The 142,405-nt window shown below is 39.3% G+C and overlaps 1 protein-coding gene and 1 long non-coding RNA gene across 8 annotated transcripts; one reads left to right on the top strand and one right to left on the bottom strand.

The window, feature by feature from the left end:
- Positions 1–22,655: 22,655 nt before the first annotated feature.
- CYGB (cytoglobin) lies at positions 22,656–97,279 on the bottom strand. 7 transcript variants are annotated; one of them, XM_070937527.1, is made up of 5 exons: positions 97,230–97,279; positions 87,468–87,629; positions 56,631–56,862; positions 50,191–50,322; positions 22,656–25,817 (listed from the first exon to the last, which is right to left on the bottom strand). In XM_070937527.1, the coding sequence occupies exons 2-5, from the start codon at positions 87,608–87,610 to the stop codon at positions 25,743–25,745; spliced, it is 582 nt and encodes a 193-aa protein (XP_070793628.1). In that variant the 5' UTR covers positions 87,611–87,629; positions 97,230–97,279; the 3' UTR covers positions 22,656–25,742. The 7 variants fall into 7 exon arrangements, with proteins under 7 accessions (XP_070793628.1, XP_070793631.1, XP_070793630.1 ...); XM_070937530.1 differs by lacking the exon at positions 97,230–97,279 and adding an exon at positions 93,241–93,331; XM_070937529.1 differs by lacking the exon at positions 97,230–97,279 and adding an exon at positions 89,717–89,812.
- A 34,800-nt stretch (positions 97,280–132,079) lies between these two features.
- LOC139310448 (uncharacterized) lies at positions 132,080–136,449 on the top strand. The gene is made up of 3 exons (XR_011599881.1): positions 132,080–132,157; positions 132,517–132,634; positions 136,228–136,449. It is a non-coding gene; the product is annotated as an uncharacterized lncRNA (long non-coding RNA).
- Positions 136,450–142,405: the final 5,956 nt, after the last annotated feature.

The raw sequence follows: 142,405 nt of genomic DNA, 5'->3' as shown, positions 1-142,405 counted from the left end.
CTATTGGCTAAACATTTTTTTTCTGCCTTTGACCCAGTTTTGACTTCTGGTGACTGCCTGGACATGTTCCTACACTTTACTTGGCAAGATTATAAATGTGAGTTGCCATTACCTTCATGCCAGGGCTGAGAGAGACTGACTGGCCCAAGTCAGTCCTAAGGCAGGACAGGAATTCAGTCTATCAGTTTCTAGCCTGGTGCCATAACCATTATACCACACTGGCTGTCTTGGCTAGATTGGAAAGTGGAAAAAACATTCTGAACAAGCCACTTTCACAACATTGCTAGGAAAACAGCATGGGAACAATACAACTTAAGGTGTTTACTTTTCTTCTGCACAGATTCCTCCTGGTCTCTGGTTATGAAGCTTTCATCTGCCACTGTGTATTATATGCAATATGTCTTAAAGTTACACTGTTACATTTATGTGCACATGAGAATATACATGTTTATGCTATACAGTACCCTTGTTTCTTTCTGGTGCATAAGTAGCAGCCTGGGTTAAAAGCAGAGAAGTGTTAAGTTTCAAAGGAAAGTAACTGACAAGGAAAAAAATACTTTTACAAACATAGCTGTAAATGTGGTCAGGAACAAGCTAGGCTTAGCAAGCCAAATTTAGCATCATGTACAAACATCAGATTCTGACTTCATCCACCAAAAGGAAAAAAAAAGGAAAAAGAAAAGACTCTGGCACTGTAAACAAATAAAACAAGTTACACCTTTGATCTGATTTCCTTGAGCTGGAGGAAGCCATAGACACATGTTACACTAAGTGTGGGGAATTAGGCCATGGAGGGGCTCATCGGAAGCAGGACTTGTGAGCAGGTTAGCAGGTGTTTTGCCACTGAACCAGCCTTAAGGCTTCATGCAGGTATAGGCTATGTTGCTGCTGTGAAGCCCCAGGTTTCAAACCTCAATTAGTTAATTAAAAAAAAATATTTTTCTGTGTGACTCACAGCATGCTTTTGGCCACAGCTGTTAAAAATCACCATATTTTAGTTTTCACACTTCTGAGTGACAAAAGCTGTAGCTTTATCACAGAGAAAAAGAAATACCACCCCATTTTTCACATAAACCAGGAGAATCAAAAAGATCTGGTTCCTTCATGTATGGGCATGACATGGCCTATTGTCTTATCATCATCTGTTTCCTCACTTCAGTTCTCAGTTGTCCTGAATTTAGCATGCCTACCAACCACCAAAACATTGCCCAATTTTGGTTTAATGTGACCTGAAAATGCAACCTCCTGCTGTGTTTCCACACCATGCTAAGTCACAATGTTGCATCAGCCCAGCTAGTTTTAGCTTGTTCAAGAAATCATGGTTGAAACCTAGGTGGCTTAATGCAAAGTATCAACCCAACCCCCATCTCTCAGGCAATCTATTAAATTTCTCTGACAGGAAAAGAGGCCACTGAAACTCTGCTTCTTTTAGCTACAATAAAAACCTTCACTTGACAGTTTTAAAATTTCCAAGATAATTCTTTCTCCAGCCACCCAATTGAAATATTCATTTTTTTTTAAAAAAAATGTATTTCTTGGAGAACACAAGCTCAGGATTACTTCTCTAGCAAAGAGAGCAAAATGGAATTCTAGTCAAATGGCTGGCAGGCCATTGATTATAAAAAAAGAGATAAATCTTGCTAGGAAAGAAATAATTCTGTTTCCCAAAGTTCACATTGATTAGATTTAGCTTTCCTCATTTTTTTTAAAGAACTGGATAATTTCCTCCATGTCTTTTCTTATACAGTTCATGATGGTATATAGGACACTCCAGCAGCTACTCTATTTACAATAGCCCCATGAAGTATTCTGGGCATGTTAAACCTAAACTCCATTAAAGAGTACATGTTCACCACCAGTTTTTCCCATTATGTGCAGCTGTTAAAGCTTCACAATATACGGTCTCATCCGAACCCAAATAACTTCCATTCTGGATTTCCTGAAGCTGGAATTCGTCACCAAGACAAACTCTGCTCATTAACTGAGCTTTCAAAAGACTCACTCTCTCTCTCTCTCTCTCTCTCTCTCTCTCTCTCTCTCTCTCTCTCTCTCTCTCTCTCTCTCTCTCTCTCTCTCTCTCTCTGTGTGTGTGTGTGTGTGTGTGTGTGTTGTGTGAACCCAGCCAATGGATGCTTACAGAGAAGGATTTTACTATGCAATCATTCTGCTTCAATCATGTGCTTTTATATCGTGTACATAGCAACCTCTCTGTTGTTTTGGCCCTCACCCTGGCAGGTTGGGAGGCTGAATTGCCCTCATTTTCGTTACCCCATAAAAGAGAGCTTGTGTTGCTCTTAGTGAGCTCTATTCAATCTGGTGCCAATCTAGTAATCCGACCTTTATTGAGACACTGTGTGCTATGGAACTTTTATGAGTATGGCATCTCTCTGGTATTTATTAAAGGAGCCAGACATATTTTAGAAGTTTTGATGGCCCTACCACTTATGATATAAATATATGTAGTCAGCAATGTCCACTGGCTTCAAAATGGTGAGTGTGTCTGAATGATCTAAGCCCTATTCTTCTTTACATGTGTGTGTGTGTGTGTGTGTGCGTGCATATTAAAAGGGGGCATGGGTTTATTACCTAGTTGCATCTGCCATTTTAAAGCCAGATAGCTTTGAATATGTCATAGTATATGACACAGAGATTAAAATGCTGGATTTTAGGGTGGGGTAGGTTCAAATCTCCATTCTGCTCTATAGTTTACTAGGCTTTGTCGGTTAATAATTTTCCAACATATTTTATTTCACAAGGTTGTTATAAAGATAAAAAAATGGGTTTAAAAGCCTAGATTTCTAATTATTAGAAAATAAACAAATTAGAATATATATGTCTCTGTGCTTGTGTGTGTGTGTGTGTGTGTGTGTGTGTGTGTGTATACATCGTGGAGAAACGGGGGGGATTGCCTACATATAGAAAATGTGAAATTTATTAAAGCCTCAGTATACTGTCCATATCGGCTACTGCTCTATTGTAGGTATTGAAGTCTAAATTTAAATAGGAAAAAAGCTAGTTTCTTTTCAAATGCAGGAAATCGATAACTACTTTGAGCAGACCCAAAGGTGCTTTTTTTTTGAGGCAACTGGACTTTCTTGAGCACAAGAAAGTCAAGTTGCCTCCTAAAAGCACCTTTGGGACAACCATGACCTGGATGACTGAGAATCTCTACAGACTTTTACTTTGAGCAGAATTTCTGTGAAAAAAAAGAAATGTGTAGTTGAATAATTTTTTTCTCTGTATAAGGTAAAAGCTGAAATGGGGTGAATTGACATGCCTACTTCTTTTTTAACTGAAAATGACAATAAAGCTGTAGCTTCTTTTTTTTTAAAAAAATAAGTTTTATTAATTTTCTACTGTTACATTTATTTAGTGCGTAATAAACATCGTGTTGTCTGGGTTATTTTGTTTTCTTAACAATACAAATATTAAAGCTGTAGTTTCTTGAAGACTACCCTAGTTATCACTGGGTGTGTTTTTATGGATCGTAGACGACCTTATGAAACATCAAATACAGAAAAAGGAGCATTATCTATGCACACTGCTTTTGTCAGTAGCAGAGACATAGGGAAGGGAACAGTAAAAGGAGAGGTGAGTGGAAGAATATTCAAGGGATAGCAAACCTCAGACAGTAGTTAGGTGTGACATATTTTTTTTTTGCCTTTTTCTTTAAACTGACTTTATTGCCATCTGCTGGAAATATTTATGAATGTTCCAATTCCTTTTATGATAACAGATTTACACAGATGTAGGTAGAACTAAGACTGTGCCAAAATCAATCTTGCACATTCTCAGAAATGTTTTTCTCCTGTTTTTTCTCTTATTCTCACAGTGCTTGAGAAATTATTTTGAATTATCATGATGATATTTTTTCCCTTAACTGCTGAAGTTGGTGGAGGGTGCACTCACTCTGGGGATTATTAAAAGACTATAGACATCTTTCTGTCATTCTGCACCCTCCTTGGCTGTCCAGTTTCCCCAACCTGAGTAAGGAAAACAGTTCTTAGTAATGTTTTCCTTAGGATTTAACGGCTGTGAAAGACGCCACAAAGCTTTCGGATTGCTAGAGAGAGAATTCAACAATGAAAAACCTCATAACTAAAACGTGCAAGAGCACCACAGTCCATCCATAAGTATTTCACTAAGGTTCCTTTATCCCTGGATGGAAAATTCAGAAGCCAAATTGCTTTCATCAAACAAAATAAGAACTGATAAGGGGGGGAAAACCAGGGAGGTTTTTTTTCTGCTTAATACTACTTAGAACTCCATCATTTGCATTTTTTCAAGGACTTTCTAAGTGCCTGCAAATGTAGGGAGCATATGTGCTAAATGTACATGCAGAAAATGTACATGGTGCTTATGGTGCTAAGGAAGAAAAATGGAATATCAGTTATAAGCAATGCATACCCCACCATATATAAATACCAGGACGTAGAAGCACCAAGTACATAGAGGGACTATAGTTCTATAGCAACTCTGAGTGACTTACATATAATAATTAAAATAGTTCAATTCAATCTTTATTACAGTCACAGACCGGCACAATTTAAAGAAAATATTATATGTCAAGAAAAATATTAGATAGCTGACCTGAACGAAACCATAAAAGTCAAACTGCCAATGGTAAGCAATCCAAGGGGCTCAACCTCTATCACACACCAGGGCCTGGAGGGACAACCAGGTCTTACACTGTTTACAAAATGTCAGAAGGGTGGGAGAAGTATGGCTCCCTAGGGAAACATCATTCTGCAATAGTTCCAGCAGCTGATCACTACCCTGGACTGCCAGGTTCCTATGTTGTTTGGGTTTTTTTTTTAATTTGATTTATATGCCGCCCTTCTCTGAAGACTCAGGGCGGCTTACAATGCGTTAAGCAATAGCCTTCATACTTTTGTATATTTATACAAAGTCATCTTATTGCCACCACAATCTGGGTCCTCATTTTACCTACCTTAGAAAGGATGGAAGGCTGAGTCAACCTTGAGCCTGGTGAGATTTGAACTTGCAGTAATTGCAGGCAGCTGATGTTAATAGTGCTTTAGTCTGCTGCGCTACCAGGGCTGCGCTACCACGGCTACACTAGTTTTCCACTAGTGTAGACAGTAAGGAAGATGGCTTGATAGAGGGGAGATCCATTATCAAAGCAACAAGGAGTGAAAAAATCAAGGAATATAAAAATGTCTTTGTTTCCCCTGGATCATCTGAATATAGGAAAGGGAGGAGATAAATCATAATTGGACCTGGAAGATTCTGTTATTCTAGTTAGTCTTAGTACCCTGTTTCCCCCCAAATAAGACATCCCCTGATAATAAGCCCAGTTGGGCTTTTGAGTGCACGGCAATAAGGCTAAGCGCTTATTTCAGGGTTCAAAAAAATATAAGACAGGGTCTTATTTTTGGGGAAACACGGGTAGGTAAAGGTAAAGTCTTAGAAAGTAGTTTAGCCTCCTATAAAATTGATTTCTTAGTCTGATTTACATCTTGGGGCTGATAATGGGTCAGCAGCTACCAAGCTTTAAATTACCTTTTGCTTATGCCAACAATGGCCTGTTAAATCAATTAAGTTTTCATCTTTGTTTTCCCATCCCCTCAGAAATTCATTGTTCCATTCAACCCTTACATTTCTCAGTGGGCACATTTCAGTTTTGGCTTTCAGAATGAATCTGTCTTTGTTTTCCTAGGTTTCCCATAGTACTGCAAAATTTCCCATCCCTTTTTAAAACTTTCTAAATCTATAAATTGACAGATTGCTTCTATGAAGCAGTTCATTCTTGTTACAAAACTTCTGTAATCTCCAGCAAAACTAGGAATGAAAATATACTCTCTTTCCCTTAACCACTACAGTATCAAAGCATAATGGTACTATAATTCTTCATTTTAATGGTTATATTACTATTTTTACTTTGTTGTAAGCTGCCTAGAGTTGCCTGATAGTGAGATAGGTGGCTGATAAATGTAATTAATTAATTAATAAACAAACAAACAAACAAATAAGAGAAAGGAAAAAAGAGTTTGTATTAAGGTCAAAGGAAAAAAAAAACCTTGATTAATGTCAGCCCTTTAAGGTAGGCCCAGTCAAGAAACTGGCATGGAAAATATTCCAGAAATGTCTTTTATTGTAGTGAGATAACAGACTCTTGAGACCATCTCCAAATTTCTCTCTATCCCATCTTATACTAACCCAAGTCAAGGTGGGGTAACTTTGAGTTTCTTTTTCATGCTTCCTTCTATCTCTGGACTGAGTAATCTTTTCTGCAAGTCCCCCTTTGTTTCTCCCTTCTCAACTCTCTAAAAACTTCCCAAGGCCAACTGTACATTGTTGTTACAGGTAGGGAGATTGCTAGATTGTGGGATGAACAATATACCCAGAGAATTATCATTCTATCTTTATAGTCAAAAACCAAACAGCAGACCTGAGGTCCTACACTAGAGTGGAAAAGTGTCTTGGTAGGAATGGGGCAGGGGTGGGTTCTACTTACCTTACTACCGGTTTGCAACAGGGCCATGCACATGCTTTTGCTTTGCTCACACGCAGAAGCTTCCTGATGATGTCAGGGTTGGTGGGCTGAGCCTCCCATCGGTTTTACTACTGGTTCTTGCAAACCGGTCCAAACCAGGGGCAATCCACCACTGGAATGGGGGCATCCAACCAGTAGTGGGTTCCACTTACCTTTGCTACTGATTTGGAACCGGGAGCGTGTATGTGTGCTCACTTTGCTCGCTTGTGGCACTTCTGCACATGTGCAGAGCGTCTGTGATTATGTCCGGGCGGGTGGGCGAAGCCTCCCACCACTGCCGGGGCAAACCAGTAGAAACCCCACCACTGCATCCGACCATCCCATCTCTATATACTCTATACCCAGGTAGGCCTAGAAGAGTCACATTAACTTGTCTGCTCATGCAAAGGATTATCTGGAAGTCCTTCTCGTCTGTCGTCCTATCTTCCTTCCATGATGTTTTCCTCATTGTTTATTTTAAACTAGAACAGAGATCTCTGTATAATTGTGTAAGGCTCCATATACAGTACTTAACACAGTACTAACAGAAGAAGAAGCAGAATGAAGCAGAACAAGTAAATGCAATTGCTTCAACTGTCCAAAGAAAGAAAAGTATAGGAACCAAATCTTATAAACAAAACAAAAAGAAAGAGTCAGAGAGTTCTGTGCTTTTCATGCCATTGTGCAGGCAGGAAAGGGTGTTCCAGTATACATCACCCTCTTAGACAATAGGAGCCCAGTTCCTACCATTATTGTTTCTGATTTCCCCAGGTTGCAAAATGCCCTATATATTTTCATATCCAGCATAAAATCTTCTCATGTTTTGCTTCTTTCCTCTTTGAACAGTAGAGAGCACTGTGAGTCTGCTGTGAGTCCATCTTCAGAAGCTGAGAGCGTTGTTTTTGTAAATCCTTGTCTCTTGCTATAATGACACGTTACATAAATGCCCTATAGACAGACCTTTTCTAGCCAGGGTTTGATGCAGAAATGAATGTTCATCTTTTCCCAGAAGATTTTCTTAGCATGTTTTCTAAATAAGTAAATTCTAACCAGTAAACCCCCCCCCCCTGCTTTCAAATTTAAATAAAATTTACAATTCTCCCAGACTAGAAAAATTGACATTTTACAATATCATAACAACTAGGCCTTTAAGGCAATGGGAGAATTGGGTGCCTTTCTTTTGTTACCAGTGTGCTGGGGTGGCTTGTAGCAGTTTCTTAAAAGTCCTGGGTTACCAGACAGAGGAGCAAAATTACCCTTCATTCTGCTAGAAACTCCCTTCTAAAAACTAAGGCCAAGCTGGAAGGGGAGGACCTGCAGAACAGCTGCTTCCTACAAAGGTTTAAACCAGCATTTCTCAACTTCAAGTTGAAGTCTACAGATCATAAAGTTGTCAAGTTTGAGAAACACTAGTCTAAGCTTCCTTCTTCTTTTCCCCCCCTTCCAATGAATACTGTGAGGACTCTTCTACACAGCAATCAGTTTTACCATACAAAAATCTCAAAACATTTTGGCTCTGCCTTGTGAAGGACCTCATTGCTGGCCATTCTTGCAATACTGAGAGTTCCCAACAAGGTGACTCCATTCCATTTCAGCTGGCCAATGGGAGACACAAACGTGCCTTCAGCCAAAGGGGCCACCCCCTGCTTACTGGTAGTCCTCAATTTATGACCACAATTGAACCCAAAATTTCTATTAAGTGAGAGATTTATTAAGTGAGTTTTGGCCCATTTTACGACTTTTCTTGCCACTGTTGTTAAATGAATCATTACAATTGATAACCCAGTTAGTAAATGAACCTGGGTTCCCCATTGACTTTGCTAGTGAGAAGGTCGCAAAAGGTGATCGCAGGATCTTGGGACATAGCAATAGTCATAAATATGAATCACATGATTAAAATTCAGATGCTTGGCAACTGGGGATGGGCAAAGGTTGTAATTGTGAAAAATTTGTTTATTTATTTATTGGTTCGATTTTTATGCCGCCCTTCTCTGGAGACTCAGGGCGGCTTACAATGCGTTAAGCAATAACCTTCATACTTTTGTATATACCTGCTTAGTAGGGCTTTCGCCCCCCCCCCAAAGCAGTGTTCTATTTTATACAAAGTCAGCTTATTGCCCCCACAATCCGGGTCCTCATTTTACCTACCTCGGAAGGATGGAAGGCTGGTTCGAATCTCTCCAAGGCTCAAGGTTGACTCAGCCTTCCATCCTTTCTAAGGTAGGTAAAATGAGGACCCGGATTGTGGGGGCAATAAGCTGACTTTGTATAAAATAGAACACTGCTTTGGGGGGGGGGCGAAAGCCCTACTAAGCAGGTATATACAAAAGTATGAAGGTTATTGCTTAACGCATTGTAAGCCGCCCTGAGTCTCCAGAGAAGGGCGGCATAAAAATCGAACCAATAAATAAATAAACAAACAAATTTTTCAGCCTGGTGAGAATTGAACTCGCAGTAATTGCAGGCAGCTGGCAGCTAAGTGCTACTTAACAGCACTTTAGTCTGCTGCACCACCAAGGCTCATGGTGGTGATCATAAATGATCATAAATCACATTTTTCAGTGTCGTTATAACTTTGCATGGTCAGTAAAACAAACTATTGTAAGTTGAGGACTACCTCTATTGTCCTTGCCTCACTGAATTTCTTTTTATATTGTGTGGTAAGGAGGAAATCCTGCTCCCTTAATTTTTAAAAGCCTGTAGAGCTACTCAGACTAATGTGACAAGGAAATCAATTCCCTTGAATTTAAAATCTGAAACAGTAAGTGTGGTGGGATTCATAGCTGTCAGTGGCCAGAACTCTCATGGTCACAATGTTGTACTCGTTGCATAGTTGATTGTATTGGCTTGGGGAGGGGACGTGGTTGGCCTGAGTCTTTGTGGCTCTGAAATAGGACACAAACCCATTCCTGCAGAATATCTAGCACCAAAGAGTGGGAGCCAGTCCTTGGCTTTCAAAGTGGTCTTCTTTTTATTTCTTCTTGTGGCTCTCTTTTTTTCATACGGCCTTTAAGAAGCAGCGCAACTGCAGACAGGAGACAACATTGAAGAAATCAGGGCTCCGTTCCAGCAATACTTTGCAAACACAGCCTTACCCCTCCACAAAACAGAGGAGGCAGAAAGAGGTTTGATCCTTCATGTGGAAGGCATCTTGGGCACGAGACAGATAGGCCATGATTTAATTTTTGTTGATTTTGTTCCTGTTCTAAAAGGGGAGAAAATGTGCTACTTACTTGAATCTCTTATAGCAAGGGGGGGGGGGAGGCTGAGCTTTGAGCGTAAAGGTTGTCAGGCAGCAGCAAAATGAGCACCACAGAAGAACTGGGTTGCACCTGGTGCATGTATTATGGTTATTTCTTAAATCCAGGAGATTTGTGGAGAATCTAAATAATACCAGAAAGTAAGTATGTGTGCGTGTGAGTAAGTGTGAAAAAGAGAGAGTGGGTTTTCATTTCTCTGTGTTCAGTAAAAGCATAGAAACAATAATATCTAATCCTAAACCATATTGATCACTGGGATGTGCTGGACTATGAATATTACTTAGCCACAACCTAACAGGGGGAACGCTAATATAGACGAAAAGCATGTTGACTCCACAGAATTCGACATTTTTCTTGCACAAGGAATTCTGGGAAATCTGAGCTACTTCACTCACAGCCGAGTATCATGGCTATTGCCTAGAGTTCTAGAATGCAAGCCCTCCACCTTACTACTATAACATTAGATCTTTTTCTTGACAAGATGAGTAGGATATTTACTCAATGCCTCCAAGATGGCATTGAATAGGAGCTCAGTGGAGGTTGGGAAGAGAGAAAGAGGAAGCAGGATTGTTTCAACTATCCTGCAAGTCAGCCCATTCATATTGATGTCAAAGTAGAGTTTTCATCAGCTCAGAAAACTTGTATTAAGGAAGCTCCAATCTGCTTCTAACATTAAACTAAGTAAAAAAATTAGCTTGTTTATTTTTGGCTCAGTGTATGTGGTCTTAGGCACTGAAGTTTGGAAGTTCATGGTGATGATTTAGTGCAGAGGTGGATGAGTTTCAGCACAGGACTACCTCTATCATGTAATGTGCACCTTTAGGAAAACAAATAGTTTTAGCAACACAGAGCTTCCCAAAGAAAGCCTTGGATTAAGAGACTGGGCAGTCCTGAATTGGGGTGGGTGGGTGGGGTGGGGGGAGAAGTTCAGGGTAGCCCCACCCTAGAATTTCTCATGATATATCTGGTAGGTTAGAAGGTTTATAGCTTTAATTTGCCAATATTTTGTCCATTAGGTGTAAGAAAATAAAGGACCAAGCTCAATTGGATTTTGCTGTATTTTTTCTGGCTTTGGACCCGACACCCTTTGACCATGAGTTGAAAGCTGCAAGATTTCAGCCATTTAAGACAGGAAATTCTAAGAATGTCATGTCAGCCCTACAAAGAACTTTGACATGGGTTAGATAGAATAAACCTGACACTGCAAATCCCACCAGCTGGTGGAAACAAATAAAAATCTCTGCTCTGCTTATGCAGTGGTAGGTCCTACTCAGTTTGCACCTGGCCTCCTTAAAATAACAGTGTGGCTCCCTGCATCTAAAACTGCCAATGGTACTTTAACCAATTAACCAAAGTATGATGTGCAAACTAGATTATTACACTGTGATAAGTCTTCTATGGCCCTCCCAGTGTTATCAAACTACAAATCCCAGCCACCTTCCCCATTAGGCAGGCTGGATGCAGTAGCTAGGATCTGAAGAATAAAATAAGAGCAATGCTAAAAGTCTTGGGTAGGGCTACCAGATTTAGGTAGTAAGAAACCAGGTAACCCCTAGATGGCACCAAAGAGTTCCACTGGTATGGGTTTCAAACTGTCATTTCCTGACAGAACAATTAATCAGTGGAACAACTTGCCTCCAGAAGTTGTAAATGCTCCAATACTGGAGGTTTTTAAGAAGAGATTGGATAACCATTTGTCTGAAATGGTATAGGGTTTCCTGCCTAAGCAGGGGGCTAGACTAGAAGACCTCCAAGGTCCCTTCCAACTCTGTTTATTCTATTCTATTCTATTCTATTCTATTCTATTCTATTCTATTCTATTCTATTCTATTCTATTCTATTCTCCCACAGGTACACCTACTTTGTAATTGGGGCGTTGTCCTTTGGACTGATGAATGGTATGGTGCATAAGCTGCTCTTTTGCTGTTTGAATCCTTGTTTCGAAAAAATACAACAGAATGACAAGCAGAAACTCTTTCATTTTCTTAGCTTCACTTGACAAGCAAACCTTGGCTATATGATCTTCTGGCCCATGACCTTCTGACAGCTCTCCAGGGACTTGGGCAGAGAGGCATCTTTTTCATCACTGCTCAGCTGAACATGCCAAGGACTTAACTAGAGACTTTCTGGATGCAAACCAAATTTTAGGATCTGTTTTCCCCTTATCTCCAAGTTAAAGGCTGTGCTGGCAAGCAGCCAGGAGGGAGGCAGCCCCTTCCTTTGGGCTGAACTACAGAGATTTCTTCACAATTCCTCCCCTCCTCCCCCAGCATTTAACCATTATATCTTTTTCTCTCCCAACACCAGATGAATCCAAGGGAAGAGCATCCCTCGGTCATTTGTCTTTCTATAGTATACAGTACACAGCAAGGAAGCATTTCTGCATACAATTGGCTAACCAATGGGGTATTTTTGTTTTATTGCTTTCCCAAAGCATAAACATGTGCCAGGCATGTTGGCAGCGCAGGATTTCATGAAACAGGGAGGCAACCCAACCAGAGTAAGGAGCCCATTTCCCCCGGCACCCTTCTTCTGGATTGTGGTTTAGGATTTTTATTCCCACATAAATGTCATCTTGGTGAAACATTATGGCTATAAATAGAGCTCTCTGGTCTGGTTCCAGAAAGCAGCCTGAAGCTCTGTAGGGACTGCAAAAGTTAGAGACCTGTTCTGCAAGATCAGGGCTGCACCGAGAAGTGGAGAAGATGGTGCCCAGGAGGCCCACAACAGATGGACTGTTTGTTTCCACCGCTCCTTCTGATAAATGGAAAAAGCACATTTCCCCAGGCCGTTAAAGGGGGATGGCATGAAATAGCTTTGAAGCTTCGGGAGTTTTTAGAGCTGTTCCAGTGGACTGGACCAGGAGGAGACGACCAAAAGCAGGAAGAGCAATTAGAGAATTCACATTCGTTGACTTTAAACAGAAAAGGAAAGGAGATACCATGTCAAAGAAAGCCTGACAGCCCTGGGCAGGAGGTGGCTGAGCCGCCTGCCCTCGTCCAAGTCGAAAGCCTCTCTGGATTTTAGAAAGCAGATTGATTTTCCAGACAGACCTTTCACTCCTGTCACAATATATTACAACATTTGAAAAGGAGATGTCTATCCGGAAACATATTCAGGAAGGCTTGTTTGTTGTCTCTTGATAGCATGTTCTGCAAAGTCATATTAGAGGTTTTGATACTTGGCAGCAAAGAAAGACAAGAACAACAATGTGAATGTTCCTTAAATGGATATCATGGAGATTAATCTACCATATAAATTGTGAAATGGCTCCAGGAATGGATTTTGTATCTCAGGTCATGTGCATGCAGTATGCTGGTTAGGAATCAAGAATCTTCGAGCTCAGAAGGGTTTCTTCTTACAAATAATGTGTCGATTTCTAGTCAGCTCAGTGTTATGGCTCACAAAGGGATGGAGTTTATGGATCAAAGGTCAATCTTCTGCTGTGTCTGAATTTTACAAAGGGGCATTTGATAGTATCAGATGATATCAGAGATGCTTGTACAACTAGAACAGGATTGCCAAACTCCCAGCCCATGGGCCGGATGCGTCATGCTGTGGCCACACCCATGCCCGGTTTAGCAAAGGGGAAAAAAGTCCCAATATATCACGTGACGACGCCATGACACCTTGAGTTTGACACCCCTGAACTAGATGGATTGTCTCTTGGGGAAGGCAAGGAAGAAAAGGCCTTCTGGTTATTCAGAAGGCCTTTTCAGGAGGTACACAAAGTTTCAACACTGCCCCGTCCCCTGCTTGCCTGTTTGTAAATGGCTTTTGCAGTCAAGATCATTTTATTTCAACAAGTTTTGGATTATATATTAATGTTGCCAGTGTTTTTTTACTAAGCTCAAGAGTGAGGCGGGGAAAAGAAAGGAAAGAGTAATAAACCAGTATTGAAAGAAATTTGGTTTCCTGGATAAAAATGATGTTTTATTGAAATCCTTACATGGACAGAAAGGCAATATGTACTACTTTTTTGGTAAATAAATACAATTGAAAAGCAGAGAGCCTACAAGGTCTGCATACCTTACTCTGAAGTTTGAAAGAGTTTTTTTTATAGATATCTGGTCTCCCCACTTTTGAGGGACAAATACTCCAAGGGGAAGACTCGGCCTCAGCAACAAGCCTTTCCCTTATCCTAAGGTCCTCAGATGAGCTGGATTACAAATTCTGCTATTCCCTACCAGCAGTCCCATGGAAAACACCTGCTTGGGCAGGCTATGCTTAAGTAACAGAGGAGATGATTCTGTCTTTTATTCACAAGTGAGACTGCTGTGAAAATTATCTTTCAGAATCAAAGAAAAGGGAATCACTTTGAACATGTTCCTCATCTCTGTCTGGGATGTTCAGATATTAACTCAGCTCTGGTGCACAGCCAAACCCTCAGCTGTGTTTATCCTTATAGGTTACAATAGTATTTACCGTCAGCACAGTAGTGAGCAAAGTACTCATCCAATTACCTGAAATTCTTCATAGAGAAAGAGAGAGCAGAGCAAAACCAGATGGGAAGAGAACTGGTTACAGGAGCAAGGAGGTTGTACAAGACGGCCTACTCAAGGGAGAGATAGTTTAAGATTAATGTTGGGGGAGAGGGGAAAACAGCAGGCAAACACCTTGACAAAAATTCCAGTACCAGCCAGCAAAAGCCATGTAGCAGGGGTGAAATCCAGCAGGTTCTGACAGGTTCTGGAGAACCGATAGCAGAAATTTTGAGCAGTTCGGAGAACCGGCAAATACCATCTCTGGCTGGCCCCAGAGTGGGGTGGGAATGGAGATTTTGCAATATCCTTCCCCTGGAGTGGGGTTGGAATGGGGGTTTTGCAGTATCCTTCCCCTTCCCCGCCCACCAAGCCACGCCCACAGAACCGGTAGTAAAAAAAATTGGATTTCACCACTGCAATGTAGCCAGCAAGGGCCATCTAAAGAAGCATCAGGGATCTATATTCAAAATTTTCATTAGGCAAAGTTGCGTAATGGGGATGGAGGAAATCCCTGCTTATTATCAGATAATAGTTTCCAGAAGATTCCAATGTTTGTTAGAAATCTGTTGGTTTCACTTGCAAGATTAAGATCTGGGAAGTGGGAAAAATATTGGTTTCCCCCAAAGGGTGGCCTTTCTATGGAGAATGTCTGCTCAAAGTGTCAGTTCAGGGACCAAAAGAAGCCATATCTTAGAAACAAGATATGGCCCCTCATGTTCTGAAATTCTGAGATGAAGGCATGGGAATGAGGTCAGAAGTGGGTTTCAGCAGGTTCTGACCAGTTCTGGAGAATTGGAAGCAAAAATTTTGAGTAGTTCAGAGAACCGGTAGTAAAAATTCTTACTGGCCCCGCCCCCATCTATTCTCTGCCTCCCAAGTCCCAGCTGATTGGGAGGAAATGGGGATTTTGCTGTAACCTTCCCCTGGATTCGGGAGGGAATGGAGATTTTACAGTATTCTTCCCCTGCCATGTCCACCAAGCCATACCCACCAAGCCATGCCATGCCATGCCACGCCCACCAATCTACGCCCACAGAACCGGTAGTAAAAAAAATTGAATCCCACCACTGGATGAAGTGCTATTGCCTGGGTAAATAGGGAGGAATTTGTTGGTAGGGGTGGAGCCTAGTGACAGTGAACAAGCTAAGGTGTTGTTGAAAATGGAATCTGATCACCTTATGCCTTCCTAAAGAGATACAGCTGGTTCTACTTTGATTTATATTTGACACATTCTTAAATCACCGGTGCATCATTTGTGTGCTATTGCTGTTTTCTTGCCATCAAAAGCAAGACAGCGATTGCATTAGAAAGGCTGCATCAGTTCTGAACTGGATGGCAGGTCCAACCCATTTAATTGCCCTCCCTATTTCATAATTTTGTTCTTCCCCACCCCATAACATTACAAGACCGCTTGCAAATCCCAGATCTTTCCTGGCTAATCATCACTTAAAAAAAAGAGATGGAAGAGATGATTAAAAAGAAATACAGGAGAGATAGAAAAAGAAGGGGGCATCTGTGCCTCTTCCCGTCATTTGTATGAGTGACAAGCTTAACCAGAAAGTGCCCACATGAGAGGGTCATTGGGTCACCTCCCTTCTTCTGCATGTCTGGATTCCTCTGGACAGAGGCCGTTCCTGCCAGAAGCAGGCTGCAGGGCCAAAGAGGCAGGAAGCAGGGAAGATACACAACCATTAGGTAAATGAATTGCACCACAGGCATGAGTTCCTTTGCTGGTTAATTTCCCTTGCTGCCTTTCCTCAAAGGAGAAATCTAATTTCGGTTGACAGATAGTTGTAGATAATCATTGTAATCAAAGGTGGAAATGGAAATAGTCAGGGCCACACAGAGCCCACTCCTTTAGATTCAGAGCGGCATGTAGAAAGAGGGAATTTTAAAATTGTTTTGTTACTAGAATATACCCCAAAGAAAGAAAAACTACTGCAAAACAACACATATACATATACATATACATATACATATACATATACATATACATATACATATACATATACATATACATATACATATACATGCATGTGTGTGTGCAGATAAACAAAACCCTAAATAAAAAAACAAAGATGCAAAAGAAAATCCCACCAAACCAAAACACATACATCATAAATCTGCAAAGTGATTTCAATCTCAGAACAATGAATTCATCCTGGCCCACTCCAGAATTAATGGATCAGCCTTTTTACTGTGCCCAAAGAATGCCAACTAAAGGCAAGAGGATGAACACCTTTCTTCATTTCAGAATTTTAAGCCTGGCATGGTAATTTTTTTCTCCCAATGCAAAATTATTATTTTATTTCCACCCCAAGTTTGTTGTTCAAAACGTTTGATATATCCATATATAGAGAATCTCCATAGACATTTAGCTATGTACTTTGGGATGAACTCCCTTTGAATGGTGTGGGAGTATGAACAGATTTCCGGAAAAACTGCAGACTACAGGAACCATTTGCACTTCAGTTTGAGATGCAGACAACACAGGCTCATCCCCAACAACCTGTGCCTGTGTTCAAGAGTGAAGGGACACAGGGCAGAAAACATCCTGCAGCAACAATAGCTCGACAACACAGTCCTTTCAGCAGTTCCAAGAAGACTCCACACCCATTTCCACTACTCAGGTGACCCTGTGCACACAAATAAATCTCCAAGTGGCCTCAACAACTCTCTGAAAGAATGCAAATGACCAACTGTCTGCAAGGGATATAAATCCTTCCATTCCCCACTGCCAGTCTGAGCTGAAGAACCTTTTTGGATAAGAAGCTAAACATCTTCAAAGTAAAAATAATAGGGGGCAGCAAAACTGGACCTTAGCAATTGCTGCCCTAGCACAAAGAGAGACCAATGACTGGAAATGATTCATGCTTACCATGTAACTAGCAAACCATACAGTAGAACCTCTGGACACGACCATAATTTGTTCCATAACTTTGGTCACAAACCAATTTGGTCGTGACCTGAACCTAATTTTGGAAATTTGGCGTTTACCAAAAAAAAAAAAAAAAAAAAAAGCATGAAAGGGGAAATCGGCTGCGAAAAAAAAGTAGTGAATTTTTTGGTCAGAACCTGATTTGGTTGTGGTCAGAAGCGTTCGTGACTATTGTACTTAGGAATTTACTATAGAATCAGTAAATTAAATAAGTTGAGTAAAATACATTCAGTAAATAAAAAAGTAGATATGCCATAAAAATCAGGGTAGCGGCTTGGTGAAGAAAACAGAAAATCAAGTCTTTTTCCTTCTGTCTATTTTTTCTCCAGCTCTTAAATATTGATAGTTAAACATTTGATAATACTTTGACCAATATTGTGTCTCAGCAGGTGGCAGCACCTGCTCTTGGTACGGCAGAATAAAGTCTTGTTGGAGGGGACATCATCAGGGAATACCCAGGTTATAATTTGGAAAGTATCCAAGAAAAGGCAAAGGGAAAATATTTCTGAGCTGTTATTAATTCATGGATGTGTTCATGAGTAACCCAGAACTCAGCATCACCTTCCCCTTACCAACATTCTGGTCCTATGCCATAAATTATTATAGTTATGCCCAACTTGGGCTACGCCTCCGAGAGTCCTTTGGTTGATCAAAGGGATTTTGGAGATCTTTTAATCCAAATTCCTGCCCAGATCACCTCAGATCACCTCAAATGAATAGCTGTTCAACTTTTGTTTGAAAACCTCCAGTAAGGTTTGAGAATGATTTGAAAACCTGTAATAAGGAAAGCTGTTCCACTGATTAGTTTGGATCTTTGTAAACATGTTAAATGGGCACATTTAACATGTCCATGTTAAATGTGCCCATTTAATGTACACAAGAAAATATCCAACCCCTTAGCCTGCTCTTCTTTAAGGTAAACATACCCAGTTCTTTTAATTGTTCTTCATAAGGTTATGTGCAAGACTGCCTCTCCCTGTTTTTTCTACTTGTCCTATTGGGTCCAACAGGATGCTCCCAGTTCCTTCAATAAAACATTATCATTTTATGTGACCTTGGAAGGATGCCTTTTCTATCTCAGCACCCACCTGCCCTCTGGGACCCTGTTAATTTATAAGGAAGTTGTGTTACCTTGATGAAAGGCAACATGATTTTAACAATACAGCTTTCCTACCCCTATCCCTCCTCATCCCTGGCTTCCCACCACTTCCTTCAGTATTTTTATCTGTTAGGTAGTCAATTATAGCTGGCTAACTTTGGGGGTTGGGGGGCATGTGTGGGGGGCAGTGTATATAGGTTAGTAGAAAAACAGCCAGTGAGGAATTTCAGACTTCCTTATGTTAAAACAACCATAGTCAGGCAGCTGTGATTGTATTCAGGCAGCTGAATAGCCTATAGTGAGGACTAAATGTTTTCCACATTCAACAATCTGGTTCCCAGGGAAAGTATTATGTTTTATGTACAGTATATTATTTCTTTGTAGTCCAGGAAGAAGCAGGGCATTGTCACAGGGCATCTTGCAGGAGTTTTCTTGCATCTGTTCTCTTTTGTAGCTTCAGATAGCCTTTTGGCTATCTGAAAAAGAGACAACCATCTAGTCAAACATCTGATGGCTTTTCCAGTCTGCAATGTCTGGACCAATTCATTTTCTAAAACTTTTTAATCTTTCCAATTTTCAAACGTTTCTCCAGGCTTAAGAGCTCGTATGTGCAGCTCCCAGTGTAGACATTACTGAGGCCAGTCACTTAAACTTCAGCGGATGTAGTAAAATTTCCAATGGTTTCAGAGCATTTGGTGGATCAGAAAAAGTTTACTTTCTGTCTGTAACAGAGGTGGGTTTCAGCAGGTTCTGACCAGTTCTGGAGAACCGGTAGCGGAAATTTTGAATGGCCCCACCCCCATCTATTCTCTGCCTCCCAAGTCCCAGCTGATCTGGAGGAATGGGGATTTTGCAGTAACCTTCCCCTGCCACGCCCACCAAGCCATGCCCACAGAACCGGTAGTAAAAATATTTGAAACCTAGATGCACTAGCTGCATCTACCCCATGTGCAACCAAATGTTTGCTTTAATTCTTTCTTCTGTGGGAGTCTGTTAGTCAAGTCTCCTGTCAATTGTGTGGCCAGGGTTCAACAGTGGTTAAGTTGTGGGAATTGTTATTGAGAGGCTCGTTTCAAATATCCCTCCCCATAAACTTCCCTGGGGATTTTGGGAGTCACTCTCTCAACCCAGCCTTATTATGGTGATAAAATTAAGGGAGAATGACTACATATAGGTAGTCCTCGACTTACAACCCCAATTGAGCCCAAACTTTTTGTTGCTAAGTGAGACATTTGTTCAGTGAGTTTTGCTCCATTTCACAACCTTTCTTGCTATACTTGTTAAGTGAACCACTGCAGTAGTTAAGTTAGTAACACGGTTGTTAAGTGAATCCGGCTTTCCCCATTGACTTTGCTGGTCAGGAGGTCACCAAAGGTGATCACATGATCCCAGAACGCTGCAACCATCATAAAATATGAATCGGTTGCCAAGCGCCTGAATTTTGATCGTGAGACCATGGGGATGCTGCGACGGTCGTTAAGTGTGAAAAAACAGTAATAAGTCACTTTTTTCAGTGCCATGATAACTTCGAACAGTCACTAAATGAACTGTTGTAAGTCGAGGACTACCTGTACATTGCCTTGAGCATTGAAAAGATAAGTGGAATTTAAATGTATTCTGTGAATGTTTGAATCGTTCAGGTGCTTTGCACCAATGGTCCATTTCTCCAGATTGTAGATCCACTGAAATCAAGGTCTCTCTGTCATAGTAATAGCAGTAGCACTTAGACTTATATACCACTTCTTAGTTCTTTACAGCCCTCTCTAAACAGTTTTACAGAGTCAGCATATTACCCCCAACAATCTGGGTCCTCATTTTACCCACCTAGGAAGGATGGAAGGCTGAGTCAACCTTGTGCCTGGTGAGATTTGAACTTGCAAATTGCAGGCAGCTGGCAGTTCGTAGAAGTAGCCTGCAGTATTGCAGTTTAACCACTGTGCCACCGCTACTCATCATATAAATTCTACAGAATATATATAAGTTATTTTTTTCTGACAGTGTTAATAATGAAAGGTACTGCATATTGGCAATGATGTTTTTGTTTTTGTTTAATTCTTTCGCAACTTTAACAAGAATGATATTAAACAACAGAGATACTGAACAACAAAAAGGGAACGGACAGGAAGTGAAACTGATTCCTGTGGGAATATTTTGACTAGCATGTTAGCTTGTCAGCTTTTGACTCATTCAACCAAAGATTGCTCTATTTATTTTTGGTAACATAATTACCTCAGAAGAAAGAAATGGCAATCTAGTTTTGCATTATTGTCAAGGAATTAACATAGACCAGTGTTCAGGAAGTCACTGGAAGTTGATTTTAATTTAAAAAAAATATTTTTAGATAGTGACTCTGATATTGAAGTATTAAAATAAGATTTAATAGAAGTGTTGGAAGAACAGGTCTGCGATTCAAGTCTGAATAGTAACTGAAGTGTTACACCCATTCGCAAAGTAAGAAGGAAAGTGACAAAGGTATATTTAATGTCGTATCTATCTTCCTTATTTGTTTATCCAGGATAGAAGGAAAGGATGGAAAAAATATCGCAATGCCGCTTCTTTAGCAGAGCTAGCACAATTTTAAATTTGTATCTCATTTAGTGACCTTTACTGATTTCAGCTCTGTGGCATCAATATTGTACTTCTTCCCAATCACACATCATCTAGATGTGTTGGACTACATCATCCTTAGCAAGCATGGTCCATGAAAGCTGTAATCCAATTTATTTGGAGGGCTTTACATTGGAGAACACAAAATATTGTGTGACTCAAAAACCCATGTTATATAGCTTAATCTTATTATTTTCTCTGTCTTTGTTAATCTTGGAAGAGGCAGTATATTCCTGCTCAGGAACTGAAAAATGGTCATCTCTTGCCTCCAAAGAGAATGGAGATACCATTTTGACATCAATGAAGAAGGATTGTGAAAGTTTCACGAGCTAAATAAAAAAGGCAAAACATACTTAAAGGGATTTCTACATATAGAATTCAATAGTCATGGCTTTTCTTCCTACCAAATAATACTAATACTAATTTCTATTAATAATAGTTGAGGAATTAATGATATTTTTAGTTATTTTGCACTATGCCAGTCCTCCTGCTCTAAACTTGGAACCCCGGGAAATGTAGTTTTGTAAGGATAGCAAGCATTCTAAAACAAATACTGTCCACTCTGTCCAAAACAATACCATCCAAATTCCTTGCGGTGAGGGAGTCAATTCATCCATATAGATATGTTCCAGACTAAAAATACATAATCTTTGGATGGCTGCTGGCAAAACTAATTTGAAGAGACAAAAGTCACAATAGGCAATGTGCTGATGCAAAGTGGGCAGGGCCTTAGAAAACTGCTTTACAGGTTTTTATACCTATAAATGGTACCACAGATCTTAGGGTTGCTGTGTTTCAACAAAGTTCACAGGGCTGCAAAAGCAATTATTTGAGTAGATACACACAAGGTCTGCAGCCTTAGACTGCCCATGTTTGCTCCAAATTGCCTGTGCTTTGTTATTTGCATTAGCTGGATGAAATCTGTCATATAGGACTAGGCTGGTGCTTCCCAAATCTGAATAAATTACCCCACTTTGGGTAAAAGTGGGTTTTCTTTGGGTAATGGCACATGAAACTATTACCCATCACAAAAGGGTAAATCGACTTAAAGATTGCCATACATAACATATTTGAAACTCTCCCAAAGTTTTCCTATTAAGATGAAAATCGATGAAATTACCAATGGTAATTTGTTGTTGAAATGACCTAAAGATCATTCAGTGACATTTTTATGATACAAGTAGTCCTCGAATTATGGCCATTTGTTCAATGACTGCTCGAAGTTATGATGGTGCTAGAGGACTTATGACTGGTTCTCAGAGTTCAATAACACTTTTTAATCAGTGGTTTTGGATTATGAAGGAAATGTTTGGAAGAATGACTTTGAGAGACGAGGGGAAGAGATGCTGCCTAAGCAATGATCAAATAAAAAGGAGAAGAGCCTGCAACCGCTTAAGGGGCAAAGAAAGCAAGTTAAAAAGAATCTGCCCTAATGTATCAGACTGTTAAAAGTGACAGATTTGTACTTTCAGACTTGCATGCTTTTTGTTAATGTAGCCTTACAATAAAATAGAAATGAGCTTGTCTGGTTGTGTTTCCAGTCTGGTTTACTTGGAAGGATTGACCCTGAGCTAGACGAACAGAGTCCAACACAGCCTGCCATCCACGTGTCATAAGCTAGAAACAGACTGATCCTTCTCTTTACTCTCCTTTTCTTGGCATAAGAGATTTAAACATGCACTAATGGGTACATGTTATACCTTCCTAGGTACAACATGTATTATTATAGTAAAAGCAGGACAGGCCTGTAGAAAAACACACATGGTGTGTCAACTTGCATTCGTTTAACATTTGTTTTTAATGCCCTTAAAATGGAATATACACTTGATACCAAAAGCATGTTTTTGGAAACGAAGATATGTTTTGAAGGCGTTTAGCATATAAAGAAAATCAGAGTTCTATGTAAGTACATAGGGGAAGAGTTAGGGCAATTTAAAATCTGAATCTATATGTTTATATTGAGGATTAAAATATCTATAAATCTGAGATTGATTTGATGTAGAATTAACAATAGTAACATATTAATTAATCAATCAGTCGTGGGTAGGCCAAAGGGAGACAGTGTGTTGATCCCCAAACGTATAGGACTTCGATTCTTATCAGCCCCAGGTAGCATGGTCAAGGGCAAGGACTTTGTGAGTTGTAATCCAAAACACCCAGAAGGCTCCATATTGCCTATCTCTGGGTTAACCTACTCTGCCATAGATGATTTTCTATTACATGGAGACAACACAGAATGGTGACACTTATAACAAGGAACCGATGTATAAAGATTAAACAAAATCACAAGACAATATATTGGCAGCATACAGAAGTCATACAAATAATACAGAGGAAAATTACAACAGGGTTCAGCCAGTACGTTGGGTCATAAACAAGAGGATTTAGTACGATAAGGAGGAAAACATTCACAAATCACTTTTCATTAGCACCAGAAGCCCATTTTATAAAATACACTATTAAATTATATGTATTAATATTTATTATTTTATACAGTGCCGTATTCTTGTGCATGGCTGTTTAACAGATAATCCCCATGACAAACAGCTTTTTTGCTCCCAAGGACCCGACAATTCAAAGTTTGGAAGAATTGGGAATGAACTGAATGAGAGTCAGTAAAGAGCTATAAGTAGTGTCACAGCCAGGTACCCTCCAACTGTGCTAAACAACAACTCTGATCACCTCTGCCAGCATAGCCAACGGGAATTGTAACCCAGCACATTAGTAGGGCCCTGGCTGGCCAAGGCTATTCTGCTCTAACTTTGCCTTTGACCTGCACAAGCTCTGAGTTTTTCAGCTCATTTTACATTTCCATCACCAGCTTGCTATAGGCAAGGTTATGCCATGTTTTTTTGCTTTTCTTTTGTATTCTTGCGTGGCTGTCCCTTTTTCATTTATAATAAAATTACTTTACTCAAAACTGTCTGTGTCTGTGTGTGTGTACACACACACACATAAACACACACTTTTGACTAAAGTAATTTAGTCTGTGTATACAACATAACAGTCAAGAGTTCCCCACCATCATATGTGTGTGTGTGTGTGTGTGTGTGTGTGTGTGTGAGAGAGAGAGAGAGAGAGAGAGAGAGAGAGAGAGAGAGAGAGAGAGAGAGAAGACAAATTGTTATGGATTGAAATAATATATAGCTGCAAATTTTAAAGAATGGATGTATTGCTTCAAGGATAAATTAATTAATGTGTAGTACATACAGTATTTTCCTTTCAAAAATGTCATCCTGCTTTGAAAATGAATTTCAAAATACATTTAGATTGTGACATGGGATCATAGTTTTACTGTAATGACTTTCAGAATTTAAGGTCATATTTTTTGAAGAATGGTGGTGAAGGAATTTAGTAGTAGTAGTAGTAGTATGGTCCATGGTATGTCTTTTAGCAGGAAAAAAATGTGTATATATAAACATTAGAACTGTAAAATCTTGTAACCAGTCTAGATTCTTGCATCTTTAATGGCAGATTGGCTGATTCCTTATTTCCATGTCATGAAGGATTCCATTCTGATTTTTCCAAATCTGTTCTCTATTAAATGAACAGCCAAGTCAGCCAATAGTCAGATTTTTCCCTTCTATTTAGGTGGCAGTGCTATTTGCTGGAGTTCATTGGTGGTCGTAGGAACACAAAAATCCTAGCAGAAATCCTTTCGAATCTAATCATGGAAATTGGAAGGAAAGCGATTAAAAATGATTGTTACCTCAAAGCTATCTGGGCACAGTATTGCCAACTCCACAGCAGTAATGCTATGTACAGTTAGACCTGCATAAACCTCATTCACTTACAAGGGATTTATTCTGTTATAATTTTTCGCAGGGGGCAAGGTCTAACAAAGAATGTACTTCCACGTCCACTTATTGTTAGTAGCCCAATAAGACCTCAGAAAGCCAACATATATAGGACTGGATGAAATGATTCAACTCAACTCACACAGAGTATATCTTAGGCATCATGAAACAGCTAAAAATTAATATATTGATTTGTTCTTTGAATACATCATATTTTTTTTGGTTTCAGGTGTTTTAGGTATTCAAGCTTTGGCTAAATCTTCTACAATCTCAAGACTTCTAAAGTTTTGTAAAAGGGGAAAGAAACATTGTAATGGAATACAAAACTAAGAACAAAACAGTGAGGACTGCTGCAAACACAATTCATATAATTCCAGAGAAACTCCAGTCCAGAGGAGTTAGCAGTAGAGAAAAGCGTAAAATGACAAGACAAGACTAATCCTTGTCCCACGGTGCAGATTTTGAAATCTAGACTAAATGTATTGAGATCAAATGTCCTTTTAAGGACATGGTCTGAATGTATCATGCGGATATGAGATCCTGCAAGCACTTATGCACACATCACTAGTGGTTTTTTTGGGCGGGGTGGGGAAGCAAGGACATGGATTTATCAGTGATATACGGGCACAAAAGTACTTGCAGAATTCAAATACTGGAACTTGTACATTCTCACCTTAGTACAAAAGATGGAAACGTATCAATTCAATGCCATTTGATGAAAAGTCCTCTTCAAGACAGACAAAAATGGTAAGTCTCCAGAGTTATCAATGTGGATGAATCATAACAGTCATGATCTATATATATATATATTTTCCCTCTGGGGAAATTCAATACATTCCCTCCCCCCGTCACAGTGTACATGATTTTAATTTGCCTGGCTAACTTCAGGGAGAGTGTTTATGCACACCTGGTTTTTCCATAGCTTAGCTGGCCTTAGCTATAGAAATTATAAAGCATTTCCACTGACTAATATGTACACGGGATAATTAAAGGAGACAGATGTAGATCTCTTGGGTGCTGTCCTGTTCCGGTGCCAGTTTAGTCTTCTGAGAGACGGCATTTCAGGTCTGTGGGAGGGGTTCTGCCACTTTGCTGCTGCTCCAGCTGCTGCTGCCACCACTGTCACCTGGGGGTTCCTAAAAGGGAAAGGGAAAAGGGAGAAAAACAAAACCAAAGGAAGCTTAGGTTATTCACTTCTGGGATTTTGACAGCTCAGAGGATTTTGCTAGATGTCTGCAATGATTGCAATGATCTCATGATGTCCCTCTGAGGGACCTCACATTCTACCATGTTTGATGGGCCCTATTCCTAGCCAGGTGTGTATAGGATTGCAGCTCTTTGTTTCTGACATTCACAAATTGCTCTGTGAATCATCTAATCCTGAAAATGAATATCAACAACATAAAAAGAAATTTTTACTAGGGTTTTTTGCTCTTTTTCCCCCCCACTCCAAGTTTGAATTCACCTTCCAATTCTGCCAAAAAGAGCTTCATTACTGGAAACATTGATCTCACCCAGATTTTTAAAGACGAATTTCAACATTATTATTTATAATATGTTTATCACACCTTTTTATCCAAGTAACTTCATGGATTTTTTTCCCAAACTTTTTCTGGCCATAGAACTTGATACTTTAAAAAAATAAAATTTGGAAACTCCTGCTTCCTGACTCTAAAACACAACAAAGTGAGAAGTCATAATGACCCCAAATATCTTCTAGGGGGGGTTTTAATGTAAGCTAACCAGCCCTGCCCTTTTCTATATTTTTTTTAAAAATGGCTATGGATTCTTCTGATTGCTGGCTGCAGTTTGAAAAATGAAGTATCTTTTTGGTTGCTGAAAGATGGATCTGAGAGGGAAGAGTTAAATCCATCTATGGTAACTGGAAGGCAGGGCTTAAGTTTCTCAAACCCCATTGAGAAATCCTCTCACTTTCAGATAAGTGCACTGACTTTAGCTCAATGCACTCCAAGTTCTTTTTGAATTGAATAATTCATTGCAACAGACAAAAAAAAACCAGTGGACAAGAAATGGAAGGAAATGGAAGAGCAATAGATAACATTTAGCAAACACAGTCAGTAGTTAGTATCATGGGATAAACTATAGCAGTATTCCCATACTGGAACAGTAGCTATTACAGTACCTTCTGTACATGTTTATCTCAGCGGTGAAATCTGAACCGGGTTCGCTGGCTGCAGATGCGTGCTGCGCGCCAAGTGTGCACTGCATGCACGCATGCACCATGCACACCAAATGCACGCTGTGTGCACGTACATTCACCGGGTGCACCAATCATGTGCTGCATGCATTTGTGGTGCACACAAAACGCACACTGTGCGTGCATGTGCAGTACGCACCAAAGGAAGCTTGGGAAGGTAAGTATCACGGGGGGGGGGGGAGCAGCTGTGCCGTGCAATTTAGATTCACTAGAAAGCAGGATTTCCTGCTTTTTAGCTATTTTAAATCGTGCGGCACAGCTGATCGTCGGAAATACCGATTTGGAGAAACCAGTAGGTTTTTTTTACTACCAGTTTACTACCGGTTCACCCGAACCAGTGCAAACCAGTAGGATTTCACCACTGGTTTATCTTACAATGTTTAATAAATATATGTGGATCTGCCCTACAATTACAGTAGAACCTCTGGTCACGAATGCATCTGACCATGACCAAATCGGGTTCGGACCAAAAAATTCACATTTTTTACCCCTGCAGCTGATTTCCCCTTCTGTGCCATATTTTTTGTAAGTGCCAAATTTCCAAAATTAGGTTCGGGTCACAACTAAATCGGTTTGCGACCAAAGTTATGGAATCAATTATGGCTGTGACCAGAGGTTCTACTGTACCTACTGGTGGGATTCCTTCTATTAGAGTTGTTGAGAGCTGTTGTGATGCTATTGTGCTGCTGGAGAGAAGCTGTTCCTGGCCAAAGCAATGCAACCTGCTGGTGATAAATGATGTAAGCTGCTGTTTTGTAAAATAGGTGTCCCCAACCCCCAGGAAGCAGCCCACTATCGGGCCTTGAGCTGTTTGGAACTGGGCTGCAGAAGTGGCAGGCAAGTGCGCATGCATGCATCCTCACTTGCACAAGCAACGGATGAGCGTGTGTGCATGCTCTCCATTTGCATGACCGGCAAATGGAGTTGTGCACATGCGCACACTTGCCCACCACTCATGTGAAACAATCCCCCCTCTTCCCCCTACTGGTCTGCAAAGCTGGAAAGGTTGGGGAACTCTGTTGTAGGAGACATATAGGCCACTGGCTTTTCACCCTTCTACAGCATGTTCGAGATATATTCCCAGCACGCCACATATCTAGCTTGTGCCTGGTTCATTCCTCCCCAATGGGAAGGTCAGAATGCTTCCTTCATCCAGAGCTGGTTTTTTTGTATTTGACGTTGGGGAATGGCAGGAAATTTTCTTTTGGTTTTTATGTGAATTCCAGAACTTATCTTTTCACCCAACTATCTTTGTAATTCTGCTGCCCCATGCAGGTCATCTGCTGACGTGTGAATGACAGCATAAAATTGAGGAATATTTTCTTTGGTTCTTTTGCCTTGCCTAGTAGTAGTGTATTTGTTTGGGCAGGCTGGGAACCATTAGTTGTTTCTCTAACTGCTTCCTACCAGAAAAAGTTTGTGGACTGTTATCGTCAGAATGGGATCTTCAGGCTCCTACCCTTGGCCATGCCTCCTTCTCCTCCAGGCTTCCACCTCTGCCCATTTACCTCCAGCTTTCCTCCTTGGCTGTCCCTCCCCTAGCCATCTGCTATTGTTGGACTGAAGGAGAGAAGCTGATCTTCTCATGTACTTACTCTCCTTCAGGATTCTACACAATATTGGCCACATTTGTTACTAGGACTGTGTCAATAGACTCTACTCTTAGTTCTTTTCCTGAAATGGGCTTAATGGTGGACTACCTCTCAGTGCTGTCCCATCTCTGGAAAACATGGATCTGGCTGCAAATTGTAAGCCTTCCATTGAAATATCTGTCAGGAGCTATTTGCTGATGTTGTCTCTTAGGCATCTGGTTAATGTGTGAAATTGCCCTCTGTGTTAAATCCAGGAAGGAAAAGAATCTAAGCAGATGATTCCCAGGATATATCTTTTGGTTCATCCCCAAAGTAGAAATCCTGCTGCCAGAAAAACCAGCCCTAGAAATGGAAGGAGGAAATGGTGTTTGTTTGTTTAATTTCAGATTTCCCACCACCGGGGTCAGAGTTCTCTCTCCCTCTGCAGATGAAAACTCAAAATATCCTATATCATCTGAGATTTATAGCTCTAATCAAAATGACACTGAATAATTCGGTTGCCTTCTGTAGCTGTTGATTAAATCTTTTCATACTATACTTATAAAATGGCATGATTAGCTTGGCTGAATGGTAAGGACAACCTTAATAAAACGGTTAAATATTTGATGGGCCAATATCTTATGAAAACAAACAAGAACCCTTCCTTTTGAGTAAGGAAGCATTGTGTGGTCAGGGAAAGAGAAAGACTGAGGAATTAGCTGAGTCCATTAAAATGACAGCTTGGCAATTATTTTATACTTAAAGGCTCTGGGGCACCTTGAGGGCTGTTGGCAGGTTTTTGCATGAAGACAGAAACAGAAATTTTTCCATATTCTATCCCTCTGTGAAATGTGAAGATTAATGCTGTGTAATTTCTGGTCATTAACCAGCTTCCCATGTGTGGAGAACAGAACAGGAAGTAAGTGGCAAAAGACAAATTCTCTTTATGCCTTCCTTTTTACCTTGTGTTGGGGTTTTCTTTTTTTGGTTAGGGTTGAAACCTGTTAGGTTGAAACATTAAATATATATCTGGATCCCACATACTCCACCTCGGTCTTCACCACCTAATACTTAATCTTTTTCTTGCCAAACACTGAGGGAATTAATCTTGGTCCTGTCAGAGTTTATGTTAAGCACTCCTCAAATAAACCAAATTGTTTTGAGCAAGTGAAGAAGAGACAATGAAGTCAGTTCTTGCTCCAGAATCACAGCAGGAAATTTCCTTCCTTCCTTCCTTCCTTCCTTCCTTCCTTCCTTCCTTCCTTCCTTCCTTCCTTCCTTCCTAATTTACTTACTTACTTACTTCTTGTAAGAATTTAAATTTAAAAATTAAATTTAAAATCTAAATCATCAGATGAAAGCAACTAAGCTTGACTATTAAAACCAAGGCCATTTTAGGGGTGTTCATTGTATTAAACCATCTAAGTCTGAAGTGGATTGTGTGGGAATCATATTATTTGGAAAGGATCTGGTGCTTTCCAATGACAATACAGATAGTCATCTTCACAATATGACCATTTGCTGAGAGACCACTTGAAGTTACAAGTCACTGAACAAATAATACTTATGCCAGTCCCCAAATTTATGACCACTAAAGGGCCTCCAGGGTCCTGTGAGCAAAATTTTGGCTCTTGGCAGCTCACTTGCACTTATGACTATAGGGGCACTTCAACTCCCACCCTCCATCTCAGCCCTTTTGGCTGTCCTGCACAGCAGCGCTCTTGATGATGTTGCTGGGGCTGATGTAGATACCTGGGGCCTTCAGCAATCTCAGCCAGATGCCACCAGCCCAGGCAACTACCTCAGCCAAGAAGTGCCACTTGAAACTCTCACTGCAGTCAGCCACTCTCTGACTCCATAATTCAAAGCCCCAGCCACTCTGCCATCCTGCGCTCTGCAGGCCCTGTTGCACCCAACTAACCTTCACTGTTTTCTTTCCACTGCTGATAAGTAGTATCTGGCCTGACCCTTTGTGAAGCAGTAGGCTGGCTGTGCCAAGCTTTCTTCCCAAGTCCACTTGCACTGTTCCCCAAATAGCATGTGCTGTTCTCCAAATATCGTGCACTGTTCTTGTGATGCTTTGGAAGGCCTCAGAAGTTTTCCGAAGAGTTTCTAAAGCATTATGGGAATGGCACACGCCATTTGGAGAATGACGTATGTTATTTGGAGAACAGTGTGAGTAGACTCAGGAAGAAATGGCCAGCAGATGTTTCACATAGGAAGAAGGTAAAGATCAGCTGGGCACAGAAAGGCCTGAGGAGTGCAGGACAGCTGGGTTGACTGTAATGGCTGGCCACAGAATGGGGCTTGAGGTGGTACTGCTTGGTAATGCTGAGACTAAAATAGAGCCCAGATGATGGTGGCAGCGGGCTGAAACTGCTGACTGCCCTGGGGTAGGAGATGACCAGGCTGAGTCTGAGGGAGGGGTCAAACCCATCATTGAGCCACAATGGTGCAGTGATTAGAATGCAGTACTGCGGGCTACTTCTGCTGACTGCCAGTTGCCTACAATTTGGCAGATCGAATCTCACCCAGCTCAAGGTTGACTCGGTTGACCATTCTCCCGAGGTTGGTAAAATGAGGACCCAGATTGTTGGGGGCAATATGCTGACTCTGTAAACTGCTTAGAGAAGGCTGTAAAAGCACTATGAAGCAGTATATAAGTCTAAGTGCTATTGCTAATGCTATCAGTCATGAGTGCCTTCACAACCACAAGAAATCTAAGCCCAGCTCACCTTGAATTCCTCTGACCCTTAACTATTGCCAATTTGCTTGGGCTGTTAGTAGTTCAGATTCTTGTAGAGACCTTAAGCTTGCAATAAATCTTTATACCCATTTGGACTGCCTGTATCTCCTGAATTCCCTGGTGCTTGACACCTGGGCCTCTACCCCAGTGCTGCTACCACAAAGGAGTGCCACTGGGCAGGGTGGTTAAAAGAGAAAAGATGAAGGTAGAGATAGGTGGGTGGCGGAAGTTGAAGAAGAGGTGAAGAAGGATTGGGGCTGAAAGGGACCAAGCCAAGAAGGCGTAACATCTGGTGGGATTCGGTTAATGACAGTAACAGGGACTGTCACTGAACAATGCAATCACATGACAACATGCCTTATGACTGCATCACTTAGTGGTAGCAATTCTGGTCCTCATTACTGTTATAATTCAAGGACTATGCTTGATTAAGACAAGCAGGGCTGTACAGAGGTGCTTTTCTTCAATAATGACTTGAGCAAAGCATTCCTGCAAATGCCTTCCTCAAAGGAGAAGGATTTTTCCCCCTAATACAGATGTTCAGCTTCATCTGGCAGCAGGATCTTCTGCATATGGGCCCCTGCTCTGTACAATGACTGCTGTTCATGAGGCAGATCAGACCCTCAAGGCAAACTTCCCCACCTCAACTCTCTTTTGAAGTAGTTCTCTGAAATAGGCAACAACTAATTTCGCAGTGGATTTGCCATGTTAGCGTTTCAAAATGAGAAGTGTCAAAGCCATTCATAAGCAGGATGCACTGTGTTTAAAAAAAACTTATATTATTTCTGTAAAGATAAAGATCATCAGCATTGATAAAACAAGGGGTCTCAAACTCTGTAGTGCCGCAACTTCATAAAATTTCAAACAGAATTGACCTTTCTCATCAGAATTCAAGAATCTGCTCGAAATAATACAGGCTATCTAAAATTAAATATACAGTCTTGAGAAATACAGTGGGTTTGGAACATGAGATTGGCAGTCCTTTAATATAAAGTATTCCCTTTGAGCTGACAGACATTTCATCATAATAGAAGGTTATATATTTGATCCCGGTTCTCCACTTAATGAGGAGAATAAGCTTGCAATTCCTGTTGAATGTAGATGGTGAAAGTACGAATGCTTACAGACATTTTTTTTTCTTATTTAGCCTCAAATTTTAGTATTATTGATATGGTGTATAATCAAGCAATTTTAAAGATTATTTCCACTTGCAGTCCAAAATTCACAATTCATACTTCCGCTAAGAACTGGGATAATATAGTACAATTTTCTACCATGTGTCTTACTGAACTAAGCTATGTACATCGAGCTCTGATTTTAAAAGAAATTAATAAAAGTCAAAGTCCAGTATTTGGAATCATTTGTATATGAGATGGGTGGCAAATAAATAAATAAATTAAATGAATGAATGAATAAAAATAAATAAATAAATAAATATGGAATAGGTTGTATATGAGATGGGTGGCAAATAAATAAATACATACATACAGTACATACATACATACATATATAATTTATTTATTTATTTTATTTATTTTATTGAATTTCTATACCGCCCTACTCCCGAAGGACTCAGGGCGGTGCACAGCCATAAAATAAAACACATAGATATACAAAATTTAAAATCGAATAAAATGAATTAAATAAATTTGGCTGAATTAATACCCATAATTTAAAATACCCATATTTTAAAATACATTAAAAATTTAAAATTTACACTTAGAAGGGAGAAGATTTAGGCGAGTACAATTAAAGCTGAAGCCAAAATCTCACCTTTTCTTATTGTTTGCAAAAACAAAATAAGACTAAAAATAATTAATTTTTATTGCTTTTTTAAAAATAAAAAATAATAACCAAACCTCCAAATCTGCAAGACTAATATCAGGAGACAGTCCACAAGAAGGCTGCCTTGGAATCTCATATGGGAGGCTGTTCCAAAGGGCTAGAGCAGCCATTATGCATTAGATGCATTTCCAGGTCCCATCAGGCGGCAACATTTAAGGGAGGGGACCTGGATTGTACCCATTCTAATTAATCTGCTAGGATGGGCAAATACCCTCATGGCCCACAAATAGCCATAAAAACTGGAGTTTTTGAAGAAAATTAGGGGGCCAAGGACTGCAATGCCTGCTTTAAACGTCACCAATGCTGAGGGCATTTTTCTTATCTAGCCTGAGATTCAGGTAATAATCTTTCATTCATTTCTTTACCACAGCCATGTATTGGTTAAACTCTTTTGTTGCTTCAGCTGGATGGGATGAAGGATATAATAGAACGGTGATAATAGAACAGTGATTATCATCAATATTCTAACGGCATTGCTTTCTTTCTTTTCCAATTATCTCTTTCAGCAATTTCATGCTGACATTAAATAGCAGAGTTAAATAAAGTAGAACTCCTATGGGTTTTGCATTCAGAGGGAGATAGCTGTTCACCCTGGACAGCAGTACATAAGTAGCCTGACTTTTTTGAGATCATTGAATAAATAAACTAGTCCAAGGCAGGGATTGTGGCAGTTTGTCTGGAGGGACAAACAATGCCCACTCCTAATTCAAAGTGATAGTTGTGCAATGTGGCTGTCCATGCCTATCCTAACAAGCTTCCCTTGCTGGCGCTTCCACAAATTCCCTAAAAATGTTTTGTTTTTCTTTTGGTTGCAGCATTAAAAAAAAAAAAGTATATCTCAAAGTGGAAGAAAGATACAAGACTTGAGGTTCAACAGACAGAGGTACTATAAGAGCCAAGGTGGCACAGTGGTTAGAGTGCAGTACTACAGGCTACTTCAGCTGACTGCTAGCTGCAGTTCAGCAGTTCAAATCTCACCGGCTTTCCTCCTTCCGAGGTGGGTAAATGAGGACCCAGATTGTTGAGGGCAATATGCTGACTCTGTAAACAGCTTAGAGAGGGCTGTAAAAGCATTGTGAAGCGGTATATAAGTCTAAGTGCTATTGCTATACTCTGAACTTGACTAACTCACAATTTGCTGTGAATCAGTAAACGCTAGAGTTGGCCATTGAGAGCAATTCTCCTGACATAGATGAGATTGTCTGTCAGTGCTTCTGTTACACAAAGGGAAAATAACATTTTGCCTACCCACTGGCACAGACGGAGCCTCCTCAATGAGAGCAGTTTATAAAATTTGAGTAAACAAATGAAAAAAGTTCCCCAATATGTTTGAGTGGGAAATTTAAACATAATAAGTGTCACACACGCCCTATTAATACATTAGGTGGGAGAACTTTCATTAGCTGTAAGAGTATCACATTAGTCAACTCAGGTTCATTCATAAAACAACATAGTGATTTCTGGGGGGCCAAACTAAATGCTACAATGCAGCCACCACATCCAACATATAGGTTTGTCCCTTGCAAAGTAGTCTTCAGCAAAGGGTCCCAAAAAGTGCTTTTCCAAAAGACAACGGGACTTTCTGGGGGGGGTTTCCCCCTTTGAAAATGTTTCGCTTCTCATCCAGGAAACTTCTTGGTGAAATGAAGAAGTTTCTTGGATGAAACTTTTTTCTTTTTTTCAAAAGAAAAAAAAAGAAAGAAGGTCCAGTTGCCTTTTGGAAAAGCAGCTTTGGGACACCCATGACCTGGATGGTTGAGAACTTCCACAGACTTTCAGCAAAGGGAGTTTCCTGAGCAGAGGAAAGTAGCTGCAGCCATCTCTGGGCAGCCTGTCTTTTTCTGAAATCCCCCTAAATTCTTTGCCCCCAGATGTTCAGGCCAGAGGTGGGTTTCAGCAGATTCTGACCAGTTCGGTAGCAGAAATTTTGAATAGTTCGGAGAACCGGTAGTAAAAATTCTGACTGGCCCCGCCCCCATCTATTCTCTGCCTCCCAAGTCCCAGCTGATTGGGAGGAAATGGGGATTTTGCAGTAACCTTCCCCTGGATTGGGGTGGGAATGGAGATTTTACAGTATCCTTCCCCTGGCACGCCCACCAAGCCACGGCAAAGCCACGCCCACAGAACTGGTAGTAAAAAAAATTTGAAACCCACCACTGGTTCAAACCAGCTTTTCAAAATCTTTGCAGGGCTGCTTGAAGTGGGGAAGAGCCAGGAGAGTTTCAAAGGGAAATAGATAGTTTTTCTTACAGGGAAGAGCCATTTCCCTTCTTGTGTATGGTTTGGCTCATAACATCCTCTTTATCTCCTTCAGCCTGCCACTTTCTGTCCTTGGCAAAACATTCTGGCACCTAAATAAAGCCAGCTAATGAATATGCATGCATTATTATGTGCCTGCTTGTCTAATTCACAGAATTTGGGTTTGCGGGTCAGATAGAAATGTTTATTTTTAGCATCAAATTCTAAGTACAAGCTTGAGGCAGGGAAACACAAAATTCTCAAGGATGCTGAAACCCCTCTTCGAGGCAATCCATCTTGACTTTCACTTTTTGTTTGCTTTTGTTCTTACACAACTGTGTACATTACCAAAATCAAACAAAGTCATGAAGCATGCCTGCAGGCTGGTTAAAAAGAGGGGGAAAGATAATCAAGGAAGGGTTTCTGGCATATAAGAAGCATTCAAACATTCCTGCAGCTGCGCTGTGTATGTGATTCAAATATCATAAGATCTCATGTTCAATACGCAAGGACAAAGTATATGTAGGAGGTGAATGTATATATGCTTCAAATCGCCTACAAATGACTTTGTCTTTAGACCTTCAGAGCAAATGACAGTTGGGATTTTACCAGATTGAGCTTCTGTGAGGGGTCAACTGAACCCAGTTAGAAGCCCTCATCCTGAAATCTGAAAGTTCTTTTTAGAATCTGGTAACTGCACAAAGATCCATAGAGGATCTGCTTATGGCAGCAAGTTGGCTAAAGATTGCAGTCACATACCTAGGATTGGTTTAATTCTTGCACATTCAGGTGAATGCTTGAATAGATCTTTGGTCTACCACTCTTTTTCCTGCATTTGCCTGAAAGGAAGCTGAGATTTTTTTAAAAAGGTTACTTAAATTAAGTGACAGCAGGAGGCTTCCTAAAGTAAATTAAGTTTCTTAGCTTCCTCATTACTGCTGTGTTGGAGTTCCTGACTTTCAGTGACAAATGGGCAATAGATCTCAGAAATGTTGGCTGAGCAACCAGAGCCAGCAGCTGCAGGATTACTGGAAGAAAAGTTGTTTACCCTTTGCAAATATACAAAAACTGGAAATGAAGAATTAATGATCTGTTATTACAAATCAGATTCAGAACTAGAAGAGGATATCTGAAAAGAATACATCAGTTCTGAAAAGGGCAACGAGCAGAATCAGAAATAACAGAGCAGAGGCTGGTAGAACATTCAACTATGACATGAAATAAAGTATTCGTAGAAGTAGAATTGGAAGAACTGTAAAAGTCTACCCAGGGCAATGAAATAGAAGCCTTCCCAGAAGTATTTCGGACTATATTGGCAAACCACGGGGGAAGGGGTATACTAGGAAATGACCAGGCTGACCCTGAGACCAGGGTCAAATGCATCTTCAGTCTGGTCTGGTGTCCCTACATCTCAAAAGAGTCAGAAGTCCAGCCCCCCCCACCTTGTAGTCTGTTGATTCTTATCTGCCGCCAATTTCACTTGACTGTTAGTAGATCAGATTCTTGTGTATAGCTTGCATGGAATAAACTCACAGTGCTTTTGAATTCTATCCTGACTTCTGGTTTCTTGTGCCTGACGGGGGGGTGGGGGGGTGGGTGGTTTTGGCAGTAGAGGAAACCAGCAAAGCTACTGAATAGTTTTCATTCCCAAACCAAGCACTCTCTCTCCTCTGCCTTCTCCTCAGAAAGAACAAAACCTTGTAGCTAAAGAAAAACAAGAGAAGTTCAAACAGAGAATGACTGGACAACTAGAACAGCATAAAAACAACATAACAAGATTGCCTATATTGAAGCTTGTTCCAACGAAACAGCTAGCACAAATATTAACAGATGCTAACACTGTAATATCAAATAAAAGCACCAGCGCATTACAAGAAACAAACCAACTAATGCACAACATGGATGCAGCTATAACTGAATATCTTTGATGCAAAATCAACAAACAAAAACAAACAGTGCACCACCCCAAAAAAATGATTAGGCATGCTAAGAGCAGCATGCTAAGATAACTCAACATAAAACAGTTCATTTAGTGACCATGCAAAGTAACAATGGCACTGAAATAAGTGACTTATGACCATTTTTCACACTTACGACCGTTGCAGCATCCCCACGATCATGTGATTAAAATTCAGATGCTTGGCAACTGATTCATACTTATGACCGTTGCTATGTCCCAAGGTCATGTGATCACCTTTTGCAACCTTTCAACAAGCAAAATCAACGGGGAAGTCAGATTCACATAACAATCATGTTACTAACTTATCAGCTGTGGCAAGAAAAGGTTGTAAAATGCGGCACTGTACAACAGTGCTGTTGTAACTTTGAATGGCCACTAAACAAATGGCTGTACGTCAAGGACTACCTGTACTTAATTTATATGCCACCTATCTCCCTGATAAGGCGACTCTGGGCAGCTAATGAGATGATAACCACATTGTAATATGTGGTATAAATTGACTTTTAGTTACATGTAGCAACATTTTTTAAAAAATCAAATCCTAGGTTCCCTGGAGTCTTTTAGTCTCATTCAAGCAAAAATCCTGCCCTTGGCCATTTGTGAAAACATTTGATGTTAATGTGTTTAAACTGCACGAAGGATGTGGTGAAAACCCACAGGATTACTCCTCCAAAACACATTCACTGTATGGAAATGCTGATTCCTTGCCTTTTAGGGATCTGCAAAAAGTAAGGTTTAACTGGGCAATTACTAATGCTACATAACTTTCCCCTTCCCCCATGTTTCATTCAAGATGTTTTTGTTGACTCATTCCCTTGTTTTGGCTATAGATTCTGTTAGTGAGTTTGTGGAAGAGAACCTTAGAGACACATGGGAAAGGAGAATGAAACACGGAATTACTTTTGAGTTACTTTTAGCCGCTGAATTACCTCCATTTCTGAAAAAAAAAAGGGAAGGGGAATTTGCTGTTGAGTTTTATGAAAGAAAAGGAATGGTTTGAAAATTTAGCAAAACGTTATTTCTGTGGTCTTCATCTTAGTGGTATGCTTTGGATTAAAAATATTAAAAGTGAAAATATGGCAGCAGGCTATTTTTCATCATTTCAGGCTTCTTACGAAGGAGGAGTAGAGTGGGATAATCTGGAACTGTCAAACTGGCATCCAGGAAGCTAAATCTCAGAATGAGGTTAGCAATCAATGCTAAAAATAATAGAAGTGCCTTCCTTAAATATATTCCATAAGTAAAGGGGGAAAAAGGAAAAGAAAATAATCAGTATATTAGCCAGTCAATGGCAAAATGTTAGCAGGCAACAACAACAACAACAACAACAACAACAACAACAACAACAACAACAACAAAAGACATTGCTGCAACTCTTACTTCAGTTTAGACTTTAGTTCAACACAAAAGTATACATTCGAAGTGAAAATTGTGAGGAGCAAGATAAGATTGAAGCTTGGGATGGGTAGATATATGGTCAGCTTAAATATCCAGGACGAGATAAATTGCATACTAGGATACTGGAAAAAAAAACCTAGGAAGTTCCATAGGAAATCATAAAGAAGTTATTTGCAGCCATGTAGAAAATAATGCATTAATAACCAGAAATCATAGATTTATCAAGAACAAAGTTCATCAGACTAACAATATCTGGAAGGCATTCACATTGAGTGGCTTGGATTCAAAAGTGCATGAATTAATGCTTCCTCTATATAATCAAACCATAATCGATAGACTACAAATAATATATTCGTGGTTGCTAAAGAAGGGAAATTCTTTAGCTTTGAGAAAGGAGACTAAAGTGATAGCGCTCTTCAAGTAACTTCCATGTTACATAGAAGTTCCAGAACTGTTCTCTTCCATTTTACAGTGCAGGACATAAAATAATGGATTTAAGTTAAAGGATGGCAGAGTTGTACTGGAACAGTATGAGCAGTTTGATACTGAAACTAATTAACTAGAGAAGTGGTGGATTTCTTTTCACTGAGATGCTTTAATATGGATTTTTGCTCTGAGCAGGGGGTTGAGCCCAAACGGCCTCTCACTTTTATGATTCTATGGTTTTCACTTCAAGTTAAGTCTAAGGCTTTCATCATTACAATACTTCATGCACACATAGTAGATTAAGCATCTAAATCTCATCTCTGACTCTTTAATTACAATGCTCACTCTAATGCAGGGGTGAAATCTACTTACCTTCCCTATCGGTTTGGAAGTGCATGTGCCCCGCGCGCGGATCCTCTGCACATACGCAAACCCTTCTGTGCATGTGCAAAGGGTAAAAAACAGGTTACTTCCTAGTTAAAACCAGGAAGTAACAATGACCGGGTGGGTGGGCGGAGCCTCATGCTGCCATTGCTACCAGTTCTCTGAACCACCCACTGCCATCGCTACCGGTTCAGCCAAATCAGTCCGAACCGGTAGCATTTCATCCCTGCTCTAATGGTGTCGTCACCAAATCAGTCACTTGCCACTAAATTCTTTTGCCTTAGATGCAGATGCCCATGCTCCTGCTACACAAATATCTTCCAGGTGCCTTCAGTTTAAATTTGCCAAAGCATAACTTGCTTTTTGACTTACAGCCTGAGGAATCACTCAGCCTGGTTCAGCCACATTGATGCTGAGTTTTTGCTCTTGTCATGGGGGAAGAAGCCAACAGGAAATCAGTTGCTTTTTCCAGGAGTTTATGCATAGCAGTGCTTCAGCAAAGCAAGAAAAAGAGTGTTTGTATAACGGAGTAGGGAATATGGTTGGACTGCAAATCAGCTTAACTGTATATGAAACTTTGCCAGATAACCGTATTTCAATCAGCTGCCCTGCTTCTGCTTGGTTCTGGGAGTTTTATTTTAGTTTCGTAAGATCCAGAGATTCTACTATAAAAGAAGAGATGTTTACTCCAGCAAAAATATCTCTGCTTGACAGTTGGGAGAGGATTGAGGAAGAGCCCTGGAGGCGCAAGTGGTTAGAGTACAGTATTGCAGGCAAATTCTGCCCACAGTCTGGAGTTCAATCCTGACAGGCTCAAGGTTGACTCAGCCTTCCATCCTTCCGAGGTCAGTAAAATGAGGACCCAAATTGTTGGGGGCAATATGCAAATAATGTTGACATTGTAAACCACCCAAAGAGTGCTGTAATGAGCTATGGGGCAGTATATAAGCCTAAATGCTATTGCTATTGTGAACAGCAGCAGAACTAACTCGCCTCATTTAGTACGATATAACAAGTAGTCAAAGAGTGGGTGCAGGAACTATGACACCATTGTGTGGGGCAGATGACCTTTGACTGACTGGGATCATGAAATCAATGGTCAACAAGGATAGGAATTTCCAGAGTTGTTACTGTCTGCCTCTAAATGATATAAAATTACTTTTATGTTTATATTTGATATACTCCAAAACAATAAGATGCTTACTAATGTTGACCCAGATAATGTTATTATTGCCTTTCAATTTATATAGCTGTCCATTTGATGTGTGGGTCTTTTGGTGATACATCTGCACACAACTAGAAAACCTACAGTCTGAATCCATGTCCTTTATTCCAAAGCATTGTGACAATGTATCACAGATGAAAAGAACTCTCTCTCTCTCTCTCCCTCTCTCCCTCCCTCCCTCCCTCCTTCCCCCGCTTCTATCTTCCGTTCTGCTCCCCCCCAATTCCCTGTGCACTCTCAAATTAATATTGGACTTTTTCACTGTTCTCTCCTGAAAATCCTGTATAAACTTCAGGATATGGTATTTAACAAGTTATATACAATAACCTGTTTAATAATACTGAAATGATAAAGCAGGGGAAAAGGTTTTATCAAGTTCTATTTTTATAATAGTATACCATATCTCCAATTCTGAATCCCTATTTAACAGCTAAATCAACTTCCTGTAAGACCCATTACCCATGGCAGAAAGTCAGCAATATTCCCTAAATAAAAACAGTATATAATAAAGAGTTTGGGAGATTGTCTTTAAAAATGGTTGATTATTTGTAACCCTTTCTTATTTATTTATAACTACAGAAGATATCACAGTATATAGAATCTCAGTAGTACCACTACTGTATATACCAGGGGTCTCTAACCTTGGCAACTTTAAGACTTGTGGACTTCAACTCCCAAAGATCCTCAGCCAGCAAAGCAAAGTTGAAGTCCACAAGTCTTAAAGTTGCCAAGGTTGGAGACCCCGGGTATAGAGGAAACATACAAGCAGAATACTTTTTTTTTTTTTTTGCTTAAGAAGGTTTGCACAAACAGAACATTTCAAGGAAAAACAATTTTCAGTAGTATTTGCTTAAATACAGCTGCAGCACTAAACACCTGTTCAGCAATGACAGTACTGACTGAAAGTTGATCTGGAAGCAGCTTTGCAATTAGGGAATTCATACTGAGTGATCGATGTATCAGTCAGCTCTGCATATCAACAAGGAAAAACTATCATTAGATCCTACTTTTAGTTTTCAGCAATAACAATGGCTAAGCAATGCTCACTGCAAAAAGTTCAATAATTAATGACTAGGAACATTCGTCAGGTTCTCTCAGGTTTATCATAGCCGTAGCATAGAGTTAATAAACATTTCAATTTTAGATTTAAAATATTTTTATGGCTACTGTTCAATTAATTTATTTTTATTACCGGTATGAATATGTGTTTTTAAAACTTATTTAGTATGTTTATATACTTTACTTTTCAGTCCAGAAGGTTTTGAAAAAACAGCTTAAAAAAGAATTTAAAGTCGGCCCCAGCATCTAACATTTCTGAAACTTACAACAGTAAGTTAAACAATGTGAAAAAAATAGCAATACAATCTGTGCTAAAATACTGGACCAAAAAGTTATGTTGAAATACAAAATTCTTTAACAGCCATTAAAAATGAAAGGAGAGGAAAATCGGCAAGCTTATCAGGGTGAAGGAAGTCCAAGGCTGCTATTTGAAATCTCATGGAAGAAAATTTAGGGCATCTGGAGTCAGGCGCTATGTGCCAATGTCAATGCTCTAGAACAGTGTTTCTCAACCTTGGCCGCTGGACGATGGGTGGACTTCAGCTCCCAGAATTCCCCAGCCAGCTCTGCTGGGAGTTGAAGTTCACCCATCATCCAGCGGCCAAGATTGAGAAACACTGCTCTAGAACCAAGATCACAGGCTGTTTGGGTTAAGAAATCATATAGAGGCCAGAGCAAATATATTAAAACAATAATACCTGCTAGTGCTCATCAATAATTAAATGTGACGCTTTGTGTATCAGCAAAGTTTTGGAACTATCTTAAAGCTCAGCCTTACATAGAGCACACAACCATAACCACCTCATCAGGATATTACTACTAAGTATCTTAAGTTCAAAGCACAGTGAACATACTGATGAAGCTTTTGAAACGTTCTAGGTCATGGCTCCTACTTGTAAATCAAAGAGCAAAAGTTGAAAATTATTATTTTGGCAGCTTATTTTGGAAGCGGAATATCTCAAATATAAACATAATAATAATTTTATAGCATTTAGAGGCATTGGCCCAACGAACAACGTACGTCCAAAAAATCATTATTTTCTTCATTGTCTGGCCCAATGATCAAGGGCGTATTTTGGCCTTGCAGCCAACAGTTATCCATTCTTATCTTGAGCTTGCATTTATTGATCCTCCCTTAATTCATCATCAGCTACAAATATTTGTTTAGGGAATTCTTTGCTTAGAAATGGATCAGACTGAAATGGATGAAGAAGCTTGCAGGGTGGTTGCTATGCGGAAAAGCCACAATCTGCCACCATTACTTTTAGAGTCTTTCCTTCCAATATAGGAGTAGAGCTTTTACAAAATAGTATGTTAATGTAGCAGTTCCTAGGACAGTCCAGAAAAAGATCAGCGTAGGTTTGATTGAAAGCCACACTGCCCTTTTTACTTTCCCACCTGGGTGGTGAGTTATGACACTCAGGCAATTTCCTCCAAACCAGGTTGAATGCCAGGCAAAAATGGATCAAAACAGCCACCTTCCAGGCTCTGCGTTGTTCTAAATTTTAAAGGCTAACACAACAAATGTGAAACTGGCAGAATACAACAGGAATCTAAGATTATTGTTTTGTTTTGTTCTGTACTGTTTTATTTTATTTAGGAAATTTATATGCTGCTCACATCCTTTACACTTTTTAAATATGCATGTGGTGGGAATTTCGCCTATCTGTGCGAGAATGATTTATTTAAGTGATATTCAGGAATCACTCATGAAAGTATCTTTGGGGACTGGGTCTGCACACATGTAGAGTAGCTCTATCAGATAATTGTATCTATAAACTGACTGGAAGGTGAAGGGATGAGTTAAAGGCAACCCTCTGCTTCCCCTTCTGATGGACAGCTTTCCTTAATGAATTTTGCTGAAGCTGGTGTCTTGTAAGACCTTCGGTCATTTCAAGTTGTTGTTTCTAATGCATCTCCTAGGTACTTGTACATGGAAGCTTGCCCCTTACTTGATAATCACTGGGTGAGTTGAACTCCAGCTCTCTGTTCCACCACAAACAAGGGTGTTCCCTGATCTCTAGAGTGCTACAATTTTCTTGAGGAACATCAGCCAATGGGTTCTCAGACAATCCAACTAATTCCACCCAAAGCACAATGCAAGCCACTAGAACTATGCAAGTCATTCAGCAGAGTAAACATGGTATGATGCAATCTATGACATATCTCCTGGGCACAGAGAAATCAAGAGATAAATGAACCCTGGTTTCCAAGAATGTTCATTTTGAAATATTTGTTGCTTCTGAGGTCAAGAGAGAGGGAGGAAAGACTTGGAATGTAGATAGGAGATCTGATGAAACATGGTGCAGCTGGCTCAAAATATTTACAAGAAATTTACAAGAATTACCAACCAAAGTCACAATTCAATCTTCCTTCCTTTTTCTCTTCCCTTTTAATTTATTTGTTTTTTAAATTATTTATTCGGCAGATTTTAAATTTGAGTTGTATATTCTCTGTATATTAAAATAAAGACAGATTTTTAAAAAATATAATGAGCTATAAACATATTTCTGAACATGCATATCTTCTTTCTGGGTGGTAATTTTTCCGGTTGATGATACCAATTGCCAACTGAATAATGTTTAGTAAACATCATTTCTGCAAAATAGCAGTAGCAATAAACAAGTATACCAAATGTTTTAATAATGTGCTTTTTGAAGATATAGATTTATTATATCTCACAGAAACAAAATAGCCCAAAGTGTTGATTGTATATTAATTTGACAAGTGTTTTCCTAATTATTTTCTTTCGTTTTGTTGCTAAGGTATCTAAGGCTGATGCCAATCTTGCTAATCTGAAGAGATATTTCTTCCCTGTCACCTTTATAGCCCAAGAAACTAGAGAACATCCCTTCTTTGCCACACCTAAATTTCTTTTATGAGCTAAGCTGCTTCTTGTCTGACTACTCCCCTGGCTGTGAGTCTTCCTCCTGCCTCCCAAGGTCATTCCCACATACCATTTCACCTTGTCGTCTCTGACTTTGAGAGCATCACACAACATGGGCCACAAAGCTAGTAATAAAAGCTGTGTTGGTATGTTGGAAGATTCAAGCCTCTTTTCGATGTCAACTCAGTTATTTGAGAACTACTTAAACATGATTAACTTTTGTGTGGCTGAGAGCATGTCTGAATGATCCAATTATATGATCCTATATAATTGGCATTCTCTTTCTGCAGAAATGCTAATTTCATGGGGAAAACATGAAGAATCAGTTCCCTCATACATAGCTGGGGGATTTAAATACAATTCCTTCCATGGAATAACTGCTTGGAGACAGATGGCTGAGACAACACTAAAAAGTTGCTTGAATGAGATACTTTTGAATTTTGAAACCCTACTGAAATTCCCCAGGGCTCTTTTGAAAACAAATATGAATCAGTTGCCAAGCATCTGAATTTTGATCACATGACCATAGGGATGCTACAGCGGTCATAAATGTGAAAACCAGTCATAAGTCACTTTTTTCAGTGCCATTGTAACTCCAAATGGTTACTAAATGAACTGTTGTAAGTTGAGGACTATCTGTATTTAACATCTTGAGACTGTAGATGTGACAACACTAATGTTTGAATGACTCAGCTAAATGACCCCTAAACCATGTAATAAGTTGACCTAATACTTTCCGCCATGAATAGATCAATTTCAGATTTTGCTTCCCTACAAAGATTCTCCCCTATAATCTCATTTATACAACAAACAAGAGGTGAAAATATTCTTTCTGTGTTTATTATTTCACCAAGGGTATGTTAGGAAAGTGGGTTTTGCCACTAGGTCGGGGCTGTCAAACTCCCAGCCCGTGGGCTGGATGCGTCATGCGCTGGCCACGCCCACGCCTGGTTTAGCGAAGGGGGAAAAGTCCCAATATGTCACATGATGTCGCTGTGATGATGTGAGTTTGACAGTCCTGCACTAGGTAATTTATGATTTCCTATCTAGACCCAGAGATGGAGGTTTTTCTTTAACTTGGGAAAGCAAGAGTCTCCATAGAGAGGCTGGTTTTTACTTATTCTGCATGTTGTATAAAACTGAAGTTACTGCTCAGGAAAAAGAAGAAAAGGAGGAGAGGAAGAGGAGAATGACAGGTTGCCTATTAACGTGCAACTGGAGAGTCAGATCCACTCTCTTGAATAATTTCTTGGTAGTATATTTGCTAACATGTGCTGAAATCAAAATTTCAGGCAAATCCACATTTTAATGGCTTAATTGAGTTGACGGGTGTCACTTATTTAAGAATGCCTGCTGATATGAAATCTCATTACTGCAGCATTTAAAATTGTCAAAGGAATGTGGTCCCATGCATACAAATTTCAAATGATTTCCAAATCAAGGTTTTAATACTGACAAGAGAGTAATGTTAGAAAGTATTACTTCATAGAAAGAGTAGTGGAAGCTTGAAACCAACTTCCAGTGGAGATAGTGGGTTAATCATCAGTAACTGAGTTTAAACATGCTTGGGATAAACACATGTCCATCATCTGACAAAAATAAAATAAAATAAAATAAAATATAGAAATAATAATTAAAATTAATTAATTAATTTTAAAAAACAAGAAAAAAACAAACTTTAAGGGCAAACTCAATGGGCCATTAGGTCTTTTCTGCCATTATTAGAAATCTATGTTTCTAATTCTAATATAGTTTACTTAAGCTGACTGTATTGGCTTGATTCAGTTCCATATGTGTGATTGTAGCCTTTCCGACTTCAGCATTGTAATTCTAGGTTTGGGGGCAGAAAAATACAAAGGTATTCTCTCCCCCCGCCCTCACCCCTGACGGTTTCTCTGTAGGTGGGCTGAAGGGAGACATCTGGTTTAAAAAAAGCTAAGAACTCTCCAATTGAACACAGTCAAGGAGAATCGGGATGTTCACCCTGATTGCCGTCATCTTGTCAGAAATATTTTTCACTGGAGAATCCTTGTGACAAAAAGAAAAGTGTGTTTGTGTGTGATCTGCTGGAGGACGGTTTGCATTATTTTCCCTCTAATCCGTAAGAGCTCCCATTCGAGTCAGGGTTGTTTTTTGTTTTTTGCTCTGTTCCTGAACATAATCCTCGGCTTCTTCTGATATTTTAAAGCATACAGCCATTCAATTTCCATGGCTTTCTTCACGATACAGTCGTTTTAATTTAAAAATAAACAGAGAAATGTAATTTTCTTTTTTAAAATTGGTCTGATGGCACACACAAATGCGTTGAAGGCAACCTTCTGTCTATCTATCCTTGCTTGAACTGGGAGAGGCGACATATAAACTGAAAAATTGTCTTGATAATTACTGTTTAAAATCAGACATTGTGTGTGTGTTTAGTGGTGTTAGGAATTGCTGGCTGTCTGATTCAAAGAGTAGTATGTAATTCCATTTATCTTAGACATACATTTCATTCTGCCCTGAAGTAAACACCCAATTTTAATTGAACATTCTTCAGCTGGCTAAAATATTTTATGAATTTAGCCTGGACTTTTAATGTGTTTATCACACTAAGAATACAAAGTTTTTCTCCCTGTCAATCTTCATCTCTCAAACTGATCAAGACTGTATTAAGCCACCCTATGTTAAATAAATTGCTTCTTTCATTTTTTCATAGCAAAAGCTGCAGCTTGTCCCAACCATCTCAATGTTACCTGGAATGTTAGGCTTCATTATTAGCATTTTAAAAGAGTCTAAGGCCTCTTTTTTTAACTTTAGGGAAACATATTTTTTTCTCCTTAACTAAGGCCATTCTTTTGGTATGGAAGAACTTGTCAGTTCTTTCAGCACTAAAGAATAGAGAGCATATTCTGAAAATCCCTGAATCCACTTGCAAGTCTTAAGAAAGATGCAAACCCAGTTGAGAAAGAATAAAGTAACTTATAAATTTGCCAGTTGTAGAATGTTATCTAGAATCAATGTTTTCTATTGTTCAAGTCTCACGTGTCTTTGTTGCTTGATTACTTACTTTCTGATGTATCACATATACTAAATATATGTATCATTTGTTTCTGTACCTTATAAAAAGAATGTTTTTTGCTTTCTGAATTACTTGATAATTTATATTTTTGGGTGGGCAGAGAAGCCCCTTTGCAAGGGTAAAAAGTGTTTTGAAGTTTTGAGGCAAAGTTGTTGCTAAGTGAAACATCTGTTAAGTGAGCTTTGCCCCATTTTATGACATTTCTTACCACAGTTGCTAAGCGAGTCACTGCAGTTGTTAAATTACTAACACGGTTGTAAAGTGAATCTGGCTTCCCCATTGACTTTGCCTGTCAGAAAGTTACAAAAGTTGATTGCATGACCCTGGGACACGGCAATGGTCATAAATATGAGTCAGCTCCCAGGCGTATGAATTTTGTTCATGTGACCATGAGAATGCTACAACGGTCATAAGTGTGAAAAATGGCCATAAATCCATTTTTGTCAGTGCTGTTGTAACTTCGAACGGTCACTAAATGAACTGTTGTAAGGCGAAGACTATCTGTATCATTCTCAATAGAGTAAAGCTATTACATCCCTTCATTTTTATGTCAAGCTGGAGATGACTAAAACAGAATCCAAATGGGCAAACTATCAATAGTATTGAGTGAAAGAATTCTTCCTTCTAATTCTTAGTACTCGTTTCTCCAAAAATACCGTAAGACCAGGTCTTATATTAATTTTTTGGTCTAAAAATGTTTCCAGTTAGATCTTATTTTCGGGGAAATACAGTACTAAATGCATCTGTATGGCTGATGATCTTAACTGGGGCTTATTTTTAGGGTAGGGCTCGTATATTACGAACATCCTGAAAAATCATGCTGGAGCTTATTTTCCGATTGGGTCTTATTTTCGGGGAAGCACAGTAGTATGGAAAAGATGCAGCTGAGCTGAAATCTTGCAGCCAGGTATCCCATTTGTGCTACCTCTTGAAATCTGATCTGAAGCACTAGCCTACCCTAGTTAGCAGTGTCCCTTTCCAAGCAGGGGACAGTGTACCTGTACGTGTATATAGCAAGCTTATTTTATCCAGTTAAACCAGATTTTTCAGGAAGAGTCAAACAATATCGCACCCTCATTATATCTCCCTTGTTTCCCTTCCAGTTACTGCTTTCCGTATGTGCCACTTTAAAGACTGAACTGCCTACCATGTGCTGATTCATTGTGGAGGCAGCATTGCCTTTGGGAGACCATCCAGAGCCTTGGCAGATTCCTTTCTACATCAGCCTAGCTGACTAATTCTTTGTTCTGTCTAACCCAGTCTGAATCAATAGGGGAATCCCAGTGCACTCGTCTAATATCTCTGAAAATAGGCCAAAACTGACATGCTTTGCCACCTAAGTAGATCACTGAGGTGAATCACAGCTTTCAAAAACTGTAAACGAATCAGCATCAGTGAAGGAATAAAAATATAACTGAGTTTGGAGAGAGATGAAGTGGGATGATTCAGTGGGCAGAGATCACCTGATTTCTTATTATTTATAATCTGGGAGGATTTAATTTTGAGCTAGGGATTGCTCTAAGAAAGATTAAGATATTTTATAATCCCACTAAGTATGAATTGAATTTCCTGGGCTGTAGAAAGACTGCAGATGAGTCATGTGTATGGTAGTGAAAATTACCAGCCTGATAAGACATCATGCCCATCCATCAGTGGAAGATTTGTAGAATTACACTTTTTTCTTGATGGATTGTGATTTAAATACCTCTATTAACATCAAGCTGAAATAAGTAAATCTGAAATAAATACATTCTGAAAGCTATTACCATAAACTAATAGCTTTTAGAATGGAAACTGGCTTCTGCTGAAGCAAAAAAAAGACTCTTGCGATACTTTAAAAGGAAAGATTTATTGCATCATTTGTAGATCATTGTCCACTTTACCTGATGAAAAGGACTCGGATCCACAAAGGTTTATACAATTAGCAACTACTGTTAAAGGTGCTACAAGATTCTTAACAAGACCCATATAGCATGGCTTCATACATCCTAGCACCGCATTATTAACAAATCTGGTAATTCTAAAAGTCACAACTGAACACATTTCATCTTCTTTATGCTGGCTTTCCATTCTAACATGATTACTAATGCTAATACAGTACAGCAGGGAGTCCCACACCAGGCCGTGGAAGCAGTGGGCGTGTGCGTGCACGAAGCTCCATTTGTGTGAGCGGCGGGCGCACGTGTCTGCTGCTGGAACAAATTGAGCTGCAAGTGTTCACCCACAGCTCATGTGGAACCATCCCCTCTTCCCCCTGCCAGTCTGCAAAGCCAAAAAGATTGGGGATCACTGCAGTACAGTACAGACAATTGCCTATCTCTCTAAAAGGCCAAGCACTGGATTTCTTCTTAAATACCTACAGAGTTACGCATATGAGCCTATTGCAAGTAGAGTGAAGGGTCATGAGAATCAGGGTGAAATTGTGCAGGAATCCCAAGCCTTCCCTGCCACATTACACTCCCATTATTGAGTTTGGAAAGTGCATCCAGCCCACCTCCTTGTATGCAGCCGTCACATGAGTGTAGATGAGGCTCCTCATCTTGGCCCAGGCTCTCTGAACTTCTGGAACACTGAACTCATTGGTGTATTGTTCTGCAAGCACTTCCAGTATGACGCCAGTCAGAATCTGAGAGAAGAACGAAGATGAAAAGTTAGGAGAACAGAATTTCTCAGTGTCCTCCATAGTTTCAAAACAAGGCGTGACCATTAGCCCTTTTTAAATTGCTATCGCTTTGGCCGTGTGCTGCCATAATGGAAGTTTATTCTTAGCTGTTGTACAATGCCCAGTAGATGAAGGCGATTAATAATAACTTAATATTGGGCTTCCCTGGGATTATAGACTATAGCTCTTTCATTCCTCGGCAGCCTGTTTTGGTCTAAGGGGTGTACCTAAATAATTTTAGGCCTTGGGATATAAAAGTCTTAATTTCCTGATCTTTCCTAATCATCTTAGATGACTAGGTTATTTCAATTCAGAGGCATGAAACTAGATGTTCTCCTTTACTTCATAGCCATTTTATGCTTCACAATTGCTTGTCCTTGATGCTCTGAGCATGTGTAATAAGACTATGCACCCTTTGGAAATGACACAGAAGAAACACTGCAGACATTCAAGCTCGAGCACAGCACATTTCTGCTATTCAATAAGGCAGACTGATTTTTTTTTTAAAAAAATCAGGTTAATATGATAAAAAGTTGTGAATGTTTTATGAGCTACTCATTTTAATGATTCAGTGCTTATGACGTGAAAAATAAGCATTTAGTTATATTAAAATTGGACTTGTTTACTATTTTCCTCATCATCTGACAGGCCCTACGTGGCCATTTCAGCAGCCTGAGGGACTCTGCATTTCAGCCCCAAGGCTGCACCACAGCTTGTGCAGAGGGAACTGTAAAGCAGACTATTTGGATGGTAACACAACATAATTCCAAAATCAAATCAATAGAACAAAATCTGTGATAAAATTAGATGATCAAATACTTAATAAAAGCAAGAGAATTAGAAAAGTTTCTTGATGTTAGAAAAACATCAGTCTATGTGTCAAGAGAATTCTGCAAGCAGGAGCCCCAAAAGCTATCCTCAACACATAATGTTATTAAGAAAACAGCCCCTTTACTCATAAAGAGTCATGGGACAGCTCATCTAGAAGCAGATCCCACCCCCCCAGTAGCTACCTTAAGAGTAAGTATTTGCATTCAAACTGGACGGAGACTATTTTCTGCACAAGTGAGATGTGTTTCAATTACTAGTTCTAATTAGTACTTTAGCAGCTGCATTTTGTGCTAACCCCTTGAACTGAAAAATGAGTCGGCAAGTGCTTCCGACTTCAAGTGAGTGCAGTAGTTTATTTTATTTTGCTATCTATGAAAACAGCTTTTTTTCCAGGCTTCTTCACAAACTTAAGAAAATACGTTTTTCTTTAATGAATCAAAAGGAATCTGACTCTTAAGCAATGGGCTCATACAGAAGCCTGAAAAAAAGACGGGTGTGTTTGAATAAACGGCAGAGAAGTGCTGCATACACACCATCTCTAAAGCACTTCTGAATCGCTGTCAAAATATGCACAACCTCCCACCTGCTACTTCTGGTCTGTCTTCAGAGATAGTTCACTTGTGGTTCACTACAACAATCCTGGTTGAAGATTCCTATTGCATGAATAACTCTAACCAAAGTATTTCTATCCAGGAGAGGCTGCAAGTAGTTCCCCAGTTTGCTATAGATTAGAAGTAATAGAACCTCAGCATAAAAGAGATGAAAAATAAAATATTTGAGAGCATTCATAATATAACTTACAGCTGGTGCTGCCAGCTTCATGTTTGTGTCTGAAAGTCTAATTGGAAGTTTCAAACATCACAGTCACAAAAAGGCATCAATCTTGTCAGAATAGTGGGCAGATCTGATATTTTAAAACTATGTGGCAAATATTCATTATTCATTGCAAAAAGTTAAGAACTTTCATCTTTCTTCAGTTTATGTTTTAACTTTTTTCTGGATTGGGACACACTTTAGAAAAACAAACAAACCCAAATCTGGAATTTAGCCACCACCTCATTGCTAAAAAAATAACCAGTGACAGTTTTAAAAAGAAAAGAAAATGCTTTGTGCCATGCCAGCTAAGCTTTTTGGTTTGGTTTTTTTTAATCACTACAGGTAATTCCTGGGTTATGAGCACTCCCGTAGTGAATGTTGGAAGTTACACGATCAACGCCCCCTATCGTTTCCAAATGAGGCCCAAAACTACAAATCTTGCAGCACCACGGCAGTTGTTTGCCCTTGCCGGCCAAAATAGAGCTGGGGGCTGGATCTGGAGGCTCCATTTCAACCTGCAGTGGGCCAGGGGAAGCCTGCAGAGGGCCAAACGGAGCCTCAGAGGGCCAGATCCAGCCCCTGGAGGCTCCATTTCGCAACCAGCCAGGGAAGGCCCATGGAGGGATGAACGGAACTGCGGAAGGGCACATGAGCCTGGAGAGGAGACTGCTTGCTAATCTTCACAAGTATTTCAGTGGGTCAGGGAGGCATTGGATGGTTTTAGGCAGGTCGCCTATTGCATCAGTAGGCCCCTCATGGCCTTCCCCACCCTGAAATACCTCATGTGCACTTAACAAGCCTTGCATTCGATTAGTGAATGTGTGGGTGAAAGGAGGGAGTGATCGCATTCAAGGTACAAGATTCACTCCCATGAATCCTCGGCCTACAAATGGAATGGGCAGGCTCCATTACACTTGTAACTCAAGGACTACCTGTATAACAGTATATATACTTTAAATCAGCAAGGCAGATCAGAACAGGGTACTTTATATCTGATTGTCAGCTGATATTATGGAATGTGTTCTGCCAAACTTCTTCCTTTCTGTTCTACATTGTGACTGCTATAATCTTTAGTGTCTCAGCAGTGAAACTGTAGATAATTTAGATCAAGCCAAATCTAAAAATGCATTTTTAGATTTGGCTTGATCTAAATTATCTACAATTTCACAGCTAAGACACTAAGGATTATAGTAGTCACAATGTGCTTTGTGCAGGGGCTTTTAATGTCTCTTGAGAGATTGTAGGACAACATTTTTATTTGAATCCCCACTCTTATTACCAGATCCTACTGCAGTGTAACATATTACCCATTGTGATTCTCCATCAAGTGTACAGGAAATTCAAAACATTGAAATACCATATTTTTCGGAGTATAAGACGCACTGGAGTATAAGATGCACCTTAGTTTTTGGGGAGGAAAATAAGAAAAAAGCTGATTGACAGGTGGATCGGCCTCCCGGAATACCCCCAATCAACTGTTCCCTAAGGTGAATTTTAGCAACAGGTTCCTTGGTTATGAGCTTTGTGCCTTGCTTTTTTTTTTTTTTTTTTTTGCTTTTTTTTCTGCCTCTGAAACTTCTGAAACTCTGTTTCGGAAAAAACTTTTTTTCCTGCCTCTGAAAGCCTCCGAAACAGAGCTTCAGGAAAAAAGCCTCTGAAGCTCTGTTTGGGAGCTTCTTTTCTGAAGCTTCATTTCTGATGCTTTTTTCAGCCTCTGAAACCTCCATTTGAGAAGCTGGGCGGGGCTACATTCGGAGTATAAGACGCACCCAGATTTTCACCCTCTTTTTTTGGGGAAAAAGGTGCATCTTATACTCCGAAAAATACGGTAATTCTTGCAATACTAATTAGTCTATTTCAGTTCTTCATAATTATTGAAGGGCATAGGGTTTAAGGAGGAAGCTGTATAATCTATCAACTATCAAAATTATGATGTATCCAAATTTGTGGGTAATTCATTTGGTGCTCTTTGCTCTGTAGTGCACCTTCCCTCTGTTTTGGGCACACTTTGAACTAAATTTATATGTATTTATGAGAACTAGTGAGTGACATAAAATTTTTGTCTATACTGAAGGACAATCATGGTATCATCCATCGGTCATCAACTAGAACCAATGAGAGATCTAGAGTTCAAAATCTATAGAAACAGAACTGCAGTAAGGTGAAGTTACTCCAGGTGCTCTATTTACGACAAAGTCAATAGCTTAGATCACGGATGGCAAACTCGCCGTGTCACGTTGCAGTCACATGACGCTTCACAGTGTTTTTCCCATTCATGGAGCTGGGATGGGTGTGGCCTGTGCATGATGCATCTGGCCCATGGGCTGCCAGTTTGACACCCCTAGCTTAGATCAAAGAGCACGAGCAAATAAGGGCTCGTTGGCTTGAGATTCTTTAGCAGAAAGAATATAGTTCCCTAGAACTGACAGAGGAAATCAATCCTGGAAAAAGACACAACATAATAATCTCTAGAGAGCAGCATATATAACTGCAGTATTTTCCATTAAAGTAAAAAACCTCTGAAGGACAGAAAGACACTCTAGTCTTCTCAATCTAAAAATGACAATCTGAGTAACCTTTCAAATAGCCCTTAATCCACTATTTTTAAAAAAATATTTTTGGAAAACAGCAATTAATTCAAGTCTGAGTTTGCTGCCTCCCTGTAGAGTGAATAATGGAAAAAATGTATATGTATTTGTTATAAGTACTCTTAGGATATTGCAAACAAACTCAACTCAATCCTCATCTTAAAAAAAATGGGAATGATTGTAAACAGAAGATTTTAATATACACATTTAATTGTTCATGGATCTTACAAGTAAACTGAATATTGATGATTGCACAAAATAATAATAATAATAATAATAATAATAATAATAATAATAATAATAATAATAATAATAATAATAATAATTTTATTTCTATACCGCCCTTCTCCCGAAGGACTCAGGGCGGTGTACAGCCTATTTAAAAACACAAGACCAACATCAATTTAAAATTTAAAATTATTAAATAAATTTGGCTCCATTTAAAACCCCAGAAATTTAAAATACCCCAATTTAAAATTATCATGTCGATAACCCGGCCTGGCGGAACAACAGGGTCTTCAGTGCACAGCGAAATACCCGGAGGTCGGGGATCTTATGTATTTCCGGGGGCAGTTCATTCCACAGGGCTGGGGCTCCCACAGAGAAGGCTCTCCCCCTGGGTGTTGCCAGCCGACATAACTTGGCCGATGGCACCCTGAGGAGACCCTCTGTGGGAGCGAACTGGCCGGTGGGAGGCTATTGGTGGCAGAAGTCGGTCTCGAAGGTACCTGGGTCCTATGCCATGGAGCGCTTTAAAGGTGGTAACCAGCACCTTGAATCGCACCCGGAAGACCACTGGGAGCCAGTGCAGCTCGCGCAGGAGGGGTGTCACATGGGCACAACGAGTTGCGCCCATAACCACCCGCACGGCCGCATTCTGGACCAGTTGGAGCCTCCGAGTGCTCTTCAAGGGGAGCCCCATGTAGAGAGCATTACAATAGTCCAGCCGGGAGGTAACAAGGGCGTGAGTGACCGTGCGCAAGGCGTCCCAGTCCAGAAAGGGCTGCAACTGGCGAATCAGGCGAACCTGATAAAAGGCCCCCCTGGCCACGGCCGTCATATGCTCTTCTAAAGACAGCCATGCATCCAGGAGGACACCCAGATTGCGAGCCCTCTCTGTGGGGGGCAAAGATTCACCCCCAATAGTCAGCGATGGCACCTGCTGACTATATCGGGACGCCGGAAGCCACAGCCACTCAGTCTTGGAGGGGTTGAGTCTGAGCCTGTTCCTCCCCATCCAGACCCGCACGGCCTCCAGGCAGTGAGACATCACATTAAGGGCATCGTTGGGGTGGTCTGGGGTGGAGATGTGCAGCTGAGTATCATCAGCGTACAGATGACACTTCACCCCAAAACCACGGATGATCTCACCCAGCGGCTTCACATAAATGTTGAACAGAAGGGGCGAGAGGACCGACCCTTGCGGCACTCCCCATGCGAGGTGCCTCGAGGTCGACCTCTGCCCCCCTGCCAACACAAACTGCGAGCGGTCGGAGAGGAAGGAGGAGAACCACCGCAAAACGGTGCCCCCTATTCCTAACCCCCTCAACCGCTGCAGCATGATACCATGGTCGATGGTATCAAAAGCCGCTGAGAGATCTAATAGGACTAGGACAGAGGAGCAACCCCTGTCCCGAGCCCTCCAGAGATCATCCACCAATGCAACCAATGCCGTTTCTGTGCTGTACCCGTGCCTGAAGCCCGACTGGGCTGATGTATAGATTCTGTTATTAGAATGAGATCAGGGGTGTCAAACTGGTGGCCCACGGACTGGATGTGTCACGCACAGGCCACGTCCACCCCAGCTCCCTGAATGGGAAAAACATCGCAAAACGTCACGTGATGGCAAAGTGACGGTGCAGGTTTGACACCAGTGAATTAGATGGAGATTCTACATCACTTAATTATTTTGAGATAATAAAGAACCAAATTGGAAATTGCAAGGACCTATTAGCCACTGAATATTACTGTTTTATGTCTACTTTATTTGGTTTGGGGTTTTCTTATCAATGTTCAAGGACATGATTTTGCCCTTACCTTAAAGTAGACAGGGTCGACTTTGTGCTTGATAGCATGTGCCTTGCCCACCAGAGCTAGCACAGAGGAGACCTTTTCTGAATCGTATATATTCTCCACCACACTATTAATAGCCCCCATGACCCTCCTGGCATGTTTACGCAGCTGCAGGCTCCTTTCCATCTCTAGTGGATCTTCCATGTGCTTGAATTGGCTGAAGTACTGCTTGGCAGATGGGAAGTTGACAAAAAACCTGCACAATACCAAAAAGAGAAGAGCACCGAGTTAGTTTGGAAAACAATATGTCACAATGTGTTTTGGGGTGGGTGGGGAGGAGAGAGTAGTGGAAGTGAAGTGAAATCCTTAAAGTAACGATTTCAAGAGGGAGACCCGGATGCCATTTTTCCTCACATCATTAGGGCAGCTTCTACCATAATTATGCTGGTGCATAAGAGCACCAGCGTGCCTACTGTCCCTGTCCTAATGTTTCCTCTATTTGTATCTATTTTATGTATTCAATTCATGCTTATACTTATATAAATTACCTAAAACATTCTTGATAAATAAATAAATAAAGTTAAGCTTTCAGATGAATTGTAATCATGCCAGCAGAAAAGTCAATTGTTTTTAAGGAATTTTGGGGAGCCAATGAAGCAATATTTTATAACAGAGCATTTTAAAACTGGAAGAAGCCTGAACTTCAAGTGATTTGACTGTGGAAGTAAAAAGTAAATCTAATTTTATGTGGAAGAACTGTTAGGATGAATGCATATCTCCCATATTTATCATTTCCTTTCACTGAGTATCATCAAGAAAAATCTGCCTGTCTATTGCAGCTAGTTTAAACCAAGCCTAGTGCTTTTATTTCAGTCAATATATTCCCCAGGATGATACTTTAAGTTTCTGTAGAGATGATTATCCCTTTAGCTCATTTTTAAGTCAATGCATAAAACTCTACCAAGCATTCATTTGTTCACTTATTTTATTGGATGTGTTGTTAAATTTTCATATTAGCCTCATGGTAATTTACAATAAAAATGGTGTAAGCAATAAAAATGGTATAAACAATATAAATGATTAAATCATCCAGTCAGAGGACAAGGGCGGTGGGCCAATATATCACAATTTAATGATGAGAACATTTGGTTCATGCAAAACTGTGCTTTTGTGGGGGAGAAAAAAACCCAACCCTTTGTTCTGTTTGTTTCCAATTTTTTTTCAGTGATGCGTATATAGGAGCTGTAATACCATTGAACTGGTTGAAACACTAGTCTAGTTCACTTTCTTAATGAACTATTGGGGATTTTAATATTTTTTTTTCTTTCCCGGTGGGACCAGTCTGTCAGGACAAACTGGTCTACCCAATTATGGGACGGAGCATATTGCTTCCGTTTTCGCCTTTCAGCCCCAATCTAGGAGCCTTTGCAGGCAGTTGCTTACGCGACAAACTTTTTTTGTGTTAAATTTATATTTTACAGACAAAGAAATAAAGGGAGACTAGTATAGATCTATTTCAAGCAATTTATCTCTAATCTATTTAGCTATTAAGCCCTGGTTCGAATCCCAGAATAGTATGGCTAGCTGATGAGAGCTAAATCGCTTGAAATAGATCTATACTAGTCTCCCATTATTTCTTTGTCGGTAAAACATAAACTTAACACAAATATTGGGGGTTTATGTACTAATTACACTCATATTCTGCTTCCCCCCCCAAGAAACTCAAACTGGGGTGGGGTGTGGGGTGGGGAAATGGGACATTTCTATCCTTCTCAACAATTCTGGAGAGATAGGATAAGGACTACCGTTACCTAGAGTACTTCATTGCTGAAAACTTGGGAAAAGATTAGCATGTGAATGAATCAGAATTTCAGTCAAGCTCTCCCCTTCTACTCCCAAATGCATCTTGTCTTCAGAAAGGTTCAAAAGCCTTGAACCATGTGGCATAGAATGGCAGCCTGAGGTATATTCGCCATGGCTTTGAGAGTTGCTTCCTGATGCTTGCACAGTTTGCTCTTCAAGCAAATTCCTAGTAGGCCAATTTCACTCCGGAGACAGGTGGGGGGGGGAGGGGGAAACAAAACCACCTGGCTGTTTTTGATCCTGATTGTTTCCTCCACCCACACACCATGACAGTGCATCCGACTCTTTTGGTTTCACTTGATTAGGTTGTTCCCACTTGGCCGGTCTCATACAAGAGGTTGTCAGGGAAGCCGTGTGAAACCGCAAATGGAATAACTGTATCTCCTGCTGCCTTCCGTTAGACATCTGGGATTCATCAGCCTGCCTAAAAGTAAGTTCTGAAGTGCGAAGAGTGTGTGGAAAGCAAGAGGATGGGAAAGGTGAGAGACAGAGGGCAGGAGGGGGGCAAGGAAGGGAAGGATTAAGTGCTTTATTTCGCCTTTTAAATATTCTTTCATTTTCTTTCTGATCCAGTCCAAATGCCTGTCTCTCCAGTTGATTTTGATAGAGGGAAGATTGCTTCTCTCAAGGAGAAGCAGCAACTTGGAATTAAGGAGAAACTTCCTGACAGTGAGGACACTTAACCAGTGGAACAGTTTGCCTTCAGAAGTTGTGGGTGCTTCATCACCAGAGGCTTTCAAGAGACTGGACAGCCACTTGTCTGAAATGGTATAGGGTGCCTGCTTGAGCAGGGCGTTGGACTAGAAGACTTCCAAGGTCCCTATTCTCTATTCTGATTGAAATGTGTGTCAAGGCTGCTGTTAACTAAGTCTCACTCTTAGGTTTCTCTGCAAAATACTCAGGTACAGGCCTGTCCAATGCTTATTTCTGCCAGCAACAATAGATTCCACCCATTTTTTTTTCCAGGGTCAAAAAGCAGCTATCTGATAGATGGTCCCAAAGCAGCCTGCCCAAAAAAGAGGTAGCCAAGCAAGTGAGACAAAGTGGATGCCGGATTGATATCTTAGTAGAATAACTGATGTGTTACAAAAGAGGAAAGAAGGCAAAGCAGGAGTCAAAGCCAAAGGATTGTGGCTAATATCTTAATTAGGATGAGCCAAAAATGGCAGAAAAAATATGAAATCTTTGGAAAAGTTTTGCAAGCAAGATGTTACAAAAAGCAAGCTGCTTAGATTAATTTTACTCCTCACTAGAGATACAGAATTCAGCTGGGTTATTAAATTACAAAAGTTACTTTGCAACCTATCCTTGCATTTTTGACTCTTGGCAGATCTGTAAAGCAAAGGAAAGCTGCACAGGGCTGTCTTAACAGCATTATGGGCCCCGGGCAAAGCAGTGTACTGCGGCCCCTATGATAACTACTCACAGGAATAAAAATGTAAACGGTCGATAAAATTAAACATATTTATTTTATTGGCACTTTCAACAAAATCGGTGTTGAAACATTAAAAACCTGCTGTGCAGCAACAACTAATCAACATGATAAACATTTGAACAATACACGAGGCTTGAAAAACACAATAATACTCAGTAAGCCATACAGTTGCTGTATTTATATAATACAAGGTGCATTAAAGGGTTAACCTACACAGATTAATATGGGGCCCCTATACTCGTCGGGCCCAGGGGCAAGTGCCCATCAGGCCCATGCATTAAGACAGCCCTGAGTAGCTGCAGTAAGATCATTAGCACAATTAAGTCAGCAACTATTTTGCTTAATAACCAACTTGCCCGTCCCAACTGTGGTTGCTAAGTGAGGATTATAATAAATATATTATATATATAAAATTATATATATATATATTATAATATATATAAAATACACAAACACACATATGTAAAACATATTTGTCCTTGTTGTTCTTTCTTTACTATCAGATTTCTTGTCTCAGGACAGCAAATCTAACATATATTTTCATTTCTGTCTATACATTGCAGAAACAATGTTTCGGGTTTCACTAAATGCATCCTCTCTTTGAAAGTGTTTTCTGTCTGAATGAGTGTGCGATGTAAGTCTAATTAAAAGGCCTTGAAAAAAAGGGCGAATGAGGAGCTCTGAAAATGACATTCAACAATTACGATCTGGACAAAGCAGACACACAGGTCACCTAGTCATTGTAAGAGCTGTGCTTTTTCTTATGTAAATTATGGCTATTATTTAAAACCTGCTTTTGTACACATATATTAGTAGAAATGAATTTTATATAAATCCTTATTGATTATGGTTTCCTAACTGGTCATGCTGATTTATATGAATGCATCCATATAAATCAGAGCTTCATTTATTTCTTGTCTTGGGCCATATTGAAGGGTTGGTGTTAAAAAGTTTTAAAAAGAAGGCAGAGGGCATAGTGAAAGAAGCTGAGGACCGAGTTAAAAGACCCTAATGTGATATAATGTGATTGTTTTATAGAACGTTGCCCCCCCTCCCAAAAGCATGTAATATAAAACTAAATAAGTTACATTGAGTGATTGCTATCTGCTTTTTAAATAGGAAAGAAACCAGCCCAGCACATACTGATTGTGAGGAATGCATACAGATACATAAAAGTCAGGAGTGATATCGTCACCACTACCGGCTCGGCCGAACCGGACCGAACCGGGAGGAACCCACCACTAATAAAAGTACATAAAAGTAGGAGCTGCAACATTTTGCAGTTCTGTATTGAGCATTTTAGATTCTAATGCTCCATTATGTTTTTCCTGTCCCACCTCCACTCGCCCTCCCCCATCTCTACAGCAGGACTTTCCTGCTATCCTGTCCACTAGGGCTACATTCCACTTTCCATCCTCCTTAAAATGTTTTTGAGGTTTTCACTTTTAAGAGGCTTCCCTTCTAATGCATTTATATTTCTGCAAAGAAAAAGGTGTGCTTTCTGACATTCCCTCCTAAGTATGAAGTATGGTATTTTGACTATACAAGCAAGTACACTCAAAGCCAGGTTTGTCAGAGTTAAAGCCCCTTCAAAATACATTCTGCAGGTGTGCTTTATTAATCTGCTCCATGGATTTTGGCTTCCCATGGATTTCAGCTATGTTTGCTACAAACCTCCAAGAATCATTAGAGATGAGTGGTAAAGGAATACATGCAATTGATTAATTAACCCTCAGCCAGGGGTGAAATCCAGCAGGTTCTGACAGGTTCTGGAGAACCGGTAGCAGAAATTTTGAGCAGTTCAGAGAACCGGCAAATACCACCTCTGGCTGGCCTAGAGTGAGGTGGGAATGGAGATTTTGCAATATCCTTCCCCCAGGAGTGGGGAGGGAATGGGGATTTTGCAGTATCCTTTCCCTGGAGTGGGGTGGGAATGGAGATTTTGCAGTATCCTTCCCCTGCCATGCCCACTAAGCCACGCACACAGAACCAGTAGTAAAAAAAATTGGATTTCACCATTGCCCTCAGCCTTTTGAATAATAGCTGGGAGTGAGGATCAAATTGCAACTATCTTTCAGCTTGGCTTACACATGGATTTCCCCATGGGGAAAAAAAAATCACACCAAGATGGAAGAAAACAATTGTGTGAATCCAAAGCTTGGTGATAACAACAAAAATATTATTGTATGCTACCGGAAAGCTTTGCAGATCTAACACTTGCTATTGCACAACATGGACAAATAAAATTGATAAAAGGCAGCTGTCAAAGTATGAATTCTATGGAACTGCTTATCTTATTAATTCCTTTTAAGCATCTTCTGCTGTCTTTTGAGACAGACGGCTGATAAGATGTGTACAAGATGTCTTTTGAAAAAGATCTCTTTTCCCTTGGCCTTTTGAGGACATAGGTTTTGTTTCTGAGATTATAATCCTATAGTTAAGAGTGCAATTCTATAGCTAATGGAAGGGTCTATGACAATTTGCCATGGCCAACTCGCAATGGCCAACTCAACACAGTCAACTTGCCATGGTCAACTTGCTGCGGCCAACTTACCATGGAACAACTCGCTGTAGGACAAGAGTTACACTAATATCAAAGAAATGGTGGAAAAGGATCATTAAAGAAAAGATGCAAAAGGAGGGACAGAATGAATTGTGAATGACAAAAATTAAAATAATTTTTAAAATTTATTTTAAATAATTAAATTGAATTGTTAAATTGTCCCATGGTAAATTTAAATTAAATTTAACTGGCTTTTAAATTGGGTTTTAAACCTCTTTAGATAAATTTGGATGTTTTTAATCTTTGAGCCTAAATTACTTAATCTGTTTCTTAATAGTTTTTAACTTCTATATGTATTTGTATTTATTATGGCTGTTCACCGCCCTGAGTCCTTCAGGAGTAGGGCGGTATACAAATATGAAAAATAAATAAATAAATAAATAAATAAATAAATAAATAAATAAATAAATAAATAAATTGATTCAGGACTTCCTGAATCAAAAATATGATTGTGCTCAAAATTGGAGAGCACTTCTAAATCCGATTGGCTTCTTAAGAACTGTGAGTGGGGCAAACAAAATATTATTCTGTTCATGAATTTGGTTAATTTGTTTCAGGATCCAAATTATTATTATTTGGTTGTATCTATTGGGAAATCCAGACTGAAAGAAATAGGATCCAAGATAAGAACTGTGCTGTTGGACAAGGAGGTATTGCTAAGGAAAGATATCTTAAATTTATGGATTGTTATATCCTTCCTTAACAGCAGAATTTGAGAAATGGTTGTATTCAACAGAAAGATTTCTAGTAAGGCTGAGAATATGTTTTCAGTTTGTATGTCTTTGAAATATGAAATCTCTTCAGTATGCTGGAAAAGTGATCTCAATATTAAACAATGTGGTATATATTTATTATCCTTGTAATCTTTCCAATATTACTTATGAAATATATTTACCATGTGAGATTCTTGGTTCTCTCTGAGCTTGGTGGTCTTCTTGCAGATATTTCATTATCAAACTAGATAACATAATCAGTGCTAGGAGGGAGTGGGGCTTGCTCTTATTTTTGTATACCGGTGATTTGCCCTGTCAGTGTTGGTGGGAGTGTTCTTGGTGGTTCATTAATACATTTGCCAGCCTGATAAGATAATTTAGAATGGAACCTAGTAAATCTGGAGTTTGGAGCAAATGGAGTAAATTTTAACACATGAACACCTTAAAACAAGAATCTTTAACCACAAATAAGAGCCAAAGGTATGCATATTATACTAAAGCCCGTTTTGTATAAAATTAAGCCCTTTGGAGTATTCTGATTCTCTCTGTATATGTGTATGTTGTTGATGGTCCTTCAAGTCAATCATCATTTCTGATGCCTACATGGACAAATCTCCTTTTGACAACTTTTTTGGAAATAATTTGCCAATACCTTCTTCCGAGGCCAGAGAAAAAAAAATCACTACCTCAAAGTCACCCAGTTGGCTTCCTGCCTAAGGGAACACTTATTTTGACACAATGACATCAAAATAAATAGGATAATAAGGATCAATAAAATAACATTGTTTTGAAGTAACTGTGGACCAGTTGGATGAAAAATATTTATAAAAGCTTTGCTAATGAGGAGAAAGCCTTATTTCAAATGAGGAAAGAGTTGTCTTTCATTTGTTTGCTTGTTTGTTCATAAAAGGGGGTCTCTGTTTCCACAGTTACGTCAATTAAGAGAGAGCGGGAATATTTTCCTATGAAGTCAAAATATTATCCACAACTATCCTGATCTGATTGAACCTTATGCAATTGTTGGCTTTTATAATTAAAAGAAAATAATTTTCCTCATAAATGACTAATGGCCTGAGAACAACACACGGCTCTAACTATTCAGTAATTGTGATGCTTAGTATTTTATTTAAATGTGCGCAGTGGATACCATCCAGCATAATAACAAATAAATTTCTCAGAAAATACACAGTTTGTATTAATGGAACGTTGCCGGATTGTGCCTGTTCTTTAAATAAATACTGTAAAACTCCACAATTACGGAATTGTAAAACAGCCACTATTTTTATTACCAGCAGCAGTTCTAACTTCTGATCAGGAAAATAAGTAAAGGAAGCTTCAGGGACGATACAACTTGACAAGAGTTAGTAAGCCCTATTTGAAATTTAATCATTCCTTAAGATAGCAATATTAAAAAAATCACACCCAGTAGAGGCTCCCAGGGTTCTTAAACCATAGGTATGCTTGGGATTTTGAGAACCTTTGACCAGTTATTTCACAAAATGGCTACTAGTCAGGAGGACTGTTCTCCAAAATGTAATATGTATTTTGCCAAAGAACAAAGTGATGCAGTTTTCCTCACCATTCCTGCCTCCTCAGCTTACTTTTATATTTTGGGATGGAGAAGATGGGAAGGATGAGCATATTTCTGGGAAAAGGACTTGGCTATCAGAAGCCACTTTTTATTATTATTATTATTCAGAAATGTCTATGCCAAGACAAAGGCATTTTTGGGGGGGAAAAGATTGCTACCCAGGAGCTTTATGTTATCTATTTCTTTTAAGGAAAATATTTAAAAATAAAACCAGGCAGACATAAAACAAGGCCTAGGGTAAATTAAGGAAAAGTATTGCTGATCAGATTAATCTAGTGAGAGGGTGAATTGTTTTCAGTGATTGTATAAACTATTTTTCAGGCATTTTAAACCTTGGACTTGGGTATTAGTCTTCCCTGTCGGGGTACAAAGGAGGAGTGTGAAGATTTTTACTTCCATAAATTCCATGAATTTCAAGATGAGATCTAACCTGATTAACTCTTTTTTATCCAGTGTTCTAATTTATAGGGGTTTCTTATATAGAAATTAACAGGAAAAAACAGTATTCAAGTCACCAAGGCCCTCCAAGATGCCATAACAAAGGCATCCACAAGATTATACTGTTACAAAGTACCGTAAGATCTGCCCTTTTATACATGTATGTGACATCATGATACATTATAAAAATGTGGAACCTGCATTCCATTGATGTGAAGCTTTATCATCTGCCTCCCACCCACCTGCCCCATAGATATCGCTATACTCTAATGAAGCAGAAGTGATGGACGATAATATAAGTCGTAGCACAACATGTGTCTTTTCATTTTGGAGTCCTTTCCCATTTTCCACTGCCTCATTGATTAGTTGGCTGATTTCTAATTCTATATGTGACAGAAAAGTTTGATCGGAAGGCAAGTAAAAATTCTCAGTCTCTAGAGTTATATAAAGGAGGAAAACAGTTAATATGTTTAGATCTGATGCTCATTTTCTAAACCATAGTTTAATTTGATAGTCTGGACTGGATCATACTCCCTAACATGATGCAACATGCATACCAAAAATGGGAAAATGCTGCTTTTCCAATGTTTGATTATCAGAACTGTACTAATATGGTTTCCAGTAATGAGTAACTGATAAATAAATTACAGTGAAACTTGTTAATTAGGAGTCTGAACAAACCAAAGATTAACATTGCATTGTAAGTGGCAGTAGAAATCCATCTGACTAGGCCTTAACCGATTGTAAATATCATGGTTAATATTATTACTCCAGAAAAAGACAACTCAGGTCCTTTGTGTTCAATCTCTAGTGAACAAACTAGCCAATTTTGGGGAGCACTGGACTAATATTGAGAAAACCCATTGATTTTGGGGAGCTGGTGAAAGTTAAACACATAGCGTCTCTTGTTTTTTCATGTAATCTGTTGACAAGATCTATATCTCTATTATCTTGTTGACAAATTAAAATATGTATTACTCTTATTTGATCTACTAGCCTCTCTAAACATACAGGAAAAAATGCTATAGATTCTCTCTTTCCTTCCATTGCTTCCACCTCTTCCCCCTCCTCCCTACATTCTTATGCCAGTCTCCAAATGGTAGAGAAAACATGGACAATCTAGCTACAGAAGGATTGCTGTTTCAGTTTTTGTCTGAGCACTAAGCCCTTGCTCTTGACCTTATGTAGGCAACTGCTTGTCCTTTCCGTAATTCTGTTATCTTGATTTTAGAAGCCCTGCTTTGATTGATCAAAAGCTTTCAGAGGTATTCACCTCAAAGAGCAGAAGCCACTGCTGTGTTTTGAAGTAATTACCAATCTTACAGAATCTTGTGCTCAATAGTCCTTTAACTATCATAGGCAATCTATTTCATGAAACCCAGGTAATGGCCATGAGATTCACTCTGTCTTCATTATTCCTGTGGCTATGGCCAGAAATTGAAATATCCCTTGTTTCATAAATCTGACTTTTCATTCTGTGATTTCACAAGCCATCTCTTTAGCTTCAATAGATGTGTATAGTATGAGATACATCATACCTTTATTCTAGGCCAGGAAACAATAAGGAAATAGTATAATTTGTTTGATTATTACATCTTTCCTCCAACAGCCCTCATTTTATCTTTATCTCAACCATCATGTGATTTTTCTTCTTCTTCTTCTGTGCCTTCCAGTCATTGTTGATTCCTGGCAACTGCCTGGGTAAGTCCCTGCAGTTTTCTTGGCAAGGTTTTTCAGAAGTGGTTTGCCACTTCTGGTTTCTCTCAGGTTTCTCTCAGCCTTCTTCCTAAGGCTGAGAGAAAGTGACTGGCCAAGGTCACCCAGCTGGCTTTGTGCCTAAGGCAAGACATGAACTCACAGTCTCCCAGTTTCTAGTCTGGGGTCTTAACCACTACATCGAAGTGGCTCTTTATGTGAATTTGGTTGAACGAAAATAAAGTGACTGGCCCCAAATTACTCAGTGAGAACTACTGCCAAGTGAGATCTCTCTATTGGCATATTAATAGCATAACCATTATACAGTACTGCATTATAGGACTTCCCAGATATTGTAAAGACATTAAAGTGAATAAGGTAAGAAAAAGTGAATAAGATATACCTAAGGATACAAGTTAATCATTCAAACAGAATTTCAGTTTTTCTTCTGCTGTTTGCCCCCTTGCACCAATTCCTTTATATAAGCATTTGGCTTCTGAAGCTTGGAATCACATGTCTCTCACCACATGTTTACTGAATATAAATCAGCTTTGATCTGTGAAAAACTGATCTAAAGCCAGTTTGGGTTTTGGGAACGTTAGACTGGTTGAGAAGCCATACTGTTGGTTAGATATTTACATCTTTAAAATATTAGTTCATTCCTTTCCTGATCATTTACCAGTGACTTGTTTTCTAAAGGGTTTCTGCACAGTTTCTGCACGGCAAAGAAAAACCTCATAATAAATATGAAATTAAGCCAAAAAGAGAGAGAGAGAAGAAATAGAAACTTATCATATTCCAACATTACTGGAACTGCTTGGTATTTAAACCCACAGAGTTTACATAATCTAAAACTATTTCAAAATATTTAACCTTCTATGAAACAATTACTGTATATGATGTTTCTTAGTTATCAATACATACAATTATCTGCCGTGCTGACTGGATAATAATTCTTCCATCATTATTCATTGAAGCCTTACATGTGGCATTTTAGGCTGTGGTTTATGGTAATCAGAACTTATGCCACATCAATTAACAGAGAAATAAGTTCCTTTCTTACAACTAAAAGTCTGTAGAGATTCTAAGTCATCCAGGTCATGGTTGTCCCAAAGGTGCTTTTTCAGGAGGCAACTGGACTTTCTTGTTTTCTCTTTGAAGATGTTTCACTTCTCATCCAAGAAGCTTCTTCAGCTCTGATAGCTCTGACATTCCCCACTATCCTGTCAGAGCTGAAGAAGCTTCTTGGCTGAGAAGCGAAATATCTTCAAAGAAAAAAGAAGAAAGTCCAGTTGCTTCCTGAAAAAGCACCTTTTTAAAAGAAACTAAAATCAATCCAGAATAACAGAAATACTAACCCTTATAATCTGCTGAGTAACAGCATTACGAGCTGGAAGAGAAATTTCTACTAGCAGAGAAAATCTGTTGCACTAGGCTAATGTCCTCACTGAAAGCACCAGTTGTACTTGTGAAAAACTCCACCAGCATTAATTTTGCTACTAGTTGCATTCCTACCAGTGGGCTCAAAACTGAGGGGGACTAGCTTTGGATCCACTGGTTTCAAAGCTTGTCCGTTCCCCCAAGAGGTCACAGGATGTGATCATTGGTGAGTCTGAGTAAATGGAATGGGACGACTTGCCATGGCCAACTTGCCGTGGGCTGGCATGTTGAATTCTTCTGGTTTTCAATGGGAGAGTTTTGTTTATTGGTTTGTTTGTTTTAATCATTACAAAAATAAGAGAAAATGTGCCTTGTATGCTACCTCATTTGATAAATTGGCAGGATTTTGGAAGTAGCAGACGATCCACTGCTTAATTTCCACATAGTGATGAATATTCTTAACACTACAGGAAATTACGGTAGGTTCCATTTATATCAGGGGGAGAACCTAACCATGAGTAATATCCCGATGATTTTAATTAGACTAAAGTGTGACTTAGTCTGCCTCCAAATCAGCTGCATATGCTTGCCTTAAAAATATTTACACTAAGACAATAACAAGAACAAGAACTGGCTATTTCTTATTAGGTAAACAAGCACTTCCTAATACTAAATTTCCTCTAATAGTTAAAAGCAAACAGCTTTGTTGCTATTTTTAATGAGAAATTCTAATCAAACATCAATTATGGGAGTTAGCGATGCCTTGCTTTCCTTGTCAGTGACATCAATCTTTGAACACATTGCCAAATATGAGGCTGGCCTGTTTTGTCACTGTTTTAGTGAAAGAAAACAATGTAAATCAAGCATTTCCCCGTGGGAGGAGATATTCTGTTTCTCATGAAGATTTCTCCTACAAAAGGAAGTTATCACTTATTCAGATCTTGTTCATTTTGCCAGAAACGTTATTTATTCTTTGCTAATATATCTATCCATGTATCTATTAAGTGAGTCTCTTGCAATTCTATTGAGCTCAGGCTAATTAATAACTCCTTTGAAGGTTAGATATCAGAAAAATACCTCCCCCCCCCACCAATCAGCTGTATGGCTGAACAGATCCAGCCAAAATCTCAGTTTCAGCATCAAGAGTAGAGGGATGTGCATTGAAAAATGTTTGGATGCAGCTGCCAACCATTCTGTCTTGAACCCAATGAAATATCTAAACCATCTTGGAGAGCTTAAAAGAGGTGGGTATTAGGAAGCTTGCCTCATGCAGCTCTTGTCCCTTTGATGATATCAGGGATAGCATCATTTCCACAACAGGTCAATGTCATCATTCCAGAAGGGAATCGCTGGGCTTCATTCTTGATGAAAGATAGCAAAAAGAGTGTGGAAAGATTGAGCACTTACTGGGTCTATCTAATGCTGCCATTTTCATTTTAGCTCCAGTATAGCAGAAGTGCACCCACACCCAATTGGATTGTGCAGGATTTGGGTGGCATAGCATATTTGGAATATGAACCTCAGAAATATTAGGGTATGTTTGGTGTTTCATCCCCCCCCCAAAATAGGGGAGAATTGTCATTTGTAGTCCAATTTACTTTGAAAGGTTCTGTGGGCTATAAAGGGAATGCTGCTTGGTTGCTTTTGGCTTCCAGCCTGTAGTTTTCAGAAGTAAAATAAAATTTGAGTGTCTTTCTGGGTACCTAGTCAAATCCCAAACTAGCACTGCACAAGGATATTGCTTTCAGATTATCTATATTTTCCATATTATTTCAGGATTATTGTTCAGGATTATTGTTCAGGAGTCAGGCTGTGTAATCAGTAGGGATTTATTAGGGGAAAATAGGCAAATTTTACTTAGTCACAAAGCTGAGAAAATCTGCAGTTCTATTTAATCTGTATACAGGTTGCTTATCAACTCGTTGATGGAAGTCCTCCACGCAAAACAATAATGATTCTGGTTAATGCCTGGACTAGCAGTTTCCACTTAGAGTCTTTGAGTTTAATCTACCCTTTTCTCCAGAGTGAAGTGTTCTTAATGAAGGAGTAGACTCAATGGCAAAACCTGTCTCTCTTTCCTAGAACAGTTAAACACGAGCCTCTCAGATGTCACTATATTTGAAACATCTCTCACTGAAACAGACAAAAATGAGGACTACCTAGTTTACTTGGTGGAGAAAAAATGCATGAAGAGGTAAATCAAATAGGACATTTATCTCCTTCACATACTTATAATTATCTCTTTTCCCTACCGGTCATTTGGGATATTTAAAAAAATCCAGATAAAACAACAATAAAACATTAGATTATTAAAGGATTAATTATATGTTGTGATAAGAATGCAGAACATTTGCCACAGGCATCCTTTGAGGCAGTGGGGGAGTATAAAGGAATGTAGAGCTGATCTCAAGGAAGGAAGAAGCAAGCTTAAAATCTCAATGGAACGATATAGTCTTTGCAGCCTGAGCATAATAATTAAGGGTTATTTATTTATTTATTTATTGGTTCGATTTATATGCCGCCCTTCTCCGGAGACTCAGGGCGGCTTACAATGCATTAAGCAATAGCCTTCATACTTTTGTATATACCTGCTTAGTGGGGCTTTTGGCCCCCCCAAGCGCTGTTCTTTTTTATACAAAGTCAGCTTATTGCCCCCACAATCTGGGTCCTCATTTTACCTACCTCAAAAGGATGGAAGGCTGAGTCAACCTTGAGCCTGGTGAGAATTGAACTTGCAGTAATTGCAGGCAGCTGGTGCTACTTAACAGCACTTTAGTCTGCTGCGTCACCAAGGCTCAGACCATTAAGACCATCTATTAAGACCATCCTTCCTAGAAAGAGAGCTCCATACTTAAGATGCTGTTATAAAAAAAAATACTGTATTTCAAACTATGTTTCTAGATCATGGGAGATGTAACTAGGGATGTCATTTGCAAACTACAAGCCTGTGAGCATGATAAGAGGCATTTTTCAGATGTCCTGGTCCAGGAGTGTCAAACTCACATTGTCATAGTGGCATCACGGGATGTATAGGAGCGTTTTCCCCCTTTGCTAAACCGGGGGTGAGGATGGCCAGTGCGTTATGCATCTGGCCCATGGGCTGCGTGTTTGACAGCCCTGATCTGGTTTATGAGCATCTGCACAGAAGACAAGAGGAAGCAAATGACATCATGCACATATGATATGGATTATGTAATGGAGGCAAACCCTATAACTTACATTGTGTGATGGCATCACGATGATGTGATGTCATTTTGTTTTGGACCTGGACACAAACCATTTAGGGCTCTACACAGAAGACCCATGATGAATTAGAAAGCTGACTGGAAACCGAACCAATATCAGAACTACTGATATGTGGCCTATAAAGGATATTGTCAAATAAACGTTCTTTTCTCTATCCAATTTTCCTTATAAATCTTTCACCAAATTGACCTCAGCTATTCCAATTACAAAACCAAGGTCTGAAAGCAGATTGGAAAGGATCCAAATAATCAGCTTCATTCAAAAAATCTCATAGATGCCACTGCCCACTGGAGCACTTTATTTAGAAAAGGAAGCTTGAAAATTGAATAATAATTAACAAGGGTCTTACAGCTGTTTTCTTTAGAAGAGTTATAAAATAAGCATTCTTCAAGGAAACATTCATAGTTTCTAACACCCAGTTAGTCAATACCCCTCTGGCAGTTTTTCAAAACCAGAATGGAAATGGGTTTAAAGATCATGTTATTGGCCTCCACCCTTCAAATGATTTGTTCCTGTATTTGGACGGAGCAAATTAAAACACATCCATCAAAGCTGGTCAACAGGCTGCCTCAATAGTTTGATTTTCCTAGTGAAGTCATAGTCCAAAAGGGCACAAGTATTTTGCAAGCTTGTTACAAGAAGTTGTAGGAAATTCTTCCTTCCTATATTGCAGGATGAAACTGTGCTTATATAACAAAGGCAGGGATGACCCCTACGGCAGTGTTTCTTAACCATGGCGACTTGAAGAGGTGTGGACTTCAACCCCCAGAATTCCATCCAGCTATGCTGGTTGGGGAATTCTGGGAGTTGAAGTCCACACCTCTTCAAGTCACCAAGGTTAAGAAACACTGCCTTACGGAATAGGTCTTATTAAATTTGCTTAGATTCAGCTTTCTGTTTTTCCTGACATTTTGTAGCCATATGCCTGAGCTGTGTACCAAGCAGAGGATTTACGGAGGGACTGTGAGCTGCCTGGGTCACCTCCCCCACAATGAATCAACAGGATTGCCAGATCTTGTGTGTAGAGAATCCCCTTCTAATTAGTCCCTGAAGTTATTCTGCTTATAAATTCCCCACTACTGTACAATATAAAAGCACCAAAATTCTAAACCCTACTAGATAATATTCTCTCCATGACTGCGGGATATTTGAATCTTTATCCTTTTTCCAGAATAGCAAAAACCTCTTTATCTATATGCCCTGCTATACGTATCCCAAAATGAACTGAGAAAAGCCTATGGTTGCCATGGAAGCCATACATTGCTGAGCTGCTTCTGTTAAGGAATGCTGAAATTCCCTGACATGATCAAAATCCTTTGATACTCTAAAAAGTTTCTTAAACATGACATAACGTATATATAACCAGAATGAGCCGTCTTTTTTGTATTTGAGCATCCACGAATAAATGATAGCTTAAGTTTTAGCAGTACAGTTCACGTAGCCTTGCGGTTGGGTTTTCAGTGAATGGGTGGTACGTATTCAGACTTTTCCATTTCTCATTCTAAGTTTCAAATCTTCTCAAGGAACTCTTTTCGGCACTGAATTGCTATTACAGTAATAGGACATAAACCAGATTTGGAATTAGAGTACCAATGATTTTCCTGCTGCATAAATATAAATCTATCTCCTTTTAAATTTAAACTAGTTGCTTGAAATGCCTGGTCCAACAAAGGACAAACAGTTGTTTCCTCTCTGATTTCAAATAGTAAATATTTTCCTGGGGATGACAAAGTTTATGGACCCCTCGCATCCTGGACATAAACTGTTTCAACTCCTACCCTCAAAACGACGCTATAGAGCACTGCACACCAGAACAACTAGACACAAGAATAGTTTTTTCCCGAACGCCATCACTCTTCTAAACAAATAATTCCCTCAACACTGTCAAACTATTTACTAAGTCTGCACTACTATTAATCTTCTCATCGTCCCTATCACCCATCTCCTCCCACTTATGACTGTATGACTGTAACCTTGTTGCTGGTATCCTTACAATTTATATTGACTGTTTCCTAATATGATTTGATTGCTTATTTGTACCCTATGACTATCATTAAGTGTTGTACCTTATGATTCTTGTTGAATGTATCTTTTCTTTTATGTATCCTGAGAGCGTATGCACCAGAGACAAATTCCTTGTGTGTCCAATCACACTTGCCCAATAAAAAATGCTATGCTATGCTATGCTATGCTATGCTATGCTATGCTATGCTATGCTATGCTATGCTATGCTATGCTATGCTATGCTATGCTATCCTATCCTATCCTATCCTATCCTATCCTATCCTATCCTATCCTATCCAAATTGCATTGAACTAGCTCCAGGACTGTCAGCCTCAGATGGAAGAATTATTTCCAGCCTCATGGATGTTCCCTTAAATGGATTAAGATGATTTTCATCAATTCTCCCACATACTTTGAAGACAGTCTTCTGCTCTCTGTTAATTACTGAAGAGCTCTGTAGTAACATGCAGGAAATAATGCAAGGGTCTGCAAAGAGAAAAAGAGGGAGGGGAGAGGGAGGGAGGGAGGGAGGGAAATTGGCAAAGATCTCCCCCCCTCCCTTTCCACCAACAGGAATGGGGAATGTGGAAGTCTGTTTTGCAGGGTGGGGGGAGGAAAGCATGATCTAATTTGTTACCACTTTGTTTGACCACTTTGTATTTTCCCTGTAGAGTGATAATATCTAATAATCGTTCCTGAGAGCTGCATCCTTACTGGGTTAATGTATTTGCAACCAGGTATAGAGCAGCAAATAGAAAATTGGGGTGAGAAGGGTGAATACCTTTTTTTTTTTTTGCTTTAATTTATATGCCTCCCTTCTCTGGAGATTCAGGGTGGCTTACAATGCGTTAAGCAATATACTTTTGTATATTTATACAAAGTCAGTTTATTGCCCCCACAATCTGGGTCCTCATTTCACCTACCTTTGAAAGGACGGAAGGCTGAGTCAACCTTGAGCCTGGTGAGATTTGAACTTGCAGTAATTGCAAGCAGTAGATGTTAATAACAGTGCTTTAGTCCACTGTAGTCCACTACAGGCTCTTCATACTGGACCCCAACCATGAAGCATGTGGGAGAATAGAAGCTGATCAAATATCTTAGCTAGTCTAGTCTATTTGCCAGAGGGATAGTTTCTATTTTTGAATACTTGTCCCTATTCTGCCCTTATATTTTGTTAAGTTGAGACATTGTTATTGTGATTTGCCAGCATTGCCATTTTTCCTATTTCCATTCCTTCCCCAGATGCATCCCCAGAAATAAAATCTCTTAGCAGATGCATATGTAGATAAAACTATGTGCTTGAAGACCAAGTTGTTGTGCAATAGACAGCCTGCCTTTCTACAAACCTACACCTACTGAGAATATTTTGAACTAGAAGTAACAACTATTTTTAGTATATCTTTCCCAAAGAAATTGTAATGGTTTTTAAAAATAATGGAGGACAGAGTGCTGTGCAATAATTGCATATAACATCTGACTGGGAAGAACTTTCAAAGATATGTGAAAAACAGGAGTGCTGAAATCCAGGTTGGACTTCAAGCTGGGTAGATGTCTAAGGCTTCTTTCAACAGAATGAACAAGAGGACCTCTAAGTGTTCAAAGTTGTCTTTTCATCTGCAAAAACTAATACACATGCTTCTCTGAATAAGAGGGTTCATGGAACAGAAGTCAATTGAAACAGATGCTAAACAACTATTGAATTGTATATTCAAAAGCAAAGCATTTGGCTGAGAGAAGGTTCCTTATAAATCTGTATTTGGCTGAGAGAAGGTTCCTTATAAATCTGTATTTTCAAAGGGTATGACAAGTTTGTCATCAAATTAAATGGGGAAAGAAAGACTGCATCTTAAAATCCTTAAAGGGTAGAAAAATATAATTGTTATAAAATTTGAGATGCCAAGAGAGAAGATGGACCTTTAACACATCCTTTATTTTAAGAAAAGTTTATAAGTCTAGGATATGACCAGGACATGACAATATGCAATATGCAATATGCAAACACTTCCACAAGGTCTTGCAACATAGTTAGATGAATCCCATAAACTCTACTGCTCTCAACTTTTACAGATTTTGAACTGATAGTTGGCAAATAAGACTGACAGAGACCTTGTATAAGGAAGTCTGCTTGATTTTGGCAGATTGTTGACAGAAACAGATTCCTGTGAGTTTCCTCTACTAAAGGCAATCATATACTAAGAAGTGTGTTAGAAGCATGGCAATTTCTCAAGTATTTGTTATCAAAATAATCAAATTATCACATTTTTCTACTATCTTATCTGTAACTTAACATGTGTCAATTCTGCAGGGGAGAGTGAACAACAATATATAATATGTACCCTTTTCATCAGTTCCCAGTTCACTTTGTTGATGATAGAGGGCTTCTGTATTGGCCATTTACTTTTTTACTTTACTTTTACTTTTATTTGATTTGTATACCGCCCTACTCCCGAAGGACTCAGGGCGGTGAACAGCCAACAATAAAATACATACATACAAAATTTACAAAATTTATTTATAAACTAATAACTGTTGACATTCTTATAACATTCTTCATAACATTCTCTAGATTTTCATGGAAGCCACCTATTATTTTGAACAGTGGCCCCCAACCTTTTGGGCACTAGGGACCGGATCTGTGGAGAGAGTTTTTATGTGGACCGGAGGAGGCACAGTTTTGTAAGCTGCCTGCATCCTGCAGATGGGGCTTCGCTTGTTTGCGTGACCCGATTTCTGGGACATGAGGCTCGGTGCTTGTCCGTGGACGAGGGGTTGGAGACCCCTGATTTTGAACATTTGTGCTAATTATATCACTGCATATCACCTGTTTGTATTTGTCATGATTATAACATTATCTATATAAAGATATTCAAGTCCCATTGGTCTGTTTCATGGTAACTTTGCAATATACGAAGAATGTGGCTAGTAATATTTTGGGAATTCTAAACACCAACTGATAAAGTTTTGGCTCATAATTACACCAGATGGGGTTGAAAAGAAAAAAGTATGGATAATTGATGTGGCAAAACAAGGAGATAATAGAAGATAAGGAATTGGAAAAGATCACAAAACATCAAGATTTGAAAATCAGATTGAAAGATTATGGCATAAATCAGCCATTGTGATCCCAGGGGTTATCAAAATGCTGGGTGCATACCAAAAAATCTTGAATGGCAGTTAGAAAATCTGTCCACTGACAACATTTTCATTTATTATTTACAAAAGATCACACTGCTTCCACACATATACTATGTTGATCCATCACAACATCTTAGCTTGGGAAGAATTTATGTATATGAAAGCTAGCACTAGCTAAAGAACTGACAGCTGGAATTTCACACAACACACACATACACACATATACATATATAAAATAGCAATGGCACGACAAAGTAGCAACAAGATCTGAAAATAGGAATAGAATAACTAGGGCAAAAGAAAGCAAATGTAGAAGCAATAGTAATAGGTGCCTTGTATGCAATCCCAAAACATCTGGAGCACCACTTGAACTCATAATAAGCATTGATGAAATCACCATCGATCAATTGCAAAATGCAGTTTTACTTGGAACTGCTTACATCCTGCAATAATATCTTTAGTATTACTACAACATCTGTTTATTCTAGGCCCTCAGGAAGGACTCACTAGGTGAGCAAAAATCCAATCTAAACATCTGGCTGATTTTACAGCCAACCATGATAATAATATGCTCCATAAAGTTCCAAATTACAATTTCCATGGATTTTTTTATTCACATTGTATTATTACCACACTATTTTACCCATTCTCATCAAAACTGCCCCATCTCTCTTAAACTAGTGGGGTCTAAATGGGAAATAGTATAGCTGTCCATGTGATTTTGTGAGTGTGGCATAGAAGCTAAGTTCAAAATCTTGATTTCAGAAATGCCTTGCTATCTGAATCATAATTTTTCAACAATGTTTTCAGAATTTGGAATGCTGTTTTAGATTCTTCTAAAAGGCACCCAATGTTCCTTTTGACATTCACCCAAGAGGTGTCCTTCCTTTCCCTAGTTTCTGTTACAAGAGCTGGGCTGTTATGTTCAGGCTCCATTTTCTGGAAAAGGAAGTGGGCCTGACAAACGGGATTTTGATAGGCTGCACCCAATGTAGGATTTGGGCAGTGGGGTTCACATGGCTTCTTGTCAGGTCATTTTTGGCTCTCAGGAATATGAAGTGATTTAGTAATAGAGACAAAAATATTCCCAAAAATTGTAGGAATGCGGTTTCTTGGTCATTTAGAGAAGCAAATTCTGCAAAGGCAGGCTAGATGCAATTTGGAGTGCTTTTCCTCTCACTATACCTCCCAATAGTTTTTTCAAATGACCTAGTTCTCCAGGCTGGAGTGATGATCTATTATCCAGCTGTGAAATACAGGGAGGGGGCCAGCTGCGTAAGAGCTGTGATCACAGGTACTGTTCGTTTTAAATCACAACTGCTGTAATATGAGGGTGTGGAGACATTTGCTGGAGTAGATTCAAAGTGCTACTCGGCAAAGGGAGTGATAAAAGGATCTTTCTAATTAAAATGCCTTTGTGTGCTTTTCCCTTTCCTCCTAATGTTTCTCTATCATCATCCCACCAGCCTGTTCTTATCAGATTGTAATACTGTTATATTATTTCATATTAATGTGCAAAGTAGCTATTTATGTCAATCTCAGCTCTCTGTGTAAAGAGAGTAAGAGATAGATAAGTACATAGTGCATGTAGTTAATGGTAGGTTATGAGCATAACAGTAGATTATGAGAGTACCATGGACAGCCAAGAAAACCAACACATTATTGAACAAATCAACCCAGAGTTCTCACTTGAAGCACAAATGACCAAGCTCAATTTATCCTACTTCAGACACATTATGTAAGGACCTAGTTCTCTTGAGAAGGCTATAATACATGAGTGTTAAACTTGTGGGATCATGTTGCCATCAAGTGACGTATCGCAACATTTTTCCCTTTAAAGAGCTGGAGTGGGCATGGCCTGTGTGTGATGCATCCAGCCCACGGGATGGGTTGGGGTGAGTTGGGTTGGCCGCCAGTGTGACAACGCTGCTACAATGCTATGAAAGGTAGAAGGAGAGAGAAGAAGACAATCAGCAGCAAGGTGAATGAAGTCACAGTAGCAATGCGCACACCACTGGAAGAGCTGAAAGACCAGGTGAGGGACAAATTGCCATGGAGAGAATCTATCTATGTAGTTGCTTTGGCACTGATACAGACAAAATTGACACTAGCTTGATGGCACACAATTAACCAAACTGTTCAGACCCCAAAGGTCAATCTGCTCTGCCATTTTTTCCAATAAGGGACAGCCAACTGCTTGTAGAAAGCAAAAAGATGAGAAGGAGAAGGAGAAGGAGAAGTAATAAAGAACAGGTTATGAGGTTCACAGCCATCTCCTAATACCTGATGTTTAAAAATATCCTACGCATGAATGTAGATCTTCCATTTAACTCTACGCTTTGTTAATTTACCTTATGATTCAAGTAATACATTAAGACATACTGAGTTTGGTTTTGATGTGTGAATTTAAATTATTCTAGTTCAAATAAATAATGGGTAAATAAACTATCAGTGTGTTGTATGAACTCTTTTATAGGTAGTTTAAGTCTTGAAGTGAATGTAAAATTAAGGTAGGGTTCGACTGAAATCCAAAACTAAAGCAAAAGAAAGTTAGAGAAGCTACACTCAAGATTTTAAAGGTCGTTTAGCGAAACTATGCTTTTTCTTTTTCTGCAAAGTGCGTTCTTTCATATTTAATATTTCCATATGTTTAATCATGCTTTCTACCAATCTAGCTGGGAACAGTGATTTGTTTGATTGATCTGTAATGTCCTGGATATAGTCCTGATTTACTTCTTATTGTAATTAATAATGTAATTATTGTCCTTCCTTCTTTAACATATGGTTATACTTTAACAGTATGGAAACCATCCAGTTTAATTTTCAGAAGATAATGTGAAGCTAGAACTCTTTATTTGGCCAGATCTCTCTCTCTCTCTCTCTCTCTCTCTCTCTCTCTCTCTCTCTCTCTCTCTCTCTCTCTCTCTCTCTCCCTCCCTCCCTCCCTCTCTCTCTCTCTCTCTCTCTCTCTCTCACACACACACACACACACACACACACACACACACACACACACACACACTGTGTGTGCTAATGTTTTACTTCTGTTAATAAAAACCTATTTAGCAAGGTCTCTGAATCCAAACACTGTTCAAAGTCTACTACTATTCATACAGATGACCGCAAAAGTTTATTTGTACAACAACAGCAGCAGGAATGAAACTTCTGGCAAGATTTGCAGAATCAATACAACTCAAGGCCTCTTTCTGTGATGTCATCATTGTGCCAGATCCTATAATCTACATCATGGGTGTCAAACTCGAGTACATCACGTGACATATTGTGATGTATCGCAATGTTTTGTGCCTTTGTGGAGCCAGGGTGCGCATGAGAAGCTCATAGATAAATTACTGGTTCAAGCACTGCAAATATAAGCAGTATTCCTTTGAAAACAAAGGTAAGGTGATTTATACGTGGATTACACTGATCAACAGCTCAATGCATTTTTGGAAGCTATGGTAATCTCTCTGCTGAGTTGGCTCCTATCCTTGGTGTTCTTCCTGCTTCGATGTAATTGCTTCTATACTCACTGTAGCCCAAAGACATTATTAAAATATTTGTAACAGGAGGTAATTACTGAATTTTCAGTTTGAGAAATATCATTCTAATTTTTTTTTAAAAAATGTTGTAAACTTTATATGCATAACATCCTCTTCAGGATTCGTCAGGAAAAGTTCAACAAAAACCCGGCTCCCTCTGATTTTCTAAAGAAAGGTTGGCAGGCAAATTCTTGTCACTGAATTTATTCCAAAGTATTTATGCTGCTGAAGAAAATCAATAGACAAAACCCATTCTTTGAAATTAGTGTTCACCCCCCATCTCTCCTGACTGGATAAACAAACTGCATTGGATTTAATTAAACAAGTAATTCCTAAACTAGTTTAGCCATCTAAAACCCATTAGAAAAGCAGTTAGACATAGCTAAAGTCAAGAGCTCCCATGAATACAATGCAAGTAGAAAAATTACAATTAAAACTTTTCAGTTTTTAAAATTATAACTTCTCTCAAGCTATTAGTAATATGTTCTAGAGATGATTGTTTAAAAACAGATATTTTTTCTTTAACTATCCAACAGTTATTTAAAAGTTACTTGATGAGACAACAATTTTTCACATATTTTCATTATCTAACTGCAGAGTTTTAAACAAATAATTGCAAGCTACATGGTCACTGAAGTATGGAATTAAGTTTGGAGTTTACCTCAGAGCAATTAACCTTATATCTTCTTCCAAAACATTACTTTGTTAAGATTATCTGGTCTGAAATATACTTAATATTCTTGTAAAAGAGACATGAAGAAAGGAAAACATGAAAATTGCTACACAGCTAAATACAGTGGTACCTCGGTACTCATAGTTAATTGGTTCATGGAGACATGATGAGTATCAAAACAATGAGTACCAAACAAATTTTTCCCATACAGAATAATGTAGTGAGTCACAAGGCAATTGACCTTGTCAAGTTATAGCTTGTGTGTTGAGTAACAAACAAACCAACTATGAATACCGAGGCAAAATTTTCATGTCAGAATGCATTGAGTACCAAATTCGATCAGTTTCAAAGTAGTTGAATACCAAGATACCACTGTCTTGCTCAGTACCACCTCAACATATTGGATCAACACATTCTCTGCTAAAGGCAATCTTGTTTTTTTAAAAAAACAATACAAAACTCTTATATGTATTAATCCAGAAACAATTTCTGCCTTCCTGTGTTTGCCCTCCTTCCCTCAAGGTTTCTTCTCTGTTCAGCATAGCAACACTATCTATTTGCCCACATGATGGGCAAAATGTTTTTTGGAGATGGAATTCCTGCCTTTTAGATATTACAGATTTAATGGCAATTTTTCACTGATAATTAGACTCAGACTTCTCTCTCTTTCTCTTCCCCCACTCTATTCATTACATAGTTGAACTTGGATTGTTAATCATCCACTATATATTGCTTTTTTCATACTTTATCTTCAGTTATCATATGTACATATCCACATAATATACAGCCAGTGTGGAACGGCATATTATTCTGAAATGGCTAACTGCAAAAACCTACTCTTATGATTGATAAAATGGTTGTTGTGAGAAGCATACATATTTTAATTCCTTGGGATTTTATTCTTCAGCTATTGTTGACTCTTATTTCGAACAACCGTATTTGGAATTGGGATTAGCTAAACTTCTCTGTTTGAACAAAGATAAGGTTTATTATTCACAGTAGCATTTCTGTAGCAGCCTTCAGACCACTGCCAAATCTTATTTATTTATTTATTTATTTATTTATTTATTTATTTATTTATTTATTTATTTACTTACTTACTTACTTACTTACTTACTTACTTACTTACTTACTTACTTACTTACTTATTTATTAATTAGTTCAATTTATATCCCACTTTTCTCCGAAGACTCAGGGCGGCTTACAATGCATTTAAAAAACCATTATAAAAACATTTTAAAATTAAAACATTAAAACCCATTCACACCATTTATGACTGGATCTCACAAGATCGCAACAGTGAGATCAACGACCCCAGGCCTGCCGGAAAAGTCAGGTCTTCACTGCTTTTCGGAAGGCCAATAGGGTGGGGGTGATCCGGACCTCAGGAGGTAACTGGTTCCAGAGAGCTGGAGCAGCCACAGAGAAGCCTTCCCCCGTGGGCCCGCCAGCCGGCATTGTTTAGCTGACGGGACCCGGAGGAGACCAATTCTGTGGGATCTTACCGGTTGCTGGGGGCTATGTGGTAGAAGGTGGTCTCGAAGATAATCTGGCCCTGAGCCATGTAGGGCTTTAAAAGTAATAACCAACACCTTGAATTGTGCCCAGAGACCAATAGGGAGCCAGTGCAGCTCACGGAGAATTGGTGTAATGTGGGCACATCTAGATGCACCCATGGTAACTCGCACGGCTGCATTCTGGACCAACTGTAGTCTCCGAACACTTTTCAAGGGTAGCCCCATATAGAGCGTGTTGCAATAATCTAACCATGAGGTGACAAGGGCATGAGTGACTGTGAGGAGAGCCTTATCCCATTTTCTTCTCACAACAAGCCTGTGAGGTAAACCTAATGATAAAACAAATTGTGGTTCAAATTGTGGTGAGCAGGAAGTTGAACAAAAGGCCAAAATATTGATCTTATTTTGTCATGTTGTTCCTACGTTCCCCCCCACCCCCGGAAGCAGAATATTCTTTTGAATACTTCATACTTTCTTCAGTACTGAAATCTGGTTAGCAACTGTTTTCTTGTTGGCACCAAGAGCCAGAGATAGTGTGGCTAACTTTCAAAATTATTTTTAGTGTGTTTGCGTGTGTGTGTTTGTGTGTGTGTGAGGTAAAGGTAAAGATACCATTGAGCTGCTTGACTCCTATGGGTGTGTGTGTGTGAGGGAAGATTTATTTTTAAAAATGTCTAATTTGTATTTCAGAAATCTAAACGAAGGGCAGCTTATTCAGATTCAGTTTTTCATCTTTCCCTCCCACCTTTCCTTGCTTATCCGTCATGCTTAGATCTGGTGAGCAAAATCCAAACAGCATTTATCTTTCCAGGCTACTCTGGAGCCCTGCTTGGAAATTAATTTCAGCATGGCTTGCAAGCTGTAAGAAACAGGGTAATCTCTGGTGTTTTTCTATGTACTGGCTTCTTTGCTTCTCCTGGAGTGATTCTATCATTTTCCCTCCTGCCTGCTCTTGACATCCTTCACTGAGTAATGACTTTGCAGTCACTGTGTACATGCACAGAATGAATTCAGGGCAAGTCCTTCATAACTGTGCACTGTAATCTATCCATATATTCTATTGTGTTGGCTTGGCTTGGCAGACAAATCATGTCACTGATGCCACAGACATTTGCCAGGTGTTTTTTTGTAATCAAGATATTTTTTAGCTGCTGGAATGGATACTTATTCCAATCCAAATATTCTTTATATCAGTTTTCAGGTGGGAGCGGGTGGGGAGGGGAGATAAGTAGGAGCCAGATTGAGGTACAAAGTCTTGTTCAAGAGAAGGAACAAAAGAGAAGGAACAAAAACCAAAGGCAATTAGGGATTTGAATACAGATATTCATCTCTGCATGAGTCTCAGTGAGATTTTGTTTTATTGATGCACAAATAGCTCAGTTTGTCTAATATATCTACACGTGGTCAGAATTGAATTGGGCCATATATGGGCAAAGCTTAATACACATCACAAAGAAATAAATAAACTTCTTCTGAGCTATAATTGGCACTTTCCAGAACAAACTAGGTGCGTGTACTTGATGAAATAACTTTGCTCTTCTTCCCCTTCTCCAAATGAGCTTATGTTTCACATCAAGGTAGCAAAATTGAATGGCAATAGTGGTACAGGCAGAATATTGGCATGCATATTTGCATATGTAAAGGGTTGACACACATGTACTACCCCAGTCATTTGCAGAAAAAATGTTTGTGTATGTATATGTGTGTGTGTGTGTGTTAATGCAAGAGACTTCTGTGAGGGCAAAAATAATTCAGAAAAGCAAAGAGATTTCTGATGCCCTGCGGACATTTTTCTTGACATCTGCTTTCCCATACAAAGGGAAAACAGAAAAGTCTGAAAACAGAAAGACAGGTTTCCTACTTCTGTTGTGTTCTTTCCACTATTCATTTAGAATATAAATGTCTGGCTGGCTGGGGAATTATGGGAGTTTTAAGTCCACAAGTTTTAAAGTTGCTCAGGTTGGACACCCCTGATTTAGAAACTTAAAACTGAATTGATGGCCATGTTAACAGGACAGCAAACTTCATCCTCTCCTATTGTTCAAGACACATAGCAAAGAAGTAATCTGAATAAATGCTTTGCTTATACCCATCTCCAGAGAGCATTTTGTTTAGTTTGTTTTATTCATTCTCCTCTCTCTTTAACTTCAGCTTGTCATGCCATAGAGTGAAGCTGATCTGCCAGTTCCATTTTGTATAATCTGTGTTGATCTTTGGTTCAGTGGAAACCAAATATTTGACAGAAATATAGAAATCAGAAATCTGTTACTTTATGGATCAAAAGATAATCATGGGACATTGTCATGTTCTATGAAATAAAAAAGTCAGATAACTGTACAAGTTATCTTTGTAATTTTTCTGTGATTATGAGGTATATCTCTGTGTAAGAAGGCTAATTTTGTTCCAGCTTCCTAAATTGATATTTGATAAAGAAAGGTATCACATAACATTCTGGATCTTTATACTATAATAAGTTTTGGTTTTTTGACCCAGTTGAATGGGTACTTCTACCTGGTAAATACATTGTCAGCGTCTGTGTATGTGTGTGTGTATATGTGTGTGTGTGTATGTTTTCGTAGATTTTCATGTATACACTTTCATATATACACATACATACATATATATATACATACATATATGTTTATGCAGCTATGTATACTAGCTAAGTACATCTCCAAATAACAATAAAATGATTCTTATGAAAAGAATCATTTACACAATCAGAGATTATTGGGGAACATAGAAGATAAATGGAAAAATGTACAGTTTCGTACATTCAAGTCAAGAAAAACAAATGGAAACGTGATCTGAAATTTAGGGCCATACTAAGGGAAAAGTTATGCCCTTGCATGATCTTCATCATTCAACATGGGGGAATTAAAATTAAAATCACCACAAAATTATCCTGATAGATTATTTACCCCAATTTCCTACTCAAGAATAAAATAAGAAAAGTTCCATTCAATTGAAAAAAAGTCATTTGGTGTAAATTCAAAAGGTTCATTAGTAGGTATATGGGCTGTTGGTTCCTTTTCTGAGTATTCTGATCAGCTGCTTAAAGTTTGACGGATACCCTGGAATACATGTGCCTTACCTTGCCTTGGTTAAGATTGGAAATCTTAGCACTATCACAAGGGATGCTCAATATGTTTTGTGGAACGAATACAAGAAGCGTTTAAAAAGGGATAGGTCTCCTCCCCCCCACCCCAAAGAACATGTTTTAAAATAATTGCGAATGAAACATCTTGGGTTTAAGTTAAATTCCTTAGATTTTTTTCCCAGAAAACAGAAGATCCGTAAGAAAATGAATTCTTCCAGTCCCGCCCCCCTCCGAAAGGATCTGAAAGCATATCTAAAGATGCGACTGACAATCCTGTGTTGTCCCAATGGGACAATGGGGTGTGCATTAAACAGCTTTCAAACAATTAGTTCTTGGAAAATTTCTGAAAAACAAAACCAGTATAATTTTCAACAGAAAAGCTGATGGGAAACTTTAAGAAAAACTGGGAAGATACCACCATAGTACATGTGTGGATGTCCTCATTGCTGCAAAATCCAAAATTTTCTCTACTCTCTAGTCAAATTGGATGTTCTTGGATTGCAAGGTATTCCTCCCCCCCTCAGAACTCTGTGAAGTTGCTATAAACTGACCTAACAGTTTATTGGAGAATATGCTTGTTAAAAATGAAAGAATCTTACTTCTTTTTGAATGTCAGTTTACATAGTCTCTAAGTTAAACTTTGTATAACAGCTGAAAGCTACGGCTGGAGTTCCTAAGGTTTATTTAAATTTAAAATTGGGAATTGGGGGGGGGGGGCGCTTGGATTAAATTGGAGCAATAACATTGGAAATGTGCTTTTCCTGTCCAAATCCTACTCCACCAAACCAAACCTAATTTATAGTTGGGAATGGTTTCAAGTCCAGATCAGTTCAGTGACTATTTCTTTCAAGCCTGGTTTTTATCTCTTTGCATAAGTCTTTTTACCGTGATTTAGAAAGGACAAAAAAAACCCTCCTTTTACCAATGTAAAAAGAGCCCCTTCCACACATCTCCAAAAGAGTCTGCAGGAGTTAACATGAAACAAGGTCAGATTTTGAAATAATTCTCAAGGTAATTTTGACAGTTGTATACAGGATTCTATAAAGGGTTATTTGTAGTGTGTGAAGCCCAGTAAAATCCCTAGGATCAGGTAGGCTATAGAAAAATAAATTAAGTCTGGAGAATTATCCTACTCATAGGCCACCTCAGTTTAAACTAGCTTTCTATTTCACTTATCTGGTGACATATAAATACCCAGGCTACATTCACACATCGCAGTAATCCATGGTTTGAATCATGATTTTTTTTTTTTAAAAAAAGCAAGCCTTGCAACATGCAAAGTCAGAAATCATGGTTTTCAAGCCACAAAGGCTGGGTTTGTACTCCGAACTATGCCAAAGCGAAACAAGCCACATTATTGCTCAGTGCCATGTGTAAACTTAGTCACAGGGCTTCCTTCTTAAGATTCCTATTACCCTCCCCACCCACTGCCCTCTGGCAATTTTGCCAAGAGCTTTCCAGCAGAGTGAAGCATCCAATTATCCTTTACCTGTCACCCTTTGCCTCCTTTACACTAACCCCCTGGCTATTAACCTTCACGGCAGACTCAAGAGACAACTTCAGCCTCATATTTTACATTGATACAGCCACCCAGCTGAGGAGCAGATGGTGCCGACAAGCTTCAGCAGCCCTGTTTGGATTTATCTTGGCTCATAAGTTGCAGTGTTTCACCCAGGAGTATGATGTATATCTTTTTCTATCAGCAAAGAGCTAAACCAAAACCATCCCTTCCTGCTAAATCCCCCAGTTGTACACAAAGAATGAGATGACCTTTCTGGCTGAAATATCGATTGCCACCAACTAAGCTACACAGAGCTTATTTTCCCCTCTCTTTGCTACTCAAACTGTTGAAAATCGAAATGCAATGCAATAATTCCCAATCACAGCTAATCCGCCGAAGGAAACAGTTACTAGCTTCCCACTCTGTCCCTTGAACCAGAATTTGGCATCTTGTGGTCATTGTAAATACCTGATCAGAATGGAGACCCCAACATCCTCGCAGTTCGCATAGACTCTGTTCCACGTCTCTTGAATCATCTTCCTTTCGGGATCTGACAGCTCTTCGCTTCTTTCCCATCTCTCAATCTCCATTTCTCCTTGGACTTTCTCCATGAAAAACAGGCAGCAAAATCTTCCAAGGAAGCCAAGAGATTAAAAAGATGTGTGAGTCTGGCGGGTTTTGTCTGTGTGTGTGTGTGTGTGTGTGTGTGTGTGTGCGCGTGCGTCCAGCAAGAAGAGATAAGGTGTTCTGTTGGGTTGTGATGGGGTGGCTGATACAGCCCTTGCCTTCTTCCCTGGGTCTGAGTGGCTTCCTATATAGACAGACCGAGATATGTAATAGAGGTAATTAGGGAGGGAGATGGTGTGTGATCAGATTTCAGATCTTCTAGAGCAGTCCATTGCTGTGGTTTCCTTCAGCTCAGCATGTGTGTGTCTGCATGACTCGGAAGAGAAACTGGCAAAAAGTAGAATATTCAAAGGCACTGCAAGACCAGCCTCTTTACCAATGTGAGAATGTGAGCTCACTTTTCGCTCCCCTCCCCTCCCTCCTCCTCCTCCTTCTCCTGTGTGTGCATTTGTGGGTGAGTGAGTGAGAGGGAGAGAGGGGAAAAATGAGTGTCAAAAGCTCCTGCTTTGACTGTTTTATGCCTTGTGTGCTTTCTCTGTTTTCTGCATCTGCAAATGGCTTGGAGAAAATGCAGCATCTGAAGTGAGCAGTTAAACTTATCCCAACAGCTGGTTTAGCTGAGATGATCTTTTTTATGGCTTCCCACCCCCCAACATCTGCTTAGATTGTTTTTATCAACAGCAGCAAAAAAAAAATCCTTATCTCTCAGGGTCCCCCCCCCCACTTTTTATTTTTGAGGGAGGGAGAACTGGGAGAAAAAAGACACTCTTGAATCAATGTTTATCTTTTGCACCATCTGAATTATATCTTTCCACTGAAGGAATGTTTCTAATTATACAAGGCTTGGGTTTCATTTTTTTTTTTACTTCCTTCTTATCTGTGAATCAGATATTAGAGGAATAATCTGGTTGAAAGCACTTGTGAAAGAACTGTATTAGTTTATAAACTCTCCTTTGGGTTTTTAGTTTGGAGATGAGATAGCTTTTTTTCAGTCAAGAATAAAGGAATAGATTAGAAGCAAATATTGCTGCTTTGTGGGAATACTAGTAGGTTTTTGGCTGGCTCAATGTGTTTGTTTGTTATTTCAACTTGGATTAAAAATACTGCCATTTAATTCATTTCTCTCTCCCTCCCTCCCTCCCTCCCTCCCTCCCTCCCTCTCTTTCTCTCCTTTTTCTGTAAGCACATACAGACCTAATTTAGCCTTCCAAGAATTGATGCCTTCTAGGTTTTGGGATTATAACTCTCAGAACTCCATGCCAGCATTACCAAAACTTGCTTTTGGCTAGGACCAACAAATAAATTCTGTATTTATAAATGCTAGGCTATAGTAATTTGTTACTGTCCTGGCCAAATCATCTGGGAATTGTGGTGGACCCCTAAACTAGATCAAAAGGAGTTGGAAAATGTTGATCCTGCCCAAGAATTCCACCACTTCAGCAGATGCTACCTTTGAAACTTACTTTCAAAAGAAATAATGTTCTGGATCAGAGCCATTGTGTCAAGCTGGGAAGGAACAACAGTTGCTTAGTTGGAATCAAGCCCTTATAAAATTAATTTCCACAATCAGCTTCCTGCTGGACAGCTCCCCTTGTAACCTGAAAGTAATTATTTTTGACTCCTAGGGCTGCTCCTGGCTAAGTATCTAGGCAGCAAGAGTGACAACAACGACATACGTTGTTCTTTAAAGAGAACAGGCATGGGTGAACCATCTCCTTCCAAACTGCAGACATGATTATTCCAAAGAAGCACCAATATTTCTCATCAATACTCTGTCAAGTTCTGCTTGTTCTTATCCTCCTTGGAAGTCATTGAAATGTCTACCCATGCCAAAACACAAATCCTACAGTATTACTGTGAAAACTACAAGAAAGTTTACCTCAATGGACATTATGTGCTGCTATATTTAAATGAAGTATGCTACTTTTTCAATATAACCCTTTTGGTTATATTGTGGATTACGTGTAAAAATTCTGATTAAGGTTTTGTTATAGTTTCTTCTCTCAAAACACTGAAAGCACTTTGCCCCCCATTTCAGAGGGAAGAGCTTGTGGCTTAACATGGATTTTGGCTCCTAAGAAAATTCTTACCGGTTTGCCAATCTTCTGGGAGAAACAGGCTAGTGGACTAGGAGGACCATTTAATATGGCTTTAATAAAGAACTGCATCACTAGAATTCAGCTGACCCAAAAGGATTTAAATAGTGAACATTTTTAAAAAAAAATTCAGACCAAACTAGCAGAAAAGATGATACATATCTGTATCATAAATATAATTCAGGTGTTTCAATCTTCTTTTACAACACAGCATTTTTACAGGAAATTGGGAAAACAAGAGTGATTGAAGGGGCAAGATTGAAGCTTGAAGTTGAAAAGAAACACGATAAAGTAATAATTATTTACCCAATGAGTTTGAACCTCCAGGGCTAGATGAATAGCATCCAAGGGTATTGGAAGAACAAAGTGATAGGATGGCTAATTGTGAGAATGACAATGATGATCATCACAAATAATCACAAATTTAAAGGGGGAAAAGATGATGAATTATGGCCAGTTAATCCAGTGGTGGGTTTCAAAAAATTTTACTACCAAAGGTATGGCTTGGTGGGTGTGGCATCGCTTGGTGTGTGTGGCAGGGGAAGGATACTATAAAATCTCCATTCCCATCCCACTCCAGGGGAAGGTTACTGTAAAATCTCCTTTCCCTCCCCAATTCAGGGGAAGATTACTGCAAAATCCCCATTTCCTTCCAATCAGCTGGGACTTGGGAGGCAGAGAATAGATGGGGCGGGGCCAGTCAGAATTTTTACTACCGGTTCTCCAAACTACTCAAAATTTCCACTACCGGTTCTCCAGAACTGGTCAGAACCTCCTGAAACCCACCTCTGAGTTAATCTGATACCAATATTTGGAAAGATTCTAGACGTACCAGTAGAGATTCGTCTGTGGGGACTTGGAAATGCAGTAATTATTAGGTCAGCATCAGATTTGTTACCAGACTAATTTCACCTCATATTTTGACTGGGTGATGCTTTAATAAAAAAAAAAAAAAATCAAATGAATTTTCCACCAAATCAGCTGACTTTAACAAATAACTGTAATGATGGGAAGGAATAACCTTGAGGAACAGAAGGAAGAGCCACTACCAAGATAACAGTCAGGTGAAAGAAAACAGAGTCATGGCTAGAACTTTAACCTGCGTAAACATCTCAGGCAAGACTCTCCCTATTTCTCATGAAAATAAAGGGAGGGAAGGGGAAGTACATTCAGACTTGCAGGAATCTGTTGCTATAACAGAGGTAATAAAAGTAGTATTAGCATTCGTACCATCTTGAAAAGCTGCCAATAACAGAGAGCTGAAATGCTGCCAATAACTGAACTTATGTGAATATTTTGCTCTTAGCATTTGCAGGGAATATTGCATGTGGTGCAGATGCAGGTGAAGCTGATAATGTAGTCTATATCTCCTTAACATTACTGAAAAATATTACCTGAAAGTTTGATTGACCAAAGCTATGCTGGAAGGTGAGAGGTCTCCAAAATCTATAGGGCTGTCTCTGGAGATAACCATGGAATGTGGGAGAGTGTGACTTAGAATGTACAAAGGAGTAAAGAGGAAGAAGTGAGGAAAAAAATCAGAATGTTGTATAAAAAGGTATCAATAGCAATAGCACTTAGACTTATATACAGCCCTCTCTAAGCGGTTTTACAGAGTCAGCATACTGCTCCCAACAATTTGGATCCTCATTTTACCCACCTCAGAAGGATGGAAGGATGAGTCAACCTTGAGCCTGGTGGGATTTGAACTGCCAAATTGCAAGCAGCCGGCAATCAGCAGAAGTAGCCTGCAGTACTGCACTCTAACCACTACACCACCGAGGCTCTCAAATTAATCTCTCAATGGAATGAATAGAAAATAGAGGTAGGGAAAGAAAATGTGGGAGCTGCATGGAACACTTATGGGACACAATGTCGCCAAGTAATATGAAAATATGAGAAAAAATATTTGGTGGAATAGTAAACCATTATATAAAAACTTAATCCATTATTTGGATGACAAAAATAACAGAGTTGTAAGGGATGTTGGAGGTCTTCTAGTCCAATCCCATGCTCAGGTAGGAAACCCTATACCATTTCAAATAGTTGTCCAATCTCTTCTTTAAAGCCTCCAGCATTGGAGCACCATCAATTTCTGGAGGCAAGTCATTCCACTGATTAATTGTTCTAACTATAAGGAATTTTCTCCTTATTTCTGGGTTGCTTCTCCCCTTGGTTAGTTTCCATCAGGTGCTTCTTGTCCTCTCTTTAGGTCCTTTGGAGAATAGGTTGACCCCCTCTTCTTTGTAGCAGACCCTTAAATATTGGAACACTGCTATTATGTTATCCCTAGTCCTTCGTTTCACTTCACTAGATATACCCAATTCCAGCAACTGTTATATGTTTTAGCCTCCAGTCCCTAATCATCTTTGTTGCTCTTCTTTGCACTCTTTCTAAAGTCTCAACATCTTTTTATATTGTGGCAGTCATATAAAAAAAGATACATATAAAATGCATATAAAAGAGACACTGTTGTGAAATATTAGGATGAGAGAAAGAGATTGTATAATCATCCATAGAGGAAAGGATAGATGAAAAGAATGTAGTCAACACAGAACTGTTAAAAGAGGAGAAAATTTGATTTTAACTAATATTTTTTTAAAATGTTTTTGAATTAGATGAAGTGGGCTCAGTAGAATGACTAGAATTAAGAACAAAGGTATGGAAATGATTTGGGATGAAAAGTGAGAGAATGCTAGAGGAGTTTTGAGATATTTTCATGGGAATATAGTGGTATCTCAAAGAATGGAGCTGGAAGTATTCATGAAAAAGTGATCTAAAGGAAGTCAAACATGTTTTCAGAATGTTGAAAGATTGTTAGATGTAAATTGTGTAATTAGTAAAAGGTTAAAGTATTAGTGTTGTTTGCTTATGACATGCCTATGTGATTTATTTAACACACAGAGCAGGGGTGTCAAACTCGCATCATCACGGTAGTATCACGTGATATATCGTGACTTTCCCCCCTCTTTGCTAAACTGGGCGTTGGCGTGGCCAGCGCATGATGCATCTGCCCTGCGGGCCGTGAGTTTGATAGCCCTGACATAGAGAGACTGATTTTATCTCTGACAACTAGAAAACGCAGTTTTCCCAAAGAGACAAGTGCCTGTAGTAAGATTAAATGCAAAAACTACATGGAGATTAGTTTGCACAGGGAAGGCATTTGGCAGAATTATGACTGAAAAGCTATGAAATGGGACAGCAAAATTTAGGAAGCATTGTACACATTTATGCCAGCAGAGGATTCAAATCAGACTTTATCTTATTAGCAAATCACTGAGAAATGTATGAATGTGATAAAGAAATTTCATCTTTAGCCTTAGAATCATCCAACTAGCAGCTCATTCCAGAATGTTCTGGACCCCCTGAAGGACCAGCTCCAGGTCTGAAGCCTTAAAGACAAAATAAACTCAATCCAGAAAGCAGAGCAGGTATAGGCCCAACCTCTTAAGACACAATGCATAATTAACAAACAAGTCTCTCTGTGAGCAAATCCTTACACAAAAGGAGGATCTTACCAGTAAAAAGGAACTGTGGGTAGAATATCTGATGCCCAATAATGAAGGCTCAAGAATGGCTTCAACAGTTTTCAACTTTTAGCAGCTACTGGTAGAATATGATTTGTCCATTGGGTTCAGTGCTTGCTCCTTGACTTGCCTGCTTTCTCTTGTATCTGGTGTTTTTTAAGAAATTGCCTTGAATTCCACTTTCGTTTTATGTTTTGCCTTTGTTGTTAAATCCAAATCACAGGCTGCTTTCTGACCTGGTTTATAATTGACTTTGGATGCTTGGCTTATCTGAGACCCCTCCCCATCCTGGTTTGTTTCTGATTGAGAGCTCTTTTGTTCTGCAGCATAGACAGTCCTGAGGCAGGGTAATGAGGCTCCATTTTTTTCTTAGAGTATCCTTCTTTGCACAGCAAGATGGTTTGATGAAGACGTAAACAGCTTCTTTCAGACCAAGAAGGGCTGACCTTAGCTTTTGAGTGATGTGCTAAAATTGCATTCCAAAGTCAATAAGTAAATAAGATAAGGCCATGATAAAAAACTGCAGGATAAAAGCTGGGTCTGATTAAATATAATTAAAATTAAATATGGTTGATATGATTACTTCCTATGTATTTAATCATCTAACCCTTCAAGATTATTATTTGCTTTTTGGCTTCTCAACTCAAGACTTGTGGGGGTGGGGTGGGGGGCAGTTGTGCACTCTTAAGTCAAGTTTATGAACAGTTTCCAAGTAGGATGTAATCCAGGACTCTCATACTTGTATGATTTTAACAATTCCATGAGTGTCCAGAAAAAAAATCCAAATGCTCTGGATGATTTCCAAACTGGAACTGATCCAGTTCAAGCATTTCTAGGAAAAATAGTTTTATGTTAAGTATTATTTTTAATCCTTAAATAATACTGAAATCAAAATAAAGGTTTACAGGGTGGTTTAAGGACCAGCATTGCATCTCTCTCTGACATTCAGATCTGAGCCTATACAGAAGGAAGGGCTGCATTTCCAGATACCAAATAAGTTATCAAGAAGTGTGTTGCTTGAGTTACAAAGGATCCATTTTAAAAAAGTAAATAGGAGGCTGGGTGAAACCAATGGAACAGAAAACAGATAGGAATGTACTGAGCAAAATCTGAAAACTTGCTCATGTTTAGAACAATTGCTACCAATAAATATTCAGTGCACCAAAATTGCTGGGTGAATAAAGTAGCTTCATATTACTGTTGAGTCTAAAGCCTGTTTCAGTTTCATTGTACATCCCACTTTTCAGAGTCATTCTGTGGATAAAGTGCGGTAATCACACTTAAATCAAGCTGTATTTAAAGTCAAATCTTTTACATATCCAACTTTCATTGTGAGTCAGAATTACTTTATTACAGCCTTGATACTTCAAGAGATCCAATCAAATAGGTTTCCCCACCAGGACTTAGAAGCCCATGGAAAAGCGGGAATGTGAATGTGAATAATAGTTTCAGAATGAATTGAACATGTGATAGCATGCATTAGCTCAATAGTTCTCATTGTTATAAGCAAAAAACGGACTCAGATGTTTGTGGAATAAGTTGCCTCACTCATCAAGTATCAAGTGGCAACACAGCTCATTTTAATTCAAGCATAATATTTGCATATTGTGTTCCTTCCGATGCTCATTTCCAGTACCTATTTATGAATAGAGCTTATATACCTATGTGACAGGTTATAAATGTTACTTCTTAATGCACATTTTCAAAATAAAAACAAATGGGATGGGAATGGGAAAAAATTACAATGAATGTATGTTTGCTTCAGGCTTTGGACGCTGACCTGTTTTCATACTTTTTCTTTGAGTGCTGTGGAATGTATTTGTTAAGAAGCTGAATATGGGCTGTCAGTTTCTAGTTTCGATCACATCTGTACAAAACAAGAGAGGAGGCTTTTTTTTTTCTTTCAAAGGAGAAATTTGATACTGAAATGACACTCAAGATATAACAGATTGGAACACTGAGAGGGCAAGAAAAAAAAATCTGGCTTTGACCATAGAACAAGCATCCAATAGTAGAAGCCAAGTTCCACGTTCCTCAGGTTTCTTTTGCAAGGCAGCAGCAGCAAAAAACAATCAGATTGGCAATGCCTCTTTGGAGCTATAATTGCAGGTAATCCTCGACTTACGACCACAACTGAGCCCAAAATGTCTGTCGCTAAGTGAGACATTTGTTAAGTGCCCCATTTTGACCTTTCCTTGCTAAGCGAATCACTGTGGTTGTTAAGTTAGTAACATGGTTGTAAAGTGAATCTGGCTTCATTGACTTTGCTTGTCAGAAGGTCGCAAAAGGGAATCACATGACCCCAGGACAATGCAATCTTCATAAATATGAGTCAGTTGCCTAGTGTCTGAATTTTTACCACGTGACTGCGGGGATGCTGCAACAGTTGTAAGTGGGAAAACTGGTCATAAGTCACTTTTTTTAGTGATGTTGTAACTTTGAATGGTCACTAAACAAACTGTTGTAAGTCAAGGACTACCTGTACTGAACTATTATAATAGAGGATACATAAAAAAAAAAACAAAGTAAAAAGACACATGCTATGGGTGGCATGTTGTTATCTATTGTGAGGTAAAAGGATTCCCCCAACCCTGGTTCAATATTTAAGAAAGCGAATAGGATTCTATTGATTTTTGTAGGGCTTTCCCCCTCAAATTAGCAGAGTTTGTACTTTTCCTTCAAAGGAATGCCAAGACAGGATATAATAGTCAGGTTGCAAAACTCTGGACCACAATTAGATAGCCATCAAATGCCATCAAACCCCTTTGCTGTTGCTTCATGATTATCCTGGATTTTGTTGCCCAGATTTGGTAACTCTAGAACTCCAGCTGAAGGCATCTTTGAAGAAATATCTTCATTGTCCTTTCTCCCTACAACATTATGGCTTCTCCATCTGAGCCCCTGTACTGGTTCAAGAAAATGAAGAAAGAAGGGACTTTCCCCATAGTTACTTAGTAGCTTCTGGATGCATCGAAAGAAAACTCCCATTATTTCCATTCTGAGTGATGGGATAAAATAGTTCCAAACATTTATTTATTTATTTATTTATTTATTTATTTATTTATTTATTTATTTATTTATTTATTTATTTATTAGTTTGATTTATATGCCGTCCTTCTCCGGAGACTCAGGGCAGCTTACAATGCATTAAGCAATAGCCTTCATACGTTTGTATATACCTTCTTAGTAGGGCTTTTTTGCACCCCCCCCAAGCGGTGTTCTATTTTATACAAAGTCAGCTTATTGCCCCCACAAACCGGGTCCTCATTTTATCTACCTTGAAAGGATGGAAGGCTGAGTCAACCTTGAGCCTGGTGAGAATTGAACTCGCAGTAATTGCAGGCAGCTGGCAGCTAAATGCTACTTTTAACAGTAGTTTAGTCTGCTGCGCCACCAGGCTCCTTTCCTCAGCTTGCACAACATGAGGAAATCGGTGCTCATTTATTCTATTCTTGTCTTGTTTTCTATGGTACAAATGCTCTCAAAGCTATTTCCGAGCAAGCTTCCTAGGTACGTGTCTTCATCAGCAAACTTTCAAACATGAGTGCAAAGGAAACTGAATGTTGCCAGCAATGACAAGGTCACCCACTTTGCACTATGTTTATTTTAAAGGGAAACTGGTTTATTTCCCACATACAACCACACCTATATATGGCGCAACAGCATTAGTTTGATTCTCATACACTCAGGATTACATGACATGGAGAAGCAACAACTCAGGAAACAGAGGGGGAGTGGTGAAAAAGGCTTCTTTAGTAGGCCCATCGATAGCACATGGATAGGCATGCTAATTATAAATAACCCAAAAAAGAAAGGTTGGAGAGAATAACAGATGCCAAATTTGGCTGTGAAGGTGGCCCTGAAAAACCCATACTTTGTTCAATACCAAGGAAAACATACTGCAAGTGCAAAACGGAAGAATATAAATGGGTAAAACTAAATATTTTCAAAGAAAGAGAACAAGAATAAAATATACTTACCTGCCCTAGAGAAGATGGATTGCAAAAGAACTTAAATTTCCCAGTAGCTGTTGGGCAAGATTATTGTGTACAAGAAGAACCTTGAATTTAGAATCAAAACTTACGCAAGGCCAAACACTTTGTTAAAAAGAGAGCTGCAATTATCCAGTAGTTACATTTAACTTGAGATTCACTCTTAACTCTTTCCCTTTAGACCTTAGACCTCCATTAAATCTGGCTTTGAGATAAATAGTCCTTCTTCAGGGAAAAACAATGGAAAATACTTGATGTCTTGCAGTAGCAAAGCAACCAAGAGTGCCAAAGAGACAAGAACTCTGGATCTTAAAACATAAGGCAAGTTCTAAAAAGAAAAAGAGAGAGAGATAGTGCTAAGTAGGAATCTCATGAATCAAAATGAATTCCAGATCATTTGTACAGTTCTTAGGAAACAGCATGCTAGTCTAGAAATGGACAAGGATCATGCAGGCTAAAGAGTTACCCGTAGTTATAACCTCCTGGACAAAGGAGAACCAAGGTGAAAACCTGCTACAGCACATGATTAGATTAACCTTTAATCTCAGAAGGTACTCAAATGGTAAACATTTGATCAACAAGACCAGGTGATTAACCAAAGGATCACTGACTCCTACAATTTGAATGAAAATAGTCCTCTCTCCCTGCCACCCCCACCCCCATTTCCAAAGATGATTTATAGTCATCATTCTACCTAGGTAACCTTTTGGGTGTTGCTAGGTTGCAGAGGATATGTGCTTATCTTTTCAGAAGGAATGTGCCTTTGAGCACAAATCTTCTGAATTCCCTGGGGAGAGGATTTTAACATCAATATAACTGGTGGCTATGTTGCTATTCTTTGTGTGAGGGAGTAGCAGAACAGAGGTGGATTTACACATTCCTGATCTCTTTAAACTTCCGCATAATGACCTTTCAATGAAAAACAGATCCTCTGAAAAAGTTTGCCCAGATGAAACATACCGTATATACAGTACATAGGAGCCCCTAGCTGAATCTGTCTAAATTCAGGCTGTCCATTAATCAAAACAAATACACTTTCTTCTGTAATCTGGGGATCTCATTCTGGAAGGCCTGAAAAGACAGAATTCAACTTTTGTTCCCCCCCCCCCGCCCTCTCCAAAAAAAATCCCTCTGGTAAAAAAACTTAGGAGGGCTTCACTGCTGGATAATTTCTGATTTGCTAGCTAGATTCTGGAATCAGAAATGGAGCACTTTGCTTGGCAGGAGAAAGCAACAGCTGGTCTCCCCAAAGAGGCTGCTTTCTAGTTATCCTCCACTTTCTATAAAAACTGAGATTAGTGCAAAGAAAATAAAGGATGCAACACATTCTGAACATGTCCTGAAAGCAGCTAGTAAATTAGCTATTAGCTAATTAGTAATTTGGCTATTTGGATGTCTATGCTATTGTTGAGTTCTCTCTTTTATTTACATTTTTCAAATAATTTTTACTTCTGAGATTTGACTTCAGCAAGGGACTTTCCAAAGAGTGCAAGGTTGCATTGGTCCTTTATAGGAAGTTAGGATCCACCCCTCTCCTAGAAAAATGAAATATTCTAGGAAATATTAAAAAGACAGAATATTTCCTCTAAAAGAGAAATAGAAATCTTAAAACAGAAACTCAGCCCCAGCTCCTTGCCCCCAGCAGATACTTTGGTTATTTACAAGACAAAAGGCTGAGCCAGCTCATCTACAACACAAAAGACATGGTCCTCAGGACATGATAGGATTAACCCTCACACAGGATCCAAACCAGGACAAAGCCATTAAGCCATAATAGGAATTGCCCAAAGTTCCTTCATTATATCATCACCCAGCAAGATTCAACCAGGCCTGGGACACAGACAGCCTACAAAGTTAGCTAAGACCCCCACCCACTGGGAGTCTGACAGCCAATGGGATACATTTCTTGTACAGGAACAGGAAACTGTAAGGCAGGGCCCAAGAGAGTGTATAAATATATCCCTCTCTCTACTCCATGTGCTCTTTTTTGCCCAGGACCCAAAAACCCCACGTGGTCCTGTCCACCATTAAACCATCTTTCCAAACAGCTTCCATGTTTCCAGTGTCTTTTTTCCCACTTGGAACTGAACCCAGATGGACATTTCTTCCAACACCTTCTTGTGTTTCAGGACCTGGGCAAGATTTCTTAAGTTCTGTATTTCTGAGCTCTGAGAAGGAAGTAAACACTTAAGCATTTTCCTTTTATTTTTCCCACGTGTGAAAGGAGGGAAGCTGGGAGGGAAGCTGAGAGGGAAGTGTCCAGAACTTGCCAGCTAAAAATGCAACTTAACTCAGGGTGGCCTATCGCACATAAATATATCATACCTGGACTGCAAAATCAGGAGAGTCACTAAATGGCAGCACAGAGATACAGAAAAATTAAATTCGTCCTTGTCATCCAGTTATGGCATGCCTAATTATAATGATCTTTTATTCAACAGATTTAGATCTGGAAGGGGACAGAGGTTCACTCATTAACACAACACATCATCTTTCATAGCAAAAGTTCTAGATGCTATTCTTCCATATTTATCTGGCGTGCACAAATACACACAACCAGTAGAGGGCCACAAAAATATAGCACCTTCTGCAAAACTTTCTGCATTTCATGAATGTCCACATTTTTAGCGCAGGTGTGGTAGCCCTAAGTAAGCAATCTTGCCTCAAACCAAGAACAACCATTGCCATGAGATATCATGGGACATGAATCAAGCAAAAGGAAAAAAAAAAAACCAGAGGTAACAAGAGTTGAATTGATGAACCAAATTGATGAATTAAATCTCAATATTTGATTTCCTTCCCACAGTACCTAAATGATATCGTGGGAAGGAAATCAAACCCTCCCCCCTCCCCCCAGGTCTTCCTTCCACTCTAGTCACCCCCAAAATTGGGACATTCAAATTTACAATTAGAATGGGCTTAACAGAAAGAAACAAAAGTATTGGGAACGTTCCTTTCAGGAAGCTGATTAAAATAGCAAAGCCCTGATTAAATAGCAAAAGATCCTTTCCCCAAAGAGATTCCCACTTCCATCTACAATGCAAAATAAGTGGAAACCACAACTCAATGAGTTGCCTGATTCCAGAGGGCTCTCCTTAGGAAGCTCCCAAAGGATTTCCAAACGTATAAAATGCTGACTTTAAAAGAAAGAACTTCTGTTTTGGATCTGCATCTGATCCAAAACCTGAAAAATCAAAGTAACTCTACATTTTGAAGAGGGATTAAGGAGAGAAATAAAATGATAAGTCATCTAGCTTAGTGTGTACATGTGCATGCACACACAGAAGCACACACACACACACACACACACACACACACAGGCATACATACTCATACATACAATAGGGTGTCAAGAGTTCAAAAGATATTGAACATTTGGTCTTTCAAAGAGCCTTTGCCAAAATTCTCTTTGGCAGAAATGGATTTAAATGGCAAATGCAATTTAATGTAAATAAGCACAAGGTAATGCAAAAAGATTTTAGAGTGATTGCTCCATGAAATTTTACAGAAAAATGATTGGTCTCATTCCACACAACAACGAATCTGCATACAGACGGGAGGTTGAACAACTAGCCTTGTGGTGCAATTGGAACAATCTTGAATTAAACATATTCAAAACCGTAGAAATGGTGGTAGATTTTAGGAGAAACCCTCCTATACTATCACCTGTTACAATACTAGACACCACAGTATCAACAGTAGAGACATTCAAGTTTCTAGATTCTATCATATCTCAAGACTTAAAATGGACACCTAACATCAAAAACGTCATTAAAAAAGTACAACGAAGAATGTTCTTTCTGCGCTAACTCAGAAAGCTCAAACTGCCCAAAGAGCTGCTGATTCAGTTCTACAGAGGAATTATTGAGTCTGTCATCTGCACCTTCATAACTGTCCGGTTTGGCTCTGCAACCAAACAAGACAGACAAAGACTTCAATGGATAATTAGAACTGCAGAAAAAACAATTGCTACCAACCTGCTCTCCATTGAGGACCTATATACTGCACGAGTCAAAAAGGGGGCTGAGAAAATATCTAGACTTCTCACATCCTGGACATAAATTGTTTCAACCTCAAAATGACGCTATAGAGTACTGCACACCAGAACAACTAGACACAAGAACAGTTTTTTCCCAAATGCCACTGCTAAACAACTAATTCCCACAACACTGTCAAACTATTTACTAAGACTGTTTTACTATTATTCTTCTCATCCTTCCTATTACCTATCTCCTCCCACTTATGACTATAACCATGTTGCTTGTATTTTTACGATTTATATTGTTCTGTTTGTTTCCTAGTATGATTTGATTCCTCATTGTAATCTATGACTAAGTGTTGTATCTTATGATTCTTGATGAATATATTTTTTTTCCTTTTATGTACACTGAGAACATATGCATAAAGACAAATTCCTTGTATGTCCAATCACACTTGGCCAATAAAAAATTCTATTAAAATACAACAAATGATCTTTTCTTTCCATATTTCATCCTTTACCTCTAAACAAATCCTTAAAACCTCATCATTTTAATCCTGATCAGCAAAAGTTTGTTAAGGGTTATCAAAAATAACTGGACAGTTATTTTATGTTAAAATAAAATAAAACACACCAACTTTATATTCTTCCTTTTATTTTTAGCAATATTATTTAATCTCTTTAAATAATCTCTAGAATTTGTTTTCTTTTCATTTTTAAAATATCTTCTCACATTTTCAAAGCTTTTGCAAGCCTATTATCAACTCACCCAGATAAACCAGACAGGAAACACAACTAACTGAGCAAAATCTACTTTACTGTACAACTACATTAACAAAATCTTGCAAGTCTGAAGGCACAAACTTTCTGCTGCCATTTTTCACTGTTTGATCCATTAGGGCAAGTCCTTCCTAATGTGGGAAGCTACACCCCTCCTACAAGAATGAAATGTTTTGAGAAACGTTAAAAAAGCCAGAATATTATATTTCCCTGAATGATAAAAGAAGAAACATGTTTTAAAGACAGAAAGCAGCTCCCTGCCCCCAGCAGATATTTGGTGGCCATTAAGAAAGACCAGGCCAGCCAATCTACAAGACAAAAGATCTCCAGCTCCAGGGTGATGGGATTAAGTCTTTGCCCTTCAGGACAGTGGTGAAATGTAAAATTTGTTACTACCGGTTCTGTGGGCGTGGCTTGGTGGGGGGGGGTAATGTGACTAGATGGGCATGACCAGTTTTTTTTTTTTTTACTTTTAAAAGCATTTTTTCTACACCCTCTTCCGAAGAGGTTGCAGAAAAAAATGCTTGTTAAAGGCTCTGACGATCCCAGCTGAGCTGTGCAATCATCAGAGGCTTTTTTTTTAACTTTTAAAAGCATTTTTTCAGCTGAAGAGGTTGTAGAAAAATGCTTTTAAAAGTAAAAAAACAGCCTCTGATGATCGCTCTGCTCAGCTGGGCATGTGGGAGGGGCACAGGGATTTTTGCTACTGGTTCTCCAAACCACCTGCTGCCATTGCTACCGGATCGGGCAATCCGGTCTGAACCGGGAGCATTTCACCCCTGCTTCAGGACATAATAGGATTAACCCATCTAGCAGCAGTCACCACATGGCACAATCACCTGGGGATATTGCATCACCCAGCAAGAAAAGGTATAAATACCCCCCACACACACTCAACTCCATGTAGTCAGCTGCTTAGAACCACCCATGTGCTTCTGCTTCACCATTAAACCATCTTTCCAATCAGCCTCCATGTTTCCAGTGTATTTCTCCTGGCTTGGAACTCAACCAGATGGATATTTCTTCCAACGCTAAGTTTCTTCCTTTGACTGCTAAGCTATTGGATGCCTTTGCCTCTTTTGTCTGATTGCTTATTCTGGTAAACATAAATATTTCTTTACAAAATGTGTAGCTAAACTATAGAACTGGCTACTATCAGATCTGGTGATTTCCACCAGATAGGATGATTTTTCAAAAGGTACTAGACAAGTTAATGGAACAGCAGTTGGTGGAGAAAGATGGTGACAGAGAGTTCTCACCTTCCTTTCCAGGTTTGGCTAGGATCTGGACTAAATCAGCAAGCCTGGTTAGAGTCTTGATCCAGACCCTTTATTTTCTCATTTGTTTTTACTGAGCTAGATGGATCAGTGGGTTAACTCCCACTGCACAGGTTTACCTGGTGTACCAATTGCTTGGATCGGGAGGCTCTCGTCACAGTCATTCATGCCCTTGTCACCTCACGGTTAGATTATTGCAACACGCTCTACATGGGGCTACCCTTGAAAAGTGTTCGGAGACTACAGTTGGTCCAGAATGCAGCCGCGCGAGCTATCGTGGGTGCGCCTAGATATACCCACATTACACCAATTCTCCGTGAGCTGCACTGGCTCCCTATTGGTCTCCGGGCACAATTCAAGGTGTTGGTTATTACCTTTAAAGCCCTACATGGCTCAGGGCCAGGTTATCTTCGAGACCGCCTTCTACCACATAGCTCCCAGCGACCGGTAACATCCCACAGAGTTGGTCTCCTCCGGGTCCCATCAGCTAAACAATGCCGGCTGGCGGGCCTGTGAGGGAGGGCCTTCTCTGTGGCTTCCCCAGCTCTCTGGAACCAGTTACCTCCTGAAGTCTGAACCACCCCCACCCTATTGGCCTTCCAAAAAGCGGTGAAGACCTGGCTTTTCCGGCAGGCCTGGGGTCGTTGATCTCGCTGTTGCGATCTTGTGAGATCCGGCCATGAATGGTGTGAATGAGTTTTAATGTTTTAATTTTTAAATGTTTTTATAATGGTTTTCTAAATGCATTGTAAGCCACCCTGAGTCTTTGGAGAAAGGCGGCATATAAATTGAACAAATAAATAAATAAATAAATAAATAAATAAATAAATAAATAAATAAATAAACTCAATATAAGGTAGCTTTCTATATTTCTAATTTTTGTTTTCTTTTTTTATATTATTTTCATTTTTAAATATGATGTCCAAAGATGTCCCAAAGGTGCTTTTCCAAGGCAACTGGGCTTTCTTGGTTTTATCCAAGAAGCTTCTTCAGTTCTGAAGTACTTGGATGAGAAGTGAAACATTTTCAAGGAAAAAAATCAAGGAAGTCCTGTTGCTTTTTGGAAAAGCACCTTTGGGACAACCATGACCTGGATGATTGAGAATCTCCATAGACATGTCCAAGGATGATTTCTTAATGCACAATAACAGTCTAAAGCTGTTTAAATCACTGGGTGCAGCTGAAAACCAGCTAACTCTCCTCATTTGATAGAGTGGATGATCCCAGGGAGCACCACTTAACTAACAACACCCTGCAAGATAATGAAGTCCCCCTCTGATCCAGTCCTTCTGCCAATCCTTTAGAGGTACACTAGTCTCAGCAGAGATCAAAACAAACCGTTTTTAAAAAGAATAAAATATATAAATCATGAAATGTAAAATATTTAAGAGGCAAGAATTCAGTGTAGAAAAAGATAAATTTTAAAAGCTGTCCAGAACATGGGGAAACAGGGTCTTAAAAGAAATTGACAAATTTTTTGCAATGCTCCAGGTGAACCACAAGATGGTAGTGGTCTGCTACAAATATCTTGGATTCTCTGGCATGAAATTAGAAAGAGTCCCAAATATTGTCCAGTCCGCATTACACTAAATTTAAAAGAAAGAAAATATCTTCATGTGCAACCTGAGGTTTGAATGTTTGAATGAGAACTGATGGGAATGAGAACTGATAGGAAACTCAATTTACTATCTTGTACAAAGTAGTAAGAACATTAGACTTAAAAAGAACATAAAAAACACCAAAGCTCTTGGTTAGACTTTTGCCTTATTCTTTGCAATAAGAACACATCAGTTTCAATTTCCCTGGACTTACCACTTCTTGAACTATTGCGAGGTCTTGGGGACATGGTAAATTCTATATCATTCTAGCATTCAACCACAGTTTCTCTGAAGTTTTCTCTCCTCATTTTTAAAGGATCATTCATTTTCCTTTTTAGCAGATGAATTGACTTAGTATACGACCCAAAGCATCCCTTTCTCTCTTATGGAAATATGGATCCATAGTCTGGCATCAAGTGTCAATAGATATGCTACTTTCACAATAATTGGAACATACTTTACATGTCAAATCACCTATTCTAGTTGACTTAATCTGTTAGAACAAATTTCAGTAAAATGGGAGTTATTTTAGGCTGAATATACTATAGAATTGGCTTAGCAACACCGACAGATGTCAGAGACTAATAGCATGGCTCAAAATTGATCAACAAGGTGCAATAAATAGATCAACAAACAGTTGTGAACAGATGCAATGATATGTCGAATTATCTTGAAAAACCAAGTGAAGCACGATTGTATAATTGTAACAGTTGTTATAGTAATAAAATAGTATTGACAAAAATGAAAAAACACAAAAAGCTACTTTAGAAGGATTTTTTTTCTCATGCTGAAGAAGCTTTTGTTACTTCTGGACCCAGCTAAAGAAGATTAGACTTGAGGAAATAAATGACTTCTTAGAAACACAGAGTTTAACAAATGAGTCTGATTATTCCCAGCCAACAAACTTTATTCAACAGAGGAGGAAATATTATCTCAGAGGCTGGGATTCTTTATAATAACATACATTGGACTGTCTTCGAAAGCCTCAGAAAGCTCAGAGTAATTGGAAATAATAGAGGAAATCCTTGCTATCAATCACCATAGCAATATAGCATATTTTAGAAGCTCTGAGGTCTGTAGCAAAATAATTATTTTTCAAAGTATGTTGGATATCTTGCCTGAAGAAAGAAGAAGTGTACTGCAATCAAACCAGGGCAATGTCCGAAAAAGAGGAAGAATAATATGAAAAACTCAGTAATATCCTGATCAGTAATGGATCAAGTGTAACAATAAGACAGATGAGAAGCTTAATTTTAATTGGTTTTGATTAGACTTCTCCCCTATCCAATCCAGTAAGCTAATTCATATCAACAGAAAAGATTGTCTTCTCTTGAAGGAAATAGAAATTGATCTCTGTGACAAAAATTACCAGCTACAGTATATTTTGTTTCATGAATGAAGGTGAATATATGTGTCCCAGGATAATGTTTCAAGATCCAATCTGAGTCAGTCACCGGGACCAGAGATTTTGTCTTCCAAGCTTTTGTTTCTATATTTTATTTCTTCAAATGTGCCATTAACCATTGTCAAGTGTGCCCATTGTACATAGAATGGGAGAGGACGTGTTCTCTGAGAGATGTTCCAGGCATGTGATTTTGAAGAAAGAATGATTCTTTCTTTTTGGTTTTAACTCTGCCCTTGCTCCTATTCTCAATTATCTCCATTATGAAAATAACCATGTCTTGGAGACAGAACCCAGCTTTAGCATAATAATCTCCATGATTTGGAATTCAGACTGTGGAAACTGATAAATCAAAGAGGGAGAACTCTTGTAGATTGCTATCCTATCTATCCAGATTGACCCCCTAAGCAAAACTTTTATTGCTTAAAGGCTTGACCTCTAGTCAACCAACTTATGTTATTGAGATCATGTTTCAGAGATTGGAGGCTATTCATAGCTGTACAAAGAGGAATAGGCTCAACCTTGACAAGAATGAACAGATATGGATCAATCTGATCCTAGTGATTTTCCATCTTTAGTACTCAATAAGTGGCACATTCTCATACAGAACTGGTGTATCATTTGGGGATCACAGCTATCAGAAAGGCTTTGCACAGATTCATCTAGTTTGACAATAGCACCCTTTCCCGAGATCACGAGTTCTTTCTCATGGCCATTCATGCTCTGATTATCTTAAATGTGAATTATTGCTATGTGGTCTATATGGGGCTGCCTTGAAGGCCACTTGAAACTTCTCTCAGTCCAGAATGCAGCAATGCAAGCAGTTTTATGTGCGTCTTGGTATGCTCATGCAAGATCTCTGCTATGACAACTGCACTGGTCAACAGTGAGCTTCTGTGTGCAATTCAAGGTGCGGGTTATCCTATAAAGCTTTTCATGGCATAGGACCTGTAAATCAGAGGAGCCAAATCTCTTTCATCATTTCTGCCTGTCCCTTCAAATCCAACAAAGAAGATGTGTTTTGGGCCCCATTCAGGGGTGAAATGCTCCCAGTTCGGACCGGATTGCCTGATCCGGTAGCGATGGTGGCAGGTGGTTCGGAGAACTGGTAGCAAAAATTCCTGACCCCCTGCCCCTCTCCCCATGGCAGCTGAGCCGCGCGATCATCAGAGGCTTTTTAAAAAAACTTTTAAAAGCATTTTTTCTACAACCTCTTCGACCAGAGGTTGTAGAAAAAATGCTTTTAAAAGTTAAAAAAAAGCCTCTGACGATCACAGCTGAGCAGCGCGATCGTCAGAGGCTTGTTTTTTACTTTTAAAAGCAATGCTTTTAAAAGTAAAAAAAAGATTGCACGCCACAGCTGATCACCCCCCCGCCCGCGCGCTATTCTACTTACCACATGGCATGCCTCCTTTTGGCATGCACTGTGTGCACGCAGCTCACATTTGGTGCGTGGTGCGCACTGAGCATGCAAAGCCAGCGAACCAAAAGTACACCGGTTCAGATTTCACCACTGGCCCCATTTACTAAGTAATATCACCTGATAGGAAGTGCTGTGGTTCCTGCCCTATGGAATCCTCTTTCCCTGGAGGCTCAGACTACTTTGAAATGATCTTTCAAAATCTGTTTTTTCCCCTCAGGCTGTGGTATAAATTGGTGATGTGCCCATGTTTTAGGCATTGTGCAGGAAAGCAGCCTTAGTTTTATTAGTGCAGTGTTTCCCAGCATGCTGGTGAAGAATTCTGGGAGCTGAAGTCCACATTTTGTAAATTTGCCAAATCTGAGAAATATTGGTCTAGGGCAGTGATGGCTAACCTTTTTTTTCCTCGGGTGACGAAAGCATGCGCATGCCCACACCCATAATGCAATCCCTCCCCTGCGCTGCCACACCCACCCACCCCCGTGCATGCACGTGCAACCTCCCTGCGCCCCATTTTGGGCCTAGCAGGTCTCCCTGAAGCCTCCAGAGTCCGGAAACAGCCCATTTCCGGACTTTCGGTAGGCCTGTTTTTCGCCCTTCCCAGGCTCTGGAGACTTTCCTGGAGCCTCTGGGAGGGCAAAAATGGCCTTTCCTTGGCTCTCTGGAGGCCCTCCAGAGGCCGGAAATGGCTCATTTCAGGACTTCCAGGAGGCCTGCTTTTCGCCCTCCCAGAGCCTCTGCATGAGCCCTGTACTTACCTGACATCCAAAACAGGCCGTGTGGAAACTCCTGGGAAGGGATGGCAGTGTGGGTGAGGCCAGCCGAAAATCAGCTGGCCGGTGCGTGCACATGTGTGGTCCCATACACGTGCCATAGGTTCGCCATCACAGCTCGCCATTGTTTCTCTCTCTTTTGGATAAAGTAAATTGACATATTTGGTATAATTCATTTTTAGGCATAGTACTTGTTCTGAATTTGTATGCCACTTAGTCAGTATTGATAAACAGAAAGATATAGTGGCACTTAACACAGGCTTTGGTGCCAGAGGTTTTTAACAACCTTTTCTTTCTCTCTCCCATGGTCATATCAGGCATTTGGTTCTCAATGAACAGAAACTGTCATAAAGCAAGAGGAGTGTTTTCATGCTTAGGAGACTTCCTTTCAGGATTGCAAGCTGAGAATACCTTGTGGAATTGGTAGCTGTCTTGGAAATAGCATATTATTTGCACAGAGCCAAAGAAATATCTAGAGTCGGTAAACAGATGCACAGTTAAGAGTTCTTCTTTTCTGTCTTGCCCTGCTTCTTGAGGAAATGCTGTGTTAATCATATGTTTTGACAGCTGTGAGCCATAGTGGGGAAGAGACACTAAAAAGGGGGATAATATCAACCGATTGGGCTATAGAACTACAGTACATGGGCTTTCCCTTGTTTTCTTTTGACTGGGATTATTTTGAGGGTGTTTTTTTTTTTAGACCCCAAGGTTGGCACAATTGTTTTATTGTGTTTTTTTTCTAAAATGTCTGGAAATATAGCTGCTGATTTATGGCAACTAAATCAATGAAGGTTAGTAGTGAGATAAGAGAAGGCTTTAGGGATTGCAAAGGGGGGATTTCAACAACTTCAGAAACAGATGCATTTTTGGAAAGGATAAAAAAAAATCAAGGTGGCATCTACCATAACATACTTGAATCTCTGTCCCTTCTTTGTATCTATTGCATATATGTTATATATAAAAAGGGAGCAGGGTTTCAACTACATGGCTATAGCCACCTTCTTGGCTTCCTCCTCACAATGGAGGTTTTTTTGTCAGATCCCTCAGATTATCCAGCTGAAATCTTGGACCATCTTGTTGATCCTCAGTACTGCAAATATAAACCTGTATGTTAAGAAGGGGAAGACTCCTGATGACCCAGGACTGGGATTTAAAGGAAGCCTCCAGCTGCTGCTGAAGTCCTAGCACCCACAGTCTGTTGGCCTATGGTAAGGACTATGGGAGTTGTCAGTCTGTGTTTGAAAGGATACAGGTCCTCCTAGTCCTACTTAAACAATTGCTTCCCAATTCATTTCCAGGGCCTTTTGGGTCCCTTTCCACTCACTGTTAAGCCTCAGCTTAAAGATTCTCTAGAGCAACAGCTTTCCACTTACCAAATCAGGATTCTTACAGGCTCAGGAAGGTCCTTCAATCTATGGGCATCTAGACTAAAGCCAATAGTTGCTAATCTTATCCTCTACCTCTTTTTCTCCCAAGCGTTTTCCTTTCCCTTGCCACTGCCTGTTTCCCCTTAGTTTTGTTCCATTCCCCTTCCTGCATAATTTATTTTCCTTCTCTGTTTGACTGACTTGCTCCCTGCTGTAGATTTTTAATTAAGGACCTTGTCCATATCTGTCACCCTCCATTCCTCTCGCCTCTCATCTCTGTTCCTGTGTATTCCCCCGCTCTGCCTGCCTATCCGCCTGTTTTCTGTCTGTGGCTTCCTCGGTTTTTTTATCCCCTTTAGAAGCAGCCTTAGTGTGTGCCCTGTGCAGCGGCTGCCCCTGGAGAAGATGGAAAATGACAGGAGCCTGACCTTCTGCTTGTCAGAGAGCAAAGGGATCAGAGTGTTGTCAGTTTCAGACAGTTTTGGAGACAGAAGGAGCTCCTTCTACTTTCCTACAGCTTTTGAAAAGATCAAGTGCACGGAGGGGCAACCTCCATTTTTATTCACAATGCTCAGGAAGTGCAGAAATGATCTGTGGGCAGAAGTGATTGAGCTTCTAATTAGGAGAATCTCTTGGTCCCTGATTTCTGAAGTGTCCTTTTGATTCATCCCTTTTCCACAGGAGTGAAAGCTTTAGTTTTTCCTATTCCACCCTCCCCCTCCCCTGTTTATTCCCTTCTTTCTCTTGGGATATTTTGAAGGCTGCCAGTTGTTTTGGGTCTGTCACAGTGGTGCAGCAAATTCAAGAAATATCACAGATAAGGAAAAGCTGTACTGGCTGATCCCTTCAGAAATCTCTTTTACTGGCAAAGATGGATGACATTACTGTGTTTCCCTGAAAATAAGACCCTGTCTTATATTTTTTTGAACCCTGAAATAAGTGCTTGGCCTTATTGCCATGCGCTCAAAAGCCCAAATGGGCTTATTATCAGGGGATGTCTTATTTTGGGGGAAACAGGGTAGGAGCTGGGAGTTGCAATTTAAAATCTGATTGGCAGACTTTCTTTTCCAAATACTCTCAGGTAAAAGATTATTCCATTCAGGGTGAATTCTCTAACTCTCCCCATCACCTGGCTGAGTTTGTCCAGCTGGACAAACTTAGCCCTTTGGCTCACCTTGAGAAAGCTTTGCCTCTATCTGTCACAAACAGAAGTGAACAAGCTTGTGCCAATCCAGAATCTCAGTTTTAATGAGATCTTTCCTGATGAAAATGAGAATGCCAAACCTTTACATATTAAAAGGTGTTTATTAGGAAACACCAGTACTCCCATCAAGAGGGGTATAATAATTTAGGTCTGATTGTGTTGCTTTATTCTTATTTTCCAAATTGGCCAGAAATCCAGTTAACTTTTAAAGTTTGTTTTCAACCCTTTCTCTCTTTCCAGTAGATAACAAGCATACCTCCCCATTTTTCCCCTTTGGTTCCAGTTTCACAGAATGCCTCCTCGGTTATGATAAAGAACAAATCTAACTAGATGAAAGGAAGAAAAGAGAGAAGAGGAAGGCAGGAGGGCAACTGCAGGGTGTTAGCTATTTTCTTATCTCCTCCACCACAATGTATCAGATCACTTGATAGCTGGATCCTGTCCTTGTTCCAGCCCGGCTGCTTGAAATTGATAAAAAAAAAAAAACTTTTAAAACTTTGGGGATAAAGGAGAGGCAACAAGCTGACATTTTTTACAGAGCTGTGTATGCGTGTTTCCCTCCCACTGAAAATTGAATGCAATCTCAAGGTGGCAGGTGGCTAATAACCATATTCATATCATTCTGCATTTCATCATGGCACTTGACGTGCTTGCTGTCAAAGATCCTAGCTGAGGTTCAAAGCAGACCCCCATTTTAGATGCAGATCGTGCACCTGATGTGCCCATAAAGATTCATTGATTCATATCTTAAAAGCAAACAAATCTTTAGAAGAATTTTAAGCTTGGCTTTTCATATACTTTTTGGTTTTCCGAAGTTTAGGACAGACATCTCGGGCAAGACTCATACTGCATGCCTTTGAACCTGGGGTGTCGCTGTGTCAATCAAGTCTGCTTTTAATTGATCTCTTCTGTCCAAGTTCCAAATGTTGAAAAGTGAAGGTTATTAACAATCAATGAGACAGAATTTCAGCCATTCATTTCCTTATCCCTTTCCCTCTTTCTCCCAGATGTTTCCCATCAGGTATACTGAACCCATTCTAATGATGTGAACCAGGGGTGGGCTCTACTTACCTTTACTACCGGTTCGCATCATGCCCGTGCGCTCTTCTGCACGCGCAGATCACCTATGATGATGTCCTGGTCAGTGGGCGGAGCCTCCCACCAGTTTTACTACTGGTTCTTGCGAACTGGTCTGAACCGGGGGCAACCCACCACTGATGTGAACTCTCATGAACTTGCACCCTAGTAAAGTTGCTGAATCTGGAAGATGTTATCAAGACTCCTGTCTACTACAATGCGACCATGTTGATATATTGACCCAAGAATGAGGACGTAGGAGAGAATAGAATTAAAAAGATGGAAATGAAATTCAGAAGATAGTGATAGTTACCTATTGATAATGATTATGCTTAAAACAGTTGGGAATGATCTAGGCCAGGGCCATGGGTGGGATTCAGCTGGTTCAGACTGGTTTGGGCAAACCGGTAGTTCTGACGATCAGCTGGCCCCGCCCACCCACCCCGCCCTATCCTGTCCTTTATCACCTTGTTTCTAGCTTATCTGAATCGTGTGTTACAGCTGATTTCTGTGCCTCAGCTGTTCTACTTACCAGGGCTAACTTAGAAAGTAAGCAGCTAAGCTTTAAAAACCTCCAATTTTAGTACTGTGTGCAAGCGCCCTAGGCGCGCTCACCGAACCAGTTGTTAAACCAGTTGCAGCCCATCACTGGCCAGGGCCTAGGGCTTAGGCATTTTAGCATTGATATTGTGGGCAGGAGAGGGGTGCGGTGGCTCAATGGCTAAGACACTGAGCTTGTCAATCGAAAGGTCAGCAGTTCAGCAGTTCGAATCCCTAGTGCCTCGTAACAGGGTGAGCTCCTGTTACTTGTCCCAGCTTCTGCCAACCTAGCAGTTTGAAAGCACATAAAAAATGCAAGTAGAAAAAGAAGGTAACAATGTTCCATGCACCTCTGATGTTTAGTCATGCCGGCCACATGACCACGGAGACGTCTTCGGACAGTGCTGGCTCTTCGGCTTTGAAACGGAGATGAACACCACCCACTAGAGTCAGGAACGACTAGCACACATGTGCGAGGGGAACCTTTACTTTTACTTATTGTGGGCAGGAAATCAAATCCTCTCCCTCTCCCAGTTTTCCACTGTAATCTTCTCCAAAATCAGGACATTAAACATTACAATTAGAATGGGCTCAACACAAAGAAACAAAGTTTTCAGAATATACCTTCCAGGCTGATAATAGCCCTGATTAAAAGGCAAAAGATCCTTTCTCCAAAGCGAAAGTTAGCATTGTCCAACTACAATGCTAAATAAGTAGAAACCACAACTCAACAAGATACATGACTCCAGTGTGCTCTCTGTAGGTTAACCTGGCTAAGTGCACTTTTTTAGAATCAGAATTTCTGAGAATTAGAATTATGTTTAATCTGTGTAATAATTCAAGCAAGCTGCTGGATGAACTAGAGATCAAGCTTTTTATGATTAAAGTGGTCTTGCACTTTTTTTTAACATTAAAAACAAGGCATTGAAAATTCAAATTCCCACCCCATCTTCCAGCTTTTGGATATTGCCACCACTGGAATCAGATTTGTATCTTTTGATATATTTTTTTTGCATTCAGATTGACAAGTTTATTCTATACTGACTGAAGCTAAATGTTTCTAACAAATGATGTGATATTAGAAGAAAAGTTGCCTATGAAGTCAATCAGAATAGAGCTGGAAGGGACATTGGAGGTTTTTTAGTCCAACTTCCTGCTCAAGCAGGAGGCCTGATACCAGGTGACTGTCCAGTCTCTTCTTAAAAACCTCCAGAGATGAAGCAAGCATAACTTCTATACTTAGGTTTGCTAATAGTCAGAGAAGATTCTGGAACAATGCTGATAAGTTGCATTCAAGAAGGCCTTCAAAATAATTTTTATTTAAGCAAGACTTTTGACTATAGTATGGTTCTGGCACATTTTTTTTTACCTGTAATTGCTTTCTCTTATCATTATGCTGAGTGTGGAATGTTTTAATGTAAGGAGAAATTCATTGTTGAATTATTCATGAATACTGTCCATTCAGATTGGGGTAATGTATAATTAGTTCTAAAGAAATGAGTAAATTAAGTCTGCTGCAGGATGGGGTCTGTGTGTTACTATGGCATAATATTTGGCTATTGATAAGAACTATAAAGACTTCTGAGTTGCTGTTGATTTTTAAAGAAAAGTAGTTTTGTCGCCCATATATTGAAGGGTGGAAAAAAATAACACAAACTTTCCAAATGAGGACAATTAATTACAACTAAGTGTATTGTTGTAGTGCTTTTAGATAGGCAATTTGTACTTATAATTTGTGGCTTAAGAAATAACACTCATACAGATAATTTCAAATAAAGGTTCCCCCCCACGCCCCCCAGAGGATCTTACCTGAGTCACTTCCTTACATCAACCTATTTCTGGTTCAGCTATGGAATATTTTAGTCTTTTTATTTTTAATGGGTTTAATTTTGTTTTTAAGATAAAGTCTATATATGGACACATAGTTAGAATTGTACAACTGATTAACAAAGATACCAAGCAAAGTACATTGCTTTCCTAATCTTAAAAAGGGGGGGGGGAAATGTGATTTTTTTGAGCTTAGTAACAATGTCCCCACTGTGTTATTGTTTACAAATAGTAAAAAGAAAAGGAAAAAAAAAAAGAAAAGAATAACATTCCTAAACAATGTCTGGTTTCTGACTCTAATTTTTTATTAAACATCCTGGACATAAACTGTTTCAACTCCTACCCTCAAAACGACACTATAGAGCACTGCACACCAGAACAACTAGACATAAGAACAGTTTTTTCCCGAATGCCATCATTCTGCTAAACAAATAATTCCCTCAACACTGTCAAACTATTTACTAAGTCTGCACTACTATTAATCTTCTCATCATTCCCACTACCCATCTCCTTCCACTTATGACTGTATGACTGTAATTTTGTTGTTTTATTATTTATATTGATATTGTTTCCTGATTGCTTATTTGTACCCTATGACTATCATTAAGTGTTGTACCTTATGATTCTTGATGAACGTATCTTTTCTTTTATGTACACTGAAAGCATATGCACCAAGACAAATTCCTTGTGCGTCCAATCACACTTGGCCAATAAAAAATTCTATTCTATTCTATTCTAAAATTAAAACAATTTTTTTAACAATTTTCTTTTTTACAACATTTCCACATCGGTATTCATCTCTTATATATCCATTTTTCCCCCTTACTTCAATTTACCTTTATCTATACATATGGTTCTATTATTTATTTATACATATTGGTATATCAATGTACTAAACTACAATCATACATTATGCGTCATTTCCATTTCTACAAGTTTGTTATTACATTTTAACTCCTGTATCTTCCTCGTTTAATCTTTCCTTACCCTTTGCATCTCTCCTCTAACCATTCATACCATTTATTCCATACCATATAGTACTCTGTTTCTCCCTTATCTTGTATTTCTTTTGCGAGTCTATCCATTTCTGTGCACTCAAACTTTCCTTATCATGTTTTCCTCTGATGGTATATTGTTATTCTTTCAACTTTGTGCACATATTATTCTCACTGCTGTTGTGATATGGATAATTAAATATTTTATTTTTTTGTCATAATTCCCTGAAAGTATTCCTAACAAAAATAATTCTGGTTTCATATCTATTTGCTGTTTGGTTATCCCTTCTAAATATATTCTTATTCTATTCCAATATTGTTTTGCTTTGAGGCACGTCTATCACATGTGGTAATATGTTCCCTGATTTTTTCCAACAGGTTGATGAAGTATTCAGGAACATTTTAGCCAGTCTCGCTGGCGGAAGATGCTACCTATAAAACATTTTATACATGTTTTCCTTATAAGCTACTGACATCATCAATTTATAGTTTTTGTTCCAAAGTTTCTCCCATTTCTCCAATTCAATATTATAGCTGAAGTTTTTGGCCCAGGTTTCTTTAACTACCTCCTCCTCCATTTTATATATCTCAATAAATAATTGTAAATTTTCTTAATCAATTTGTCCTCTGTGCCTTGTAAAATCTTATGAAGCTGTAATATATTTGAAATTGCTGAGAACTTGTCTTTTCTTTAAAGCTCTGAAGCTTATGAGCAGTTCCTGTTCCTTTGCAGAACTGTTCCCCATCTCCCAAATCTTTGTTGGCCTTTCAAGGGAAAAGATGGCTTGAGAGCTTCTCAGCTCCCTATTATAAAGCCCACTTAAGTTTATTTGCTTTGCATTTGTCCAGGCAGAAGCATTATAGCAGGATGGTGGACAGGAGGCAATCTAAGGCATTTCCCTGTGTCTGTCTGTGTAATGTGTGTCTGTTACTGCAGGATGTCTGGCAGCCTGGAATGGAGCAATAACTAAATGGCTTTCTTTTCTCCTCATTCTCCTTAGTCTTGTTATTGGCAGATAAAAACCCTACTGCAAACTACTGTATCTTCAAAGTTGATTTAAGAAATTGAAAAATAGGAGATACTTCCTTGTTGATTTTTTCCCCCCCATTTCATTAGGTGGGTGTTTGGTTTGACAAACATCTGATTTAAATGTTGAGCTGTGAGCTTTTGTTTGATGTCTAAAGATATAAAATGTCATTGAAAGGGATGAGCTATGGACAATTGATTTTATGATGTGTTTGGGTAGAATGTGGTAATATGTAAGCATAAGCAATTGCCAATCAATTTCTATTATATACATCCATTATATTATTTCACAATCATGTTCCACTTGTGAGAACAAGCTGATGTTAGTTTAAAAACTATTCGTATTCTGAAGAACTTAACTGGTGTTTCTCTTTTTTTTAATCCTAGACAGACAACACCAGTGCTTCTCAGAGAAAAAAGATGCAATTGGGGAGCATTTTGAGAGATAAAAAACATCTAAACCTGCTCTAAGAGATGTTTACTTCAGCTTAGTCAAGAAAGCTAAGCTTGTGCTCACACTGGCCTTTTTGTCATCTGCAAAGAAGTAGGCAGCACCCCGCTACAACAGATTGACTTAGTGCATAGTGTTACTAACATTAGTTGGCATTAACATTTCCATTAGAGGATTCTCTATTTACAGTGCTCAAAACCAGCTAATTATCTAGCATTTTCTCTTTCGTGTGACAACAAATTGAAGGGCTTCTTTCAGGAGGGATTGTTGAAGAAATACTTATGGTACAAAATAACAGAGGTGGACAGACGTCAGAGAAATTGTGAAAGAGGGTATCAGCAAGAAGGCAAAGCATGGAAAGCAACACAATAGTCTCTAAAAGAACAGGTGGCTGGCCAGAACCTAAAGGATTTGCAGATTATCAGGGAGGGGGGAGTGGGCAGATGGTAGTATTAGAGGAAAGAAGGGAATGCATTGAGTGGAGAGGAAAATAACTCTGAAGATCATGTGCCAACAACAACAAAAAAAGCAAGAAATGCTGCAGCCCAGAGGAGGGGTAGACACTGTGAAGGAGTTGGGAGACAGCATGAAAACAGAAGTACTAGAAAAGTCTGTCATTTGTTGAGCAAAATAGTGTTCCAGAGGAAAATAGTGATGGAGAAATGATTTCCAGGTGATTTTATGCAATAATTTCTTCCTTTGCCCCATTATTTTACACAGTTCCTCATGCCAGCAAATCACACAAGCAAGGAAAGATTAAGACTTTCCAAGACTTCGGAATATGACGCATGCGTAATAGCTGAAGTTGTACACAAACAGAGTTTCTTTCAGTGGGGGTCTTAGAATAGAATCTTAATCCTGTGCAAATGAGAAGAGGGGAAATTTTCCCCAGAAGAAAAAGCCTTTAGCTTTCTCAGCTTGTGACTCAGTGCCATTGCATGACTTGGTCCATCTTGAGCCGTGCTCTCTGAAAGACTAGAGGCCCGTGCCCTCATTTTCCTCCCCATTAATTCCATCTTATCCTCCTCTAATCTTCTCTGAAAGGGTCAGAAGAGCCCACAGGTGACCAGGAACAAAACAGCCCCCCCTCTTCTTCTGCCTAGCCTCCTTCCCACGCTATCAGGGAGTCTGTTCAAGGGCAGGAATGCCACTCTGCCTGTTGCTTTCTGAGTAGCCCAATAATGCCCCTGGTTTGGTAATGGAGGAAGAACCATGTGCACCACCTTCTTGGCCATCACAACTCTAATACTGCTGCTACGTCGACACTTCCTCAACAAAGTTGAACCGTAGGTCTTGTCATCCTCTTCTTACTATAGAGAAGCAGTTTTAGCAGCTTTTCTGGCAATGAGCCTATGGGTGGGTGGTGTCTGCTTCTTAGTCATAAAGAGCTGTAGTTTGTATGCATGTATTGTTGCTGTTTTGTTGTTGATTTTTGGAAAGTGGATTTTGAGATATTAAAATGGCTGTTTTTGCTCTGGTTTTTAATCTAATTTCTAAGATAGGGCTGTTGTGGGTTTTTCTTTGGTGCCAGTGCATATTCTACCCAAACAATTTTATTTCAGAGAGTAGGTCTTAGGGATTACATAGAAATGATTCTCCACAAGAGACTTTCAGTATGGCTGTCTAGTAAGCTATATGAAACAAAGTCCTGATATATTTGGGGTGGCACTGCTCAGCCTCACGACAAGGCTTCCAAAACAGGTTTTTCTTTTTTAATTTGTATAATGTTCTTACATTTTCTTACTAGTCTTTGAAGTGATATTTAGCCTGTTGATCCAGGGCTGAATTATCAGTCACCATGAATCCTTACACACACACACACACATACATACACACACACACACACACACACACACACACAAAATTCAGGTTTTTATTAGGCACATCCACCATCCCAAGAAGAGTTAGGATATTGTTTAAGATGAGTTATGGAACAATAAGGTGCATTAATGCTTGTATGATGCTTAATCAAGCCATGTTGTGCCTTCCTTTGCTTAGTAATTCTCTAAAGTTAGACTGAGCAGGGAAGATGGGACTGAATGGCAGAGTCTGTATATTGAATTTTGAGATGAAATGCAGTGCAGGGTTTTCCTTCTGTGCCAAAACATCAAGCAGAACCCTTTAGATCCCAGTAAAGATACTGAGATTTAGAGTTCCTTGTCATACCATAGGAACACCTCCTAAAATGGGCTTCCACATTCAGCTGTTACCTTCTAAAATGCCTTGATTGTTGGCAATGGCTAGCTCTGCTGTAGGAAATGTGGTTTATTTATTTCCTTTATTTTCACTACATTCATTTAGTTGTAATGGTGCTGTACAATATTTCAGTCCTGTTGAAACCCAAATCTTCAATCTCTAATAGTTGGGAGAAAAGATAATACCAGTTAGCAATTGGGAAAAAGGAAAATGAGATAAGGAAATATAGGAACAGGAGTGACTTTAAGATAAACTAATCCCTCTTTTTTTAGCTTAATTTGTTTTATATTAGTCTGATATATGGTTTCAAATATCGAAATTTTTACATTTAATTATCTATTACTTATATGCCATTAATTGTAGGAACTGAAAATAACTTCCCAATCAATTACTGTTTTATGATATGCAAATATTTGAATTTGCCTACATGCTCTATAATTACTAAAATCTTTTTTAAAAAAAATAAAAAGTAGGAGAAGATAGCATACAATGGTGAAGTTATGATATGAGAGAACTAGATTTTTGGGAAAGAGGTTTTTTGTTTTTAACTGCAAGCTCTTTTAGCACCAAATTAATACAGATAATGGACAATCCAAGTGGCATTTGCAGTAGGCTGTATGCAAGTGAAAACCAATCCTGCTTTCCAAATAGGTTGTATGGCATGTGGATTTTGCAGAGTCAGATTCCGGTTACGGTTTAAGTACGGTATCTCTTTGAAACATCTTAGATGTGTGTGGAGTATGCCTATTACTTGTGCCAAATCTCTATAGAGAATAAGGAAGATGTTCTTGACAGAGATATGCAGGATCTATAGCCTGGGTAAAAGCACATTTTAAGTACACAATGTCCCACTAATATTTGGAAGCAACTCATGAGACACCTTTCTGATTCACTGTCCTATTAAGAAGGCGGCGAGCTTGCAGCACAATCAGGATTGTAAGATTTTATTATTAGAATCAATCTAAATAAAATTAGTTTTAGCTTTCTTGGAGCTGAATTTTTGGTCTAGTTCACCTAGTAGAGCTGATAATGAATGTTTAAAAGAACCAATGAATCCATTGGATACATCTGGTAAGGAAATGTCAGGCTACCTATACCTGGGAGTTATAAAAACAACCCAAGTAAACCAGTTGCATATACAATTTGTTTGCCAAGATGTATAAACTTTATTTGATCTGTTTGTATAAATCTCAAGGAATCAAGTTTAAGTCAAGATAATTTTTTTTAGTCGCACAACACTAAACCAATCCCATATTTTTCTAGTGTAATGTTTAGATCCAACTTCGGTAGTTAATTTATGATTTAGTGTTTGATGCAAAGCTACCCAGTTGAATTAATTTAATAAACAATTGTCATCCATGAGCAATGATTGTCCAACCTCTTCTTGAAATTGTACAGAGATGGCAGTCTAGTCCATTGTTTTAAAGCTCTTTGCATCAGGAAGTTTTTCCTTATATTTAAATGAGACATATTAGTAAATATGTGTTATTTTAACAAGAGGTTGCTACTAGAATACAATCCAAATCTACTCTCCACCCTTAAAATACTAAATAGTCTGAGCCCTAGTGACCTTCTTCAGCAACCCTGTAGAAAACACTACATGTGATCAGTACAAGAGATGCATTGTGCTTAACTAGGACTTCCTCCTTCCTTTCTCCTACTAGTTTTCATTTTGCTATTTGCGAAATATTTGTCAAAACATTAAATTATTTAATCCCCTCTTCCTATCCTTCTCTTTCACTCTCTTTTTCAAATACACAAGGGGGGGGAGAGGAAGAGATGTGTGCTATCCAGAAAAACACCATGTTGGTGAACACTTCTGATTAAGCAGTACAGTAAAACAATAGGCAATCAACAGAAATTATGTGACTGAATCCATCTTTCCTATTTTATGTTGTCCGTCTCATTTCCTTTTGCTGTTTTAAGAGCTTTTCTCTCTCTTTGGTCTTGTAATTATGGAATTGAATAATCCCTCTTTCTGGGAAGAAATTTGAATTAAAGCACCTCAACAGACAACTATCTAAGCATAGATATTTTCTAAAGCACCTGTAGGCCAGACAAGGAATAATGGATGGAAAATGAACAAGGAGAAATTTAACTTGGAAATAAAGAGAAATTTTCTGACAGTGAGAACAATCAACCAGTGGAACAGCTTGCCTTTGGAAGTTGTGGGAGCTTCATCACTTGAGACTTTCAAGAAGAGATTGGACTGCCATTTGTCAGAAATGGTGTAGGGTCTCCTGCTTTTGGGGGGGGGTTGGACTGGATGACCTACAAGGTCCCTTCCAACTCTTAATCTGTAAAGTAAAGTATATCCAGCAAAGGGAAGCCTGCCACTTCTCTGGCTAATTGGTTCCATTCTTAAACTGTTCTTAATATTAGAAAGCTTTTGTCAAACATTCAGTTGGAATTTAAACTTCAACCCATTATGTAATTTCCTGTAATCTAGAATGAAAAAGAACCTTCTGTGTGGAGAAGATCATTTTCTTACCTATGAAAATCCTGAAAAGAAGATACAGAAAGTTTCTCCTCGTTATCAGTCAGATGAATAGGGCACTTTCATTGATGGAAAATTTTAAAAATTATTTTGGATTTCAATCTAGACATTGATATATTTTTATATAACAGGTCAAGGTCTTATCATTATAACCGTAAATATGCATGTCATGCAGTCAGTCATTTGCACTAAACTGTCTGGAGTTTTCTATATCTACGTATTATTCACAAATGATTTACAGATTGTACACTTTGACTGAATTTTATATATTTAGTGCAGTTATTTTCCAGCTGCAAAAGGAGAACATTATGAAGGGCTGTGTATATGGTGGAAATTTGTCCTTAATCATCAAGAGTATAGCTTCTTGAAAGAAAAGACCTGAGGGAATGTTTCTATTTTTGACGAATTACAGTGCAACTTCAGATGTATCCTGTACCAAATTTGGAAATGCCCACCGTTACGCAGTTGTTAGTAAAAATTGCCATCTTTTAAATTTCAGGATTATGTACATGGTTCGCTCTGCTCTGAACGGATTTTCTTTCTAGATGAACAGCTAAGAACACAACAGGAAAGAAAACAGCTGTAAGCATTAATGATAATGCTTAAAATAAAGGAAGCTGAGGGACCAACCCACCAAACAGTGCTACCTATTGTCATACGTAATGATTCAATACCTGCTTTTCTTCCTTCTCTATGGGGATAAAATGCCTATTTTTAGAATATAATTATCATTTTTTATTTGAAACCAAATATTAGCTGTCTCCAATAGTAACTCATGTATTGACTGCTTATCTGTCACTTTCCTTCCTCAGGTTGATAAACATGTCCTAAATCCATCTCTAAATTCTGACAAGAAATGCTCTTTATTTCATTCATTTTCACTTCCTAGTGAGGTTTTTAATGTGCCATCTGCTTGCCTCATTCACAGAATTTTATAGGGAATCCAAACATTGCCACCTTCCACTGGTAACTCTCCAATGTATTCTCACCTGTTTTCTATCCATAGAACAATGTGTATCCGAAATTGAACATTTGAACATGTTCATGTGGAACAACTTGCCTGCAGAAGTTGTGAATGCTCCAACACTGGAAATTTTTAAGAAGATGTTGGATAACCATTTGTCTGAAGTGGTGTAGGGTTTCCTGCCTGGGCAGGGGGTTGGACTAGAAGACCTCCAAGGTCCCTTCCAACTCTGTTATTCTACTCTAAGCCCATGTTAGAATGGTTTGAAAATTCATCCTTGTTCAACTGGCTATGGAGATGGGTGTGAGGGACACGCTGAATGGGTTCTTCTCCTTCCTAAATGGACAGTTTCAGTCAGTGGGGAAAGGAAGAGGTTGAGCTGTCTGGCATTCTGATTTGGGGTGCCAGCAAGTTTGACTCTTTTTCCCTTACTGTTTAATATGGATAGTCACTGAGGCAGGTGGTCAAAAAGAGAGGTATTATTAATATGTGGGTGATATTCAGTTATACAGCTGTTACCTTGGGTCAATCAGCAGCTGCAATTACTATTTTGTTCTGATGCCTAGAAACTGTTAGGGTCTGGATGTGCAGAAACAGGATGATACTTAATCCCAGCAAGGCAATGGTAGGGGATAGGGAAGGTGACTACTCCAAAGGAAGCCCATTTGGTGAAGCAAGTTAACAATCAAGGGATGTCCTTAGACTCAGCAACATCTGCTGGAAGAGCAGTAGGAGGTCATGGCCAGGAGAGACTTTGCACTAGTTCATCTATCTAGTGCCACTTGCAGCCATTCCTGGCATGGGAACTTTGCTGATGGTGGGTCATACCCTTATCACTTCCAATCTGCACTGGACTGTTGCAGTTCACTCAATATAGAGCTATCCTTACAGTTGGTTCTAAACACAGCAGCCCAGATAGCTACCAACTTGATTAGACTTATCCAGGAGCCATATTGGCTGATATAAATTCAAGATCCTGGTTATTACCATTAAAGGTCTGGTCCTGGATAGCTCTAAGACCACCTGCTCTAGGTGGAAACTACCATCCTGTGAGATCTATGAGGGAAAAAGCATCTTTCAGATCCTATCTCTGAAGAAATGTCATCAGGGATCTCAAGATAAGGCTTCTTGTCCCCTTCCCACCTTCCTATGGAATAATATTCCCCTAAAATAAGAGTAGTGCCTCCTTACATCTCTGAAGATTTCTGTTGACCTGGCTCTTCCATAGGATTTGGGGATGGAAAGGAATTGTGAAGAGTGTGATGCCAGTTATTGATCGGGGGTAGTTTAATATTTTAGATTTTTTTGGGTATTTATATCATTTTAATTACTGTATGTAGGGATAGTAAATTGCTCAGAGACTTGTTTGATTGGAGCAAATTTTCCAATTCTAACAAATAAGTAACTAAAGTTGAATTAGCAAAGAAACATTTTAAAAGAGTAAAATCATTTCAAACCAACTTATTACAATAATTTAAGCCCATATTTGTTTTTTCTGTTTTAAATCTAATATACATACTCGTATAGCCATATCACACCATTCCTGTTGAGGATAAGCAACATTATCAAAGCACAGAAAAGGAATAAGAGTCATCCAAATGAATTAAAGTTGTAAGATAAGAAAAATAAATAGATGCAATTCATTTACACCAATCCCACTCACTCTATCTCTCCATAATTTAAAACTTTGCTTCCACAAATCCACACATGCTTTATACACTATCTTTGTCCTTTAAATCTAAATCCTCATTCATTTTCTCTGTATGACTAAGCCACAGCATACTTCTTTTTTTAAAGTGTCATGCTTGGGCATATGCAAACTTACTTTCTTTTACTGAAAATAAAACTTTAATAAATGAATTCAAGCATTTTCTGCCCAACCTTAAAACTTTCCCAGAAGAACTAAGCAATTTACCTTCTTCTTGCCCTAGCCATCAATTTCTTCTGTATCAATACCAGCAGCCTTTGTGGCTCTTAAAAGAGGTGCTGTTTTGCCAGATGCCAGTCCCAGCCAAAGACCTTGTTTCTTTTATGTGATAGCCTATAGGGAAATTAAATGCCATATCTCTGAAAGCAGACAGAAGGGGGGAAAAAAGAAAGAGAATATACTGTGGGAAAACAGCTTCAAAAAACAGATAGGACAGCATGGCATGAGAATCGAGGGTAAGATAAATATCATGGCATTGGGATAAAATGCCAGTGAAGAACTACTTACATTTGTCTGAGGTGCAGTCTGTACAAACAATTCTGTACTGTCTGTACTATCATTTTTTAGGGAGTTCCAAATAACTTTTGAAAGATTTTTATTCAGCACAGAATAAGGTAAACAGTTCTAAGAAAGATCTTGACATCTTTGGCCAGGCAATACCTTTCTTCAGCCCAACCAATATTGTGAGCATGTTTTCAAGTCCTGTGGGTCTCTTAGTCAAGCACAGTGTTACATTAGACCATTTCTGGATATTACAGAATAAATATAATAAGCAACATTTTATCTGTTAATTTTTTTTTATCCACTGTGTTTTTACGATGGAAGATTTTAATGTTTTTCAATGTTTTCATTTTGTAAGCTGCCCAGAGTCATTGGATACAAAATGGGTGGCAAATAAATTTAACAAACAAACAAACAGAACTCTGTTACTATTCTGGTGGATTATGCCAAGTCCAAAACTTTTTGGTTATCAACTAACAGGACAGAAGTGTAGGGAGAAAGAATATTAACTGCTCTCTACCTCTAGATTTAGGATTGGCCTAAAAATGTTTCAAGTATTTGAGGCACGGCGGAGTGTTGGGGATTCTTTAGATCATCAGTCCACTCCATCTTGCTATGTCTAATAATATTCCCTCAGGGGACTTTTAATTAATATGAGAAAGAGTCCTTCATAAAGACTGACAAGGAGGAGAGGAGAGATGAATAGTAGATTTCCTCTCCACTATTCGGAGATTATCCTCTAACTTCAATTACAGAAATACTACATATCCCAAGGTTACTAAAACCCTTTTACAGGGGCTATCAAAATGTGCCTTAAACAGATAAGTTACTCAGACATAAGAGGTAGAGTTATAAAATCATATCACAATGATATGAAGAAATTCCATTGACAATGTTATAGTTTATTAGAAAAATGTCTTTGGAATATGTATTTGGGATGTTGTGGTCGATAATGCTGCAGCAAGCAACCCTCATTGAAAAAACCTTAAAAGGTCTGTTAATTGAATTCATTCATTAGATCAAACTGGATTTGTTCTGAAGAGACTCATGTTGGAGAAGCTAAATTTTGAATATATTGATAATATAAGTAAATTGATAATATAAATTAATAAAAATGTTAATAATAAAAACAAAAAAATATTTTTAATAATAAAAAAGCAAGAAAGCAGCTATGATTTCTCTTAATACAGAGAAAGCATTTGCTAATTTAGAGTGATTCCAGAGAAGATGAACTCTGGTTTGAATATAAAGCATAAAGAATAAGAAACCAAGTTCCTGGAAAAAAGAGTTTTGTCAGAAAAATATAGTAAAACAAAGAGAGGAAAGCATGTCTGCTCCTCTTCTTTTTTATTTCTACTGGTATTGGAACCATTTCCAAGGAAGGCATACCAAGAAAATAAAAATTTAATAATTAAATTGGCAAATGAAGAACACAAAACTAAAATCACAGGCAAATAATATTGCACTTACAGTTACTCATCCAAAGAATTGCCTAGAATTAATAATGGAACATATATAGGAGTACAATTCAATGTCAGGATATTAGATTAATAAGATTCAAATCATATGGAATTTATCTGAAGAAAAAATGCAATATCTTCAGTAAATCACAGGTTTTAATATCACTGCTAAAAAGAGAAGTACAGGAAAATTTGAGGGAGGGGGCAGTCCAGAAGTGTGAACTAATAAAACAAACAAATATTTGCTTTACAAAAACAATAATTACATTTTTCAGAATAATTATTCACAGACTTGGAAAAGCATGATGGTAGCTATCTTAAGATGAAGAAATCCAATATAGTTATTTGTAGGAAGATCTGCAATGGTAAAAATGAATATTTTACCAAGAGTTGAAGACACGATATTAAATGAATTAAATGGCAGAAAAAAATAATTTTATATAGTCCAATAAAAGGTTGAAGATCAAGCAGAACTGTATATGCTATAGAGACGGCAAATATTAAGGCATTTCGTGAAGCAGATATTTCATCAAATATCACAAGAATGTAAACAGATAAGGAAGAGAAAAGCAGAATTTAACAGATTTAGCCAGCATTACTTTTTCAAAATGCAATTACTATTTTACAAGAGAGTTTGTCAAGGAAAAACAGACTTACTTGTTGTCTTTTATTTGTTACATCACATGTTAAATTATAATTCCTATCTTAAACTATTCAAACCTGGGTGAGAAAAAGCAGGTTAACAGATGTGAATTCTAGCTTATCTTAAATATTCCCCATGGATTTTAGGAAATCAATAATTTTTATTTAAGTGGGATGATGTTTTAGATTGAGATAACATCAAGATTGGAGAGGCTAAAAGGCAAGAGAACATTTTTAGTCACAAAGGACAAAGCAATGCCAACCAAAATATAAGCAGGAATTTATTCTGGTTAGAGAACTATTTTTTTTTTCTTCCATTCAGTTGTGTCCAATTCTCAAAGACTGCCTGGACTCATCTCTGCAGTTTTCTTGGCAAGTTTTTTCAGAAGTAGTTTGCCATTGCCTCCTTCCTAGGGCTGAGAGAAAGTGACTGACCAAAGATCACCCAGCTGGCTTTATACCTAAGGTGGGACTAGAAGTCACGGTCTCCCACTTTCTAGCCATAATACCTTAACCACTACACCAAACTGGCTCTCTAGAGAACAATACAATTAGACATCAAAATAACCTTTTCAACCAATGTTGTCAGATTTGTCCCTATGAGGTGTGACCTCTACCTAAAGAATTACAATAATTGCCAAAGTTGCAGTGGCTATGGAGTGAGCTAAGCAATTTTCATAATACGCATTTGTGATGGACTCAGAGTGGATAATTAGTGATTCTCTACTACTATATTGCAATTGAATTGATTTGGAGAAAAGAATAAGTTATGAGAAAGATTTGCATGAAGGGAAGTCTTGTTCCAATGAATTTAGTAAGAGTTTGTACAATTAGTTTTTATATCGAATTTTGTTCTCAGCACACTCTGTCTCTTCCCTGCAGCCCCCACATATTGTGATTATACCATGCAAACAGCAGGATATATTCCCTATAATCTTCAGAGGTGGGCTTCACATAATTTAACAACCAGTTCGCCTAGTGCAGAACCGAAAATGTGAGTGTGCGCGGCTTCAAACACACAGCAATTTCATGTGCGCAGCTTCCAGCACACTGCCTCGTTGAGTAGAGAGGGCAAGGCGCGGCAATCAGCTGGGCTGCGTGGGTGAGGCGAGCAAGCCAGAGAGTGAGATATATAGAACGGGATAGCACCAGGGTGGGTGGTCAGGCCCAGCCGGTGGTCGGAACTACCGGTTCACTTGAACCGGTCCGAACTAGCAGCAGCCCACCTCTGATCATCTTCAGTATGAACATCCCCAACACAACTTCATCCAGTTCTCCAAAACATAGCTGCATTTATAGCCAATTGCTGCTAGTTCCTGCTCTATCTGTTGAACTTGACTTCCCAGCAAATTTTCTATTAAGTTTCCCAGTGACAATTAATTATTTGGAATATGGGTGTTTGCAATCGGCTGTCAAACAATTGCTCAAAGTTCTTTTTATAACTCAATGTTATCAAACCAAATGAGAGCCTGAGCATGAGAAAATGGATTGGGGCCACAATACAACTTTTTAAGCACTCCTCCACTGTGTCTCTTATCCTGATTCCTATGTACCAGTAATTCCATTCTAATTGTCAAAACTAAAAAAGAAAAATCTTACCCACCATACTATTTGATCACTCCTTGAGCCTTATCACAATCCCTTCAGATTGCAAATTACAGTTAGTCCTCAATTTACAACAGTTTGTTTAGTGACTATTACAACGGCATTGAAATAAGTGATTTATGATCATTTTTCACACAACCATTGCAGCATCCCCATGGTCACGTGATCAAAATTCAGATGCTTGGCAACTGATTCTTATCTATGATGATTGCAGTGTTCTGGGAGCATGTGATCATGTTTTGCAACCTCTGACAAGCAAAGTCAATGGGAAGCTAGATTCACTTAACCTTGGCACTAACTTAACAACTCCAGTGATTCACTTAACAACTGTGGCAAGAAAGGTTGTAAAATGGGTCAAAACTCACTTAACAAACATTTTTTTTTTTTTTAAAAAATTGATTTATATGCCGCCCTTCTCTGGAGACTCAGGGCGTCTTACAATGCGTTAAGCAATAGCCTTCATACTTTTATATATTTTTACAAAGTCAGCTTATTGCCTCCACAATCCGGGTCCTCATTTTACCTACCTTAGAAAGGATGGAAGGCAACCTTGAGCCTGGCAAGATTCGAACTTACTAATTGCAGACACCTGGAGTTAAATTACAATGCATTAGTCTGCTGAGCTATCCAGGCTCCTGACAATTTCATTTAGCAACAGAAATTTGGGGCTCAATTGTGGTTGTAAGTCAAGGACTATCTGTATGCCCAACTGTGATGACTCTCCTGGACGATTCCACAGATACCTCTCTAGATGTCAGCTCGGGGGAGGATGAACCGGTTCTTGGCATGTCAGGGAGCTGAGTTAATTGATGGCTCCGAGCAGTTGTCTGGAAGGGATTTGGCTGTGGCTCCATCTGGGGAAAGCATGCAGTTGCAGCTGGTCAGTAAGGAGGAGGAGGAAGTGCCTTCCGCACCTGATCCAAGAACATGTAGGGCAGAGAAAAGGCAGAAGCAGACTACTCGAGAGGAGAAAGCCTCGCTCTTCTTGATGGGCTGCACCAAAAGCTGGCTATTTAGCACAGCAGACAGAGGGAGGCGGTGCTGGGAACAATGTGTTTGTTTCCTAGCTGTGTGTTTTCTGGACGTGATGATTCCTGCTTTGCTTTGGATTGGCGCCTTGATTTGAATCGTGCCTTGGAAAGTGGACTTTTCTTGACTTGTGAGCTCTCTTGTGTTGTGGATTTATGTTTGCCTGGTGGATTTATTTTGTTTGAGAAACTTCCAAGTGCTTTGTGGACTAACATTGGTCTGCTTGTGGCTGGACTTAATTGGGATAGTTCTGGGGGGTTTTTTTGGTGAAGGGAATTGCTGGGAAGGATGAATAAACTCACTAAACCACAGTTGTGTGTGTGTGTGTGTGAGTGAGTGGGGCAGCGCACCAACCCCAATGCACAATTTCCCCATTGTATCCCTGCCTTCTCCAAATCCAAAAGACATATTGCAAAGTGCTACCCATGTGTTTGTAATCCCTGAGCTTGCAGAGGGCACTGCTCTGCCCAAGCCAACCAGCAACTGGACACAAAAATATAAGCTTTTCAGCATTCACACTCTGCTCTATGGCCATCCCTGAATTTCTTGCCAGTCCTTAGAGCTCCAAATCCATTGTGTGCACCAATGGTGGGTTTCAAAATGTTTTACTATCGGTTCTGTGGGTGTGGCTTGGTGGGCATGGCAGGGGAAGGATACTGTAAAATCTCCATTCCCACCCCACTCCAGGGGAAAGTTACTGCAAAATCCCCATTTCCTCCTCATCAGATGGGACTTGGGAGGCAGAGAATAGATGGGGGCGGGGCCAGTCAGAATCTTTACTACCAGTTCTCCGAACTACTCAAAATTTCCGCTGCTGGTTCTCCAGAACTGGTCAGAACCTGCTGAAACCCACCTCTGGTGTGCACAGAAAGCAGCTCCTCTTCCTCCCTTTACAAATGGATGTTTTGTGGCATACTTCCCCCACCTCTTTTTTTTTGTGTGTGTGTGTGTGCACTTTTGTAACCTAGTGATTTCCTATTGGTGAGGTGATCTGGATTGTTTTCAAAAGAAGGCTGATTTTTGAAAGAGTGAATTTACTGAGAAATCTGTAACGCTTCTTCTCTACCTGGTGTCTGATCGGCTTCATTGAAATGGCATTAATTATTTTGCACCGATCCATATAAAATAATATTCTGTACTCAGTCCCTAGAACAATTTTCATTTGTTCAAATAGATTCAGTAATTCCCACTTCTTCCTTTGAATTGCAGTGAATGATAAGGAAAATTCATTTTCTATATTGCTGTTCTTGAGAACAATAATACAGGTAGTCCTTGACTTACAACAGTAAATTTAGTGACTGTTCGAGGTTACAATGGCACTGAAAAAAGTGACTTAGGACCGTTTTTCAGATTTATGACCATTGTAGCCTCTCCATGGTCACATGATCAAAATTCAGATGCTTGGCAACTAACTCATATTTATGACAGTTGCAGTGTCCCGGGGTCATATGATCACCTTTTGTGACCTTCTGACAAGCAAAGTCAACGGGGAAGCCAGATTCACTTAACAACCGTGTTACTAACTTAACAACTACTACAGTGATTCACGTAACAACTGTGGCAAGGAAGGATATAAAATGGGGCAAAACTCACTCAACAACTGTCTTGCTTAATTAAGGCTTAATTGTGGTTGTAAATTGAGGACTACCTGTATAGTTAAAGGTGATATAAAAGATTCAGTCAGTTCCTTCTGTGTTGCTCCTGAAACTGGAAGCCTAGGGCCATTTACAGACTCCCTGAAAGTAAGTCCTTCCATTGGTGTTCTCAATATTATTGGGACTTAACAAGATTAGCTATTGTTAGTTTGCTCTTTTGTTATATTGTTTTCCTCTTTTAATCTTCTTACTGAAAGAATGCACTGTAAGCTGCTCAGAGTCCTTCTGGATTGGAGCACATAAACCGAAATAATAAAGGGTGATGCTTGCTGTCTCTTTAATCTGTACCAGTGAGAAGTCAAGGAGTGTTCTCCTTCATATATTGATAATATAATGAGGCCCCTTTGACACAGGAAAGCAAGTGTTTCTTCCAGAGATTTTGAATTTCAATTCCTATCATTTCTGTATAAGCATCATTACTGGTAAAGGATTGTGAAAGCTGCTAGTCCCAAAATCTAGAAGGGAGTAAGTCTTTCCCTGACCTACAAAAATCTGAAAGTAACCAAGGTTCTCAGATGCAAAGTATATTGTAAATCCAACTTTGCTTTTCAGTCTTATCTAGCAACAGCTGCTTTGCACTCCCATCTTGTATGCAATGATATACAGAAATTGTATCAGCCAATGAACTAGGATCCTGATGATAACCACAAATATTTTAGCACAGGATATGGTAGACAGCATTGTAGGCACTGCCAGCAGTGTAGAGTGATGGTAGCATCTGATTGCTGATTGTCATTGGAAGCTGCCCAGAGTTGGTTGAAAGATGGGTAGCTATACAAATGTTATAAATGAATACATAAAATAAATAAAATAAATAAATGCCAAACACGAGGAAAGGCTGTTTCTTATTGCTGCCAAAAATAAATAGACTCTCTTTTCACCCCCAAACTTCAGAGAAACAACAGAAGAACCCAAGAAGACTGAATCAGATTCTTCTAAAAGGTAACACAGTCTATTTATATAAATGTCATTCATTTTGATAAAGTTTTCGTAACAGAAACTCCTGACCGGCAAATATATTACTGTGGCCATTCCTATTTAGACCCATTAATAGAATTAAACACAAAGCTTGCTGCAATTTTCCAATCTCAAAGCAAACACTATTTGGTTTAATAGGACCTATTTCTGAGAAGATTCTAACAGAATTAAGCAATTAATTATACAGAACTAGAATGATTTACCAGCATTAAGCTGCCAGTAGTCTAGTTTCAAACACCCTGAAAGTCAGAAAGGGCCTATCTTAAATATTCTGTTGCAGTGAATGTACAGTAAGCTGTATTGTGTTTTGTATTTCTCTACAGAGAAGCAGGAAATTGACTCTGGCCCTGCACTAAGTACAGAAATGGAGGAGAAACATGCTTCCCTGAATTATAGTATCACCTGGTGGAAAATTCACAACCCGTTATTGACGACATCATAGTAAGTGCATGGACAGAGAATAGGTGGCACTTATGGAATAATAGTTTTTAGGCGTATCACTCGAAAGATAGTGACCTCATTCACATATGTGCTAAATCATAATGTTATTTATTTGGCTTTGGATTAAGATGTTGAATGAATCCTACCATTGAAGTGTGGCTTGCTTGTGGTTTGCCACGTTGTATGAACAGAGGTGGGTTTCAGCAGGTTCTGACCAGTTCTGAAGAACCGGTAGTGGAAATTTTGAGTAGTTCGGAGAACCAGTAATAAAAAGTCTGACTGGCCCCACCCCCATCTATTCTTTGCCTCCCAAGTCCCAGCTAATTGGGAGGAAATGGGGATTTTGCAGTAACATTCCCCTGGAGTGGGGTGGGAATGGAGATTTTACAGTATCCTTCCCCTGCCACGCCCACCAAGCCACACCCACCAAGCCATGTCACGCCCACCAAGCCACACCCACAGAACCGGTAGTAAAAAATTTTGAAACCCACCACTGTGTATGAACCCAACTAACTCTGGTTTAACAATAAATTATCATTAAGAAATTTGTGTAAGGTGTGAACACAATGCATAGTAATTACATCTTTTCTCATACAGTGCAGATAAAAGGAAAATGTACAAAAATTACCAAAGACAGGTAATGTTGTTTGGTCTTCCTGAAAAATTCTGTGAACGAAGCAAGGCAATAAATCAATGAAAGCCTCCAAGAGCCTCCATCCTTATCCATGAAGGATATACTGTAATGGGATGTGAAAACGACACAATGTACACAATGTACAATTATATTACATATTTGCATGGTGACATCATGTTATCAGGATGTGCAAGATGGAATCAAAGCTAAAGGAATCCAGATAACTAGAACATTTTCTGTTCCCTGTTTGTTAAATTTATATGTTGCCCATCACATAAAGTGACTCTATTAGTTTCTTTAGCCCACATTTCCCCACCAAATCAGGCTAAATAGTGTGCACTAATCTTATTTCTTTATTTGCCAAATTATAGCCACCCATCTCACAAAACAAGTAGCGATTACTAATCAGTAGCAATACCCTATTTTATTAATAAGCATCACAATTCCACGATGAGACACAGCAAATTCTTAACCAACTTTGGGAGAGAAAGGACAATTTTCTTTCCACGGTTTTTCAAAGGCAGAGATCACAATCCAATGGCAAAACTAAGTGGGGAAGGCCAGCAGGACAATGACCCAAATGGGACTACTGAGGAACGTGAACCCCAAAGTCTGCATTGGTACAATATTTTTTTTTAAACCAAGAACAGCACAAACGCTTAGTAGCAGTGGGTTTCAATTTTTTTTACTACTGGTTCTGTGGGTGTGGCTTGGTGGGCGTGGCAGGGGAAGGATACTGTAAAATCTCCATTCCCTCCCCAATCCAGGGGAAGGTTAATGCAAAATCCCCATTTCCTCCTAATCAGCTGGGACTTGGGAGGCAGAGAATAGATGGGGGTGGGGCCAGTCAGAATTTTTATTACCGGTTCTCCGAACTACTCAAAATTTCTGCTACCGGTTCTCCAGAACTGGTCAGAACCTGCTGAAACCCACCTCTGCTCAGAAGCATGGCGATTCTAACCAATATGTATATACATTCTGAACAACTTAATGCTGTTTACAGAGTTAAAGCATTAAAAAACAGACACGCAGAGACAGGAACCAGCTTTAAAATAAAGTGATTTTTGGCATTTTTCCACCTCTCATTTTCAGTTATTTACTCTTGCTACAGCTTTGATGATGCTCGAATAATCTGTGTTGATCCAGGCTGTATCATCTTCAAAAGGTTCTGTCTTAAAAAACAGACAGAATTTTTAAAAAAACGTATGGCCACAGATTAGCCCAACATTTCTGTTGTTAAGCGAAACGTATTTTAAATGATTTTTGCCCATTTTGCATTTTATGAACTTTTTTTTGCCACAGTTGTTAAGTGAATCACTGCAGTTATTCAGTTAGTAACACAGTTGTTAAGTGAATCTGGTCTCCCCATTGACTTTGCTTGTCAGAAGGTCACAAAAGCGGATCACATGAGTCCAAGACACCGCAACCGTTATAAATATGAACCAATTGCCAAGCATCCAAATTTTGATCATGTGGACATGCTGTAATGGTTGTAAGTGTGAAAAATGGTCATAAGTCACTTTTTTCAGTGCTGTTCTAACTTCAAATAGTCACTAAACGAACTGTTGTAATTCGGGGACTACCTGTACTATTTCTTTCTTTGAGCCATCCATTTAACTAACAAACAGCTCACCAGTGGATGGTTCACTCCTTCATGATGTCCCTTCAGGTAGAATAGTTTCACTACAGCTTTGAAATAGCTCACATGAGTAAGGACTACCACTCCATTTACCTGGTTGAATTCAATTTTTTTTACTACCGGTTCTGTGGGCGTGGCTTGGTGGGCATGGTTGTGGCTTGGTGGGTGTGGTTTGGTGGGTGTGGTAGGGGAAGGATACTGCAAAATCTCCATTCCCACCCCACTCCAGGGAAAGGATACTGCAAAATCCCCATTCCCACCCCACTCTGGGGCCAGCCAGAGGTGGTATTTGTCAGTTTTCCGAACTACTCACAATTTCCACTAACAGTTCTCCAGAAACTATCAGAACCTGCTGAATAGCACCCCTGACCTCAGTCGAATTGGGGGCGTGGTGAAGCAAAGAAAGGCCCAGCATTTCAACCGTTTACCAGCAGATTGAAAAACATGCTCCAAAAGAAAAAAAAAAGCCCAGTGAGAAAGGGGGTTTATTTTAAAAATATTGTTTTGGCCAATTTCAGACTAGGAACTGTTTAAATATGAGGCAAGTGTGGTACTCACCACACTTTTGAAGCACAATTGAAGTAACAGATTCATCAGAAATTAGGCAGCCATTTTTGACCAAAGGCAATGCAGGAGCTTTTATTTTAAAGCTGATTGCTCTGCCTGCATACATGTGCATTTTGAACACTTCAACTCTGTAAATACAGTAGCATTATTTCCAGATATATTATAAGTGATAAACCAAGGCAGATAACTATTTTGACAATGCTTAACTACCAGCAAGAATAAGAGGTTGGTCGCACAAATAACCAGATCAATTAAAATCCGAGTAGATAATATGATCTTGCTTCCTTACGTTTATCTTATCACCCTTGGAAAGTGGCCTCTGAATAGGATGGAATTCAGCAGCTCAAGATAAATGGCACAAATAAGGCAGGGCCCAGAGGGGAAGCAGCATTTTTGCAGCACTGCACACTAGCCAATCATAGTCAAGACAACGGCAGACAATCCAGCGAGGCACAACTAGACAAACCAGTTGGTTATCTCACCTTTGTTGGAAAGTGGAAAACCCTGGTTTTGAGGCAGTGAAGAAAAACAGGATGGAACTACAGCATATATTCTGGTCTCCAAAAACAGCAGGTGGGAGTTCATGCTGGGGCATGCAGTAAGTGTCACACCTACTGTATCAAAACCTGCGCTTGTCTCAATGAGCATTATGATTTATACCAGACAGAGGATCTAGCGGGGGTGGGGGTGGGGGCAGGGAATCTCAAGAACGTATTTTAAAAACTATTCGTAACCATGGCCATTGTTTTCCAGTAGAGTTCGGGAAAGAAGAAATGAAGTCACTGCGCCTTTAAGTTGCAAGACAGAAAGAAAGAAGCCACAAGTGGCAAGAAAAGGCAGCATTAAGATCTCCTGCAGGAACATGCTGTTGCAAAGTAATGGGAAGAGATACCCTGGAGGAAACATTTTCCATGGCCTAAATTGAGAAAATTACATGTGTTGTGGTTTTAATTTTTTCCCAAGATGTAAATCCCTAAAGAAATAAAGAAATAAATAGTCCCATGAGCCCAGCAAAAGTCAAAACACTTGAATTATTCTTGGATCAACAAGGAGTACAAGCTACCAGATGAAATGGAGGATTTACTGGTGAGACTGGAGTTTTCAGTCACTCAACCATTTGATGGCATGTTTTTGGCACTATGAGGTGTTTCAGCATTCATGTGAAAGCATGTTGGGTACTATACATATGAATTTGGAAGGGTTCACATATGAACTTGAAACAGGTCCAATTCCTTTGCCTTGCCCTCTTCCTGCACATGACAGTTTCTTCCTTCCTTTCTTAGTATAAAGATACGTAGTTTGCAGATTTGGCAGAAACAGCAAACTATGTTTTACATAAAGATAGGAATGGTGGCTAAGTACATTTATTGGTGACTGGATACATCTTGTAGACTTTTTGAAATGGGGAAAATCAATTTGAGGTTTATGGTTTTGACGATTTGAGGATAGATTATAGAAAGAAGAAAGTCATAATATGAAGAAGACAGATATAATTTTAGAGAGAGGGGTTAGAATATAATTGTACTTATAACAGCTGTTAAGAATATTGGAAGCTACTTCTTTATACCTTTCTTTTTTTCCTATCTTCTTCAATTATTGCACTTTTAGGGTTTTTTCCTGTTATTTTTCTTAAACACCCCCCCACTTTCTATCTAGTGTATATAAGTTCTAATTATTATTCTTAAAACTTTTAATAAAAATTATGTAGGAAAAAATGGAGTGGTGGCTGGGGAAAATAGTGTGATAAAAATGCAGGCTGGGCAGGCAAGAAGTCAAAAGGCTCAGGAACTTAAGGCTTAAATTCAACCAGAATGTTACATGCAAACATCTACATTGCTAGCTCTGAAACTCAGTTTCCTTGGTGAGATGATCGAAGTTACTTCTTTATTTGTTGCATGCCTATTTGCAGAAATCTGACTGCATTTTCTTGAGAACTGCCAGATAAGGTTTCAGGCTTTCTGGGTGGGGAGAAGTAATATCTGCACCACTTCCTGCTGTGCAAGAATTCTAAGCTTAGCCCCCTCTTCACACTTCCTCCCACTCTAATTGGAGATTCCACCACAAATAACAAATACTGCTCCAACTTTCCCCAACTAGGCCAGAGCACCTCCATATGGTTGGAAGAGACCATCAGGTTGATCAGATCCCAAGCATTAAACCCACTTTCTCGAACTTGCTGCATCCTAGAACTGATGTATCTACAATCCCAAAACAAGAGGGTCATGCTACTGGAAGTACTGGGAGTTGTAGTTGCAACATAACTAGAACTGTCACATGGAAGAAAGGCCATTAGCAATATGGCACATTCCAAAACTGGTGTTTTGAATGATGAGAAGACTATTTTCTTACAAAAATGAAAACGAGGGAAGGCAGGCTACCAAGACATCCAAAATGGGGATTTAAATATTTAAATAAATGGAGATGCACAGCTAGGTATCACTCAGCTAATACATGTCCACACTCAATTAGGAAACATTTAACCCAGATATTTTGCCCTGAATTCTGTTGCTCACAGCCACTGAAATGTAAAATCTGAGCAGCAGCTAGAAGAGCAATACTACTCAGCAGTGGGGGTGCTATTCATGTTAGTTCACCATTTGCTTAAGAGAATGGAAGAACTAAAGTATCTTTAGGGAAGGCTTGAATTGTTTCCACTCAAGATTTATACAGTGGTGCTAAAGTTTCATAGATCCAGACGACAGATTAACTTTTGGAAGGAGTAAGCACATTCTAAATGCAGTTGAGGGCATGTCATGAATACCTTAACAAAATGGTATCAAGGGGCTGATCTCTTCCTAAAAGGGTTGCTATGGTGACAGTGCCCAACTGCAAAGCACCCATCTACCAAAAAACAGGCAAATGAGGTTCCTCATCATCTTTTCTGGGCCCGTCCACCCCCACTAATGGTATGACATAATCCTGTATACTTTCTGCATTTTCTCTATGTGTATAGACTGCATTCTGTACAATCACATTCTTGTAATGCTAGAGTCTACTGCATTTGCTCTCAGCATGCCGACTTATTTATTTTGAATTAAAAAAATTTTTTTAAAGATTAAAGGGAGCAATAATTCTGGCAGGAAAATGACTCCGGGTACGACATTTCCTGCTTCTGCTATATAGTTTGTAAAGGTTGGAGTAAGTGTTTGATCATGGGGCAATAGAGATTATACATAGTAAATAATATAAACTCCAAGAGGTAGTTAATAAAGGCTTACATTTCAGTTCTTACATTTTCCTAACTTTTCCTTTAACTCAGGATTAAAAAAAAAAACTTAATGACCAGCAAGTTCTTGTAATAAGATTTTCTTGCTCCTCTAGGAACATTTCATTAAGTCTTTACAACTCCCATTCCATATCCTTAATGAGGTTTTTTGGTCCGGAAATAATGTCTGTCATCAAAATCACTACTCTGTTGGGGCCTTCTTCATTTTTGTAGCTGATTACTAGCAAACAGAGAGAGTGGGGAGGACACAGAAGGAGCATCTAATTAAAGAGAGACTGGGAAGAGGGAACAGAAGCTGAAAAGGCTGAAGGAAGAGAAATTCTATGAAGTAGAAATATGACCAGTCAACTCTGGACCATGGAAGCTTATAAATAGACTTTGGAAAAGGTTGGTGAAGCCTAAGAGAAATACTTTGCATCATCTTTTGTAACATATTTCCTACTTTCCTGTATGTTGCAGCTTTATCATACTTTAAGACACAGCATTCATATCCCATTACATTGGAACAAATTTGATTATCAGTAAAATGATTTTATGACTCCATACTAGTTAATTTAAATGTTGTGTATGTATATACCATGGGTGTCAAACTCAAGGGTGCTTAAATCCGGCCCGTAGGGCCAGCCTGGAAATATGAAAGGACTGGCCCGCGGTGCCTCTGGTGCTAAAACAGGCTGCTTGTGCCCTCACCCCATTTTCACCCTCCATGGCCTCCTGCAGCACTCTGCTGGCCATAAACTGGCCAAAAACTGCCCCAAAATGCCCCAAAAATGGCCTGAAAAACGGCTCAAAAAGAGCCAGGTGAATGTTGCAGGAGGCCATGGATGGTGAAAACGAGGCGCAGGAAGGTGCCCCGTGCCCCGTTTTGGCTGGCAGGGTGCTGAGACAATCTATGTAGGCATTCTGTGTCACTTTGCAGAATTGTCTTCCAAAGGTCAATGAACTGCTGAGCTCCAATGGCTGGTTGAAGGATCATTCTCTCCCATCTGGTGATTGACCTCCTTGTCTCTGTCGATAGCCATTTCTACAGTATTGTAGCTCTCCAGGGCAGTCTCCTTCATTTCTTTTTTGTGGTATAGTCAGAGGAATATTTGCCACATAGAAAATCAAAATTTGGTCCCTCCATGAAGTCGTTATTTCCATCAGTTAGGAGATTTATCTTACAGTTCTGCTTGTTTATTCTCGAAAACCTAGCATAACATCTTAAGGATTTCATTTCTCATTTCTCTCTCTTTCTCCTACATGAATACTAATTACAAAAGTTATAAGAACATAGCTGAAAGAAAATTCCAGAATCTACATTGGGGCAATACCAGGGGTGGGCTGCTGGGGGTTCACAGGGGTTCAGGAGAACCTCTAGCTCAGATTCTGTGCAGTTTGGAGAACCCCCAAATCCCACTCCTGGCTGGCCCCGCCCACCCCGCCCACCCTCCCAGAAGTCCCCATGCGGCCCATTTGGATGCAGGTAAGTTCAGGGTGCATGCGGAGGCTTGGTGAGGGCGAAAAATGGGCCTACTGGAAGTTCGGGAAGGGCTTCCGGAGCCTGGGGAGGGCGAAAATGCTCCCCCACCATGGTGCAGGAGGCCGACTAAGCCATGCCCACCATGGCCACGCCCACCCAGCAACCGGGCAGAGAACCCCTTGCTAAAAGTTTTGAAGCCTACCCCTGGGCAATACCCTTATTTAGCAAACTCAATTTCTCCAAATAGCTTGATAGTAAGCGAGTGGTCCAACACCAAAACTTTGTCCAGAATCAGCTGGAAGGAACTGAAAAGTGGGTGCAGAAAAGCTAGTGGTATCTCCTTTTCTTTCAATTTGAAATGGATAGAAAATGAAAAGTAGTAGTGGGAAAACTGTGGGAAAACTGTGAGCAGAGGGGTAGAGTAAAGTGGCAGGGGTGGAGTTCTTTTCTCTCCTGTTCTTCTCATGGCAGTGCTGCTGTTTTCTTTCTTCTTGGTCCTATCCTGGAAGCTTTCTGGAGAGCATCACTGACATCTGGAAGAGAGCACAGTGACTTTATGAACCTTGTTTCTATGGCGTAGAACAACTGTGGGGGGGGATACAGTTGTCAAAATGGCATTTTTCTTTCTACCTTGAGGATGAAAGGAAATCACTGCAGTGGGGCTATCTCAATGACAGCTTTCTAACTAGGACATGGAATACAATTGGATGGGCTTGACTTCAAGCATGGATGGGATTATTTGGAAACAGAGGGCTCATACATATATTGAAAAATGGACAAAACAAGTATATTCTACTTAAAACATTCAAGTACATAAAGCTCTACCAGTTTATCTTCAGTCCAATTCTACCTCCAGGTACCACTGTCCAAGAATTAATAATGCTATACCAAGTAATCAATTTTTAGACAGGAAACATCCCATTATTTGAAAAGCGACAACATTCTGCTCATAATATTCCATGGAAGAAGATCCTCTGGGAAAGCTGCCCTGGCTGACCTAATAGTGGGTGGATTTGCTTTTTTTGAGCAAGGATTTCTGGCCCACCCCAAGCCTTTACTGTCTGCAGTTAGATTTGTGTTAGTCCCAGAAGGTTCCTGATGAGTGGGAATGGGCAACTCTCCATTCTGCTATTTTCCCATCACCCAAAAACCACAGTTAGTTTTTATGAGAAAAAAAAACAAAACAACATTGATGTTGATTATATTGGGCCAATAGGCCTCAGAGAAGGAACTGCTGGCCTCTTTCCAAGTTCTTGTTTTGACAACCATTGGGTCTGCTTGGATTTTGGGAGACTCTATCACCAAGCAACTCTATGTAGTTGGACCTTTAGCTGGAAAACCTTCACTGGAAATAAGGGTGATCTTGACTCTAGGCCATATTTCTCTTTATCTGTACTGTAGAGCCAAACATGACATAGATTTGTATCCTCTTGACATTTCAAGGCAATGGTGTAAGAGCGAGAGTTGAAGAGATCTTGGATAAGAGGCCTTGGGATGGGTCATAAGGGGCTTTTATTTCCCAGTTTTTCTGCCCACTCCCCCTTTTTGCCTCTTCTCATAGTCACCCTTCCCACCACTGGTTTTCTTATGACTATGTCGATGGGATGTCTGAATGAACAAGAGCAGGGTTTTCATTCTCTTTTTCCATTAACTTTTTAAAAGGCTTGGGTGCATCGCAAGGCAAATCTGTATTTATGCCCAGCATCTTTGTATCAGGGGTGCTATTCAGCAGGTTCTGACAGGTTCTGGAGAACCGTTAGTGGAAATTTTGAGTAGTTCGGAGAACCGGCAAATACCACCTCTGGCTGGCCCCAGAGTGAGGTGGGAATGGGGATTTTGCAATATCGTTCCCCCAGGAGTGGGGAGGGAATGGGGATTTTGCAGTATCCTTCCCCTGCCATGCCCACCAAGGCACACCCACAGAACCAGTAGTAAAAAAAAATTGAATTCCACCACTGCTTTGTATCCCCAGAAAATCTCTAGGAAAAGAGAGGCAACTCCTAGTTGTACATCTGCTCGAACATTCGTGTGATTGCATTTTTGTTTGAACTAAAAAGAGCCTTGATTCTGAATTTGTGAGCTCTTTGGACTGAAGTATGGTGTTAGCAATATGACTGACTCAAAACTTGCCTCGCAGTCGGTTGGAAGCAGTCTCTTTGTATACTTTATATTCTGTATCTGTTTTTTTTTTGCCGGACAGATTTATTGATGTGATGGCTATCCAATATGAAATAAATCTCGGA

Source organism: Pituophis catenifer, unplaced genomic scaffold, assembly GCF_029215685.1.
Source record: "Pituophis catenifer annectens isolate HBS135680 unplaced genomic scaffold, rPitCat1.0.hap2 SCAF_2, whole genome shotgun sequence".
NCBI classification, from domain to species: Eukaryota; Metazoa; Chordata; class Lepidosauria; order Squamata; family Colubridae; genus Pituophis; species Pituophis catenifer.
This window is presented reverse-complemented; position numbering and strand designations above follow the sequence as displayed.

What these genes read in the sequence shown, in the direction of transcription:
- CYGB (XM_070937527.1), bottom strand. Translation starts at nt 87,610, where the DNA reads ATGGAGAAAGTCCAAGGAGAAATGGAGATTGAGAGATGGGAAAGAAGC. An exon ending in GGGGTCTCCATTCTGATCAG is followed by an intron (nt 56,863 to 87,467) that starts GTATTTACAATG and finishes GGTATTGTGCAG; the next exon opens with GTTTTTTGTCAACTTCCCAT. An exon ending in TGACGGCTGCATACAAGGAG is followed by an intron (nt 25,818 to 50,190) that starts GTGGGCTGGATG and finishes TTTCCCTTTTAG; the next exon opens with GAACCCCCAGGTGACAGTGG.